Source organism: Phyllostomus discolor, chromosome 1, assembly GCF_004126475.2.
Source record: "Phyllostomus discolor isolate MPI-MPIP mPhyDis1 chromosome 1, mPhyDis1.pri.v3, whole genome shotgun sequence".
Classification (NCBI taxonomy): domain Eukaryota; kingdom Metazoa; phylum Chordata; class Mammalia; order Chiroptera; family Phyllostomidae; genus Phyllostomus; species Phyllostomus discolor.
The window spans coordinates 146,664,701-146,786,596 of NC_040903.2; the positions used below are offsets into that span (position 1 = coordinate 146,664,701).

General features: G+C 41.4%; 6 protein-coding genes, 1 long non-coding RNA gene, 2 other non-coding genes and 1 pseudogene across 20 annotated transcripts in view; 9 read left to right on the top strand and 1 right to left on the bottom strand.

Moving 5' to 3' along the window:
• Positions 1-1,795, top strand: part of KLHL33 (kelch like family member 33) — a 9,034-nt gene extending 7,239 nt beyond the window's left edge. For both annotated transcript variants that reach the window (XM_028504252.2, XM_036031058.1), the window contains one exon: positions 1-1,795. This exon is cut by the window's left edge and continues 821 nt beyond it. The gene's annotated coding sequence lies outside the window, so the exon portion shown is untranslated.
• Positions 1,796-2,288: 493 nt separating this feature from the next.
• LOC118501112 (thymosin beta-4-like) lies at positions 2,289-2,829 on the top strand. The gene has a single exon (XM_036028055.1). It carries the CDS (start codon positions 2,332-2,334, stop codon positions 2,443-2,445), a length of 114 nt encoding a protein of 37 aa, XP_035883948.1. The 5' UTR covers positions 2,289-2,331; the 3' UTR covers positions 2,446-2,829.
• An 8,236-nt stretch (positions 2,830-11,065) lies between these two features.
• TEP1 (telomerase associated protein 1) lies at positions 11,066-49,520 on the top strand. Of its 4 annotated transcripts, none has more exons than XM_036031062.1 (55): positions 11,067-11,199; positions 13,084-13,763; positions 15,057-15,224; positions 15,491-15,625; positions 16,339-16,500; positions 16,910-17,071; positions 17,381-17,458; positions 19,054-19,178; positions 19,394-19,551; positions 22,199-22,308; positions 22,829-22,919; positions 23,134-23,320; positions 25,519-25,687; positions 26,175-26,333; positions 26,475-26,552; positions 27,330-27,460; positions 27,785-27,844; positions 30,865-31,023; positions 31,688-31,864; positions 32,090-32,210; positions 32,798-32,922; positions 33,196-33,309; positions 33,395-33,512; positions 33,665-33,859; positions 33,988-34,163; positions 34,264-34,420; positions 34,531-34,710; positions 35,171-35,263; positions 35,573-35,705; positions 35,865-36,015; positions 36,260-36,393; positions 36,606-36,694; positions 36,967-37,081; positions 37,523-37,763; positions 37,955-38,078; positions 38,842-38,966; positions 39,072-39,171; positions 39,349-39,504; positions 39,638-39,850; positions 40,097-40,250; positions 40,346-40,558; positions 41,125-41,285; positions 41,519-41,632; positions 42,592-42,699; positions 43,057-43,189; positions 43,279-43,355; positions 43,458-43,590; positions 43,731-43,867; positions 44,023-44,147; positions 45,505-45,654; positions 47,741-47,837; positions 48,455-48,560; positions 48,667-48,860; positions 48,969-49,073; positions 49,283-49,520. In XM_036031062.1, the coding sequence occupies exons 2-55, from the start codon at positions 13,107-13,109 to the stop codon at positions 49,403-49,405; spliced, it is 7,956 nt and encodes a 2,651-aa protein (XP_035886955.1). In that variant the 5' UTR covers positions 11,067-11,199; positions 13,084-13,106; the 3' UTR covers positions 49,406-49,520. The 4 variants fall into 4 exon arrangements, 3 of the variants coding, with proteins under 3 accessions (XP_035886955.1, XP_028360026.1, XP_035886957.1); XM_028504225.2 differs by having other exon boundaries at positions 45,511-45,654; XM_036031064.1 differs by having other exon boundaries at positions 11,093-11,187.
• A 6,483-nt stretch (positions 49,521-56,003) lies between these two features.
• On the bottom strand, positions 56,004-69,008 carry PARP2 (poly(ADP-ribose) polymerase 2). Of its 6 annotated transcripts, none has more exons than XM_036031091.1 (16): positions 68,880-69,008; positions 67,298-67,444; positions 66,939-67,009; positions 66,046-66,096; positions 61,644-61,740; positions 61,156-61,231; positions 60,506-60,608; positions 59,287-59,449; positions 58,897-59,035; positions 58,054-58,117; positions 57,839-57,973; positions 57,440-57,567; positions 57,186-57,285; positions 56,735-56,833; positions 56,385-56,509; positions 56,004-56,268 (listed from the first exon to the last, which is right to left on the bottom strand). In XM_036031091.1, exons 1-16 carry the CDS (start codon positions 68,923-68,925, stop codon positions 56,109-56,111), a joined length of 1,704 nt encoding a protein of 567 aa, XP_035886984.1. In that variant the 5' UTR covers positions 68,926-69,008; the 3' UTR covers positions 56,004-56,108. The 6 variants fall into 6 exon arrangements, with proteins under 6 accessions (XP_035886984.1, XP_035886976.1, XP_035887001.1 ...); XM_036031083.1 differs by having other exon boundaries at positions 67,289-67,444; XM_036031108.1 differs by having other exon boundaries at positions 67,289-67,405; positions 68,880-69,002.
• LOC114490356 lies at positions 67,738-68,100 on the top strand (annotated as a pseudogene).
• A 15,053-nt stretch (positions 69,009-84,061) lies between the features above and the next one.
• Positions 84,062-87,248, top strand: LOC118501704. Of its 2 annotated transcripts, none has more exons than XR_004904346.1 (3): positions 84,062-84,148; positions 85,352-85,478; positions 87,017-87,248. It is a non-coding gene; the product is annotated as an uncharacterized LOC118501704 (long non-coding RNA). The 2 variants fall into 2 exon arrangements; XR_004904348.1 differs by having other exon boundaries at positions 84,066-84,148; positions 85,330-85,478.
• On the top strand, positions 84,336-84,412 carry LOC114490389. Its single transcript, XR_003683949.1, has one exon. It is a non-coding gene; the product is annotated as a small nucleolar RNA SNORD126 (small nucleolar RNA).
• On the top strand, positions 86,370-86,516 carry LOC114490388. The gene has a single exon (XR_003683948.1). It is a non-coding gene; the product is annotated as a small nucleolar RNA SNORA79 (small nucleolar RNA).
• Positions 87,249-93,513: 6,265 nt separating the features above from the next.
• Positions 93,514-101,449, top strand: CCNB1IP1 (cyclin B1 interacting protein 1). Its single transcript, XM_028504272.2, has 3 exons — positions 93,514-94,602; positions 98,675-99,008; positions 100,539-101,449. The coding sequence occupies exons 1-3, from the start codon at positions 94,306-94,308 to the stop codon at positions 100,736-100,738; spliced, it is 831 nt and encodes a 276-aa protein (XP_028360073.1). The 5' UTR covers positions 93,514-94,305; the 3' UTR covers positions 100,739-101,449.
• Positions 101,450-105,981: 4,532 nt separating this feature from the next.
• On the top strand, positions 105,982-121,358 carry TTC5 (tetratricopeptide repeat domain 5). 2 transcript variants are annotated; one of them, XM_028504277.2, is made up of 10 exons: positions 105,982-106,060; positions 109,552-109,684; positions 110,554-110,765; positions 111,107-111,257; positions 112,496-112,587; positions 115,663-115,719; positions 116,239-116,385; positions 116,694-116,908; positions 117,959-118,103; positions 120,741-121,358. In XM_028504277.2, the coding sequence occupies exons 1-10, from the start codon at positions 106,010-106,012 to the stop codon at positions 120,858-120,860; spliced, it is 1,323 nt and encodes a 440-aa protein (XP_028360078.1). In that variant the 5' UTR covers positions 105,982-106,009; the 3' UTR covers positions 120,861-121,358. The 2 variants fall into 2 exon arrangements, with proteins under 2 accessions (XP_028360078.1, XP_035887025.1); XM_036031132.1 differs by having other exon boundaries at positions 117,976-118,103.
• Positions 121,359-121,896: the final 538 nt, after the last annotated feature.

Here is a 121,896-nt window from a genome sequence, read left to right on the forward strand (position 1 = left end):
GCAACTCTATAAGATTTAGGGGCCCTGGTACTATTCTTAGTGGGAAAAGTACATCTAACTGGGAAGACAAGTTAAGCAGCTCCAGGAGCCAAGGTATAGGGGCCATGAGAAGAGAGCTGGACAAATGATGATTCTGACCCATGAATCAAGGAGAAAAACATGGAAAGACCATCCATGAATGAGTCCGAGGAGTCAGAAAGGAGGAATGTAATTGTTGAGCCCTTCCTTTTCCCAGGCTTTGCTGCTCTCTACCCTCCAATCCCTTGGACACCTGAATGCTCTTGACAATATTCTTTCTCAGGTAACTTGTAGGTCCAGACTAGTGTTTCATCAGCCCAGACACCATAGGATGCCCCTAAGAGCCTCTTGATTTTCAGTCTGAGGCCCTAGTCCCCACGTGGACCTGGCACAGCACAGGCGCCTGAGACGCCAGGATGATGAGGTGGGAGTGCTGCCTGTGGGGAAGATGAGGAGGACAGAGCCAAAGTGGGGAGGCGCTGTGGTGGAAGAGGGATGATATGAGGTTTGAGGGGATGGGGTGGAAGAAGTCAGAAGCCTGCCTGGCTTCTTTTCTTCCCTGTGGGGTGAATTGAGGGATTAGGAGTGAAGAGGACAGCTGTGTGAGGTTGTGGGAAGAAGTGGTAGGAAGAAGAGTGAGAGGCAGAGGAGACCTGGAAAGTTAGTTTTCCTCCTTTCTGTGCCTTTCCTCCAGGCTTTTCTGAATCAATTTCCCTTTTTCTTGGCCAGGGAACACTGAGTCAGATGCTTTCTCTCTCACTTCCTCCACCCTGCTCTTCCTTTTTTCTTCTTTCTTTTCTCTCCTCCTTTCTCCCTCACACTTATTAATTTCTTACTGTGTGCCAGGCACTATATGAGACATTAAGGATATAAAAGCCAGATAGCTCCTGACCAGCAGACAGACTTGTAAACAAATATAAGTTTTTCAGTGAACTTAGAATTGCTTTACAACTTGTAAACTGCCTCATACCTCCTACCTCTCATACATATTGTACTGTACCTAGCCCTATGAGAGCCCAGAGGATGGAAGTGGAGGAGTAAACTGTGCCCAGAGAAGGCTTCTGTTATGGAAGACATCATTATCATCAGATGGGTGTGCTGGATCTTGAAGGCTATCTGACTCACCAGTCAGAGAAGGAGGAAGGCATTCCGGTCAGAGAAAGGAAGCAAATGGGGAGCGTAGTGCCCTGTGTCTCCATAGCAAAGGGGAAGTCAAAATTCCAGTGGTTCTTCAGAGAATTCTGCTGCCCTGGCCAACCTACTCTCTTTTCTGGAGGCTTTTCTGAAGACAATGGCTTTCACTTAATGATTGTATATGCCCTCCCTTCACAGTTACCCTAAACCTTTGTCTGGTATTTACATTTCTGACCCTTGAGCAGCTTAGGGCAAAGAAGGGCAAAGAAAGGCAAATTCTTTACATAGATCAATCTTCTATCATTGTTTATTAAGGTTCTCACACTCTTAAGGGTGAGATGAAGGAACCTCCCTTGTACCTTTCTTCATACTGGCCCTAGAGGTACTTGGAAAAAATATTTTTTGTGTCATTATTTTATTAAGGTTTTTTTCCCTAATTCTGGTTTGGAACATAGTTGAAAATGAGGAGGGGTAAGTAAGGTATATAAGAGAAAATAAGAAAGATTGAAGAAGACAGGGAAGAAAGAAATTGGAAGCATCAAGAAACTGTAAGGATTGAGTCTTTAGAGTGAACTGTGAACACTTTCTTTTATGATCTGTACACATAAATGGGCTTAAATAAAAGTCTCCCCATGATTGAATCTTCTTGTCTAAGTTTCTTTATTATAAAAAACACTTAAAATTCCTTGTAATTTGACTTCTATCTCCATCATACAATTGAAGCCATCCTCTCTCATTGTTACTGTGACCTACTTCCCACCAAATCAAATGTTCTAAGGCCATTCTCATTCTCCATCTTTCTGTGGGAATTGACTGGCTTGAAAACTGGCTCTTACTCTAAAAATTTCTCCTCCCCTGGCTCCAGAAGTAGCACACTGTCCTTAGCCTTCTCTTACTTCTCCAATCCAAGGAAGTGACAGAAAGCCAAATCATAATGTCCAAGAGAGCATGGCTCCATCCCAGGTGGAGCTAACAGCCAAGGGTGTGATGGGAGCAGTTTGTGGTGGAGGTTTTTGTTACTTAGTTTTAAGTTGAGGATGGAGTGAGAAGAGGAGAGGAGGTCTCTGATTTGAAAAAGGACCCTGCTTGACTTAGGGGCAGTCACTGAGCAAAATCGGACTCCTCTAGTTCACCACACTTCACTCCACTTCCTCCACAACTACATCTGACAAACTTGATATGGCTGAGACTAAGAAATTCAATAAATCAAAATTGAAGGCAGAAATGCAAGAGAAAAATCCATTGCCTTCCAAAGAAATGATTGAACAGGAGAAGCAAGCAGGTGAATCATAATAGGGCCCGCACCGCCTATATGCACTATACATTCCACAAGCATTCCTTCTTATTTCACTTCTTTTAGCTGTTTAACTTCATAAGATGCAAAGAGGGTGGGTCAGTTTAAATGACTGTGCTGCCCTTTTCACATTGGAGAACTATTGACAATATAGGCCCATACCTGCCACTCCCATCTGCCTCTCTGGTTGGCAGGAAAGGAAAAGAACTTGCATGTTGGTGGAGGAAGAAGCTGGGTGGGATGACAGTGAAATCCCGAGTAAAAACCAAGCTGGTCCAAGGTGTCCTGCAGACTGTAAAATACAGTTTAATCAGAATGCTATTTTTTGTTAAACTGATTTTAATTTTTGGAATGTACAATTTTAAAATATGCAAATAAAAAGTTTTAAAACATGAAAAAAAAATTTTAAAAAGGACCCTGATCAGTGGTCCACTCTTGATTGAGAGGGACCTGACATAGTCCTATTAGGGCCCTAAGCAAGTGCACTGAGATTCAGGGTAGGATTTTGAGCCCAGAAAGGAAGTACAGTGAGAGTCAGAAATTGAAGCAGAAACCATTCATACAGACTGGAAAATCATGGCAACCCAGGAATTTTGCTACAGTTTGGTGAGTGTGTAGAGACCCATAATTCTTATCTTTGTTAAATGAGATAATGAGCCAAGGTGTTTTAGGTTCTCTCATTCTGGCTCCTCCACACTCTTCTTTCAAATTCCTTTGCGGCTGAGGGTAGACTTTTGGTTATTGCTCCCATGTTCCAAGATTGACCTAGGAACTGGATAGATTGGGTTTACAGGTTAACGTTTAGTACCATAAGTGTGTTGGACTGTAATGACCCTTTGACTCCTATGCCTAATTCTGGGTTGTCCTTGTTTTTCTTTTACCTTGCCTTACATGCTCCTCTTCAGAAAGCTCACCTCTCCTCTGTCTCAAGGCTTAATGACTTGCTTGGGTTCTAAGGCTGACTTTTTTCAGTAGCTCTCACCTCCACTTGGACATACCGCTATCATCAGTTCAAACTCACTAGGCTTTGTTGGCGCTATCATTTCCCCTTTTTCCTAGACATGAATCTTTGTAATCATTTTGAGTTTCTTCTCCCCTTATCTTTTTCTTCCCTTGACTCATCAAAAAATTCTGAACTACTGAAACAGAAACCTAACTTGTCTCTTCTCCCAAAATTTTCTGTCAAATTCACTGTATGTATTATGTCCTGGACACCTGGAAAATTGACAGCAGAAAAGGTGTAAAAGTGAAAAAAAAAACCCTGAGGGTAAAAAAGTCACATGAAAGTCCTATTGGCTGCAAAACCAACTACCATTATGTACCCAGACAGACCACCTGAGCTGTGGAAGCACCAGTGTCCTACCAGAAGAGTAAAAAACTGCACAGAAAGATTTAATAGAATCATGGAACGAAGAGATTTTGGAGTCCATGTATTTTGAACCCTTCCTTATACAGCATAGGAAGCCAAGGCGTGTGGCAGTCTGAATAATGAAGAGGGAGGCTTTTCATGAGTGCATTCTCCAGGTCACGTAACTGTACATAAGGACCAAGAGGCTGACTGGGACAAACCTCACAGGTGAGCTCTATGGGCAGGACAGTCACAATTACTCTTTCAGGGCTACAGACTAAATTTCAAATCCTGGCAAGCCCTTGAAATCAAGGGGTCTTAGGTGGAAAAGTGTGAATTTATCAAAATTCCTGGTAATACAACCATATACACACATACACACAACTATATATTTTCATGAATACATGTAATATATATTATTAGTTGTGAGATTACAGTTTTTTTTCTCTGAGAGCCAAATGCTCATGGTATTATTATTATCACTGGTGACTCAAGATATAATAATTCATATTTCTGAGTAGAATAATGAAAAAAGTACATATAGCTTGAAAATGTACGTTGAATTAGAATCAATAATTTGGGTTCAATAATTTGGGTAATGGTGAGTAAGTCCCTTAATCACTTTGAATTTCAGTATATTAATCCCCAAAATAGGGATAATACCTGTACTATAAACATTATAGTATGACGGTAGTCATGAGCCCAGAGCTTGGGATAGTCTAAGCACCTCTAGACACATTTGGAAAACTGTGTCCTGGTAGTCTGTAAATCAATTTCCCAGGCCACATCCTTTAGGTCAGCAAGCTAGATGATGCCAAGCAAGGTGGCCAGTGTGCCATGGTGACAGGCTCCTGAGACCAGGAGCATCACAAAGAGGTTTACAAGGTATATCTCCAGCTACTCCAGCCTCACATTGTGCCTCAGATAGGGACATGGGTTCAGCTGGACTCCAGCTGTGGCCAGAGCATTTAAGAAGCCAGTGGTCTTCTAACTATACAGCAGCTTGACTCATCACTGTAGGCAAGCCGAGCCCTGATACATACTTTTCAAGCAAACTGTCACTAATGAAAGCCCACTCTCTCAAAAGAACTGCTTTTTTTTTAATAGGTTATAGCTCATATTGTTTAAATGCTTGCTATGTGCCAGGCAGTATGCTGAATGCTTTATAGACATTATCTTATTTAAATGCCAATACAACCTATAAAAGTGAGTGCTATTATTATCCCCGTTTTACAGATAAGGAAATTGAACCTTAGAAGAATGAATTTACTCACCCAAGGTCATGAATTTTGTAAATGTTGAGCATGCATTTAAACTCAGGTAGAAGGATTTCAGAACCTACTTAAAAAAATTTTTTTTAATTATGCCACCTCTCCAGTGTAGATCCATCTGTATGGAGGTGGCAGCCTTAATTCATGACACTCATACTAGTAGGAACAATTAAAGGGTATAAATGGCATTGGAAGCTTAGAAACATAGTCTTGAGGAGTCTGACATCCAACTGCTATAACATACTAGCTGTGAACTTCAAAGAAGCTCAGCCAGAGTAAGGGGTCCCTCCTGCCAATAGTTTTCTTTACTAGAATGTGTGAGCCAGGGATTGTTATGAATATGATACATGAGGTGAAACTTTCCTTTCCCCCGCTTTGTTTAGAAAGATGGGAAGGGAGGGAGGCAGAGAGGGAGAAAAACATTCACTGGTCACCTTTTACATGCCTCCAACCTAGGACCTGGCCTGCAATCCAGTCATGTGCCCCGACTGGGAACTGAACTGGTGACCCTTTGCTTTGCAGGATGATGCCCAACCCACCGAGACACACACCAGTCACACTGGTCAGGGCATGAAGGGGAAGGTGAAACTTTTCTGTTTTTTTTTTTTTTAAGATTTTATTTATTTATTTTTAGTAGGGGAAGGGGGGAGATAGAGAGGGAGAGAAACATCAGTGTGTGGTTTCCTGTCAACTGCCTCCTACTGGGGACTTGGCCTGCAACCCAGGCACATGCCCTGACCAGGAATCCAACCAGCAATTTGGGAATCAAACCATTTGGTTCTCAGGCTGGCACTCAGTCCACTGAGCTGCACCAGCCAGGGCAAAGGTGAAACTTTTCAAATGAAGGGTCGTGACTGGCCTCTTTTCTATATCAACATCAGCAGTCTCTTGCTCTGTTCAGGGTTTATGAGATTATCTATCTCATTTTCTTCTGCAGCCTAGCATTTCACAACTCATCAATAGCAGAGCAAGGTTTTAACACATATCTGCTGAACTCCAGAGTGCATGCTTAATTACTAAACTGTAGTATGCCATTTCCGCCCCTGTTTTAGATTACTCTAACACAGTGCCCAAGTATTCCAGTCCTCCTGGGACTCTCTTAATCCACATATTTTGTTTCATTATTCATACCAGCCATTAAAACGTTCCCCCAAATCCACTATTTTTACATACAACGTTTACTTGGAAACGCTGTCTACCCAAGAAGCAGCACTCAAATCCTATGTGATATCAGGTGTCCTGATCAGGTTCCTATTATGACTACTCTTCGACACAGGGCAGCACTCCTCAGGCAGGCACTGTCTTCCAGGACTTGTGAACTGCTGACACACTCTTTGATATGTTCATGAAAAAGACCTCTGGGGCAAGAACCCATTTTGATAGTGTCCTTATATAGGCAATAACATTTTTAAAAATGTCAAAGGGAGCAGGTGCTACTGTGGCTAAGCACTGGACTGGGAATCAAGAGACCAGCTGTCCAACCTGGGAAAGTCATTTGAATAATTTGGACTAACTGTCCAGTGAAAAACGAATGAGCACTTAGTAAAGTGGTAACAGCTATTTGTCTCCAACTGCTAAAATGTGTCTAGCACGCCATGGGCAGGATTCTTCAGGGGCTGTTTAGAGCTTAGGCTCACTAGTCCACACCATGAAACTCCTCTTCTCAGGTCCTCACAAGAGGCAGTGCTAAGAGATGATCTGATGGAAATGTGTGTTCTAGTCTATCCACTATAGACCAGGTAGATTCACTTTCTCTTGATGTATTGGCCAAAACCTGAAGCAACAATACCAGCCCCTCATCACCTAAATGATTGCATAGGTCCCAGCAGGTTTCACAGCAGCACCCAGAGTGTGCTTAAGAAAGGGAGCTCAGAGGCTAGGGGTCTGATAAGGAGGTTGGCTACAGTGCCTGGCCATAGGAACTTTGGCAGTTAATTTGGATACATTTCTATTGTGGCTACAAATCTACAATGTTGCCACCCCAAATGGCCTCTGACCACTTTGTCTGTACAAACACGTGTTTGCTAATATGCAAGGAGCAAGTGCTGAAGTTACCTGTTGACTGAGTTTTAGACCTTTGTGGTTATTAAGTACAAATTCTCTTTAGCAAATGTCCCAAGAGGGGGTGGAGGCTGATATTAAAACTTTATGTAAAACACAGAAGAATATATGAGAACAATATATTAAATATGCTCATTGTCTTGTGTCCGAATCTCTTCCCAAAACCTCTGTGGGCTGAGTAGTAGGGCCAAATCTCCGAGTACAAAAACCAGATAACTAGGAAATCAGGGTGGGAGGGAGTATTGAGCCTTATATGTCACCACAGTGTTTCTTTGTACTTGTTGACCCTAACCTGGGGCTGTACAGCTGTTAGGCACATGTGACTTCACTGCATACGTCCTAGAGGTTGGTTCGGATGTTAATTAATTTGACAATACCAATTAACAAATACTCCTTGAATGAATGATGGGGGAGTATAACCAATTCCATGGATACAAGTCTCCTTGTCCAAATATATTTGACACATAAGTTGGCATCTAGCTCAGCTAACCTACCTCCCAAAACAAGCAATTCCGATACATGGAACTATCACACAGTACCCGTGTGTTAGGGATTAGGTGATTTGAAAAGTTTAGGGAGAGTAGGATGACAACAAGGTAATCTACTGGTGTAAACTAGTGTGCAATGTTGCAGGTCTGTTGTGCCAGTTATCTAATGCTGCATAACAAACTGCTGTTTCATGACTTAAAATAACAATCATTTTACTATATCTCTCATGATCTTATGCATCATTGTTTTCACTTAAATTAGGCAGGCTTCAGCTAAATGATTCTTTTGTTCTATGTTCATTGATGGAAATTACTTGGTTGTACTAAACTAGTATAGATGGACTGGTCTGAAGGGCCCAAGACAGCATTGTTCACTTGTCAGGTGCCCTGGTGGGGGTGGCTAGAAAGCCAAGACTAACTGAAGCACCTATATGTGGCTTCTTCAGCAAGGCAATCTAAGGGTAGTTGGACTTACTTGGTGCTTCAGGGCTCCCAGAGGGAGTATTCTGGAATCCTGAGTGGAAAGTCCAAGAAGTTTCCTTTGACCTAGCTTGGAAGTCCCAGAATGTCACTTCTGCCAGTATATTGGTTAAGCAAGTCTCTAGGTCAGTCTGGATTCAAGAAATGAAAAATCAGACTCCACTTTTCAATGGGAAGAGAAGCAAAGACTATGTGGCTTCCTTTAATCCACCATATCTGGTAAGGAAGACTAGTCAGGGAAGGAGGGCTCACAAGGGAACACAACCCTTGGAGGAAGGTGAAGGGAGATGTTAGGAAATGTCAGCAGGCCAGAGACAAAATGCAGGGTTGTTTTGAGTCAGAAGAATCAGAAGGGAGATGGCTTTGAAGTTTACATAATGTGCTAATTGGCTTCTGGGGCTTTCTGATGACACAGAAGGGCTCCTTTGAGATGTCAAGTACTACTGAGTAAGTACTTGTCCATGTATCACAGCTTGTACAAAGTTCTGAAGTTGGCAGTGGTTAGACTGAACAGAAACACAAGCTATAAATATAAAGGTAATTATTCACAAAGGGGGAAAAATCCTGGTAGAACTATTAGCCTTTATATTCATTCCCCAGGCTCTCACTCTCCTCTCCACTTCTTATCAGAAGCCTGCCCATCCCAGTTCAAAGTTTATCCCTCCAGGAAGTTGGTCAATATCCTTCCCTCACATAACCCTGTATTTTGTACTTTAGTGGAATATAGCACTTCTTGTATGCCACCATGCATTTTTGTGACTTCTGCATATGTCTGTCTTCTTTGTGACACCATGAAGACCTCAGAAGGAGGCATGTTTTATACATTTACCCACTATCCTTCCCACCTGATAGGTGCTTAACAGATGTTTGTTGAATCAAAGTGGGGGAGGATAAGAAATGTGTAATTACAAGAGGAGAGCAATTTTAATGGGCAGTAGGGCCCTCAATAAAGGGGCTTCTATGGGCTGAGGGGATGGCATCCCTGGCCCCAGAAAGAACCAGTCTGGACACTACACTCACCAATTAGACATTGCAGCTCAATGCCACTGATCAACAATTTGGGGTGTGAGATGTGTATGAAGGAGAAAGTGAATTTAAGAACTTGCAAGTAAGAAAAATAAGCTCCAGGAGAGTTACTCCAGTGAGAAACAAAATGTCTCCTCAACCCTGGTATAGTTATTTGATTGACAAAACTCCCTGATTGAATCAATGATAGTAATCTGAAGAAAAGCTGCTTCACCTCAAGAGTGGCTTTACAGATTTAGGACTTTGGAAGTAAAGTCCTAAGTAGATCCCCCTCTCTTCTTACCTCCTTCTCATCGATATGCCCCTCCTCCAGTTGCCTTGCACAGCCTCTTCTTTCAGGTGTTCTAGGTCTTGTGTTCCCACCCAAACTCCTCCTCTTCCTCTACAGACAGACCTCCAAGGGCTACTGCCCCTTAGGGGGTGGTTCAGAAATTTGTGGAAGCTGTTTTTGGGGGATGGGGTGGGGTGGGAGGGCTCCCAGAATGATAAGGGTGGATATTTAATGAACAGGGTCTGAGATTGCTATGCTCTCAGCAACTGTCCCACACAATGCAGGGCATTCCTGCATCTCTGACAACCCTGAATGACTTGCCAGTCACACATGTAGCCCAAAATCCACTGTAATTAGGCTCTAAGAATTTTAAATAAAAACACAAGGCATTTTAGGCATTGTTTAATATATACTGAACTTTCCAGAGCTGCAACCACCATGAATATCATGGGATGATCATATTTTGTTTTGTTAGAAAATCTGCCAAAAAGTATTTATCATTTTTGGAAAATCATGTCACATAAGCAACTCTATTCATGGTGCTTTTAAGGCAATTCTCCATAGAGATGCATGCCTCTGAGCACCACACTGTGTCCTGTATAATGTCAAAACATTATACACATAGTAGTTTGTAATAAACTATGTCCCTTTTACCTTCCCATCTATCTCTTTAGGCTATTTTGTTACTTGAAAAATATGTGTATATAGGTAAATTACATTACTTATGAATTTTAGTTCAGGAGGATAATGGGTACATAAACACTTGGTATAAAAAGGGAGTATTGAGACTGATGGGGTGGATAAGTAAAGGAGACATCTAAGAAGGAAGGTGGAATCTAGCTGAATGAATTGGATGGTCCCAATGCTGAGCTGAAGCTCAGCTGTTACCAGGGAATGAAGGGTACCTCGTTAACCAAAGGGACATTTTCCTGAGTAAAGGGATATTTCCCAGATGACAGATAATCTGTTTTACACGAGGTAAGCATATTTCTTCTGCTACTATCTGTTTGGCGCAGCTCTTTATAAAAGAACACTAGCACTACCATCCTACAGGTAGGTCGTTGGTCTCTGTCCTGAGCCTGCCTGGTCACACCTTCTGGGAAACGGCTCACATTAGCCATTCAGAACGGCTCCAAATAGATTCTTTGTGATCCACGCATCTCCCCTAGATGGACACGGGTTGCTCTGAGTCCACCCTGCCATAATAACACCATATTCCGTCTCCTTTTATTTCTATTTTCACAAAGTAAGTTTTGGATGAGCTAAGAGTCCAAGTACTTTTGACCCTAAGCAAAAAGGTGTCCCGACAGGCAGGGAATATATAAAAATCTTTTTCAAGACAGTGTTCGAAGACACAACAGGAGAAAGGAGAGGAAGTTTAGCAAAAGAGAGGGCCCTGGTAGAAAGGGGAGCCTGACAGACAGGAGAAAGAAGGTCCAGGAAGGGGAAAAAGTGGGGCTAGGGTTACCAAACTCTGGCAAGAGAAGAGGCTTCGTGCCCTCCGTGCACCTCCTGCCGGGCATCTGCACCTCCTGCCGGGCATCTGCGCTCTCAGTGGGCGGCGCCCGGATCCGGCCTTGCAACCCCCAGCAGCGGCCAGCTCCAGCCGGGTCTCCGCCCTAGCGGTGCGCTCACCGCGCCCCGCCCGGCTCCTCCTCCCGCTCCCCTTCCTACGACTCGCTGGGCGGAGAGCGGGTCTGCTGCTTCCTGTTGCCGAGAATCTACGAGCCCCGCAAGCCCCGCGCCGGGGTAGGGCAGCCAGCTTCTCCAGTCCCGGCTGGCTCGCTCCGGGGAGGGTGAGAACGCAGGTAGAAGCCGCCCGCTTCCGGGGTCTGGGGCGCTGGGCTCGGTACCGTGGGGCGGACGCCAGTGGGATGGGTCTGCCCGGCTCCAGGAGAGGGTGTGTGCGCGTGTGCGCGTGTGCGTGTGTGTCTGTCCGGGAGGGGAGTGTGTGCCTGTAAAAGGCACAGTGAGAAGGCCAGATGAGAAAGCCAGCCGAGAAGGGTGAGGGCCGGGAAGGGGCAGGGCGTAGAAGGACACAGAACAGGGAGGAAGAGACCAAGTGGGAGAGAATCAGTCTCCCTTACTTCCTTGCTGTGAGCTCCTTGGAAGGAGAGAGTGAGTAGCTGTCCCAAACAAAGTGATATGAGCAGAATCTGTTTGTAATAACAGAAACCTAGCCGCACTTAAACAGGATAGAATAGCATACAGCCAACTTTTGTAAAAGTGAGGTGGGTATTAATGTATTAACACAACAAGATCTCCGAGACATACTGAGTGCAGAATAGTGTCTAAAGTATGATCCACTTTGTAAAGCAAAGAAAAAAAAAGGGAGGAGGCATATACATATATTTGTACATGCCTAGAAAGTGTCTGAAACTATTAATATACAACTTATCCCTGGAGAATAGAACTAGAGATGGGGAGTGAGGACTTTTCATTTGTACTTCACAGCTGAATCTCCATTCATAAATTCCAGGGTCTGAAAAATATTTAAGTATATTTTTCTGTTAACTTAATTTTTTATTTTGAGACTTTAAAAAAATCTTGAGTTAATTCTGAGATTTCCCCACTCCTTTCCCTGGGGGCTTATATAGTACAAAGATATGAAGGAAGCATACAGGGCTCAAAGGTCATCATTCTTGGTGTAATTTGCCCACACTGTTGTCCAGTGAACTATCCATTGTCCTTTCTGGTCCTGGATTGTCAATCCATTCAGATCTCCTTGGACATATACTACATTCCTGTCCATAAGCTCAAGGAGTAAATTTGTGAGTTGTCAGCATAGAAATATTATTTGGAGCCACAGACTAGGTGAGACCATGTTGGGGGAGTATACAGAATGATTAGAATTCTAAGGAACATTAACATTCAAGGAATGGCTGGGCTCGGTGCCGTGAGAAGGAACCCCCAAGGAGATGTGGTCAGAGCTGTAAGAGAAAAATCAGGGCATGGATGAACCTAGAGGGTGTTAGGCTAAGTGAAATAAGCCAATCAGAGAAAGACAAATACCATACCATTTCACTTACATGTGGAATCTAATGAACTAAAGAAACTCAAAAAGGAAAACCAGGACAGTAGCATCATGGAAACCAAAGGAAAAGAGTTTCAATGAGTGAACAATCAAGAGTATCATATTGTACTTGAGAGTTGAAGTAAAATAAGTTCCCAGCTGTGTCTGTTCTTGTGTAACAAGAATTTCATTAGTTACCTAAGAGGATAGGAGTAGTGGGGACAAAATCCCATGTAGTTGGTTGAAGAGTGAGTGGGAGGCAGGGAAGTTGGGGTGGTGAATATGGACAGCCTGATCAAAATGTTTTTCTGGAGCTAAGAATCCAGAGTCCAGGTTACAAATGTGGTCTTTGAACTAAGTTGAGACCACGCCACTGCCCTGGGGGGCTCCTTTACCCCATCATCAAAAGACACATCCTTTTAAAAAGAAAAAAACAACAAAAAACAACTTCCCCGCCCTTAAGCTTCTTCCTTACCTTTCACTACTCTTCTCCTTTAGAATACTCCCTGTATTCTTTCTGTAGAATACTCCCTGAATACATCCTTATAATGAACCCAGGCCTGGAAAAAAATATCAGTTGTTCTCTGCCTGCAGGTCACTGGCATTACCAGGAAGGCTATAGGAAAGATATACTCCCATTGCAGCCAGGTGTTCATCACCTGTCTTTCTCTCATTCTAGGATATACTGGTTGGGCTCCAGCCATGGAGAAACTTCATGGGCATGTGTCTGCCCACCTGGACATTCTCTCCTTGGACAACCGGTGCCTGGCCACACTTCCTGACCTGAAGACCATGGAGAAACCACATGGGCATGTGTCTGCCCACCCGGACATCCTCTCCTTGGAGAACCGGTGCCTGGCCACACTTCCTGACCTGAAGACCATGGAGAAACCACATGGGCATGTGTCTGCCCACCCAGACATCCTCTCCTTGGAGAACCGGTGCCTGGCCACACTTCCTGGCCTGAAGACCATGGAGAAACCACATGGGCATGTGTCTGCCCACCCAGACATCCTCTCCTTGGAGAACCGGTGCCTGGCCACACTTCCTGACCTGAAGACCATGGAGAAACCACATGGGCATGTGTCTGCCCATCCGGACATCCTCTCTTTGGAGAACCGGTGCCTGGCTACACTACCCACTCTAAAGAGCACTATGTCTGCCAGCCGCTTGCTCCAGCATCTCCAGATATCTCAACTGGCTCAAGCTGATCAGTGTAGCCTGAATACCAACAACCACCTGCTCTCTGAGCCTCCAACCTGGAGGGCTCAGTGTCTCTCTGAGGGACAAGGCCTTCTGACCTGCCCCCAGGCCCTGGAATCCATCTCTGACACAGGGAGAGCTCAGGAAACAGTTTTGGTAATGGTTCCAGGCATTGTCTTGACTGCAGCCCTGTCTGTTGGATTCTTTAGTCCCTAGCTTTCAGTGCCCCAGTGTCTGTGTAGCTCTGTGCTGTGTAGCTTTTCTCCTCAAAAACCTCTTCCTGAGGTGCCCTTTAGCCCAGGGCTGTCTTCATTTGCATCATTACTCTCATTACATACCTAGTTCAGACATTCTGGACAATAGAACAAAAACAGGCCCTGTCCTTAGAACACCTCTGCTCAGGAAGGGAGCCATCAAGATGTTGCAGTAGCATAACCAATCAAGTGCTTTTGAGGTCTTATATCAGGCATGAGACATACCTTCTATACCCTGGCCCAGTCACCTCTCACTGCCTGTACAAACACATGTTTACTTGTATGGGTATATATGAGCACATTTAGTATACAGGTAAGAATCAGTATACAATCACGCATTCCTCTGTATAGCCTCTAGACCTGGACTGAGGCAAAGACTAATCTGAGCCCTGTCTTGTCAATCAAAAGCCTAACCTTGGACAAAACTATTAACCTTTTGAAACTTTAATTTCCTTGTCTTTTAAAAAAAGATTTTATTTATTTATTTTTAGAGAGAGGGGGAGGGAGGGAGAAACAGAAACATTGATGTGTGAGATACATTGACTGGTTGCCTCTTGCACACAGTAGGCAACCTAAGCAGATGCCCTTTGGTTCACAGGCCAGCACTCAATCCACTGAACCACACAGGGCTAATTTCCTCATCTTTAACATGAGATAATTGAAAATCTACCTCACAGAGTCATTGTCAGGATTACAATTACTGCCATCTTACATTTATTTAGGGTTTTGCAATGTGTGAAGAGTCATACATGCATTAACCCACTTAATCTAACAGCCCATCAGGCAAGTGGTAGGGAATGAGAAGAGGAAGCTGAGGTTCAGAGGGTAAGCAGCCCAAGGTTGCTGGGGGATTGACCTGGGATGTGGCCCTTTTTCTTTTGACTCCAAAATACTTTAATAGCATCAAAGGAAGTGTGTTGTAGGCGGTGCCCCAGGCTTTTAGGCCATGACATCAGTAAAGAGATGAAAGCAGGGGGATCACAAAACACCTGAGCAAAGGCTCAGAAGGTTAGGTCCGGAAAGGTGGCATGTGTGACAGTGAGAAATCCCTATGTCACACAGGACAGATGGGTGCTGGGTGCGAAGGGAGAGGAGTTCAGGTGCTGGAAGTTAGATGCAGATGCTTCCTGTCCCGGGGAGCTGCTTTCATATCTATGTTTGAAGGTCTGTGATTAATAACTGCCACTATCCCCAGGGTTATTGGTCCTCTTCAGAAGAGAAGAAATGGGCAGAGGCTCAAATGCCTATTTATAGTCTAAGCTTCGGAGAGGAGGAGGAGGTAGAGGACCTGGCCTTGAAGCTCACCTCTGGGGACTCCGGGTCTTGGTCTGAGCCTACTGTTCAGGTTCTTCAGCAAAAGAAGGTAAAAGTTCCAGAGTGGGGAAGAGATTGATGGTGGTGGAGGGAAAGGTGTGGGTGGGAGGAGTGGTGCTCAAAGGCTGAACCAGAGGGAGGGGGCATTACCCAGCACTTTCTAACCCCCTTTTCTAACCCCTTGGTTGAATAAACATCTTCCTGAACCTGGGGTCCATTCTCTCTGTCCTTGATTTTGTAAGTTGGCCTGTGGGATGCTTAAGTTTGTTCTTATACCTCTTTCCTCCTTCCTTCCCTCTCTTTCTCAATCCCCAGATGGCTCTAATGAACTTGTTGTGTTCCACTGTGGTATCAAATGCAAACAAGAAAGATGCAGTCGACTGGGCAAAGACTTCCCTACTGGAAGTTTGTACTGAACTTGCCCCACTGGAGCCTGAGTTTATCCTCAAGGTATTGTGACTTGAGAGTGGATGGGACTGGGAAGCTGGGAGCTCAAGAATGTGCTTATAGTGTGTGAGGGGGATGGTGACCAGCTTTGTGTTGTGGGTGGAAGGAGCTTCACTTTGGGAAGGGAATAGGATCTCTGGGTGAGTCTATGGCCTGGTTCTCTGAGAAGTGGGGAAGGTGGGATTGGGAAGGAGATAACTAGTGTTCATTTGTTTAGCAAGTGCACAGTCTAAGTACACAGTATCTTGAGGGTCATATCAACAGAATGAAACATGATCTGGCTCTTAAGGAGCTTATGGAATTGCTGGGTTAGCTAAACACTTCCAAATATGTAAATGCAAATGGTATAGTAGATAAGTGACTGTTTCAAAAGTAGAGAAGAGGGGGAAAATGTTTTTTCTGAGACTTTGGAAGATGTCAGATTTCATCAGCACTTTGAATCCAAGGTAAGTCTTCAGAAGACGATGGTGGTGGGAGGTCTTCCGAAGAGGGAAAGGGCCTGGTGGACTTGGGAGGTGATTAGTAGACCCGGAAGACATGCTGCAAATGAAGGTGGATATTGACTAGATTATTGACTAGATACTGGCTAGATTATAGACCAAATGGAGGGCTCAGGGAAGGTTTTTTGCAGGTAGATTAGATATATAAATTCGTTTAGGGCTTGAAGGTCTGGGAGAAGTGGCTGAGCTACCAACCCTCCCCTCCCTGTTCCCTAGGCATCTCTGTACACCAGGCAGCAGCTGAACGTGCGGGATGTGGCCAACCAAGTGTTAGCCATTGCTGCCTTCTTGCCAGACTGCCGCCCCCACCTGCGACGATATTTCTGTGCCATTGTCCAGCTGCCTTCTGATTGGATCCAGGTAGCCGAGGTCTACCAGGTATGACACTCACTTTTCTGAATTTTTGCCTTCATGTGGGTTGCTCATTGCATCCCTGGAGAAAATTCTCAAGGCAGTTTGGGCTCCCCTCTGCTGTCCTCTACCTTGACGCCCAGACAGGATAACATCTCCCTGTACCAAATTGGGTTGCCCAACAGAAAGAATACAAACTGAGAAGGGCTGGACCTCAGCTTGAGAAAAATTGGTTTTATTCTGGACCTTTTATTTACAATGAAGAAAATGAGACTCATAGAAGTGTACTGACAGACCCAGTAACACAGAAACTGTAATTTTAGAGCTGGGGCTGAGAACTCAATCCCTATTCTGATTTAACTCTGTGAAGAGTCTTCTTTTGTTTGGGAGGGCTTGTATCTGTCTCAATCCTGATGGTTTCCTCTCTCTCTGACAGAGCCTGGCTGGAGGAGAGGGGGACAAGCTGGTGTCTCTGCCTGCCTGCCTACGTGCTGCTATGACTGACAAATTCACCCACTTTGATGAGTACCAGCTGGCCAAGTACAACCCTCGGAAGCACCGGGCCAAGAGATGCCCCTACCGACCCCCTCGCCCTCCGGTCAGTCCCTGTCACAACCCTGGTCTTTTATTGCCCTGGTCCATTTTCTCTGGAAAGGGAGGAATGAAGGAACATGCTGACCCTGGGGGACCCCACACTGAGCATCTGAAATGTTCCTACCACCAGGAACAGAGTCAGAAAAATGCAAGGAGCCAGGTAGAGCTCAGGGCACAGAGAGGGCAGGGTCTGCCTCTTTCCTAGCCAGCTTCCTTTTTGATAGAGATGGGCCTTTGGGGCTATTGGAATGGATCTCTCCAAGGAATTGGGATTGCCCACTTCCCTTTTTGAATGCTTCTCCTGTCCCAACAGAAGGAGAAGTGTCCATTTTCTGAGACAAAGCAATATCTTCCAAGGTACCTTAAGCCTCTTAAAACTGAACAGGAGAAGGTGAGTACCTTGTTCTGGGGTTCCATATGTACATGTACAATCTTTTCTCAACTAACACCTAGAAATGTAATTCCATTTGGTTTAGAAATACTATCAGTGGAGCCCTGACTGGTGGGGCTCAGTGGGTTGAACATCATCCTGCAAACCGCGCGTTTGATTCCCAGTCAGGGCACATGCCTGGGTTGCAGAACTGGTTCCCAGTTGGGGACTTGCAAGGGGCAACTGATCGATGTTTCTCTCACACACCGATGTTTCTCTCCCTCTCCTTCTCCCTCCCCTCCTCTCTCTCTCTGAAAATAAATAAATAAATAAAATCTTCATTAAAAAAAGAAATACTGATTGTGGATATGATAGGCACATGCCAATTTTCTAGCTGGGAAGTTCTGTTGTGATTATAGGATCTGGTTTTGAAAGCACCGGGAAAGGCTACTTCCCCACCCTGCCATGGCATATCCACCTGGGTAAATGAGTTAAAGACGTGAAATATTTACCTTCCATGGGAAGTGTTAAAAACAAAGCAAACAATTTTTTTTTTGCGTTAATAACAAACAGGTCATTGCACTTAGTGTTTAAGAGCATAGAATCTGGATTCTGACTGGGGTTGAATCCCACCACCACCAGCACTTGCCGGCTACCTGACTCTGGCCAGCCATTTACCCTTTCTTGCCTCAGTTTCCTCAGATGTAAATGGAGATAATAGTAGTACCTATCTCATTGCGTTTTTGTGAGGATTGAATCAGTTATTATATTTTTGGTATTTCTAACAATGCCAACAGTACCTGGCACTGAATAAGTGTGAGCTATCACCATCATCATCATTAAAATAGAGATTAGGAAAATATAAGCATTATAAGAAGGCACATTCTCAGTCGGTCAACCGATCTTTTCTCTTCATCCTAATAATACATCCCAAACTTAGCTCTTCCACCACAGAAGATTCTGAAAAGCAACTGCTTTCAGTTTTTCTTTTAAGGTTTTATTTATTTATTCTTAGAGTGAGGGGGAGTGGGGAGAAGGAGAGGGAGAGAAACATCAATGCAAGAGAGAAACATTGACTGGGTTGCCTTCTGTATGTACCCTGATGGGGGACCAGCCTGCAACCTTGGCATGTGCCCCAACCGGGAATCAAACCAGCAACCTTTCACTTTCCCGGACATTGCCCAACTGAGCCGTACTGGTCAGGGCAACTTCTTTCAGTTTTTTAACTCCTCACAACCTGCATTGTTCTAATGCCTCCATTTACCTGTTCCAAGTCTCCGTGATTTAAATAAGAGCCACTTTTCTCCTTCCTCCCTCTGAAAAGAAGGTGTTCTCTCCCATCTTGCTTTTCACAAGGCAATCACTCCATTTTACCATTGATAGTTCAGTCTTGTGTAAATAAAACACAGTGACCCAAAAACACTGCTAGCTTATGCTTGCCACTAGAGTTCTTGTTGCTAAAGAGTTTTACCCCCATTCCTACTATTTGCCCAAATCTACTTTGGGGAAAGAAATGATCTCAGAGGTATAGGATGGTTTTAGGTTCTGCTTTCTAAAGAAAGTGACCATGATCACAGATTAAATGGCTCCTGTGGGATTTGGGGCCATTTCCACAGTTTGAGAAGACCTACAGTGCAGTGCCAGAGAAAAAGAAGCCACCAAGGTTCACCCTGAAGAAGTTGGTACAGCGCCTGCATATCCAGGAGCCTGCCCAGCTTGTGCACTCCCTGCTGGGCTACAGGTGAGAAGATACACCCTGACTGTCCATTCCATTTGGGCAACTCCGTGACTTTTCAACACCCATGGCCCCAATCCCTGTAGTTCTCTCCCCAACAACATTAGTTTGGGCAGACATGGCCTTAAACATGACTGACTAGCTTTGACTGGCTCACCTGTCCTTTTCTGAGTTATTTTCAGCTGGCTTTGAAATGATAAGCTTTTCCTCCTCTGTTCCAGATACCCATCCAACCTACAGGCCTTTTCTCGAAGTCGCCTCCCTGGACCATGGGATTCTAGCAGAGCTGGGAAGCGGATGAAGCTGTCTCAGCCAGAGACATGGGAACGGGAGCTGAGCTTACGGGGAAACAAAGCTTCTGTCTGGGAGGAACTTATTGGTACAGTAACCTTGACCATCACACCTTCTGTTCTTCCCTGTTTATGTCTCTTCATTTTGGACTAGAGGATTTTCATACATGATGCAGTTATTTTGTTGCTTGGTGATTGGACTTACAAGGTCTGCCATTGACTACACCCAAGTGGGCAGTGGTGCTTGCTTTCAGTGACATTGGCTTTGTAGGTAGATAGTTATTCCAGATGTGGTTAGGTGACATATACAAGTCTTTATCAACACATGACAAAAGTGGTACCTTCTCTCTGATTGCGCTTGTAGCAATATCTGTGTAACTCATCCAGATAAGGTAGGAACTTTCTGGCACATGGTATAGTGGAATCTCCACAGAAATTTATATCTAGGACGTGGACATTTTAGATAATATGCCCATATTGATTTTAAAAACTTCAAATCAGGGAGGAACAGGTTACTTTCAATCTTCTCTTTCTCTGTTTTCTTTTTTGTTATTTATTTTTAGCTATAGAAGGCTCTTTCTATTCTATTTTGTTTTCTTTTACTTCTTTCATCTTAGAAAATGTAAAGTCAATTTCCTTCTGTTGAGAAATATCTAACTAGACCTTTTGTCTGCTTGAATTTTGTAGACTTCACATTTTAGAGCTTTAGAAGACCATGTTGGCTTTTACCTTATTTCTCTGTGAACTGTCATTATAGATTATACTCAGGGTCATCTGAATTGCTCAGCTGCTTAGCATTCCTCTCACGTTGTGATTGTCACTGGTGTCCACATCAGAATCACATGGGAATTAAAACACACATGTGCCTGACAATCTTTTCCCCAATATTGACTCAACTTTGGGTGGAGTCGAATAAAGAGGCCTGGATGGCAGCCTGTATGTGCAGATGATTCGAGTGTGTATCATCTCCACTTTCTCTGTCTGCCCCTGAAGATGAAAACTGTCATTTTTCTTGGTTGAAACAAATGCCCATAGTCCAACCCACTGGTCTCCAGAGTTTTTTTTTTAGTCATATATTGCAAAAAATGTTTGGAATATAGCAGAATATATGTATACATATAGGGTGGGGCAAAATAGGTTTGTGGTTGTGAGTACACAAAACAGAGTTTATTTTTGTATTGTTATTTATTATTGTATTATTTTCCATATGAACAACTGTAAACCTACTTTTGCCCCAACCTGTATTTTAAAAAATTTTGTATATATACTAATAAATTAATGTGCTTTGAGAAATATATAAAATACAATTATTTGAAATATATGTGAAAATAAATATAAGTAAATACAATATTAAAATATATCAACATTAGTATAAAATATAAGATAAAATGTAATTATATATATAGCCCCTCTTGGGATACTACTGGTTCATTAACTTATTAGCAATTTTTTGGGAATAAAATCAGTGAATTTCTCAGTCTATAGGATAAATACTCAATTTATTTTCTAGTATCATAAATATGATCTTGGACTTAAGTTCTTATCAAAATGATCTAGAAAGCCTTTCATACATAGCAGCAATTGATAAAAATTTATGACTTTACAAAGGATACAATAGTCCATCAGTTGGCACACATCACTTATACTGTGTACACAACCTTATTTTTCTATTCTCCTGATGAAAGCTGCTGGTGAGTGCAGGTTAGTGCATGGGATGTGGGTTTGGGAGTGACTGGCCTGGTCTCTAAAGTGGGGCTCCCCAGGAAAAATATCACACAACTTATATTTACCTTTATATAAAAGATAGAAAGAGTTTTTAAATCTGTACTTGTCACTTAGTCTGTATCCTGTACAGTGTATGAGGGTTGAGGTGTATTGAGGAAGAGGAGGAGTCCACAACATGAGGGCATTGTTGGTGCCCCCACCCTCTTTTTTTGGTGTCTAACGTGACACATAATGTGACATTGCAACTTATCTTTGAATCATAAATGGATTTAGAATTATTATTCATTATTAACCAAACTAACCCTTTAAAATTGACACACACCTTAAAAAGTTATTATTCAGAAATTATGACTTGAAGATAATACTAATATCACAGGGACAAGGGAACAATAAGCAAGTGACAGAGGTGAAGTTGTGCTTTATTGTAAGTCTTTTTCACCTGTACATAGTGAAAAATAATGACCATTTAATCAGTCCTTACAAGAAGTTTGCCAGAAAACTTAAAAAATATCAAGATGACTATTTGAAATAGGGATTTATATTCACCATCGTAATGATGAGCCTTCCCTTAAGTGTATATGGTGCCTTGAAATATTAACTAATGATTGTACTACATGTATACAATTTATGAATTAAACAAATCTCACACTAGGGAATTTCTCTTTTAGCTATCTAAGAAGTTTGGAAATCATTACTCTAGATTAGAGAATATAGTTTGTTAGTTGACCCCAGTCTCAGGGCTGGAGCCAATAGACAAAATGATAACATAAGTTGTTTACTGAAACAGCCATCCCATAAACAGTGTTATATAAATTTTGCTCTGAACTTCAGGCCAACCATGTTTTTTTTCTTTGCAGACATTTAAAACGTTTTGAGTCAGATAGATAATATGTTAATACCTCACTCCCTTTATCTTGAATTTTCTACATGACCTCTGAACTTCTTGCTCTGGTCTCTGACCTCTCACTCATCCTTTGCTTGCTTTTCTCACCCTCTGCCCCACTCCCACAGACAATGGCAAGCTTCCCTTCATGGCCATGCTTCGGAATCTGTGCAACCTGCTGCGGGTTGGGATCAGTGCCCACCACCATGAGCTTGTACTGCAGAGACTCCAGCAAGCGGTATTTGTGAGGGGCAGGGAGCTGGGTGGCCCAGCCACTAGAGGTGGGTGTGGAGATGCTGCTGCAGCTTTTAAAGCCAGCCTTTTCCTAGTGGCTGGGGAAGGTTATGGCTGCCAGGCTATTTCCATGTGGGCTGAAAACAGGTGTGCAGATACAGATAGGTGGGGGAAGATAGGTCCGGGGGTTCACCAACCCTTTGAGAAGTTAGAACTTTCCTTTTTATTTTCTGAGATCAGTGACTTACTAGGAGGAGGCACTTCTGTAATTTAACTGACTTCAGAGGCAGTCTGTTATAAAACAAAGACAGCTCCTTCTGTTACTTCCTCACCCTCTTTACCTCTTCTCATATTCTCACATAATGCCTTTCTTTTGAATCTTCTCTCCCTTTCTCTGTATCTCTTCTCTAATATTCATGTTGTCTTTCCTCACCTTCCCACAAATATGGAGTGATTGTGTCAAATTTCTGGTCACTGAGGCCCATAATGCCCCTCATACTCATGACCCCTCTCTTGCTTTCCAGAAGTCTATAATCCACAGTCGGCAATTTCCATTCAGATTCCTTAATGCCCATGATTCCATCAATTACCTTGAGACTCAACTGAAAGCTAAAGGTATTATCTCTCTCCTTCCAACTCCAGCTCGTCTCTTCTGTCTGAGAATAGATGAGGCAGCAGCACTGGTATTTTTCAGCATCTTACCTTCCAGTCTCAGGGTGTGGGGTGGGCAGAGGTCAAATGGGGTTGGGGTGCAGGACTGGCACTGATGGGAAAGCAAGATGAGGAAACGGAAATTTCCTGACTCAAATACTTATCTGTTGCCATACAGCATTGCCATTTCCTTCCAACACACAACTGATGAAGCAGATAGTGATTAGAAACTCAAAAATTGTGAAGAGGCGGGCCTATAAAAGGGAACTTGATGACCTAAATCGTCGGAAACTTCGAGCAGCAATGATGATGCCTGTGTTGTATGAGCAACTCAAGCGGGAGAAACTGAAAACACACAGGACCAGGTGTGTGTGTGTGTGTATGGGTGTGTGTGTGTGTTATCTGGAAGCAAAGGGTGGGTAATAAAAGGTACCCTGGCAAGGCTTGGGAATCATCTCAGAATCCCAGCTTTGATTCTGGAAAGACATGCTTGGCAGTCATCCCAATGGCTTAGATTTCCCTGGTTTCAGTCATCTCTTGCACAACAAAATTTGTCTTTAACATTGTCCTCTAGAGAGATCATGAAACAAAATTTATGTCTGGGCCTCTGCTCTATTCTTTGTGATTGTTTCATTGGTTTCCATGGATTCTGTGAGTCTGTGAAGCATCTTCCTTTCTCTTTATGCATGCTAGTGTCTTCTTTGCTCCTGCTCTGGTACCCAGTTTTCTTTCTTTTCCTTCTCTGTGATACCTGTTTTTCTTTTTGTTTTTCTTTCTCTCTGTATTTTCTAATGCATTCACTTTCCTTTTTCTTTTGACACAGATATAGTTATCATCAAGCAGGCTCAAACACAGACATGAAACTTTCCCCAAATCCCAGCACCCTGTCCTTTCAGGTGCTTCAATAGTATCTTTATTTATTTCCATTCAGGGCAAAGGCAGGATCATCTAACCTTCTGGTAGAACTCACTGGCTAGGAATATCCTGAATCAGTGACCAGTGAACACAGTTCATTAAGAGTCAAGCTTAGGCTGTAGTCCAAACAGTGTGCCTTTGTTGGGCATAGCTGTGTATGGCTTTTAAGCATTTGAAATGTAGCTTGTTGGAACTGAGATGTGCTGGATTTTGAGGACATATGAAAAAAGGATGTAAAAGATCTTATTAATAATTTTTGTATTAACTGCATGTTGAAATGAAAATATTTTAATGTATTAGATTAAATGTAATATTAAATTCATTTCTTCTGTTTCTTTGTACTTTTTTAAATGTGGCTACTAGAAAATTTTAAATTATGTGTGTGTATAATTTTAATTTAATTTTAATTTTATTAATTGCAATTTAATTTTATTGGTTAGTACTGGTAATAACTACTGAATTCTAAAGATTAAATATATGAAAAAATTTAAACATGTACACAAGTAATGAGAACAGTTTAATGGACTCCTATAAAACTATTAGGCATATTCAATGATTATCTACATTTTACCACACTTCCTTTCTTGATCCTTCTCTTCTTTTCCCTTTTTTGAATATGTTTTCAAAAAACAAATGTCCAATAATATGATACATTTACTTCACTCTCATGTGTCTCTCTCTGTTTTTTTAAATCCTCAGCTGAGGATAGAGAGAAGCATTGATGTGAGAGAGAAACACTGATCAGTGATCAGTTGCCTCCTATATGCACCCCAACTGGGGACTGAACCCACAACCTAGGTATGTGCCCTGACTGGGAATCAAACCTATGACATTTTGGTGTACGGGACCAATGCTGCAATCAGCTGAGCCACCCGGCCAGGGCTCATGTGTCTCTTAAAGCAGACATTTATATAATCAGAACATCTAATCAGAATGTCTATCAATAATGTCTATGTTAATCAGAATTAATATACTTGACAAACTGAAAAGAATTCCTTGGTATATTATTTATAATCTAGTCCATATTAAAAATTTTTATTTGTCTCAAAAATATTATTTCACAGTTTTATTCAAGTCAGGATCCAAACATACACATTATACTTGGTTATTTAGTTTCTTAAATCTCTTTTAATCTTTTAATTGTTTTCATCCTACTGACTTACTGTCTGTGGTTTCTTCAATTCTGTAGTTGTCAGACTTCCATTCAACTCAATTTCTGATGTTCCTGAGTGATGGTTGTTCTATATTTTAGTTGTAATTTTGATGTGGTTGTGTGAAGAGGCGAGTCATGTCTGCCTACGTTGCTATCTTGACTGGAAGCTGTATTTGTTCTTTAAAATACAATTTTAAAATTTGTAGCAGTTAAACGTTGCCTCATGAAGCAAGTATAACAACTGATTTCAGAGGGTGGGTCTACAGATGACTTCTCTCCTGCCATGGTAATGGATTGGGAGAGTCCGGTAGAATGACAGCAAAGGGAAGCTCTGTCCCAGTGTTCTCTACCAGCAATGGAGGAGGGCTGTGGAAGGTGGGGAGGTAGGGGGTGGGGAAGACTCAATACTTGACTGGCAAGTGCTCATCTTCTCATCTACCTTAACATGGCAGAGAAACCCCTAAGTCCTTCTATCTGTGTGTTTCCTGCCTGCAGACAGTGGAAATATGATGGTGAGATGCTGGCTCGGTATCGACAGGCCCTGGAGACCGCCGTGAACCTCTCTGTGAAGCACAGCCTACCCCCGCTGCCAGGCCGCACCCTGTTGGTCTATATGACAGATGCCTCTGCAGACCATCTCTGTCCCAAAAGCAACCCACAAGGGGTAAAAAAAATAAAAGAAGCGAGGGGTTGATAGGATGCTGAGACTTCTCAGACATATCCTGTTCGCAGACTTGGTTCTCATAAGCAAGCAGGCATAAGCAAGCAAGTGAAACAAAGGACTTGTAATTGTTTCCCAGTGTCAGACCTTGGTCCCCAGGGGTAATTCCTAGAATGTGGTCTCAAGCCTGTTCATGGGTTATAGTACTAACATTTCACATTTGGCTGATATATAATCTCTAAATGTCTGTCACCCAAATATTCACTTTTACCTCCCTACATCCAAGTGCTGAATCTGGGCAGGGATCCTGTCCTCTCTCCACCTCTCTCCTGGCAGCTCTGCCTGAGGGCTGCTAAAAGTGCTCCCCTCCTAATTTGGGATTTTGTCCCTTTCCCCAAGCAGTGGATGTGTTTGGCCTTCAGGGCAGAATAGACAAGAGTGGATTTGAAAGTGAGGGAGTCTTATTTCACCTTGCCGCTTGTCCAATCAGCCTGCCCTGAACTACGTGTTGCTGTTGATTGGAATGATGATTGCGCGGGCAGAGCACGCGGATGTCTTGCTCTGCGGCTGGAGCACTGTGAAGACAGCTGTGATTAAGGCGGAAGAAGGTATCCTGAAGACTGCGGTAGAACTTCAGGCTCAAGTCCAGGTCAGTCACCCACCCGCACCGTGCAAAAATATGTGAATGGACACAGGCCTGGCAGCAGCCTGCCTAGTCAGGAAAGGCTTGAGTATGCACAGTTCTGAAGATCTCTCAGGCAACCACGTAACATGAGGCTTTTTCCTTCAGGAATTAAATGGAAATTATGAATGGTCACTGCATACTTTGGGGAAGTACCTGCTGTCTCTGGCTGCCCAGAGGGTTCCTGTGAGTACTGCCCAGTCCCTGAGAAACCCTCCCTTCCCCCACATTTGCCTCCACAACTAATGTGTCTCATTCCTCCAAGCTGGCATTTTAAACCATGTACAGTGCCCAGATCAACTCCCTGCTGGATGCAACCCCCAACCAGTGTTATGCTGGTAAATGTTTAACAACCAGCAATCTAGGAAAAATAAGTGTTGGTTAGTAGGATTTTTTTGGTTAACTAATTTCCATGGTGTAAATACTCCCTCCATGGTTGATTTCAAGATATCAGTGAACTCAGAGTTAAGAAGAGAAACTAAGTATTACACCATTGTATGTATAGTCTTTCCACAATACAGATAAAGTACATGTAAGTAAGATCAAGACTAGATAATGGTAAGATGTAATAAAATAATTAGAAAGTGATGAATTTTTATTTATTACCTTTGTTTTTAACGTTATTTATTTAACTGTAAGTTCATAAAATTTAGTATTTAATAGTGGCCATGTTTAACAACTGGCTCTCAAAATTCCTAAATATTTGGCAGTCAGCTCTCGGGAGCCGGAATGAGCCAGCTACCTGCACACCACTGCCCCTTCCCCCACCACTGCTTTGATGCCCTCCCAGTCAGGGTGCAATGGCTGCCTGGCCCAAAGTGCTCTCAGGAGAGGCAGTTATCTTCCTGCTCAGAATTCTCCAGATTCCCCCAGTTCTCGGAGAGCTCTCGATGTCCTGATTTCTTTAGCCTGTCTTCTGTTCCTTTGTTCCTTAGGCTCAGCTCCTCCCCTTTTATCTTACAGGTGGACAGGGTCGTGGTCTTTGGAGAGGCTTTGAATGACAAACTGATAAATGAGGCCAAACAGTTTATCTGGCAGCATGTGAATTCCAAGTGCCTCTTTGTTGGTGTTCTCCTAAGAGGGACATGGAGCAGGTACGGGCACTCACACACTTTGATTGCCCGATGCCAGAGAACAGTGATCCATATTTCTACCTTACTAAAGCGTGGGACTCTCCCACTTGCTAGGTACTTTCCCAGCTCTGCCTCTTGTGTCTGAGGCACTTTAGATGCAAAAAACTTTTCTGAAGTTTTCAGCCTAGCTCGTACCCCTTTGTGAGGGTCCACCCTAGCCCCAGGCTGGCACATAACCCTGTTAAAAAACACAGAGGTGGGGTGTCTATCCTAGGGTGTTAGGGGGCAGTGACTGTGTTCCTGGCACTGATTCTGATTGGTGGTGGCTTCTTCTTCCTTTGTCAGACCACCAGATTTGAATCCCAATGAAGTGACACTCTCAGGCTGTACTGACGGGATACTGAAGTGAGTACAGGTTGGGCACTGGAAGGGTTGGGGGTTTGTTAGAGCATTTTTGGGTGATATTTGTGGTGTCTACTCCATTTAGGTTTTTTTTCAAGGAAAATAGTGAATTCCTCTTCTATAGCAGTCTAGGCAGCACAGCGACACTGTGTTACAGAGACCCAGGCACCTTTTGCCTTATTGCTCCACCATTTTCAAATATTCTGCTTCCTCTTCATGGTACAAAATGACTGGTCCAGCCATCATTTTTGTATTGTATCTATTGGGAAAAAGGAGAAGGGACATGGGATATTGCACTGTTTGCTTTTAAGTGGACAACTCAAGAGTTGGTCACATTATTTCTATTTGTTCTGTTTTTTTAAAAATATATTTTATTGATTATGCTATTACAATTGTCCCATTTTTTTCTCCCCTTTATTCCCCTCTGCCCTGAACACCCCTTCCATTTAGCATTTATGCCCACTTAGTTCATGTCCATGGGTCACACATATACATTCTTTGGCTTCTACATTTCCTATACTATTCTTAGCCTTTCCCTGTCTATTTTGTACCTACCATTTATGCTTCATATTCCCTGTACCTTTTTCCCCCATTCTCCCTCCTTCCCCTTCCTGCTGATAACCTTCCATGTGATCTCCATTTCTTTGATTCTTTTCCTGTTCTAGTTGTTTCCTTCATCTGTTTTTGTATTTTTTAGGTTCAGTTGTTGATAGTTGTGAGTTTGTTGTCATTTTACTGTTCAGAGTTTTTGATCTTACTCTTTTACTTAGATAAGTGCCTTTAACATTTCATATAATAAGGGCTTGGTGCTGATGAACTCCTTTAACTTGACCTTATCTGGGAGGCACTTTATCTGCCCTTCCATTCTAAATGATAGCTTTGCTGGATAGAGTAATCTTGGATGTAGGTCCTTGCCTTTCATAACTTGGAATACTTCTTTCCAGCCCCTTCTTGCCTGCAAGGTTTCTTTTGAGAAATCAGCTGATAGTCTTATGGAAACTCCTTTGTAGGTAACTGTCCCCTTTTTTCTTGCTGCTTTTAAGATTTTCTCCTCTTTAATCTTGGGTAGTATAATTATGATGTACCTTGGTGTGTGCTTCCTTGGGTCCAAGTTCTTTGGGACTCTCTGAGCTTCTTGGACTTCCTAGGAGTCTATTTTCTTTGCCAGATTGGGGAAGTTCTTCTTCATTATTTTTTGAAATAAGTTTTCCATTTCTTGCTCTTCCTTTTCTCCTTCTGGCACCCCTATGATTCGGATGTTGGAATGTTTAAAGTTGTCCTGGAGGTTCCTAAGCCTCTCTCACTTGTTTGAATTCTTGTTTCTTCATTCTGTTCTGGTTGAACGTTTATTTCTTCGTTCTGCTCCAAATCGTTGATTAGAGTCCTGGTTTCCTTCCCTTCACTGTTGGCTCCCTGTCTATTTTTATTTCACTTTATATAGCCTTTACTTTTTCCTTTATTTTGCAACCATACTCAACTATTTCTGTGAATAGCCTGATTACCAGTGTTTTGAACTGTGCATGTGATAGGTTGGCTATCTCTTCATCATTTGGTTCTATTTTTGGAGCTTTGATCTGTTGTTTCATTTGGGCCATATTTTTTGTCTCAGTGGGCCTGCTATGTTGTAAGGGGCGGAGCCTTAGGTATTCTCCAGGGTGGAGCAACCCACATCGTTGCTGTTTGTGGGGGAGGTTGTCTGAGAGCAAACAATGACGCTTGCTCAGTTCTTGGCTGGCTTTCAGTCACTTCCCCCTACCCATAAGCAAACTGGGCAAATTGGGCTCTTCTGGTGCTAATTCCCAGGTGGGTGGGTTTGTGTCCATTGTAGGATCCTATGGGTCTCTTCAAAGAACTCTCCTGTGAGGCTGGGAGTTTCTTCTGCCACTGCAATCTCTACAGGTGTTTATAGTCAAAGGTTTTAAAGCTTTATTTCTGCCCATGCTGGAACCCTGGGTTGCACAGTTTGTCTCGCTACCCAGTTGTTCCTCCCAGTTTACCTGCATGCAAATGTGGGCATACTGGGTCCTCCAACTGCTGCCTTGATGTATGTCCTTTTGGCCCTGGCTGCCCTTGTCTGCCCCTCCTACCAGTGTGGATGAATGTTTCTTCTTTAACTCCTTGGTTGTTGGACTCTTATACTGTTTGATTTTGTAGCAGTTCTGGTTATTTTCTGTTTTTAAATTTGTTATTGTCCTTGTTTTGGTTGTGTGAGGAGGCAAAGCGTATCTATCTGTACCTCCATCTTGGCTGGAAGTATTTTGTTCCATTCTTGATCCAGAAGAAATCACATGCTACAGTTAGTTATTTATGCCAAATTTACAGAAATCTTTGTAGTTTTTTTTGTCCATGCTTAGCCATGCATAGCCTCATTTACATGTTTTCCTCCCTGCCTTTTCCTTTGGATGCCACCTATTGCCCTAATTCCTATTAGTAAGCTTCATGCAATTCTTCCTTCTTCAGGGAGCATTCAAGGCTGGTACAGAACTGATCCAGCTCTGACTAGGATGGCTTCATCTTTATACTTTTGCCCAGCCCAGTTTCCCCTGGCCCAGTAGAAAGCCTATGATAACCATGCATAACAGAAGGGACTAGAACTGGGTTTTTTTGTTTTCATTCATTCCTGGGGTTCTGCACCATCATTTGTTTTAAGTCTACAATCACTGCCTATGATCCTCTTTTTAAGGAGGGCTGGGGGACCTAACCTATCCATATCCTTGTCTCTTGTCTCCTTAGAAGACTTAAATTTTTTTATTAAAAGATTTTATTTATTTATTTATTTTCAGAAAAAGGGCAAGGGAAGGAGAAAGAGAGGGACAGAAACATCAGTGTGTGGTTGCCTCCTGCATACCCCCACTGAGGACCTGGTGCACAACCCAGGCATGTGCCCCAACCAGGAATCAAACTGGTGACCTTTTGGTTTGTGGGCCCCACACTCAATCCACTGAGCTACACCGGCCAGGGCAACTTTACCGACTCTGACTGTGGTGTTCTACTTTCATTCTTTTGGTTGCTATTTATTTCAGGTTCGTTGCAGAGCGTGGGGCCTCCCGTCTTCTAGAACATGTGGGCCAAATGGATAAAATATTCAAGATTCCACCTACCCCAGGAAAGACAGGGGCCCTGTCACTCCGGCCACTGGAAGAGAATACTCCAAGTCCCTTGTCTTCTATTTCCCAACGTGGGTCAGTCTATGTTTCTGTGCTTTTGTGTATTGGACGGGGCTGCCTTCAAAACCTGAAGAAACTCAGGGAACTGAAATTCTGGCTGTTCAGGTGCTACTTGCTCTATTCACCGAAGTATGCTTCTGCTTTCTCAGGCAGGGGACTCTCTAACACAGGAAATTGTCAGATTGTGAGCATGCCCCTTTCTCTGTTGGGGAAAGGGAGTCAGAATGTGAGGTGGGCAGCATACAGCCAGGGCTCAAGCAGGCGGCCTAGGAGCATGGGCTCTGACTTTTTTATCCTGGATTTGCCAAACATTACCTTGAATCTTGGGCTGCTAGTTTCTTAATTTTTTAAGCTGTAGTTTCTTGATCAGTAAACCAGAGATAATGATTGTGTTCATCTGACAGTGTTGTCATGAGCCTTCCCTGGGCAGATAGTAAGTGCATCATAATTATTATCTGACAAAGGAGGGGTGCGAGGGAAATGGCAAGTGGGATTTAATGTCTAGGGCTCTGCAGCTGGGGCTACAAACAGCTTATTCTCTGGAGGCCTGCTGGACACCCTCCTGCCAGCTGTTGTACCTGGCTCATGTTCGTGCTGAAGGGTGATCATGGCCTTGTCTGTGGAATTGGGCTGTGGGGCTGATCCCTAGATTGAGCCCAACACTCTGCTTGCCCTGCAGGTGGCGCAGCATCCGGCTTTTCATTTCCTCCACTTTCCGGGACATGCATGGGGAGCGGGACCTGCTGCTGAGGTCTGTGCTACCAGCATTGCAGGCCCGAGCTGCCCCCCACCGCATTAGCCTTCATGCCATTGACCTGCGCTGGGGCATCACTGAGGAGGAGACCCGTAGGAACAGGTGTGGGGACCACAGAGAAGAAGGGCTGGGTGAAGGACTGGAGTGGTGGCACCAAGGTGGGCAGTCTTGGGGCTGTAAGGTTGCCTGAGAGCTGAGAGCAGTGGATTGCTCCTAGTATGCTAACAAGAGCAGCCTGCCTTTATGCTGCTCAGTTGTGAGCCAGGGCCCTGGCTCTCCATTTGTGCCTGTGTTCCCTGATGTGATGCTCCATAACCATGCCTGCAGGCAACTGGAAGTGTGCCTCGGGGAGGTGGAGAACTCGCAGCTGTTTGTGGGGATTCTGGGCTCCCGCTATGGCTACGTTCCCCACACCTACAACCTCCCTGACCATCCTCACTTCCGCTGGGTAAGGCAGACAAGGCTGGAGCAAGGTCTGGGTGGGGAAGCAAAGGTTGGGACAGGAGTGGGGAGAAGCCATGGTTTGCCAAGACCTCTGGGATTATGTATAAGCAGGTCCTTGAGACTTGAAGTGAAATGCAGACAGAAGGTTCTGTGAGTGGCCAAGTCCTAGATGAGGGAATTCCTTTGAGCAGTACCCCTGGTGACCAAGGGATGTGAAATTAAGAGGCCAGGTCTGTTTAGGTTTTGCCATCAGATGGATCTGGGTTCTGTTCTCCCTTCAGTCCTTGTGTGGCTTTCTGGGAAATAGTTTATCCTAATCTGGCCTCAATTCCCCCATATACTAGAGAGAAACACTGACATCTACATTGCTGGGTTATTTTGAGAATTAGAAATCTGTAAAAAAATGCTCAGTACATGATGGGCATTCAGTGAATGTTAGCTGTTTGCTATAGTCTATTGGCTGGTGTCTGGAGGGAAGGAGGAACATTAGTCCTTCAGGAGAGGAAGGAGCTCTGGGGTGTTGGCAGGTCTCAGGGGAGGGGTTAGAGTGAGGTGGAATGAACCCTGCCTGTTCTCTGCCCTCTCCCTCAGGCCCAGCAGTACCCTTCAGGTCGCTCTGTGACAGAGATGGAGGTGATGCAGTTCCTGAATCGGGGCCTCCGCCTACAGCCCTCCGCTGAAGGGCTCATCTACTTCCGGGATTCCAGCTTCCTCAGGTACCTTCTTTGGGCTCCAGGTCTCGATCTCTGCAGAAGGCCAGACAGGCTCAGTGGCATGTCTTTTCTTCCCATAGTCAAGAGTAGAGGAAGGGGAGCTAGAAGAGAGAAACAGGGCTGAGAGGGCTTGCTGTTGCAGCACCAGATTAGCCTTGAAGTTGGGAGGTCTCCACTGGAGGAGTTCAGGGAACCACAGCCAGGCCTCGTGGCTGGGGGTGGAGAGAGGCTGGAGCCTGAGTCCAGCAGCATTCTTGGGGTTTCTTGGGTGGTCAGCTCCGTGCCAGATGCCTGGAAACCTGACTTTATTCCTGAGTCTGAAGAGGCTGTACATCGGATCTCAGAACTAAAGAGCTACCTGAACAAACAGAAAGGGGTTACCTGTCGCAGGTGAGCTGGGGGAGAGGAGAGCCCCTGCACAGAGGTGGTGAGGGGATCTCTGCATTGACTCTGCTTGTGCTTGCTTTGCCCTTAGATACTCCTGCAAGTGGGGGGGTGTGGCAGCCGGCCGGCCCTATGTTGGAGGGCTGGAGGAGTTTGGGCAGTTGGTTCTGCAGGATGTGTGGAATATGATCCAGAAGCTTTACCTACAGGTCAGTGGGAGCAGTGGTGGCCTGGGAGTGGAGAGGAGGTAGAGTGTTCTGGATACTCCTGGGTGGGAAGTAACTTTGTGGGAGCTCTGAAACTTGTAGTCCTGGGTTCCTGAGGAGGATGGACATATAGTCACAGCCCCATGTGCCCTCAGCCTGGAGCCCAGCTGGAGCAGCCAGTGTCCATCCCAGATGATGACTTGGTCCAGGCCACGTTTCAGCAGCTGCAGAACCCACCAAGTCCCGCCCGGCCTCGCCTTCTTCAGGACATAGTACAGCAGCTGCTGCTGCACCAAGGGAGTCTGAGCCTTGTGACTGGGCAGTCGGGACAGGGCAAGACTGCTTTCCTGGTACAGAGTCTCAGAGGCCTGGGCAAGAGGGATGGAGGGCTATGTGGGCTAAGGAGGGTTGAGGATGTGGGACCAGGGAGTTTGTGTATGTAAAATGTGACCCTGTTTTCTCTTTCTTTCCCATACAGGCATCCCTTGTGTCAGCTTTGCAGGTTCCCAGTGGGGCCAAGGTAGCCCCTTTAGTCTTCTTCCACTTCTCAGGAGCCCGCCCTGACCAGGGTCTGGCCCTTGCTCTACTTAGACGCCTCTGTGTCTATCTACATAGCCAAGTGCAAGAGCCAGGTGCCCTTCCCAATACCTACCGGTGTGTATCTTCCCCATTAGCCCTCCCTTGCTGATACTGCATGATGCCATCCCTGCATCTCCCTCTCTGGCTGACCTTGGTCCTTCCGCTCCACATACAGGGGATTGGTGTGGGAGCTGCAGCAGAGGCTGCTGCCCAAGGCTGCCCAGTCCCTGCAGTCTGGCCAGACCCTGGTGCTGATCATCGATGGGGCTGACAAGTTGGTGGGCCAGCATGGGCAGCTGATCTCAGACTGGATCCCAAAGACCCTCCCCCAGGTGAGTGTGAGAAGGAGGTGGGAGTGGGATGCAGCACGGAAGAAAGGGGCCTCCCTAACCTTGCTCTCCTTTTCCTTCTACTTCCATAATCTTTTGTCCAAATATCACAGGGGGTACACCTGGTGCTGAGTGTGTCTAGTGATGCAAGCCTGGGGGAGACCCTTGAGCAGAACCAAGGTGCCCATGTGGTGGCCTTGGGGCCTCTGGAACCATCTGCCCGGGCCCGGTTGGTGAGAGAGGAGCTTGCTCTGTATGGGAAGCGCCTGGAAGAGTCGCCTTTTAACAACCAGGTTGGATTGAGGCCAGGGCTGGTGGGTGTGTGGGGTGGGTCTGGGAGCTGTGAGGACCAGGGTGCTGAGGCAGCCAGCTGCCCCACACAGATTGGCTGCTTCTTGTTTTCTCAGGAACTCTGTGCCAGGGGGAAGTTGTTAAGATAACTGATTTCCCAGCCTTTTACCCTGGTTAATGGGCTCTCTAGGGCTCACCTGGGTGAGGGGAGGAGTGAAGCCGTGGTTATTGGATGGGGTGGACTGAGCCACATTGGATTCCACAAGAGGCCAGCTGGGCAGAGCAGCATAGGGAAGGGGAGGCTGTGCCCTAGGTGACGCCGTGGATCTTGCCACTGCTGAAGGTTCTCAGAGGAGGAGCTGCCTTACAATGGGCTTTGTTCTGGACTGGAAAGCAGGGGGTTGTGGGCTGGATGTGGGCAGGCTCTCTGGTACCCATGTTGAGTCCTCTGAGTCTCATCAGATGCAGCTGCTGTTGGTGAAGCGGGGGTCAGCCCTGCCGCTCTACCTGCGCTTGGTCACTGATCACCTGCGGCTCTTCACACTCTATGAGCAGGTTGGTTGAGGATGTAAACCCCCACTCCTCATCTTCTGAGTCCTAATCCTACATCCCATCTCCATTTAGCTTCTTTCATTCCCATCTTTCGCCTTCTCCCACCATTATCTTTTGACATCTGTGTTCACTTATTCCCCATCCTCACGTCATTCCCAGCCCTGCTTTTCTCTTCTCCCACCTGTTCTCCCCTCCCCTACTTTCTTTTCATCCTTTCCCATGGTTTCTTCTGCTGCCCCCTCCCCTCCCTACAACCAAAGCTGCCTCTCCCTCGCCCTGCACTGACTGCAGCCTGTCTCTCTCCTCTCTCAGGTGTCTGAGAGACTTCGGACTCTGCCTGCCACTGTCCCCTTGCTGCTGCAGCACATCCTGGGCACCTTGGAGCAAGAGCATGGCCCTGATGTCCTTCCCCAAGCCTTGGCCACCCTTGAGGTCACACGCAGTGGTCAGCGCTTAGGGAGAATTGGGAGGCTACAGGCTCAGTGGTTGGATGACCTTGGTTCACTGGGGGTCTTTGTGAGCAGTACAAGGAGGGACTAGGTGTCCTGGGGATGGGGGTATACTGTGTGGTTTGGTAAGAGCCTCAGAGAGCTTGCATTTTCAGGTCTTACTGTGGATCAGCTGCATGGAGTGCTGAGTGCATGGCAGTCTCTTCCCAGAGGGACCAAGACCTGGGAAGAAGCAGTGGCTGCTGGTCACAGTGGGTACCCCTACCCCATGGGCCCGTTTGCCTACCTCGTCCAGAGTCTGCGCAGGTACAGATGACTCCAGCTGACCTCCTGTGTCTTCCCATCTTTGAGCCAGAGCCTCATGTGATCTTTTCTTCACCTCACCCTTCCCTCTGTGTAGCCACTGACACCTATTTCCCAGACCCTGGATGGCTCCCACTCAACTTACCACAGTGTAAGATGGGAATGGGAGCCCACAGCTGTGTCAAGATCCTCACTGATGGGCCTCCTCCCTCTGTTCTCCTTCCTTCTCTCCCTCACATGAGGACAGTTTGCTAGGGGAGGGCCCCCTGGAGCGGCCTGGTGCCCGGCTCTGCCTCCCTGATGGACCCCTAAGGACAGCAGTTAAATGTCGGTATGGGAGGAGGCTGGAGCTGGAGCGCACAGCGCATGTCCTCATAGCAGGTAACTACAGCCCAGATTAGCCCAGGGCACTGAGTGTGGGCCCTGAGCCCGAAGGCCAGGACCACCCACCGGTGCTCCCTATCTATCTGCTGGCCTCCTAGCCTACCACCTGAGTGGGTGGATGGCTTGCTACAGCCTGAAGGATGTAATCTTTGGAAATGTGTCAGAGCTAAAATCGCCTCAATGTTTGTTCCTCTGACCCATACCTCCAGCTCAGCTCTGGAAGACCTGTGACCCTGATGCCTCGGGCACCTTCCGAAGTTGCCCTCCCGAGGCTCTGGAAGACCTGCCTTATCACCTGGTTAGTCCTCACATCCCATAGGCACCTTCTCCCAAGCAACTACTTTGACTGTTCAGAGACCCCTCTCTCCCTAGATGACCTCTATCACCATTGCCATTATCCCCCTCAAGCTCCCTCTACTTTTCTGCTTTTGGTTTTCTTGCCCTCCTCTTTCAGATCCTTTGTCCCAGCTCCTAGATCTAGGTTCCAGCTGTACAGGCTGGGCTAAGACTAGATTGACCCTCCTCACCAGCCTCTTCACATCCCTAATGAATCCACTCTGACCCTCTCAGCTCCAGAGTGGGAACCATGGCCTTCTTGCAAAGTTTCTCACCAGTCTCCACGTGGTGGCTGCACACCTGGAACTGGGTCTGATCTCTCAGCTTCTGGAAGCCCATGCCCTCTATGGTGAGATGAGCTACTCTGTGGTATCTTCTTTGAGATATGGAGTCCCTGGGTGTGTCTGTGGGGAGCCTGCTCAGAGGGGAGTGTAATGGAAAGAACAATCCAATTTCTATTCCAAGTGGGAAATGCCAAGAAGATCAGCAATTGAGTCCCAGGAGATCTTTTGCCTAAATATCTTAGATGAGAGGTTCTCAAACTTTATTTCATGGGCTTAAAATTACCTGGGAAACTTGTTCAAATTGAAGAGCTCTGGGTCCATAGATTCTGGTTACCTAAGGGATGGAGTGGGGACCAGAGATTTGAACTTTTAATAGATGTTCCTGATGCCCCAGAGGGCCACACTTGGGAGACTTACCATTTCAGATACACATGTAGTTGTATTTGGTGTTGAGGGTCATGGGGGTCCAGGCTGGCTTCCCATTGACCCTCTGCATCTCTTCCTAGCTTCCTCAGTCCCTGAAGAGGAACAAAAGCTTCCTGAGGCTGACATTGCTGTATTTCATACTTTCCTGAAGCAACAGGCTCCCATTCTGGGTCTGTACCCCATGCTCCTGCCCCAGCAGGCAGCCAACCAACCTCCAGACTCACCTCTTTGCCACCAGGCACCCCAGCTGTCCCAGCGGTGGCACCTCCAGCGCATGCTACGATGGCTAAATAAACCCCACACCATGGGGGGCCAACAAAGGTAAAATCCTTAATTCCAGACTGTGGTAAGCTCATCAAAGAGCAAGCTGCAGCCCTTTCTGAAACTGGTGAATAAAGGAGAGATCAGATCGTGGAGAGGAGGATTCAGGCATAGAAATGCAGAAATTAGTTCTTGTTTGCTTCCTTTCCCTCATTCCTCATTTCCTCCCTTTCTTCCTGCTCTGTCTCTAGCTCCAGCCTGTCCCTGGCAGTTTCCTCATCCCCCACAGCTGTGGCCTTCTCCCCCAGTGGGCAAAGAGCTGCTGTGGGCACTGCCAATGGAACAGTTTACCTGCTGGACCTGAGAACCTGGCAGGTATGACACTCAAGGTGGGGCAGTTTAGCTTCAGAAAAGCCTTACAGCCTGCCCTGAGGCCCTAGACAGGCCAAGCCCCCCCTGCTGTCACTGTGTTTGATTCAGCCACTTTACTTCCCTCACATCAGATCAAAAGGACTTGGCCAAAAATCAATCACACAGCAAATATTTGCCACATACCTTTCATTCAAAGCACTGTTTTTAAGCATTGTAGGGAACTTGGGGCTTAAGACATTGTCTTTGCCTGCCAAGTGGTTAGTTTTGTTGTAAGAAGAGACATAGCAGATAAAATGGAACCAAAACATAGCCGTGTCTCATAGATTCGAGCTGAGATGCACAGTGACCATAGGAGATAGGACAGAGAAGGGCCTTCTAGTTTGAGTGAGGAGGAGCCTGAGCAAAGACATGGGGGGAGAAGGTTTCCTGTAAATTGCTGGGAACGATTGCAGCAGAGGGTACTTAAAAGCTGGAAAGGTGGGTGCATTTGGAGTGGAGGACAAGGTATGGCCCCACTGGGATCCCAAGCCCCTTCTTAGATCACAGCTTGGCCTAGGTCTGGAGAGGGACCCAAAGCTTTGGACTTTTAACAGATGTTCCTAATGTGGGGCCAGAGAGCCACACCTTGAGACTTACGTAGAGATGCAGAGAGCCAGGGATTCCAGCCCTTCTTGCCATGGCCTCCCATTGGGTTGGGGCTAGGAGTGGCTGGACATGGGGAGGTCAAGGGAATGTTTTGAGCATGCTGCCCCACTTACTCTCACAGGAGGAGAAGTCTTTGGTGAGTGGCTGTGATGGGGTCTCTTCTTGTTCATTCCTTTCGGACACTGCCCTCTTCCTTGCTGCCTTTGATGGGCTCCTCGAGCTCTGGGACCTGCAGCATGGTTGTCGGTAAGGGGCCTTCCATGTCCTGTTTGTGGGAAGCCCAGGGAGAGGGGAATGCGGGGAAGCCTGTGGCCAGAGGGCCTGGGGCCTAACTCTGTGTCTCTGGGATAGGGTGCTCCAGACCAAGGCTCACCAGTACCAAATCACTGGCTGCTGCCTGAGCCCAGACCACCGACTGCTGGCCACTGTGTGCCTAGGGGGATGCCTGAAGGTAATGACTGTGGAAGTCATAGTTGTCATCAAGCGCAGAGTCGGCCTGGAAGGTTCTGTCAATGTGGCATAGGCTGCTGACTGCTAGGCCTGGGGAAACCTTACCTACTGGGGGCGGGGGACTGAGGAGCCCAGGCACCTGTCTTCAGCACCTGATTCCTCCTCTTCTCTCTTCCAGCTGTGGGACACAGTCCGAGGGCAGCTGGCCTTCCAGCACACCTCTTCTAAGCCCATGAATTGTGTTGCATTTCACCCAGAGGGGCAGGTAATAGCCATAGGTAGCTGGGCTGGCAGCGTCAACTTCTTCCATGTGGATGGACTCGAAGTCATCAAGGTAAGAGGTCCTGAGGGAGGCGCATGAAAGGGTGGCAGTGGAAGATGGGGACTGATGGACATCCATGTTCTGTGTCACTGTGGGATGTGTTGAGAGCAGGCCCTGACATTTCCATTTCTACTTCCCCGGGTAGGAACTGGGAGCTCCCGGAGCTGCTGTCCGTACCTTGGCTTTCAATGTGCCTGGGCGGGTTGTGGCTGTGGGCCGGCTGGACAGGATGGTGGAGCTGTGGGCTTGGCAGGAGGGGGCACGGCTCGCTGCCTTCCCTGCCCACCATGGCTTCGTGGCTTCTGCCCTTTTTCTGCATGCCGGGTGCCAGTTACTGACTGCCGGAGAGGATGGCAAGGTCAGGTTACAGGGGGGCTGGTGGTGGGTTATGGCGAGGGAGTAGCAAAGACAGGGAATATTTGGGTGGGGGTGGGCCTTTGTTGAGGGGACTGTGGAGATAGTTGGCTGGTGTGAGCTTCAGGAAGAAGGGTGTGGGTGTGCACACAGACATCTCTCAGAAGAGTGTCTGGAGGGAGGACTTTAACAGGGTGGCTGTAACTTGGGTAGAAGTGGGGTATCTTTAGTCCCTTTTATTGTCCCTCAGGTTCAGGTGTGGTCCGGGTCTCTGGGTCGGCCCAGGGGGTGCCTAGGTTCCCTTTCTCTCTCTCCTGCCCTCTCCGTGGCTCTCAGCCCAGATGGTGATCATGTGGCTGTTGGTTACCGAGCTGATGGCATCAAGGTCTACAAAATATCTTCAGGTACAAAGGGAGAAAGGATGGGGTGTTTGAGCCTTTGGAAAGAGGCCCCCCCTTTCCAAGTATCTGTCTCTCTCTTGTTTTCTCTCATTCTCTAGGCTCTCAGGGGGCTCAGTGTCAAGCACTAGATGTGGCAGTGTCTGTACTGGCCTGGCTAAGCCCTAAGGTGTTGGTGAGTGGTGCCGAAGATGGGTCCCTGCAGGGCTGGGCACTCAAGGAAAGCTCCCTTCAGTCCCTCTGGCTCCTGTCCAGATACCAGAAGCCTGTGCTGGGACTGGCTACCTCCCAGGAACTCTTGGCTTCTGCTTCAGGTACTGCTGGGCGGTGGGTAGGGCTGTGAATCATTGAAAATACACTCAAAAATTTTTTTACAACTGTCAAAGTCCTTTTAAATGCATTTATCTTGTGCAATCAGTCTAGACTGTTTCTTCTTGTTCCCTAGCCCTGATTCTGGGACCTCTTTGTAATTTTTATAGTCCTTTGAGTTTCTTCTCAGTGGGAGACTTTTCTGTGTTAAGGGATGGGTTTCCCTCAAGATGTGAGAGAAGTATGGAAGTGAAAATGCAGAGTGGCCTCAGTCGTCTCTAGGCAGGAAGCTTGGGCAGAGGAGGGTCTGGAGATGCGGTAGGGAGTTGGGGAGGGACAGCTGCAGAGCCAGTGCTGGGAGTGCCTGCCATCCTGTCCTGTGACTCAAATGATGACTGACACTTGTCCAGAGCCTCTGTACAGCCTGTGACTCATTGCTACCCTCCCCTGGAGCTGTGCCTGTAGACATATCCTCAGTCCTCAGCCTCCATGATTGCTTTTGTCTTTGGCCTCAAGGCCTATCTTGCTTCCTCTCTCAGGGAATTTTGCTTTTTCCTTATTTTCAATGCAGAGGATTTCACAGTACGGCTGTGGCCAAGGCAGTTGCTGACACTGCCACAAAAGGCAGAAGATTTTCCCTGTGGCACTGAACTCCAGGGACATACGGGCCCTGTAAACTGCTGTAGCTTCAGTACTGATGGAGGCAGCCTGGCCACTGGGGGCAGGGATCGGGTAAGCTGCAGAAGGATGCAACTCCCAGGCCCTGCTCTCTCTGGGTATCCAGCCCCTCTGGTTCCTGGATTCCTCAACAGCCCAATTCCTTTTGCTTTTCTGGGCCTTTTGATTTGCCCACCCTCCCTTCCTTGGTACTCCCTCTTTCCTTGAAACTTTCTGTCTGTAATGACCTTGGTGTTCTTGCCTCCCTCCCATGGTCCTGACTCCTCTATCTTTTGGGAACTATCCAGAGTCTCCTCTGCTGGGATGTGAGGACACCCACAGGCCCTGTTCTGATTTGCTCCTTCCCTGCCTGTCACCATGACTGGGTCACAGGTTGTGCCTGGACCAAAGACAACCTATTGGTGAGTGAAGAGGAGGAGTGATGCAAAGCTCAGGCGGGTTCCTGGGGGAGGACAGCACCTTCCATCTGACCTTCCATCCTTTTCTAACCCATTTATAATGGTAATAACTAACATTAATGGTAAGAGCTAGCAGTTATTGTGTGCCAGGCATTGTCTCTTTACATATGTTGTGTCATTTAATCTTTAAAATGCCCTGAAAAGTAGATATTGCTCTTAACTGTGCTTCACCTACAAGGACATTCAACTCAGATAGATTAAAGACCATTTCCAAGGCCATGTAAGTGATTAAGCTGAGCCAGTAAACTTTTTGATAAGAAAGCTCATGCTCTTGACAAGAACACAAAACTGTCTCCCAAGGGCTTAGGATGCCCCATCCCTGCAGTAAAGGGCACTACTGTTATTTCTTTGTTTGAAGGCAAAAAATGAATCTCACATTATGCACTTGAGGTTGATGAAACCTAATTGTCCAAAGGAGAATCCCCATGTTGTTCTTTAAAAGAAATGAGGAAGGAGTGAGAGGAAGTTGAATAGACTTGCCAGAGTTTGTCCTCTCCCTGTCTTCTAGGCAGCCAAATTTTTCCTTGACATTGCAGACATTTCAGCCTTTGTCTGGGTTTGTTGACTCATATTATATTAATAACAAGGACAATAGCTACTATTTATTCATTGCTCATTGTATTCCAGGCAGCTGTGCTAGATCATTTATCTATAGTGGCATCAGCCCCACAGCAACCATGTCAGATAGGTGCATTGTCATTATCCCAGTTGAATAGATGAGAAACCTAAAGCTGAGAGAGATGAACTTGCCCCAGGTCACAGGGAAAGGAATGGTGGAGCTAGGATTTGAACCCCTGACAGCCCATGTTCTTAGTCACAAGATGTGTTGCCTTCTATTATAAGCAGACAAAAATGCTGGAGGGATGCTGATAATCCCACTTCTCTGACCTCTGACTCCACAGGTCTCCTGCTCCAGTGATGGCTCTGTGGGGCTATGGGACCCAGTGTTGGGACAGCAGCGTGGTCAGTTTCTGGGTCATCAGAGTGCTGTGAGCGCCATAGTGGCTGTGGTGAGAAGGCAATACAGAGCTCACTGGGGGTCTCAGGAAAGGGTGCTCTGGGAGACTGGATGCATTGGGTATCGAATCCCAAAGGCAAAGAAACATCAAGATTAAGGTGCTTGGGCCTGGATTAGAGCAAGGTTGGGGTGTTGAGTCTGATGGTTGGTGTGAGGGGAGGGCAAGCATGAAAACAGCATCTTAGATTTGTGACCTAGTGGGAGGATTGCAGCCCTGAGCCCCCTGGCTCTATGTCTTTAGTTCTCCTTAATCTTTAACATCATTTAAGCCCCTAATGCTCAGCCCACACCTCTGTGGTAGGAGCCATAATTCCCATGTCTTGCTTAGTGTGACTCTGCTCTGGGGCAGGAGGAACACGTGGTGTCTGTGGGCCGGGATGGAACCTTGAAAGTATGGGACCATCAGGGCGTGGAGCTGACCAGCATCCCTGCTCACTCAGGAGCCATCAGCCACTGTGCAGCTGCCCTGGAGCCCCGTGCAGGTGATAAGAGTCAGCTACCTCCCTTCCCCGTTGCCCCTTCCCTTTGATCCTGCTTCTCCCCTTCTCGCTTATTCTCTGTGTCTTATCAGCGGGCCAGCCTGGGTCAGAGCTTCTGGTGCTGACTGTTGGACTGGATGGGGCCACACGGTTGTGGCATCCACTCTTGGTGAGTTTCCTGAAAGGACTGGGGTGGCAGAGGTGGAAAAGGTATAGCGGGATAACCTGTGCTTCAACCCCCTGTGGTCCCTTCTCCATTCTTTCTTCCTAGGTGTTTCAAACACATACTCTCCTGGGACACAGTGGCCCAATCAATGCAGCTGCTGTTTCAGAGGCCTCAGGCCTCTTGCTGACCATCTCAGAGGATGACTCCATACGGCTCTGGCAGGTACCTAAGGAAGCAGGTGAGTGAGATATGGAGGGAGGTAAAGTATGAAGGAAGGTTGTGTAACTGGGACCAAGAAGGTCAGGGGTAGCCTGGTATCCCCTCTTGCATCCCAGCAGTGGTCCAGCTCCTAATGAATATCACTTCTCTTTTCTCCAGATGAGACAAATACACCCAGGAGTCCTGCAGCCATCACTGCTGTGGCCTGGGCTCCAGACGGTTCTGTGGCAGTGTCTGGGAATCAAGCTGGGGAACTGACCTTATGGCAGGAAGCTAAGGCAGTGGCCACAGTACAGGTGAGCTGGGGCAACCTCAGATCCTGCAAATTCTGCCCCAGTTATGTATTTAATGGTACATACCTGGGTTGGTGGTTGCATAGATACATGGGAGAGGAAAGTGGCTTAATCCTGGTTTCTCAGAAATATTGAAATGAACTTGTTGTATATACCAGGCTCCAGGCTGCATCAGTGCTCTAATCTGGTCCTCGGTGAACACCTTGGTTGTTGTCAGTGCTAATGAAAAAGTCAGCGAGTGGCAAGTGGAACTACAGAAGGGTTCAATACCCAGAAATTGCAGGTAAAATGAAGCAACTGGGTTAAATATGTGATAGGAACGGTAGTCTCCCTACACCCAGGATTTTACTAAAATCACTGCACCTATACTTCTGAACTAGGTCAATACCATGTTAGTTATTAGGCAGAAAAAAGTCCCTGGGAAACTGTTTTCTGCTCCTTGTCTCAACTTAAATAATAATTATTAAGTGCCCACTTTATGCTAAACTCTGGGCTAGACAGGGTGAACTTAATTTGTTAATTAAGAAAGCTCACAGTAGAGGAGGGTGCATATAAGTAAACTGTCAACAATATTCAGAGTGATCAATGCTGCAATAAATATATATATGTATATATGTGTGTGTGTGTATATATATATATATATATATATATATATATATATATATATATAAAATTCCTAGGGCTGCAGAATTTGAGAAATTTAATTTTCTTTCTTTTTTTTTAAGATTTTATTTATTTATTTTTAGACAGAGGGGAAAGGAGGGAGAAAGAGAGGGAGAGAAACATCAATGTGTGGTTGCCTTCCACGCACCCCACTACCAGGGACCTGGCCCGGCAACCCAGGCATGTGCCCTGACTGGGAATCATACCAGTGGCCCTTTGGTTTGCAGGCTGGCACTCAGTTCATTGAGCCACACCAGCAAGGGAGAAATTTAGTTTTCCAAAGAGTTGCTATTGGAGGTTGGGCTTAAAGGATGAGTAGGAGTTTTCTGGACCAGTAACAGAAGGGAATGGAGTTGTAGGAAGAGGAAGCAGCATTAACAAAAGGCACAAAGGCATGAGAGTGCGTGGTGTATTCTGAGTACATATAGCCATGTCTTTGGATTCTTAATGGGAGGTGGGGGCAGGGAATTAGATTGAAAAGATAAAGAGGTGCTGGCCTGTAGAGGGTACAGTGCTCATAATTTTGAGTAGAATATTGATCTGAATTTTAGAAAAAGAACTTGGGTGGCAGTAGGAGGATGGGTAGTAGTAGAGAGATACTAAAGGTAGGGAGACCACTTTTATAGCTGTTGCTATAGTCAGGGAAGATATAATGTGGACCCTAATCTGGACAGTGGGGATGAGAAGGAGAGATACAGATTTAGGTGTGTGTTACAAATAGGATCCACAGTGTTTTTTAATCAGTTGGAGGTCAGGAGGGAAGGAAAAGACAAGAACATTAGAGATTCCTATTCTGAGGAAGTAAGGGGATGATGATGATGAATACTGATATAAGAAAATCAGAAGAAGAAAGAATTTGTGGGTAAAATAATACATTTTGTTTTTTACTTCCCTCCTGAGGAATTTATGGGGGACTGAGGGGCCTGAGAGAGGTAGACTAAAGTAGGATCTTTCTCTGCCCATGTGCCTTTTTTGAGGTACAGTCTTCACCTGAACCGAGTTCTGCAGGAGGACTTGGGGTTCCTGACAGGTGTGGGCCGGGCCCCTGATGGTCATTCACTCATCCTGGCCAATGCGGATTTGCAGTTACTGCAGTTGAAGCCAGGGGATGGTCCCTCTGAAATCTGGTAAGATCCACAATGGAGTTTCCTCTCAGGCTGGACAAAGAGGAACGGGAGGTTAGTAGTTACCCTGAGGTTGGGTCTGATGGAAAACTACAGAGAGGTGTTCTTGGGGTCTTACAGAGAGGTCTTACAGAGAGGTGTTCTTGGGTTCAGTCTCTTTCCTTCTTTTTTTTAGTATATTTTATTGATTATGCTATTACAGTTATCCCATTTTTTTCTCCCCTTTATTCCCCCCTACCCTGCACCCCACCTTCCACCAGCAATACCACCCTTAGTTCATGTTCATGGGTCATACATATTAAGTTCTTTGGCTTCTCCATTTCCTACACTATTCTTAACCTCCCCCTGTCTGTTTTGTGCCTACAATTTATGCTTCTTATTCCTTTTCCCCCATTCTTCCCCATCCCTCCCCACTAATAACCCTCCATGTGATCTCCATTTCTGTGATTTTGTTCCTCTTCTACTTTTTTGCTTAGTTAGTTTTTGGTTTTTAGTTTCAGTTGCTGATAGCTGTGAGTTTGTTGCCATTTTACTGTTCAGAATTTTTGATCTTCATTTCTAAGATAAGTCCCTTTAACATTTCATGTAATAAGAGGTTGGTAATGATGAACTCCTTTAACTTGACCTTGTGAGAAGCACGTTATCTGCCCTTCCATTTTAAATGATAGCTTTGCTGAATGGAGTAATCTTGGATGTAGGTCCTTGCCTTTCATGACTTGGAATACTTGTTTCCAGACCCTTCTTGCCTGTGAGGTTTCTTTTGAGAAATCAGCTGATAGTCTTATAGGAACTGCTTTGTAGGTAACTCCTTTCCTCTTGCTGCTTTTAAGATTCTCTTCTTCTCTTTAATCTTGGGTAATGTAATTATGAAGTACCTTGGTGGTGTCCTCCTTGGGTCCAAGTTATTTGATTCTCTGAGCTTCCTGGAATTGTATGTCTATTTCCTTCACTAGTGTGGGGAAGTTTTCCTTCATTTTGTTTTCAAATAAGTTTTCAATTTCTTGCTCTTCCTCTTCTCCTTCTGGCACCCCTATGATTCAGATGTTGGAATCTTTAAAGTTGTCCCAGAGGTTCCTAAGTTTCTCCTCATTTTTTTGAATTCTTGTTTCTTCATTCTGGTGATTGAATGTTTATTTCTTCGTTCTGCTCTAAATTGTTGATTACAGTCCTGGTTTCCTTGCCTTCACTGTTGGTTCCCTGTATATTTCTCTTTATTTCCCTTTGTATAACCTTCATTTCTTCCTTTATTTTGCATCTGTACTCAACCATTTCAGTGAGCATCCTGATTACCAGTGTTTTGAACTGTGCATGTGATAGGTTGGCTCTCTCTTCATCACTTAATTGTATTTTTTCTGGAGCTTTATCTGTTCTTTCATTTGGGCCATATTTCTTTGTCTCTGAGTACCTATTACATTATAAGGTGCGGAGCCTTAGGTATTCACCAAGTGGGGCAACCCCTGTTGCTGCATTGTGGTGCTGTCTGTGGGGGAGGGATCACAGAGGGGACAACGCCACTTGCCAGCTTGCTTGGCTCTTGTCCCACTTTCTGTCATTTCCTCCGCTGCCCACAAGCAAATTGGGCCTTTCTGGTGCTGATTCCTGATTGGGTGGGCTTGCGTACATTCTAGGACCCTGTGGGTCCCTCCAGTGGTCTCCCCTGTGAATCTGGGCATTTCTCTTGTTGCCACAATCCCCACAGGTTTTTATAGCCAGAGGTTTGGAGGGTTTATTTCCCTATGCTGGAACCCTGGATTGCATGGTCTGTCTCACTCCCTAGTTGTTCCCCCCAGTTTATCTACACACGAATGTGGGACCACTTGGTCCCCAGCTGATGCTTTGCCACATGTCCTTTCTGCTCTGGCTGCCTGTCTCCACCCCTCCTATTAGTCTGGATGGATGTTTCTTCTTTAACTCCTTGGTTGTTGGACTTCCACAGGATTTGATTTTCTGGCAGTTCTGGTTGTTTTTTTTTTTGGTTTTACATTTGTTGTTGTCCTTCTTTTTGTTGTGTGAGGAAGTGAATCATATCTGCCTATGCCTCCATTTTGGCTAGAAGTCCTCTAAAGTCTCTTTCCTTCTTGTAAACCAGGAAGATGTATACAAACTCTCCTATGATGTTGTCTACCCATCAGGACTATGGTGTGTTTGCCCTGCAGTCAATGGTCCCTGGATGTCTTTCTGTCTTAGTAAGTCCTGTTTGGGTGTGTGTTAAAGTACACATTTGTCCAGACCAATATTTTAAAACCTTGGGGAAATTACAGAAGATAAAAGAAAGGGCAAGGCAGTTGGTTCCAAATCCCCTTCTCTTCATTCAGCTGGAGAAGTTATAATTAAGAGTATTATGTATTGGATTTTCCTCTAAGAATTCATTGATAGAAAAAAGGATTCTAGTGTTAAAGAAAATTGTAAATCTAGGTGTTTTCTCAATTACATTTTTGTCTCTCTTGTCTTACCACTGTATTCATGTCTGGAGGAATACAGACATATCTCAAAGATGTTCTGTTGGGCGAAAGAAGCGAACCACAAAAGAGTGCACATGACATGATTTCACTTAAGTGAAGTTTAAGAACAAGCAAAAGTAATTTTCCAGGGTGATGGAAATGTTCTACATCTTGATCTAGGCAATTATTTTGTGGATCAATACATGTGTAAAAATTCATGGAGAATGCACATTTTACTTTACATATCTGGGTTAGAGTTAAAAAGGAAAAGTCCTGGCCATTCCAGAAGAGAAAAAGTTGCTGTTGTCTGGGAGGGTTAAGTGATACAAGTAGGCTAAACAATATGATCTGTCCTTTCACAGAGGCAAAAGGAATCTGGAGAGTTTGAAGAGCACCTAAACTTTGTTCTGAACTTAGAGAATCCTAGTGGGACCTTAATATCAGTAACTCAGGCCAAACCTGAATCTGGTGAGTGGTGGTGGGAGGACCCACGGAATCCAGAGATGGCTTCGGGGAGGATGGTGGATGCTTCAAGGCCTGAGACCTGGCTCTGACTTTGCCCTTGAAATGGCAGAATCCTCATTTGTGTGTGCCAGCTCTGATGGGATGCTCTGGAACCTAGCCAAATGTACCCTTGAAGGAGAATGGACCACAGGTAACATCTGGCAGGAAACAGTACAAATGCCTGGAACCCAAACTTCAGAAGAAGACTCATATATGCATAGCTGGCCAAGAACCGCAGAGCTAAAGACACGGCAGTGTAGAAAGGTGAGTTTGAGGGAAAGGTCACAAAGCTAGGGGAAGAGGCTCTAGGTCTGATCCTGATACTTTCTGCACTAAAGAGGGCCCACCATACTCTTATCTTTCCTCTCCGAGGTTCACTTGGGCTCTGTCACAGCCCTCCATGTGCTGCCGGAGTTGCTGGTGACAGCTTCAAAGGACAGAGATGTGAAGCTGTGGGAGAGACCCAGTATGCAACTGGTAAGTGTGTGTGTGTGCATGTGTGCAGGGAGGGCTGAAGGGATGTCACAATAGAGCCAGCTTGGGATAAGAAATTTTAAAAGATCAAAATTTTACTTTCTTCTGTCTTTTTTGAAATAATGTGTGACTAACCTATTCCAAATAAAATGCATTAATGTGAGAGAAAAACAAGTTAGTAAGGAGACCCCTGTTTTTTGTTCCCATTGTAGCTGGGCTTGTTCCGGTGTGAAGGGGCTGTGAGCTGCCTGGAACCTTTGTTGGGGCCCAACTCTACCCTGCAGCTTGCAGTGGGAGACACACTGGGCAATGTGTACTTTCTGTCCTGGGAATGAAGATGCACACTCCTCAGGCCAAAGATACTGTTTGTGCTAGAGGTGTAAGCCTAAAGATATCAATGGCGACTTCTTGATAAAATTATAAAAATAAAGTGTCAAGAAATCTCAGGTGCAGTCCTGCTTGTGTTCTCATGTGGATTTGGACCAAGAGGGAAGAAAATAGATGTTATACGGTCTTTTTTCTGATTTAACATTAATTTTTACTAGAATTGCAAGAAAGTGAACCAGATCTTCAGTAGATATTCTTTGACACTAGGTTTTAAAATTCTTGTGTCATTTGCTGGGCCCAGCAGTCAAAGATACCACTCCTGCCATGAGGAGGCATGAGAGTGATGTTGGCCAGCACTGAATTTGAATGGAGAACCGGAGACCTCTTACTTGGTCAAGAAGGGATAAAGGAAGGGAGAGTGAGCCAGTAGTGCCCCTAGTTAGGGCCTTTAGAAAGAACGGATAGAGGTATCAAAAAGTTTCTGGTCAAATGTTAAAATCATCAGAGTAATCCATACATTTTAAGGTAGGTTTTTGAGACTATACCTGTTTCACAAACTAGTTTTAGTGTTCATCCATCAACCCTGACTGCAGCAATTTATTATTGTAGTTTTCTAATGATGATTTTCTATTTCTCTCAGCCCTTCTACATTAATTGAAATTCTTCTGAAGGCAATATTTATCCCTTTCCCATTTTTTAATCTGTTGAGTCATTTACTTATATTAATATGGACTTGCAGATATCCATTTTACTTTTCAGAAGCCTCTTGAATTTTAATACTCAAACGTCATAGTATATGTATTTCATTGCAACATGTTTGGCCAATATTTATATAGGAAAATATATATTTATATCACAAAAATTCAATATATATTTTAGATATCATTCATTTTTACCCCTTTAAAGTACATAATTCAGTGTTTTTTTTAGTATGTCTCTGTGTTGGGCAACTCTTACCATTAATTCCAGAACACTTTCATCATCCCAACAAGAAACATTGGACCCATTAATAGTCACTCCCCTCTCACTTCTTCTTGCAGCCAGTGGCAGTCACTAATTTACTTTTTGCCTCTTAGGATTTGCCTATTTTAGACACTTCATATAAAGGGAATCATATAATATGTGGCCTTTTTGTGGCTTCTTTCACTTAGTATAATGTTTTAAAGGTTCATTCATGTTGTAGCATAGGTCAGTACTTTATTCCATTTTATGGCTAAGTAATATTCTATTGTATAGATATAGTACATTTTGTTTATCCATTTGATGGACTATCTGGTTATTTCCATTTTTTGACTATTTTACATTCCACTTTTTGCTATCCACATTCATCTTCAAATTTTTGTGTAGACATTTTTCAGTTCTCTTGAACTGCCAAACTGTTCTCCAAAGCAGCCACACCATTTTACATTTTCATGTAATATATGAGGGTTGTAGTTCATCCACATCTTTTTTATTTTTTTTTAAATCTTCACCTGAGGACATGCTCATTGAGCCTAGAGAAGAGAAGGAAAGGGAGAGAAGCATCGATGTGAGAAACCTCAATCGGTTGCTTCTCGTATGTGGTCCAACCAGGGACTAGACCCACAACTTAGGCATGTGTCCTGATTGGGAATTGAATCTGTAACCTTTTGGTTTACTGGATCATGCTCCAGCTGAGCCACACCAACTGGAGTTAATTCATCCACATCTTCACCAACAGTTGTTACTGTTGGTCTTTATTATTATAGCCCTGCTAATGGGTGTTAAGTGATATCTTGTTGTAATTTTGATTTGCATTTCCCTAATATCTAATGATATTCAGCATCTTTTCATGTCCTTATTGGCATTTGTATTTCTTCTTTGGGAAAATACCTGTTCAAATCCTATATTTGGTTTTAATTTGGATTATTTATCTTTATTGTTGAATTATAAGAATTCTTTCTCTATTCTGGATACTAGATCCTCATCAGATTATGATGTGCAAGTATTTTCTCCCACTCTTAGATTGTCTTTTCACTTTCTTGAGAGTGTCTTTGGTGTATAACAGTTTTAAATTATGACGGAAACTAATTTATCTATTATTTTCTTTGGTTACTTTAGATATTGGTATTGTATCTCAGAGACTATTTCCTAATCCAGGATCACAAAGATTTCCATGTGCTTTCTAAGAATTTTATAGTTTTAGCTCTTGTATTTAGGTCTTTGACACGTTTTGAGTTAATTTTTGCATAGCATGTGAGGTAGTATTCCAAAATGATTAGTTTTCATGTGGATATCCAAGCACCATTTATTGAAAAGACTATTCTTTTCCCCATTTAATAGTCCTAGCATCCTTATTGAAAATCAGTTGACCATGGATGCATGGGTTTATTTCTGGATTCTCCAAACAGCAGGATACAAAGTCAATATTCAGAAATCGAAGACATTTTTATTCACCAACAATGAAATATCAGGATCAGAAATTGGGAAAAAAATCCCATTTATTATAGCAACAACAAAAATAAACTATTAGTAATAAACATTACCAAGGAAGTAAAAGACTTGTACTCAGAAAACTACACAACACTGAAGAAAGAAATTAAGGAAGACACAAATAAATGGAAGCATATACCCTGTTCATGGATTGGAAGAATTAACATCATCAAAATGTCCATACTACCCAAAGCAATTTACAGATTCAAAGCAATCTCTATTAAAATACCAATGACATATTTCACAGATATAGAATAAATATTTCAAAAATCTATATGGAACCATAAATGACCCCAAAAAGCTGCAGCAACTTTGAGAAAGAAGAACAAAGTAGGAGGGATCACAATACCTAATATCAAACTATTATCAAATATTGCAAGTATTATAATACAAAATATTATCAAATATTACTAATATCAAATATTACAAGGCCACTGTAATCAAAACAGTTTGGTACTGGCACAAGAACAGAAAAATAGACCAATGGAACAGAATAGAGAGCCTAGAAATAAACCTATGTCTCTATGGTCAATTAATATTCAACAAAGTGGGCAGAAGCATAGAACTGAGTAAAAATAGCCTCTTCAATACATGGTGTTGGGAGATCTGAACAGCTACATGCAAAAAAGTGAAACTTGACTACCAACTTATACCATACACCAAAATAAACTCAACATGGATAAAAGATTTAAATATAAGTTGTGACACCATAAAAGTCCTACAGGAGAAAATAGGCAGGAAAATCTTAGATAGTCCATGCAGCAATATTTTCACCAATACATCCCCTAGAGCAAGGGACATAAAGGAAAGAATAAACAAATGTGACTTCATCAAAATACAAAAGCTTGTGCATGGCTAAAGAAAACATCAGCAACATGAAAAGGGAACCAACTGTATGGAAAATATATTCGCAAATGACACCTCTGACAAGGGTTTGATCTCCAAAATATAAAAAGAACTCAAATGACTCCACTCCAGAAAGACAAACAACCCAACTGTAAAATGGACAAAGGACATGAACAGACACTTCTCCAGGACATACAGAGGGCGCAGAGACATATGAAAGGATGCTCAGCATCACTAGACATCAGAGAGATGCAAATTAAAACCACAATGAGATACCTCTTCACACTGGTCAGAATGGCCATCATAAACAAAGCAACAAACAATAAGCACTGGCGAGGTTGTGGAGAAAAGTGAACCCAAGTACACTGTTGGTGGGAATGCAGACTGGTGCAGCCACTGTGGAAAACAGTATGGAATTTCCTCAGAAAACTAAAAATGGAACTGCCTTTTGACCCACCAATTCCGCTGCTCGAATTATACCCTAAGAATCCTGAAAAATCAATTCAAAGGAACTTTTGTACCCCGATGTTCATAGCAGCACAATTCAAATAGCCAAGTACTGGAAGGAACCTAAGTGCCCATCAGTAAATGAGTGGATCAAAAACCTATAGTACATTTACACAATGGAATACTATGCAGCAGAAAGAAAGGAGCTCCTACCCTTTCACAACAGCATGGATGAAACTGGGGAGTATTATGCTAAGTGAAATAAGCCAGGTGGTGAAAGACAAATACCATATGATTTTACCTATAAGTGGAACCTAATCAACAAAACAAACAAGCAAGCAAAATATAACCAGAAACACTGAAATTAAGAACACACAGTAATCAGAGGGGAAGAGGGAGAGCGATAATGGGGGAAAATAGGGATAGTGCCATCAAGGAACATGTATAAAGCACACATGGACAAAGCCAAAGGTGGTGGGTTTGAGGGTGGTAGGTGGGGATGGGTGGGGTGGAGGGTGTGGTGGGGGGAAAATGGAGACAATTGCACTTGAACAACAATAAAAAAATCATTATTAAAAAATAAGATGTGCATATAGCAATGGACTATTATTACTCAGCCATTAAAAGGAATTAATATCTTGCCATTTGTGACAAAAAAAAAAGAAAAAGAAAAAAAATAAGTTGATCATAGATGCATGAGTTTATTTCTGGATTCTCATTTTTATTGGTTAATATGTCATCCTTATGCTAGTACCACACTTTTGATTACTATAGTACTGGTAATAAGTTTTGAAATCAAGAAGTGTGAATCCTCCAACTTTGTTCTTTTTCAAGATTGTTTTGGCTATTCCATGTCCCTTTGTAATTCCATATGAATTTTAGGTTTTTTGTCCATTTGTGCAAAAAAGGCTGTTGGAATTTTGACAGGAATTTCATGGAATCTATAGATTCCTTTGGGGAGCATTATCATAATATTAAGTCTCCTAATCCATGAACAGTGTCTTTCCATTTATTTATGTCTTCAATTTCTTTCAACAATGTACTAGAGTTTTAAATGTAGCAGTTTTACACCTCTCTGGTTAACTCTATTTCTTATTATTTTTATATTTTGATGCTACTGTAAGTGGAATTATTTTCTCAATTTCATTTTCAGTTCATTGCATGTATAGAAAATTGAATTTTCTATATTGATTTTGTATCCTGCAACCTTGGTGAACTTATTACCTCTAATTTCTTTTTGTGTATGTGTATTCTTTAGGGCTTTTTGTACATATTAGATTGTATGATCTTAAAATATATAGTTTTACCTCTTCCTTTTCAATCTGGATGCCTTTTTATTCTCTTTTTCTTATATAATTACTATGGCTAGAACTCCATAAAACACTGAACGAAGTATTAAGCACAGGCGTTTTTGGTCTTGTTCCTGATCTTAGGGGGAAAGCTTTCAGTCTTGCTGTGGGTTTTTCACAGATGTCCTTTATTAAGTTGAAGAAGTTCCCCTCACTCTGAGTTTGTTGAATATTTATCATGAAAGGGTATTGGATTTTGCCAAATGCTTTTTTGGATCTAATAGGATGGTTATGTCTTTCATCGGTCGATTTTCACCTGTTGAACCAATGTTGCATTCCCAGGACCTCATTTGCTCATGGTGTATAATCTTTTTTATAGGTTGCTGGTTTAAGCTTGATAATTTTTTTTTTTTGCATCTATGTTTTTTTTTAAGTGTATACTTTAAAAAAATGTTTTTTAAAGATTTTACTTATTTATTTTTAGAGAGGGAAGGGAGGGAGATAGAGAGAGAGAGAGAGAAACATCAATGTGTGGTTGCTGGGGGTTATGGCCTGCAACCCAGGCATGTACCCTGGCTGGGAATTGAACCTGGGACACTTTGGTTCCCAGCCTGTGCTCAATCCACTGAGCTATGCCAGCCAGGGCTTGCATCTATGTTCTTAAGAGATACTGGTATATAGTTTGTTTTTCTTGTGATATCTTTACCTGATTTTGGTTTCATATGGCCTTATAAAATGAGTTAGAAAGTACTCCCTTCTCTTCTACTTTTTGGAAAAGTGTGTAGTCTACTTAGTTTTAAAAGCAGCAATCTTTCAGTGGATGAATATATTTAACTAGTTCCTTATCTATGGATCTTTTTGCATATAACAATGCTACAGTGACATCATCTATATAAACATATACATCTGTAATTTTTACAGGGTGTATACATTTTATATTTTTTAGTTAATTAAATTTTTTGTAGAGAATAAACTTTTTATTCACTCTCCAAGAAAGGAGAGGGGCATGGTGTAGACAGATACACCAGCAAATTAATTAATTTTTGAATAAGGATACACTTACTGATTTTAGAGAGGGGGGAAGGGCAGAAACATTGAGGAAGGAGAAAAACATCAACCAGTTGCCTCTTGTACCCCAACTGGGGACTGAGCAGGCAACCCAGGTATGTGCCCTGACTGGGAATCAAACATATGACCTTTTAATTTATGGGATGATTCTCAACCAAATGAGCCACACTGGCCAGGGCAGGGTGTGTGCATTTTATATTTTGATAGATATTGGTAGTCTGGTCTCTAAAAAGTTACAGGCCTTTATTTCCATTTAAATAACCTTTGCCCTGGCCAGGTAGCTCAGTCGGTTAGCATGTGGTCCTAATACACTAAGGTTGCAGGTTTGATCCCCGATCAGGGCACATACAAGATGCAACCAGTGAATGCATAAATAAGTGGAACAACAAACAGATGTTCCTCACTCTTCTTTCCTCTCTCTAAAATCAATAAAAAATAAAAATAAAGACATACTAACATCAGAAGAAAGATGTGCTTGCAGAAGTAAACCCAAAGAAGTCCGTGGTAGATTTATAATATATTTATTACATAAAATACAAGAAAGTTAAAAGTACAACATTGCCTATTTTGTTGCTTAAAGATATCTTCTCTGGTTTATTTAATATCAATGTTACCACAGCTGCAGGAAATTAAATCGAACCTTTAGAAGGTATCGCATGCGGACCTGGTTGGAGTTATAGACAATAAATTCATTGTAGTTGAGGGTATAACCATCTGGATTCAGAATTCCTGTGTCATGTGCTGGTCCTAAGGGCACTGTACTCCCATTCCTGCCAAATGGAGGAGAATATGTCAACATCTGCCTCTGTTCAGAAGCTGGAATAGAGAAAGTAGAGTCCTACTAGCAGAAAGAACTTTTCTGGTCGTGCAGGCTCTGAGTACTTACAGCGTGACGAAGCTCGAGGGACTGGGAGCCATCTTGCCCAGCCCTTTGGTGCTGTGTTTACCCTGAAGTAATCCTTCTGCCTCTGGATTGGCCTCTAGTAGCTCATTACACTGACCTAGAGCTACCTGCAAAGAAACAGATCTTTGAATGCCCACATCCTGCTGAAAATTGGATGGTTCTAAAGCCAACAAAAAGTCCCATCAGTACTTTCTTCCCCTATGGCAGAGGAATCTAATGCAGTGGAAATTGTACTTGACTCCCCTCTTAAAGAGTTCTCTGGCAGTCAAACTTTTCTTTGGAAAAATATGAATAAAAAAATAAAGATCAAAGATATGTTCCTTCTGCCTTACCTCTGACAAGAGCAGTAGTCCAGTATCCTTTAGGCGAGAGGCAAAGCAGTAATTGGCACTCTTAGAAGACATGTCAGCAAAGTAGATTCCTTTTCCAAACTGAAATATATAAACAAACACCAAGGTCAGCTGCTTAACCTATTGCGTTAGAAGGGAGGCTCATACCACTGACCCTGTGTTTCTCTAATCTTAAACACAACAGAGATTCTTTTCCATTTCCCCTCATAGTTTTGGTCTAGAGAAGCTAGAAGCATTGGTGAATCTCTGCTTTCTGGGGGGAAAGAATGGATGTATTCAGGGATTTAAATAATGAGGGACACAGTAAAAAAGTGAGCTAGTTTAATGCTTGGGAAGGGCACTGCTAATCATAATCTAGGGGGAAAAAAAGGACTGAGAAAATTATTGTATCCTTTTCACTTGTACCTCTTTCCAGGGTCCAATTCCTACTCACCATATAACCTGTGATGGGAGCCTCAGGTGGGGCAATTTGAAGCCCGTGGCTCAGGATTCCTACCCAGTTACTCAGCCTGGAACCGTGCCATAGCAGCATCCTAAGGAAAAGCCATTATTATTGTAGTCTCTTTTGCTCTCCTGCAAACATAGGCTATAAGCATAAAAGAGCTATCTCTGCCATCCTTCTCTTAAGTTCCATAACTGCACTTCAGGCAAGGGAATGTCTTTGCAAACCCAAAGCTAAACTGAGACCTGTTATGAAGGTCCTCTCTGAAGGCTTCTTTCTCACCCTCCTTTTCTACTTCAAAAACATCCAGCAAGGTCATGGTATAGTCACTGTGTGTGGGAGCATGGGTAGACAGCAGGTACTGGGAAATCACCTGTGAAAAAGAATGAAAGAAATTGCCAATGTGGACTCTATGAGACCAAGCTAAGCTGAAGAACTTGAGGGCCTGGGTATAAGCTGGCAGACCTTTCTGCTCCCAAATGGTCTCATAAAGCACTCAGAAAGAGCTCTACCTCCCGAAGTTTCTAGTAAATAGAAATTCTGCCCTATACAAAAGTTTGCTCTTAACCAGAAGTAGCCAGAGAACAGTGGGGTGGGGAAGGGTAGGTCTTAAAGATATGAAAATAAATGATCCTTTGTCTTACTTTGAACTCATAACTTTCATGGTCTAAAGGGCGCAAGGCACAGTGTAGTTTTCTATAGTGTTGGTCCAATGGATGTTCTGGGTTTTGCAGCTCAGTCTTCACCAGCTTAATGGCAATTTCAATGTCTCCCAAAGCCTGACAAGGTGAGATATAGAATCAAATGGGAAGAAACTGGGACAAGAGATTTAATACTTCCCCATCCACACATCTCTCACCTCTAGTAGTTGTACTTTTTCTGATAGTTCTTTCTCTGTCCGTATTAATGGAGGAGTACGGAGTCTAAGGACAGATGTATAACCCATAATAAGTCTCTTATGTGTGGCACATGACTGAAAACAACAGACTAAAGATAGGGCCTTTAGAAAAGGTATGAGAAATGGAGGTTCTCCTTGAAAGAGAGACAGAGAGAGAGAGAGAAATCTGTAGAGATTTTAACTTCTAAACATACAGAGATATGATGTATATACTCTGAGTAGCATAAAACAAACTATAAGATTTTGACATTTGAGACTAGAGTTGAAATTCTTTTTTATGGGATGCTTTTTAAAAAATAAGGTACATTGCCATCAATAAGAAATAGTTTTGGTATAGTCCTGTCTAGAAGCAGAAGTAGACCACTCAGGGTTATTTCTAGTTTGCAAAGCTCTATAAAGCAATAGACTAAATAAGCACAAGAATACAGAATCAACAATGATAAATTAATTTACATACCTAACATTTGAGTTCACAGAAATGGTGTTAGTGTGGTTATAGTCACTTTTAAAAGACAGGAAATAGGGGGTGATATGATTGAAGGTGCTTGTTGGTTGGATAGCTAAACCCATTCTCTCTTGAGTTAGTAACTTCTACTTGGTCAGAGAATAGGATTGTAATCAGGCCAGGAGACTGCACTCCATATCTGTAAGCTGATTAATTAGGCTATCTATAAATCATTTTGGCTCTATATCAATTCAAGATGATACAGAATTGAAAGACTAAGAAGATTATTATAGTTGCTGGAGTGATGCAAAGGATAAACTGGGTAGAAGACCAAAGCGAAGTAACAGTACAGGCCATACCCAAAGTCATGAGGGATCCTGGTGTAGAACTCATTGCACGCTTCGACAAGGGCTCGTCCTTGTTGGCCAGCCCGAATACAATCCTCAATCTTCTTAAGAGACTCGTAACCCGCCTTGATTTGTGCCACTGTCAGTTTCCCTGTAGACCCAACAAGAGATCAGCATGCACAACTGAAGTTCCATCCTGTAAACTGTATTTCTGTCCTGCATAACAGACTCTCACCTTTCAGCTTTCAAAATAGTTCCTCTTCCCTCCATACAACCCCTCACCCCAAACCTCTTTTTCTTCATTACTATCAGCAAGCTTTCAGCCATCATGGTGATGAACGATCCTGTTAAAGGAACTACAAAATAGGAAGACAGTATGTAGGACAAAATCTGAAGTCCTACCAAGTGGAGCTTTCTTGGTATCGTATTTCATTTCTACCATCATCTCTTCCATGGCCTGGACATTACAGATCAACTTTATCAGCTCCTGTACACGAAGATCTAGCTGTGACTCTGGTTTCAGGGGGGATTTAAGAGATTCTTCTTTTTTTGTTTCCTCTTCATTCTATAGCCAAAAAATAAACAAATAATAAAATTGAAAAGGATCTCTTTTAAGCTCCCTGCAAGGACTGGCTCTACAATATCCCTGGCAAGTGAACATCAGACTCCTCTTGAACACAGGCCATCCCAGTTAGAGTACTCAGTATGACTTCCACCTTCTAGTCCTATTCTGCCTCCCATTGTTAAACACTCAGAATAAGGCTAAAAGCCCTTCTGATACAATATCATTAAGTATGTAAGACAGCTATTGTGTCTTATCTTCTCATTTTAAAAAGACTAAGATTTCTGCCCTGGCTGGTGTGGCTCAGTGGATTGAATACCGGCCTGGGAACCAAAGGATCACTGGTTTGATTCCCAGTCAGGACACATGCCTGGGTTATGGGTCAGGTCCCCACTAGGGGGCGTGCAAGAGGCAACCACACATTAATGTTTTTCTCCCTCTTTATCCTTCCCTTCCCCCCTCTCTAAAAATCAATAAATAACATCTTAGAAAAAAAAAGACTAAGATTTCTCCAGCACAGTTTTCAACATCCTGTTTGTACTTCGGTTTGATTACATTGTTTTTACTGTAGTATATAGGATGGGGCAAAAGTAAGTTTACAGTTGTGAGTACACGAAACAGTTTATCCTTATATTATTGTTTACTAATTATTGTATTATTTTCCATATGAACAACTGTCACCCTGCTTTGCTCCACCCTGTATAACCAGAAGTGAAGACAACTTTCAGTGTAGTTTTATCCGTTTGACTGTTTATTACTCCTCTCTTGATTGATAGCATTAAACTTCTGGAAACAGGACCTAAGATTTCATAAGAACCGTAGTAAATAACACATACTAGAAAAGCATATTTATCCTCATTCTACAGCCCCTTGAAGAAGATTACAAAGATGAGTGAAAGTTACTCCTGAGGGAACTGTAATCTTTTCTTTGGTAGGAAACGGCAAGACTCCAGATGCTCTGGCCTGTTCTGGTCTAGGACCTGACCTAAGTCATTCTGCTGGACTTCACCCTGGCTAAGAGGAAATGGTTTTTCCCCTAAATGTACAGTCAGAGTTTACCTGAGCATTGGTGGTATAGTCCATTTGTACCATATCATATTTTCCAGGCACCTTCTCAAACTTCTCACGATCCTCCCAATTGTTTTTTGTTTTGTCAAAGAATCTGTAGAGTACAAGGTGGTGAGAAAATCTTACCAATAAGGGTCTACTACTAGGGACAGGCTTACTATTGTTTCCTTAGAGCATCTCCAAATTTTATTTCCCACAACATAGCTCTTTATACATCAACTTTCCATAAATCTGGATTCTCAATTAGGACCCTGAATAAGCAGTAATGCTCTGGAGGTAAAGGGAACCAAAAAAAAGGTGGGGGGAAGGACAGTTGGGCTTCCCAGAGACCCTGGAGCATCACAGAAGTCATTGGAGATATAAGACACAAGATCCCTATCCAATCCCCTTCTGTGAAAGAAACATTTCTCGAGACACCAGAAAGTTATTCATCCATCCATGGTAAAAGTATTGTTTTAGAAGTCTAATTGTATAGTGTCATCCCACTTTCTCCAAATTTCCTAATTGTTGATCATGTGCTAAATATCATATTTATAAATATCACATTGCATAAATATCACATGTGCAAATCACATTTACAAAAGTTTTAAAAATGCATCCAAGAAGAAGATATTTTTTTATACTCATTGCTTAGCACTCACTTATTCTGAAAGATTTCCTTGGCCTTGTCGAGGTCCCCTGAACAAGCCACCAAGTTGTGCTGCCCCATTTTCCCAACTGCAAAGTAAGTGCCACACATAAGTCTGGTCCCCTAATCCAAGAAGTGTTCTCTAATAGTAACAAGCCAGCTGTCTAAGGTTTATGCTTAGCATCTAACAAATGGGCAGGATGGGGAGAAGGAAAAGGAGAAAGGCTGAGGGAGGCTTAGTTACCTGCTAACTGCCATAGTCCATGAGCAGCACTAGCAGACTAATCACAAAGAGTTCTGACTCTCAACAGGCTGCTCATAGTTTTTCCAGTGGGAACTTCCTAATGAAAATGCCTGCCATTCCCCAATTACAGAAAGCACAATTTGATTCTTAAGCTCCTCCCAGGTTATAGAGCCTGCGTTCCACCAAATTTAACTCTCACTAACTTGCTTCTAGCTTTCTGAAGGAGAACTCAGAAAATCCATAGTAAAAGTCATTACCTCGGCCCCATCTCATCCAAACACTGAAGTTCCTCTGGGCATCATCTTCTAACAGCTGAATCAGGTAGTACTTATTGTTGTTGAACTGGAGATTGGTCTATGATGAGTGAGACAAATATAAAACAACAGAGGTTTGCAAATAGAAGCAGCATAAACCAATGACTCTTCCTTGGTCAGAAGTGCCAGTAATTGCTATAAGGAAAAGGAGAGCATGGGGCAAGGCAATTAGATTCCTGTAAAACTAAGGATTTAAGGGAGGATTAGGATTTCTGTATTAAAATTTGGATCCCTAGGAATTAAAACTGTGGTTTGGCAGCTTCCTGAAACATTCCACTCAACCTCAAAAATCCCCTATTGAATGGCTCCTGTTTTTCTCCTGCCTCAGCTCCTTCCATACATACTTCTTAGGCCATAAGTGTTTTTCCAGCTCCCAATCCATTCCCAATAATTAGTTTTCAAATGAAAATAATTTTGATGCCTCAGAGGTCTGTAACTATGATGCTTATTTGTTTAGACAATTTACTGTTTAACAGTTCTACTTAGAACTTTGTTTTGTCAGCGGCAGCAATTTCACAATGAGCTGAGAGCAGGACAATGTTAGGAAGGGACAGAGGATAGGCAGAAACCAGTGCCACGTGGGTCCCATACCTAATGTGATGTGACTTGGAGACATCTGGAGAGAATGTGATTAGTATCTTAAAAGAGGTATACAGTAAGTAACGTATTCAGAGTGAAGAGAGGGAGTAGTCCATGACAGGAATAGCAGCTTGAGCTATAAGGTCGAGTCCTGGTTATTCAGGCCCTCTTTTTAAGTGAGCTGTCCCTTCCTACCTTCTGTCTGTTCACATTATAAAGTGATAGGATGTTAGAATAAAAAGGGGCCTTAATCCCTGTCCAGGTAGCTCAGTTGGTTAGAGCATTATCCTGATGCACCAAGATTGCAGGTTTGATCCCGTCAGGATACATACAAAAAAAGGGTCCTTAAGATCTTTTCTATCTGCCTGTGATACATTATGTGAAAGAAGTAGTAACAAAGGAACACTAGGTAGCTGTTAAAATTATATATGATCAATCAATAAGTTCATATATGAGGATATATATTCAGGATATATAATTTAACCAGGCCAATGTATTATCTATTCAAAATAATAAATATAAACAAAGAAAAGGTTAATTAATAAGAAAAAATTAACAAATTTAACATAAAAATTTAAAACTTCAATAAGGGCAAAAAGTATACCACAAAGAAAATCAAAAGGTAATAGGTAAATATAGCTTGCCTCCTCACACAACCACATCAAAATTACAACTAAAATAAAGAACAACCATCACTCAGAACTGTCAGAAATCAAGGTGAATGGAAGTCTGACAACTACGGAATTAAAGAAACTACATCCATCCAGACTGGTAGGAGGGGTGGATATGCAGAACAGGATGGTCCCATATCCACATGTGGTAGATGAAAATCGGGAGGGATATCTTGGGAGGAGGAGTCCCAGCCCCATACCATGCCCCCAGCCCAGGGTTTCAGGAACAGAAAAATAAGTCCCCATAACTTCTGGCTCCAAAAATCAATGGAGATTGAGTTGACGGAAGAAACTTCTGGAGTCTCAAGCAGTTCCTCTTAAAAACCTGCACACAGACATACTCAGACTCATCCCTCTGAGCTCCAGCACCAGGGTAGCAACTTGAAAGGCACCAGTGGCATATGGGGAGGAACTGAAGTGTCTGGCATCAAGGTCAGAGCTGAGGACAGCTTTCTCCCAGACAGAAAGGCAGGCAGAGATCATTGTCCCTTTTCTCAGCCCTCCCCCCAACACAGCCACAAAGCTGGCAGGAGGATGCCATACCCGAGAATCTATCAATGTGGCCAACACTGTTTGCCCAACTCTGGAGATCCCTTGAGACTCTATCACACCCAACTTATGGGCCAATTCAAACTGTTAACTGTGACTTTTCTATATGAGTGGCTGTTCTTGGCTCATGCTTCACAACTTCCTAAATCCTATCAAACAAGCAACAGCCAGCCTCAGTGGGTCCCTAGCCCTTATACCTCTTGCTAAGAGGCCCCAGGCCTGACCCTAGCAGCAGCCAGCTTAGATTCACAGCTTGGCTTTGCCTGGGAATCTCCAAGCCCAGCATAAGTAGCAGCCATCTCACATTGCTTTATAGGTCAGGTAGGGTGGCCTCAGGCAGAACACCGGTGGCGGACTGACCTTTATTTACACCACCCAGGAAACACCAGGGCCCATGCACCCAGGGGATAGCTACAGACCATGTCGGAGCACCACCACCCTGGCCCTGCACAGCTGGTCCTCTGCAGAGGGTGGAGGTTGGTGGTCAGTGGTCACAGCCAGTCTTTGCAGTTGACTGGCTTGGGTAAATCCCTCCCATTAACCTGTCAACAGTAATCACGACTCAACTACAAGAGGAGCGTGTACTCAGCCCACACAAAGGGCACACCTTGAGTACCCAGCTTGGGTGATGGGGGGGCTCTGCCAGTGGACCCTACAGGACACCTACTACATTAGGCCACAATACCAAGACATGGAGTCATAGCGACTCTACCTAATACATAGAAACCATAGAAACAAACATGGGGAGGCTTTCAAAATGAGGAGACAAGGAAACATGACCCAAATGGAAGAACAGATCAAAACTCCAGAAAAAGAACTAAGCAAAATGGAGATAAGCAATCTATCAGATGCAGAGCTCCAAACACTGGTTATAAGGATGCTCAAGGAACTTAGTGAGGACCTCAAAGGAAGAAAAAAGATCCAATCAGAATTGAAGGAAACACTAATTAAAATAAAAAACAATTTACAGGGAAACAACAGTAGAGTAGATGAAGCCAAGAATCAAATTAATGATTTGGAACATAAGGAAGCAAAAAACAACCTATCAGAACAACAAGAAGAAAACAGAATTCAAAAACTGAGGATACTATAAGCAGCCTCTGAAATAACTTCATGCATTCCAACACTCACATCATAGGGGTACCAGAAGTAGAAGAGAAAGAGCAAGAAACTGGAAATCTACTTGAAAAAATAATGAAAGAAAAATTCCCTAATTTGGTAGAGGAAATAGACATGCAAGTCCAGGAAGCACAGAGAGTCCTAAACAAGATGGGTGCAAGAGGCCCACTCCAAGACACATCATATTTAAAACGTTAAAGGTTAAGGAAAAAGAATCTTAAAAGCAGCAAGAGAAAAGAAGTTAATTACCTACTAGGGAGTTCCTGTAAGACTGTCAACTGACTTCTCAAAAGAAAATTTTCAGGCTAGAAGGGACTGGCAAGAAATATTCAAAGTCATGAAAAGCAGGGACCTATAGTCAAGGTTTTTCTACCTGGCAAAGATACCAAAAGGCAGATAAAGAACTCACAGACAAGAAAAAACTAAAGGAGTTTATCATCACCAAACCTTTATTATATAACATTTTAAACCATTAAAATGTTAAAGAGACTTATTTAAGAAAAAGATCAAAACTATGAACAATAAAATGGTAATAAATACATATCTATGAACAACTGAATCTAAAAAACAAACTAAGCAAACAACAGACAGAATCATGGATACAGAGAGCAGTCTGATGGTTGCCTGATGGGATGGGGGTTATGGGGGTTATGGTGAAGAAGTGAGCATATTAGGAGATACAAATAGCCCTGGCTGGTGTGGCTCAGTGGATTGAGTGCTGGCCTGTAAGCCAAAGGGTCGCTGGATTGATTTCCAGTAAGGGCACATGCCTAAGTTGCAGACCAGGTCAGGTCCCCAGGCTGGGGGGCACTTGAGAAGCAAAAGCAACCACACATTGATGTTTCCCTTTGTCCTTCCCTTCCCTTCTGTCTAAAATAAATAAATAAATAAACAAACAAATAAATAAATAAAATCCTAAGGGAAAAATAATGCAATACCTAAGTAGTCAGGGACACTGACCTCTTTTCCATTAGACTGTCAAATAAAAAAAATGACAAAAGGCAATACAACAATAGCCATCTGGTGTGCATGAATCAAAGTAATACCTATTTTTTTTTTCAGATCGGCAAAAATATATGACATATTCTTTGGTGTGTCGCAGAATTTTAGTAATTAGTTTATGTGTGCCATGAGATGAAAACCGTTGAAAATTACTGTCACAGACAAAAGACTATACTCCATATAATATAAAGTTCCTTGAAGCCTAGAAAAAGACCAACAACCTGTCAGAAAATGTGCAAAATGATATGAACAGTGAGCTCATAGGTTCAGTAAAAGACCAGAAATCTCCAAAAAGATCTGCTTCTTATTGAGGACTCCACTATTAGATAGACTGTGCTAGGGAAAATGTGGCTATTATAACAGACTCCAGAATTCAATAATTACCAACAAGAAATTCTGATAAATAGAATGGGTTCTCTCCTTACCTGATTTAGCATGACATCATACACATCATTCCCTTCAGAGTAGATATGGGCCTAGAGAGAAAAGAAAAAACTGACATTTGTATAGTCTTGATGAGATCCTAAGTGAGGCTCTAAATGTTCTTATGTCTCAAGGTGTCATTCTCCAGCACTACGAACACCCATCTTCCAGGGAAAAAAATGCAAAAGTATGTTCTTTCACACATAAGCTGTCCTTCCTATAATAAAAAACATGTTGCCTTTTTGTAATTACAAAAACACAAATAATTCTAAGTCAGTTAAAGAAAACCTGCCCTTGCCTTGGCTGGTGTGGCTCAGGTGGTTGGGGCGTTTCCCATAAACTGAAGGGTCACAGGTTCAATTCACAGTTGAGGTGTGCCTGGTTTGAGGGTTTGGTCCCTAGTCCAGGGTGTGAGTAAGAGACAGCCAGTCAATGTTTCTCTCCCTCTCTCTCTCACTTTCTTAGCCCCTCTCTAAAATCAATAAGCATGCCCTCTGGTGAAGATTAAATAAATAAATAAATAAATAAGACCATGGCTTAAAAAAAAGAAAACCTGCTCCTTTGTATTCTTCAAATCTTTTTCCTATTCATCAGTAACTCATGCCATACCAGGGCACAGTTTATCTCTTCCTTGATAATGATATAAGTTTCTAATTGAGAAAGAAAATGAAGTATGGAAAGCTGAGGACAGCTCCAGAAGTTAACCATGTTAAAAACACCCTGATTATGAACCTCTAACCCCACCTCTCCCATCTCTTAGCCTTGAAGAAAATTAATCACTAATAATATTTTGGCAAGGATTTGTAAAACAAATACTAGCAAGGTTCCAGATGAGAATCCCAATAACTACAGTACACTGGTCTCTGAGAAATCAATGGGTTCAGGAATCTCTTACCTTCCCCACCTTGGAGGTGCACTCCGGGTCCACAGGAGCTTTGCCTTTTAACAGCAAGGTCTTCACAGACTCTGAGGAAAGGCAGACATGTATATGTCTACTTGCATGGGAATCAAGTTAGAAACCTGTCATAATTAACTTTGCCCTTCCCAAGCAGTCCTCATCTGCCTAGCCTCAGTCTGTCTCAAATCATGAAACTGAAGGTTCCAAGAAAATGCTATGCCCAAAAGATGGAAAGTTATTGTGGCTTGAAGAAGGAAGAAAAAAGAGTTGAATGAACAAGATATCCTCCACCCTTACTCCTTCCAGAGACTTTCTTGCTGGCACAAGTCCTCTCTGGCCTCCCACACTAGGCTGACCTTGCTTGTCTTCCGCTCTGTCCTTGTCAGCCTTTCCTCCAGCCACAGGCTCCTTTTTCACCCCATGCCTCTGGCAATTTCGAGTTTTCTTGGCAGGAGAAGGGTCATCTGTAACTGTATTGTCAGTTTTATTTGATGCTATAGAAAGCAAAACAAAGAATGAGTACACAGTAAATATAATCCTACTTTGGAAAAACACTATCTTTTTAAAGAAATGGTTTAGAATGGTTTTGTAAGTTTACAAAGAAATGACAACTCTTAATAACAGTATGAGTAACTGCTTCCTAAATTGCTACTCTAGCCAAAAAATAAAATAAAATGAAAGGCTCTTTCAGGAAGACAGGGTTGCAGCTGCATGGGAGCTCCATCCTGCCTGCTCTTGACTCATGGCTGTTGGCTCTAACGGATGAACAAGTCCATCAAGGGGCCCTGTTGCAGCCATGGCTTTTAAGGATACCAGAAAGACACCAGTGGAACCAGAGGTTGTGATTCATGGAAAAAGAATTTCTCTCCAACCAGCTTCAAGGTAAAATCTTTGGAGAAGGTGTGTGCTGACTTGATCAGAGGTGCACAGGAAAAGAAATCTCAAAGGCCAAGGACCAGTTTGGATGTCTACCAAAACTCTGAGAACCACTACAAGACAAACTCCCTGTGGGGAGGGCTCTAAGACTCGGGACTGGTTTCAGATGAGGATCCACAATCAACTCTTTGATTTGCACAGCCCTTCAGAGATCGTTAAACAGATTACTTTCACCAGTATTGAGCCAGGAGTCAAAGTTGAAGTCACCCTTGCAGATACTTAAACTTTTTAATAAATTGACTATCAGTTTTTTAAAAAGTAAAATGGAAGCATCAGGGCTCTTGTGAGTTCATAGCTTGAGGCATAAGTCTCCTATCCTGCTTATCTGTTTTGTTTACCTGTGTGCCTAAACCCCACAAACTACCCATGCTGGTATGAGATAATGGTTAAGTGGAATGCTCTAGAGTCTTGTGTAGAGCTTACAGCCCAGCTCTGTCTTTTAGCTGTGGAACCTAGCAGAACTTATTTCATCTCCATACCTCAGTTGCTCCAACTGTAAAATTCACAGGAGGACAATAATATTGAATCTGTAGGATCGACCTGTGCATTTAAGAACATGTATTCAATAATAGAGAATACATACCTCATCGATCCTAAGACTTGCGTTTTACTATCTCTGAAACCCGGATGCATCTTACAATGGATGGCATGTAAGCAATGAATCACGTTTTAACTGGAAGGGTTTCTCCTTTCTTAGTGGCACTAAAATAATGATGTTCCTTACAATTAGTTTAATTGGATGACATTAAAGGTATACAATAGTGCTGGCACTGTGTTAGTTGTTACAGGTCCCCAATTCTATAATCCCCAAACCCCTGAAAACCGAAATCTTGCAAAGTATTTGCAAAACTAGTATTAGCAAGTTAGTATTACCAAAACTAGCTTGGCAGCCAAGTGCGGGTCAGGGTGCGACGGAAAGGTAAGAGAGGGGAGGGGCTAGAGTACGGGGCGTCCGACTTCCCGCTCCCCAGCATTCTGCCCCCCCAACAATGAATTCCGAACCTCGCGTCCGACTGCTGCTAGTCCCTCGCCGCCGCCGAGCCGCCATTGTGCCCAAATGTCTACGTCAACAACCCTCTCCTAGGATTCCCCGCCTAGAGTCAGAAGGCGGGAATACCCGGCGCGCTCACGGGCAGGAGGTTGTCCGCAAGGACCGTGCAGGCACCACCCACTGTATTTGCATGTCGCTATGTGTCATGGGAAATTACCATAATCATAAAAGGTCTTGAAGAGTGGGCCTCATATATTTTCCAACACGGCCTAGCTTTCTCCCGTAGGGCGGAGGGAAGCTCATTGGTGGGGCTACGAACTGAGTGCATTTCGTCACTCTACTACGTGTCCCTTGGGAAGGTCTGAGACAAGGGCCAATAGCGACCCTAACAGGGCTCTCCCTGAGCTGCGGGGAGGTGAGTTCCCAGAGAGCGGGCCTTCGTGCGAGGGCAGACTGGGCAGGAGATGCCACGGACTCTCCCCAGTGGAAGGGCCTGGCGGATGCCCCCCTAGCCGGAGCTTGGAACAGACTCACGGCCAGCTAAGTGAGTTCAATGGCTGAGGTGAGGTACTCCACAAGGGGGCCTCATAACCCAATTCAGACTACTCTCCCCCCGTCCTCTTTTACGTTTTGCTTTATGGGTAACAGAATCCAAAAATATGTCCATAATATAGACAATTGTTAAATCTACTTAACAGGCATATAAATATCCGTTATACTTTTCTGTTTTCCTGTATAGGTTGTCATAATAAATTGAAAAATATTAAGGAAACTGATAAATTAATCAAAATAAGGATAACTAAAGAGAAGAGTTAACCATGCAAATCAAGACTTCATATCCTAACAAGTGAACATTTTAGGTGGTATCACTGATTATAATGTGATAGTCCTAAGATTTATTCAAATTTCTGTATTATCTGTAGTCTAGATCAGTGATTTTCAACTGGTGTGCCCAAGAATTTTTAAAACATGCAATACCTGACTCTTTAGTCAGGGGAACTGACCAATTTTCCCTTAGGTTGTCAAATAAAAAAAAAGTGATGACAGCCAACACAGCAATAGCCATCCAGTGTGAATGAATCAAAATTTTACCTATTTTTTTTTGTCAGCTCTGCAAAAGATATCTTTTAGGAGTTAGTTTGTGTGTGTAATGAGGTGAAAAGGGTTGAAAATCCCTGACCTAGATCAACATATTAAAGTGACAGGGAAATGGATCAATCAGGCTAAAATACAGGTACATAATTACGGAAAGTGTTCATATTCAAAAAGTAAAATTTATGAAAAGCAGGGATTTATGAAACCACAATTAAACAAATAGGTCTTTAAAATGGGGATTCTTCCTAATGATCAGTTGGTTGGCTTTGTATCCCATTGGACTGAGAAAGTAGTACCCATGCCCTGATAAAGAATTATTTAGTTAAGACATAAGATCATGTAACTCAAGTGGCTGAAGCAATCTATAAATAAATATATTTTCTTTATGTGAGTCCCCAAAATGTATAAAAACTTTTTCCAGTAAAATTTCTGAAACCCTATAATACATAAAATAATGAAAAATAGCAGGAACAGAAGAAAAATGAGGGAGAGGGAGAAGAAGAGAAAGGGGAAAAAGAAGAGATAAAAATTTAAATAATATCATTGAGTTGCCTAAGAAACATCCAAACATGTAGAGAATTTTTATGAGTTTATTGGAGGCAAACTGATCACATTATGTCAGGGAGCAAGATCTCAGATGCTCTGGAAAATGGCAGTTTCCCAGCTCATTTTATACATGACAATCAAAGGAGGAGACATAAAGAAGGTGCACGAAATCCTTTGGTGATAGATTAAAGGGACAGGAGAAAGCATAGCAGGGAAATCTCTAGGACTGGATAAAAGGCAAAATGGAGAAACACATACTTCTTTTATATTGGTGGGTACAGGATATAATAATTAACATCTGCATCATGTAGAGAAGATATGCAGGGAACAAGAAAACAAGGAGGCGTTCTGTGGTCCTATCCTCTGGTGGTCTTGAGTCTGATGCCGATAGTTGGGACTTTGAAGGATAGGAAAAGAAAATTACTCTCATATCTGAAAGGTATGTTGTCCTAGATACATAAGACAGAGCTCACTTAAGGTAAAGATTGACCTTTGCTAAGGAAGCCATTGGCCTAGGATGTGACTACCTGCTATGACCTGCCCAGTTAGGCAACTAATCAGATTATCCTGTGTGGTTACTTTTGGTCACTGAACTTGCCAGGTCTGCCACATGGCCCCTTTGAACTTGTCGGGTTTATTGCATAATCTCTTTTTCATTCACAATTTGTAGAGCATACAGTAAATGTGAGTTTACTGCTTGGCCTTTTAATCATTATATTTGTATGTCTTTTAAAAAGGTTAAATCATTAGAAAAAATCAGATATTTTTAAATTTGTGATTATAATTAAATGTTTAAATTTTTGAGTATCAAAATTTATAAAGCATATTAAAACAAGATACCATTTCCATGGATTTACCAGTAATACTCATATTGCATTGCATCATATATTTGTTCAATTTTTGGAAAGCAAAATAGTAGCCAAGTTTCAGGAGATTCTCAGTGCCTAATGGATGGGGAAGAAAGAAGAGAATTATCAGCATAGGTACTGATGGGATAAGAGGGGAAGGGGAAAGAATTACAGGCCCAGAGAAATAGAAAAAAGTTAGCCAAAAAGCCTGGTGAAGAAGGATTGTGATTAAAACAGAGGGACCTAAAATTGATCCCAGGTATCTCAAGGTCAGGGACTATATGCAACAGGATGAGCCCTAAGGAAGACTAGAAGTGGAATAGAGGTGAAGAGAAAAGTGCAGGACTGGTAGAGATGAACAGAGTAGCTAATTGGCATCACAGGTGATAATTAGAAAAAGGGATGAGAAGGGAAGTTTTTGAAAGGATGTTTTCACAGGGTGGGGTGGGGGAAGTTTTGCTTTCTTTTTCTCTTTTTGTTTTGTTTATAGTGGGGCCATGAAGAATTGGGGATAATGGGCTCAATCTGTGATGCTATATAATGTTTATATCATCTGTTGAGTATAGATGCAATCAAAATGAATTCCGCAAATTCAGGGTGCGTGTGTAGAGGGTGAGGAGATTGTTGTTTGCCAACACCTTACTATGGACACACCTCTCTCTTCCCCTGAGTTGTAAGAATATTTAGATCTATGGTTGGGGGAGGGGCAGCCTGACTCCCGAATACATCCCAAACTCAGAGTCTGTTTCACTCACTGTCACGTGGTGTGGCTGCATTAACTTATGGTGCTGTAATCGTCATCTTGTTCAAGTAGATCCTTGCTTAGGTCAGCAAGGTTCTTTGAGGGCAGATGATCTCCCTTATTCAGTGCTAAGCCTGGCCAAAAGTGTCCCATTTAGAGTCACTCAAGGCTCACATATTTTTAATACCCCCTGTAGGACTGCAGAGTCAGCTAATTTCAGCATTTGCAACCCAATTTTTCTTCATTCCTCTCTCCAAGAATCTACTTTAGAGATTGGGCAGCTTTTCCTTTTCAATACCTAGAACACGTGGGGTATGTGAATCTCTGCCTATATATATTATCTTGGTATTTTAAAGCTCTTTACTAAAGTAGTTTTCCTACAGTGATTTCAGAGAGCCCTACAATCATCCTGGGATTCCAAAATGATCCACTGGTGCACCTCTCTTTGGAAAAGGAAACCTGCAAGATAATCTTCCTAGTGCTAAAGTAGAAAATTATGGGTGAGGGTAGATCTGTAACCACATGAAATTTAGAAGCAAAAACTTATTTTCATTGCTTTATTTGTATACAAAAAGAGTTGTATGATGTACAGACAAATTGAATAGCATAAGAAAACTCATGCAAGCATTTATTTACTTTTTTTCATCTCTGCTAACCACAAAAGTGGGTAATGAGCAAAGAAGGAAGGAGAGTATGAATTGAGCATGTACTATGGACTAGTCATTATGCTGGACTCTTTCATATATTTGTATATATGCTAGGGAAATAGTGCAACAGAAATCTGGAGCTACCTTTTTAAAGAAATTTGAAGAGTTTACTCAGGTAATGATTTGCAAATGGGGACATGTAGTCCTCAGTTTGAACCAAGCCTATTTTGCAAAATGGAGGGAATAGACCTGATTTATAAAGGCAAAAGTTGGAAGGAGCTGTTGATCAAAAAATGGGTTGCTAGGAGAAACAAGACTGTAAACTTACATCATTTGTTTTCTGTTGGTGGGGCAGCTGGACTTGCAATAGTTGGCTGACTCAGTGATCAAGCTAGTGGGGTTGTGAGGTGGAAACAAAGGGTAATATATAATAAAGCATTTGTCAAGTCCTAGTTTCAGCCCAGGCCTGTAGGTAGCCTGTGGGCTGTCTTTGAGCACACAGTTATAGTACAGGGAGTATCATTTAACAACGATGCAAGGTGTACAATTTATCAAACAGTACAATCAACACAGAGTGGGGGCTGCTGGCTCTGCAGGCAGTTCAGAGCCCCAAAATACAACATTATGCTCTGCAATCAACTTCAAAGCTCAAGCAGCAAAAATCCAAATTTTGGGCCACAATTTATGATATTAAAGTTCTTACAGGTCCTCAGTAGGTATGACTATTGTTACTGCATGGCATCTGGATCTGGAGTGGGTCTGCCTCTGGCCCACAGGTAGTGTGTGGGTTCTTCATTTCATGCAGGAAAGATCTCACAACAGAGTCCAGGTGACTTTGAGAGTATGTTTATTAAAGCTAGGGACAGTGAAACAAAGGAAGGGCTTCAGATAGAAGAAGCAAAAGGAGAGGGCCTAGGCAGGGCTGTTTTGGCTTTCTAAGAAATAGAAGTTACAGTAAAAGAAGTAAGCTCACTGGGGAGTCAGAGAAAAGGGGGGCCTTGGAGGCAGGTTCAGGGAGTAAGCCCAGGATGAGCTGCCACTGCCTGCTGTTCCCCTGGTTGCAAGTCTTGTGTGGACCCTTAGAGTTTAGGAGAAGGAAAGTAAAAAGTTTATGCCTGAGAAGGGGCATGGGCATTATTTAGAGTGAGCCCACACTGGATCTTTGTTTTGGGGGTTTTTATCTTTCTCCTGCAAGCAAGAATCTTAGGGAGGGTTTTAGCAGAATGTTCATCAGCTTTCTAGGTGCGTTTTTAATATGCTGCTGTATCAAAATGAGTGTATAGGGGAATTTAGGAGATGCACACCTGTGAAGGGAACAGTGTGGACATGATCGCAGGAGGTAGAGCAAGCTGCTCAGGCTTTTTATCTTTCTTTGGTCTGTTGAAATTCTAGGGGAAGTCTCGGGGCAGGGTCTTAACATTAGCTTTTCAGGTGTGTCCTTCAATATGCTGATTCATCAAAATGCGTATAAAAGAATCAGGGTTATTTATTTATTTATTTTTGGTTAGTTTTATTTTCAAAGAACATGACTGAAGAGGGACCAGGACCAAGGCCAGTCTGCCCCGGGATGGTCTGGAATGTATAAACCATCTGCAACTAAGTGTTCTTGGTTAGGGAAGATAAAACCTTGTGATTCTTTAGGGGACTTTAAATTACCAAATTGTTTGGCCTTGTTTAATTATTTTGTTTCAGTTCCCCTTATTCTACTTGCCCTAGCTTCTCACTATCCTGCTTCACTATCACCATGATTTAGGGGATAAAACTGAGTTTCAGAGAGTTTAAAAAATTTATTCCAGGTTGTGCAGCTAAAAAGTATCCTGGAAATGATCATAATTCACATGAAACACAACCCAGAATATCCTTGTTCAGCACTTTGAAATAATTTTCATTTGCTACTGTAAGGGAGAAAATGGTTTTCTTCAACCCCTTTAAGATCCTTGGCTGGGCTTGAATATTAAACTTACAAAGAGAGATTAACAGGAGAAAAGCATATAAATTTTATTGAACTTTTGTGCAGACATGGGAGACTTCATGAGAGAATGGAGACCCAAAGAAGTGCGTAGAACAGGAAGCTTTTATATCTTTTAGACAACAATAAATTTGTAAAAAATTGACAAGTCAAAGGGGTTTGAGCTAGGGGTAAAAAATGGTGGAAAATAACTAGAAAGAAAAGGGTTAGTTTAATAAGGTTTTATAAAGCTGAATTTTACTTCAAAGCTAAGCCTTTAACCACTCACCTTTTATCCTCTAAGCCTATTAACTTGAATAATACTTGAACTGATCTAGACTGTTTAGAATGAAACCTTGCTTAAATTACCTTGCATAAATTAACCATGTTGAGGTCACAAAGGATAAGAAGATATCCTAAAGGAATGAAAATTATTTTCAGTAGGCCCATCTAAACAAGAATATATATAAGTAGCCCGAGTTAGCTGTATTCACTTGTGCTAGGTACATTAGCTCAAAAGAAAACTTGATTTAAAAAGTGCAACCTAAAACAGTGCAGGTAGCATCACTGGTTCATTAACACATAATGAGGGGGTTGGGTTACTTCAATACCTTTGAAAGTAAAGGAGGAGGGAATCTGCCTTTACTCATTAGCCAATCAGGCTCTGAGGCCACTTCTTAAAGCCACTTCCTGTGTCTCAGCTTTCTCTCTCTCTGCAGTTAGTGGTGGTGTGGTAAGTGTCCCCTTACTTTTTAGCTGTTCTGAATTTATCTTCCATTTGAGCCATGTGTCCTGGTGGCAGGCCTTTATCTCAAGCCAGCACTGGGGTGTGTGCGTTAGTCATAAGGCAGTTAAGTTTGGCTGCTGAACTTCGGAGGAAGGCAGTGAAATGCTCTGCCTGGCTTGATTCCACGTGGGCTCCTGCAATACTGGGTCTGCCTTCCTTCCTGAGACCTGGCTCCTTGAACACAGTGCATGTGTTCCTGGATAATGCTTGGATTCATTTTACTTGATGGAAAAAGTAGTGTTATTAGTCTAGCCCTGTTTTGAATGATATCTCCGAGGGAAAGGATAGATCTTGGGAGGCCTTTGACCCATACATTTTAATTTTTCTGTGTCTTCAGGGCCCAGTCCCTTTCTGGGCTTGTGGAAGCTTCAGGGGATGTTGTCTTTGCTCAGAGCCTTCTACTTTTCTTAGAGAGACTAAGCAGCAAACTCTGAAGTCAGATGATTTTAGTGAGCCCTAAGAGGAGCTACCAGTATTAATGTGAGGATGCCCTAAGAAGCTTAAGATGTACTAAAAAAGGCCAGGGGCCTTAGTTTAGTACAGAGCTAAATCAAATTCTAGTGCTTCAGTTTACCATTCCAGTGACCTTTGGTGAGTCAGTGAACTATTCCGAGGCTCAGCTTTTGAAGATCAAAATATATGAAGGCCAGGCACTAGTTGGTATATAATAAATGTTAGGTAACTTTTAAAAGTAAGTGATGCATTTATTTAGTATGTATTTTTTCTCATAAATAGTTTTGCCGAATGACCTTAAGTGTAATTTGACTTGATTTCCATTTCTCTCTTTAATATACGTTAGTTTAAATAAAATGTTTGTATTTGTTACCCTTATAGGCAGAAGGTATGAGAAAGACATAAACTAGTATATAGAATGTAGTAATAGCTAGTTGTAGGACTCCCATAATTTTTATCATTTTCAAGCTTTATTAAATTAATGTGACTTTTTGAATAGGCAATATATTCATATGGTTCAAAATTCAAAAAAGATCAAAGTATATTCAAGTGAAGTCTGCTAAGCCTGCTGATTCCCCTCCCCAGTACGTGTTAGCAGTTACCGGTGTATGTTTCCTGAGCTATTTTATGCAGATATAAGCAAATATATGCACTTACGCTTTCCTCTTCTACATACATACTCTGCCATGTACCTTACTTTTTCTGCTTAAGATTTCCAAATGAGTAAATAAAGAGCGACCACATTCTTTATAATGATTACATAGTCATCTAATGTATATATATAACCATAATTTGTTTAATCTTTATTGTTGGACATTTAAGTAGTTTACAGTCTTGTTATTTCCTCCAAAATGAATAGTCTTATACATAAGTCAGTTGTCACATACAACATTTCAGTTGGGTTTTGATATACAGGGTCTGGCAGAAGTAAGGCCTCCTTCAGTGTGGCTGGTAGGATAATAATATGGGTGTAATAATTTATAGTTTTAATTTGAACATTTTACCTAAAATGTCATATGGTGTTCTTGAGTGTGATATCATTATCTTACAGAATCACGTGCTTATGATTTTGTAATAAAAGGTTTTGTAATAAAAAGGGGGCATTATTTGTGCTGGATGCTAAATACTTATTTGTAAGGACTCTCAGTGTATAGTGCTTCCTGTTACTTATATTTACTTTGTATACACAGTGATGACTAGAAACAAACCAACATCATAAATATCTTGATTGAGTACTAAAGAATTTTCTATTAAAAGTAACACTGTGCTGATGGCTTTTATGTGAGTACCTTTTTGCCCACTTTAGTTTAAGGGATCATCTAATGCTGAGAAGGAACGATATCATTAACCAGAGAAACCATGTGGTCTTTGTATTCACAAGGGCAGAAGGAGCATGCTTTCAGTGCTTACTTAGGAAAATGTGTGCTGATACCTTCCTGAAATTAGGGTGCGAAGTGAGTAAACTCATATCTTAACATTGTTAGAAAAAAACAAATGTTTCTTGGGATATAAACATGCAAAATTAAAAAAATGGAAGCTTTTGGGAATTCCTTCAAAGTTATTTTTAAAGTCTTAGAAGGCTAAGATCATGTCTTGTGAAAAAGCTTGCCAATTGGGAGAAAAATTAGTTTCTTTCTGGTGGAAGAATGATTTTGTTGTTGAATAACTTTCCACAGGATACATTGGTGTCTTCACTATTAAGTAGGGAATGAGGGAAAGGAGGAAGTAAGTTCTTTTTTTTAAAAGATGCCAAATCTTGGATTTGGAAGAAACCTTATGAGGGTATGAGTGACTTTCCTGGCTTCAAGATTGTTATGAAAAATGTGAAATTTTTAGGCAGAATATTTGCATTTCTATTCATTAGGTGGTTGAGCTTGGGCACTTAATAGAAACAATATATTAAAGTATTTTATATTTTACCTCATTTTATCTTCACAACAGTTATTAGAGGTAGGTGGTACCTCCTTATTTGGTATTAAGGGTATCTGAAGTTTAGAGAAGTTGCATAACTTGTCCCAAGTCACAGCAAATATATAGGGGACCCAAGATTTAAATCCAGCTCTGTCCAACTTAAATCCATTATCTTAACCACTGAGCTAAGTTACCTGCTATTAAGTCTCTAACCTTGCCTACATTATTTGTAAAATGGAGAGGACATAGCCCTTGCAAAATGAGGTAATATATGAAAAGTGCTTTATATATTCTAAGATAGGCAAAGTTTGAAGTAGATAAAATATCAAGTTAACAGAAGGCTTTACTTCCTCTTGCATCCTGGTTTCAAGTTAAATTAATTCCTGCTGTTTTGACCCAAAGCATTTCATTTGCTACACCAGCAATGTGACTGGTTAAAATGGTGGTCTCTTGGGGTGAACTACACAGGTTAGTCATGTTTCTGATCTCAATACTTTTATTTCAGATATGTTCTGAGTAAATTTGTCCTGCACTGAAAGGTTAAAACAATCACTATTCTTGGCTAAAATAGCGGACAGTAGCAGGAACCAAACTTCAGAGTTTGTTTGATAGTAGTGCCCTATAGAAGAGAGTGCCCTATCTCTAAAAGAGAACTATGCTAAACAACCAATTTAGCATATATTTCTTCTACAAAGTTTTGTATTTTCCTTTGCTTCAGGTTAAAGATGGAATCCACTGGAGAAGAAAGACTGGGGTCTTCAGCACTCTGTGTGCTAGCCCAGAAGCGGCACTGTGAAAGCCTCTATATAACATCTGCTACAGACCCCTTAAAAATCAATTGGGCTTGGATTTGGACATGCTCAGTAGGAATAGTTACAGGCTGATGGGACCATAAAGGCAAGTACTTCAATTCTGACCAAGATTTCATGCCTTAAAGTGTTCTCTGTCACAGGAATATGTGTCTTATCTATCTAAAAGAGATAGGAGAGTCTTTGAGTTACTGTACTAACCTAAATTGCTAGATACACAGTAGGCACTGAGTAAAATTGAGTGGTAATATAATAAAACAGAAGCATCAGTTGATTTAGTGTTAACAGTTTTTAGTTTGTATCAAGCCTTTATGAATCATCTGTTCACATAGAATGAACCCTTTAGCCATAAGCACCAGTACTTTGAACCACTTCCCACAGAAAACAAAATGAGTGTGTCACTGATTATTTATGGGGTATTTACAAAATATTTACCATATTTTGTGGTGTATAAGTGTACCCATGTTTTTTGGCCTACACTTTCAGGGAAAAAACCTTTTGTTTTAATTTTTAATCCATTTATTTATTTATTTATATTTAGAAACAAAGCCAATTATTGTGTTCTAGGATAGTATTTTGCATATGGATACCATTATTGCTTTCTAGAATTACACTTTTAATGCATAAGTATAAATAAAATAATTAACATTTACATAGGTATGGAATTAGTACTACCCATGTATAATGCGCATCCTTATTTTTCTCTCAAAAATTTGGGCAAAAAAGTGAGCGTTTCACATGGCAAAATGTGGTACTTTATACTAGTACTCAGTAATCATGAAGTGGCCTTATGTGGTAGAATGACACTTGCTGAGGCATGACTAAAGTCCTGCATGGAACATCACAATTCGGGAAGGGCATGAGGATTTATGTGCTAGGCTTTGCATTATGTGCTAAGACCCCTTTGCAATCTGGGTTTTGTTTGTGAGATGAGACAAATAGAGAAGTTGCACCTTTAAATCTATAATTATTCTTCTGTAAGATGTATTTGGATCATGGAGTTTTGAGGTAGACATTAAAACTATAGAAACCTCTGACTTCATGTCTTGCTTCCTGTCTACACTCCCTTAGTTAATCTCAAATGCTGATGATCTGAAAATATTTTACATAATTAAAGCATTCTGGGGTACTTGCAACACCTCACTTTCTTTCCAACCTATAGTATGTTATTGCATTCCAAAGCAAACCATGTTCTGTAGCTCTGCTTCTCATGTCATGTTGAAGTGAAAATAGAGAGTCTTGACAGAACTGGATTTAAATCCTAGCTTTAATATCTTGGTGACATTAGAAAATTTATTTAACTTCTCTGAGCCTCAAATTTTCTTGTGAAGTTTGTGTAAACTTCATAAGAAAAGGTCATTGTGAAGTTTGAGTAAAACAATTTCTACAGTTTTATCAGCTTATTTTAGTTATAGCTACCATTTAAGGCACCACTGTCTCACAGAACTTTGTGATGGAAATGTTCTGTATTTGTAATGTCCAATATGGTAGCCATTAGCCAAATGCAGATATTAAACAATTAAAAAATGGCTGTGACTGAAGAATTTTTATAAATTAAAAAAATATTTTATTTATTTATTTTTAGAGAGAAGAGGAGGGGAGAAAGAGGGAGAGAAACATGAATGTGTAGTTGCCTCTTGTGTGCCTCTTACTGGGGACCTGGCCTGCAACCCAGGCATGTGCACTGACTGGGAATCGAACTGGCAATCCTCTGGTTCACAGGCTGGCACTCAATCCACAGAGCCACACCAGCCAGGGCAAGAATTTTATTTTTAACTGAATTTTAATTTACATGGCTGTGTGTGGTATAACCCACTGGACAGTGCAATTTTAAAAAATTGAGAAGTAAGTGATATAATATTAGTTTCAGGTGTACAACATGATCTGATATTTGTATATATTGCAAAATGATAATCTCAATAAATCTGGTTCAGATCCATTACTACACCTAGTTAATACATTTTTTTTCTTGTGATGAGAACTTTTAAAATCTAGTCTCAGCAACTTTCAAATATATAATACAGTATTATAAGTGCAATTTTAAGGCTCATTTTTAAGATCTACATTTCTCTTCATGCAGTCTTCCTTACCCAATGATTCTTTCCTGACAGTACTTGGTCTCTCCACCACTTATTTGGTACTTACCATGGACATTAATTTTCATGAGTCCTGTTTTTTCCAGCTAGATTATATTTGAGGTTATGAAGTTTTATTTATTTATCTTTTAATTTATTTTAAAATATTTTATATATTTATTTATAAAGAGAAGGGAATGGAGGGAGAAAGAGAGGAAACATCGATTGGTTGCCTATCCATCGGGGACCTGGCCCACAGCCCAGGCCTATGCCTTGACCTTAATTGAACCAGAGTTCATAGGACAATGCCCAACCCACTGAATCATACCAGTCAAGGGGAGGTTCTGAAGTTTTTCATGTCCATCCACATCGACATGTTGATTTTCACATGTTGAGTGAAAAGGGACATGATAAAAATATAATTGCAGTAATTTTAGTTAATAAGTTTTTAAAATATATTTTATTGATTATGCTATTACAGTTGTCCCATTTCCCCCCTTTCACTCCCCTCCACCCTGTACACCCTCTCCCACCCATATACCCCCCTTTAGTCATGTCCATGTGTCATACTTATAAGTTCTTTGGCTTCTACATTTCCCATACTATTCTTATCCTCCTCCTATCTTTTCAACCTACAATCTATGCTACTTATTCTCTGTACCTTTTCCCCCTCTCTCCTCCTCCCACTCTCCTATTGATAACCCTCCATGTGATCTCCATTTCTGTGGTTCTATTCCTGTTCTGGTTTTTTGCTTAGTTTCTCTTGGTTTTGCTTTAGGTGTGGTTGTTAATAATTGTGAGTTTGCTGTCCTTTTACTATACATGTTTTCTCTGTATCTTCTTTTCTTAGATAAGTCCCTTTAACATTTCATAAAATAAGGGCTTGGTGATGATGAACTCCTTTAACTTGACCTTATCTGAGAAGCACTTTATCTTCCCTTCCATTCTAAATGAAAGCTTTGCTGGATAGAGTAATCTGGGATATAGGTCCTTGTCTTTCATGACTTGGAATACTTGTTTCCAGCCCCTTATTGCCTGTAAGGTCTCTTGAGAAATCAGCTGACAGTCTGATGGGAACTCCCTTGTAGGTGACTGTCCCCTTATCTCTTGCTGCTTCTAGGATTTTCTCCTTCATTTTTACCTTGGCTAATGTAATTATGATGTGTCTTGGTGTGATTCTTCTTGGGTCCAACTTCTTTGGGACTCTCTGAGCTTCCTGGATTTCCTGGAAGTCCATTTCCTTTGCCAGAATGGGGGAAATTCTCCTTTATTATTTGTTCAAATACGTGTTCAATCTGTTGCTTTTCCTCTTCCCCTTCTCGTACCCCTATAATTCGGATGTTGGAACGTTTAAAGATATCCTGGAGGTTCCTAAGCTTCTCCTCATTTTTTTTGAATTCTTATTTCTCCATTCTTTCCTGTTTGGTTGTTTTTTTCTTCCTTCTGGTCCACTCCATTGACTTGCGTCCCAGTTTCCTTCCCATCACTATTGGTTCTCTATGCATCTTCCTTCATCTCTTTCATGGTAACCTGCATTTTTTCATCTAATTTGCACCCCAAATCAACCAATTCTGTGAGCTTCCTGATCACCAGTGTTTTGAACTATGCATCTGATAGATTGGCTATCTCTTGGTTGCTCAAAAGGATGAGTCTTGGGGCATTGATCTGTGCTGTTTGAGACATCTCTCTCTCTCTCTTTTTTTTTTTTGGTCTGGTTGCTCCTGTTATGGTGAGGGGTGGAGCCTTAGGTGTTCACCGGGGCTGGGCACCCCAGTCACTAGATTTTGACGTTGTATGTGGGGGTGGGGGCAGGAGAGAACAATGGTGGTAGCTCAGTTCTCCTGGGACCTCAGTCCCTTCTCTGGGATCCTGGGTTGCGCACTTGCCCTGGTCCACAATCGCTGCCTCACTGGGTCTGCCAGCTGCTTGCAAACTCAGGGTCCACCTGCTGCGATCTTGCACGCCCCAGATGCTTTACATGCTCCTGGTTGCCTTATGCACCCACTGCTCTCTGTTCTCCACGCTGAGACCCGTGCCACCCCTCCTACCGGTCTGGATGAATGGGTCTACTTCAACTTCTTGGCTGTCCGACTTCCATTCAGATAAATTCTCTGTCCATTTCTGGGTGTTATTCTACCTCTAAATTGTTGTTGTTCTAATCTTGGTTGTGCGCGAAAGTACGGTGCATCCACCTATGCCTCCATCTTGCCAGAAGTCCCAGTTAATAAGTTTTAAATGATCATTAAGTATAAGAGAAAAAAATACTAGTTAGTAATTGAGTGAAGAATAGGGAACAGTCTGAAGGTGGCCTGCTATGATGAATTTTGTGCCCAGTCTGTTTCACTTTCAAGTTCAGATAACACTCAAGCTCTGGAAGAGAAAATTAAAATTTCTTATATTGCCATCTTGTGGCCAACTTGGGCTGCAAGTGATGTGAATTCAATTTTGCTTTGTCAAGGGAAGGTTTTCTTTAGTTTATTGTGAGGGTAAGTTCAGTAATAAAGGTCAAGTATAATCAATTTTTGGCTCAAATGAAATTGAAACATGCTTTGAAAAAACTGATTATTTTGGATTATTTTCTCATTTGTCTGAATCTTAGCTTCTCCCCTCCACCCCCCTCCACACACACTTTTTAAAGGATTTTTGTGAATTTGGTGACTGGTTAATTGTGTTCTGCAGTCACGTACCTGTAGGGTTCACAGGCTGGCGGTAATCCATGCTACTGATGCCTCATCTTCCTGTGTTTGTTCCCATGGCTGCTTAGCCCTGCAGCCAGCAAATGACCCCTTCCCTTTGCATACCTGTTCTCTTGTGAGATTGTTGACTGCTACAACCTTTCAGAAGTTGGTTAGACTTATTGTACAGTTTTGCCCAAACCTTTATTTTTTTTATTTATTTTATTTATTTATTTTTAGAGAGGGAAGGGAGGGAGGGGGAGAGAGAGAGAGAGAGAGAGGTGGGGGGGGGGAGAGAAACATCAATGTGCGGTTGCTGAGGGTTATGGCCCGCAACCCAGGAATGTACCTTGGCTGGGAATCGAACTTGGGATACTTTGGTTCCCAGCCCACGCTCAATCCACTGAGCTACGCCAGCCAGGGCTTCAAACTTTTAAATTTATAGAAAAAGCTGAGCTTGTGTAGAAGTTCTGGCCTAATCTAATACTGACTTTGGGCATTTGATGACATTTTGCAAATAGATGGGTCCATTTACAGTACTGAATGGAAATTCAAATAAAGAATGAAAATTTTCCTTGAGGCTATATGGGGAGTAGGCTGGTGTGCATTCAAGTCATGTGATCATAACATTTATGTATTTTTAAATTTTTTTATTTTGCACAGATGAGGCTGGGTAGTTGATAGATCCTATAGTTCAACTTTGTTCCTAGATACACTAGAAGGTGGATTCATCTGACGCCAAAGGTAAGTGTGAAAGAAAAACCTTCATTTTTACCTCATTTGAATTTCTAATCACCCAGCAAGTTTTAGGGCTCAGTGTTCTTAGTGGCTGAAATTTGGTAGTTGAAAAAGCCTTAGTTCTAACCTTAACAGGGTTGTCCTGGATTAGGGACAAGGGGTGGTGTTGGTTTGCCCTTTACCAGTCATTTACAGTTTGCCATGATGAAATGCATGTTAAGTCCGTGTTTCAGCTGATCATCCTGATTAAACACATGCTCTGAGCAGACTAAAACTAGGGAAAACACTTGAACTGTGTTCTGTTTCTTGGAATGCTTACTGGGATATATCCTATGATCCTAAGTAATTCCTAAGTCTTTATAAATTTGATGCTATAATACTTTGTTGTACTTTGATCTTTTGACCAAAAGATCTTTTTGAGATAAACAGAATTAAGGTCAAGAATCTTTCATCAAAAAATTCAAACAGTACAGCCTTTGCTGGTGTGGTTTAGTGGACTGAGTATTGGCCTGTGAACCAAAAATTTGCTGGTTCGATTCCTAGTCAGGGCACATGCCTGGGTTGCAGGCCAGGTCCGCATTTGGGGACGTGCAAGAAATAACCTTTAAACAGTACAGAAAAAGCACTGTTAACTGATATAATTCTTTCTACCTAGTAAAAACTACTAGGTAGTTTTTAACTAATCACTATTTTACTAATCTAAGATTAAAAGAATCCCTGAGTTGGTTAAATCAATTTGACAAGACCATATAATGCAACATTATCCAGTCACTTAAAAGTTATGATACAGTTTTACCTTGCTTGAAATGGAAGAGTATTAATAATATATTAAGTTAAAAGCAAGTTACAGAGCAAAACATATAATCCTTTTTCTGCTTAAACCTTTGTGTATACTTATTTACTTGAGAAATCATCTGAAAGGGTACACTCAAAATACTGGGGATAGTCTCTACAATTGGGTCCTGTAGGTGACCTTGTTAACCTGTATTTGCTAGCTTTATTGTATTCGTTGTTATATGATTTCAAAAGTTATTTTAAGCAGCCTATATGGGACAGGCCTGTTTTGTTGTGTTTTTTTTTTAGCCCGTGCCTGAATGTTTCAGCAGAGAATGGAGGTATATATGAGGGTGAAATATAGGAAATACAAATAATGCCAAGTAACATCAGCACTTGCAATACTTTTTTAGCTTTTGGCTATGTCTTTTACAGAAATGAAATTTCAGGAGGCCAGAACTGGATGTCAGGTTTTTTTCTAGAAACTTCTTTCCCAGCCTTGAAACTCTTGGGTGCTGTAAGTCTTGGATATACAACATGCCATCTGCATTTTTCTTTTATGGTAAGGCTTATGTTAAGATTGAGATATGTTGACACACATATGAATTTTTGAAAATTCAGCTTTGTGACATGGCTAGTTCTGCTAAGGTGCTACAAATTTAATTTTTGTAAAAGTGAATTACATAAAGATGTTGAGAGGTAGCATAGTATAGTAGTTATATATGGGTTCTGGAGTCAAACTGGGTTCAAATCTGTCCTCCATGACTTAACCAGCTATGTAACCTTGGCAAGTTTCTTAACACCTCGGTGTCTTAGTGTCTTTATATCTTTTTTTAAATTTTATTTTAATTGTTGTTCAAGTACAGTTTTATATCTTTATATCATAAAAGAAGAAAATACTAGCATCTGACTCGAAGGAATAGTTCTTGAATTTGAAGATTAAATTAGATAATAAATGTGAGGGGCTTAGAACGTTGTTAAACATATGGTAAACGCTCAGAAGATGCTTGCTATTTTATCAGTGTTCAGGTGTATATTTATCTTAGATTTTATACTACCTGGCAATTTCTTATATCTGCATAATGTTGGAGACTGTTTATTGCTTATGTGCATCTTCCACTTGGTCTCTTCCTCATTATCTTTTACCTTAAAGCCTAATTTAATTCTAGATTTAAGCAAATATGGTAGTAAGGACTATAGTGTGTATCTCTATATAATTGGTCAGATAACATTTTCTTTAGTTAATCATTTTTGCCACTAGTTTATCATCTAATTCTTCATTTTGTTTATCTAGCTGGATCAGTTGATATTTAATGGCTCTTTTCATTCTTGACTGACTCTTTAAAAATTTAGGTGTGATCAAGTGGTTCCTGTAAGAGTCATGTGATATTTTGAAAAACTATTTCTTAGACCATTTATTAAAATGTTTGTTAAAATGGTTGGAGTTAAGCTTTGATGGCTGTTCCTCTCACTGCTTGGAGCCTTAGGTAGTGGGATTTTAGTCCATCATATATCTAAGCTGACTTGTCTTCACTCAGAGCACCATGGGACGGGTTGGCTGTCCATTAGTGCCTTCTGATTTTTGCGGAGTCAAACAGTTACAAAGCAGGTGGTAATGCTGGATTAAGAAAATTTACTTGTGATTAAAAAAACTAAATTAATTTTAAAACATGAGGATATAGGTTTTCTAAAAGATTTACTTACCAGTATTTATCTTTAGAGAGAGGGGAAGGAAAGGGAAAAAGAAACATTGATGTGCAAGAGAAACAATGGGTTGCCTCTTGCACGCCCCCAGCTGGGGACAAGGCCCACAACCTAGGCATGTGCCCTGACTGAGAACTGAACTGGCAACCTTCTTGGTTTGCAGGCCAGTGCCCAATCCACTGTGCCACACCAGCCAGGGTGACATGAAGATATAGTTTATAGAGAAAACTTTGATTACATTAATATTTGAATAGCACTGATCTAGAGCTATGTAAGAAAGAGCTCTAGTGAATTACTGAAGTCACTCATGTATAAATTTTGAATGGTCTACTCAGTTTTCTACTGAGTGATTATTCACATATTCAGGGTGATATTAAAAATATTCTTTTTTTGCAGTATGAAGATGAAGATGATTCTTCAAATTAAGAGGGAAGCTGACTTTTCTCATCAGAATCATTTACAGAATCAACTTGCAAAAAATATAAAAGGCTGCAAACAAAGGAAAAAGTAAAATATTTTCATTTATCATCCTTAGATTCTTTGCTAGACTGTAAACTCCATGAAAGCAGGATAACTTCCTTATCCTTATCACTTGGCCTAGAATAAATGCTCAAAAAATATTTGAAATCAATCAAAATCTCCACTGATTTTATTATTTTTTTAATCCCTGGAAAATGGCAACCATTTTAATGAGATTTCAGCAAGACATTTACATAGAATAACTGGGATGTAAGTTTTGACTCTTATGTAAAATGTATAGATAGGTGAATTAAACTATCAGGGTACTAGTGAGTCTACTTAAAACTCTTAATGTCTGGTTATGATTGATCCTTTAAGAGGCAACAAAGAATGGCTGTGAAAACACCCTATGTATGTGAGGAATAGATATATAAAAGCTTTGTGATATTTAATAGAAAATCTTTTATTATGAACATTTTATAGCCTTACTGCATGGATATTTATCATTGGTTTAAATTGCACATAAGTATGGTTAAAAAGTCATTATTTCTGGTTTATATTTAGTGTTGAAATATTCTCAGTTGTTTTGGCTAAGATAAAGTACAGGAAATTTTTGCGTTATATACTGCACTTATACCCATGAAGCTATATTTAACATGCAAAGTGTATAAAGTACACGTTCAAATTTTGGAAGTCTGGTATACCTCACTGTGTTTTGGAATGAAATTTAATACTCATGCTTATACTAGAAGCACACAAATAGTTTACAACTCTGATAAATTCTGTTAGAATATGAAACCTATTCTTTAGGTTAAGATTCTTCCATTAAAAGTATCAAATTAGTTTTAAAGTAGATGATGCTAACAGTCCAAGATTCAAAGAATGGGAAGGAAAATTATCTCATAATATAGTGATATGTATTTAGAATATCTATACAATATTAAAATCAAGCTTCTGGTAAAAACATCATGTTGAGGCCCTGGCTGGGTAGCTCAGTTGGTTCCAATGTGCCAGTGTTGTGGGTTTGATCTGTGGCCAGGGCACATACAAGAATCAACCAATGAATGCATAAATATAAGTTGTTGGGAACCGCCCTGACTGGTATCAGAAGCTGAAACCCCCGCCTAGGCTAAGGCTAAGGGAACGCCCTTGGAACCGTAAGCCAGCAAGGAGACAAGGGCTTGTCTCCCTGGCAGGAATGCTGCTTCTGCTGCTGAACCCCAAAAAGTTTGGTCAGTTAGCCAAAGACGGGTAAGATTCCACACGGGGGGAACGACCTAAGGCAGGCACGATCACTTTGGGAGGCCCCCCCAAAAGAAGGACTTGGGGGGCTGCAGCAAATGGGGGTGATGGACCCTCACTCCTCGGCTTTGACATAGCCTGAGTACTCATCGTCTGGGAGAAAATCTCCTCATCTCTTGGTTGCCTTAGTCCCCAACTAAGCCTGAAACAATGACAGGGTGGTGCAGCTCTGTGCTGAAAAGGGGCGGATTCCCTGGGTGATCAGGCCTAAGAAAGAACATGTAAATTACTGTGAAACCTTCTTTGTTTAGAATGCTCTCAGTTGAATGAGAGGGGTCCAAGGAGGAAGTTTGTTCCTCGAAGTCTTACAGCTCTTTGACCCCGACTCAATAGACCAGCAGAGTTCCTTGTTTTCTGTATTTCCTTACTTCCCCCTGATAAGTACTGTACTTTACCTGAATTATTATGCAAAATGAGCCCAATAAAAGCATGTATGGACGGTAAATCGGGGCCTTCCCCACTAGGGGAGGTGGCCATTCTGTCCCTACTTCCCCACAGAAACTCGTCTTGTCTCTGTGCATGTTTGTTTGTTTCTCGCGTGTTTTTCGGCGAGCCATCCACAGCGTTCCGTGGTCACTGCTGGCCGGTGCCCCATGTGCAACAATAAGTACCACAACAAATCCATCTTTCTCCTCATTCCTGTCTCTAAAATCAATAAATAGAAATTTTAAAAATATATCATTTTTGAAAGGTGACTATAAGTTGTAATTAGATGATATTAGTGGTATATAAGCACAACTTGTGCTGTCAGTTTATCCAGACTCCTTGTGTTAAGAAAAATTAAAGAACAAAAGGAGAACTTTAAACCTATAGGAAAACAAAGATATGACATTGGAGTAGACATAAACACAAAAAGGAAAGTGATAAATTTGTGTGCCACATAACTGACAAAAGATTCCATATAAATCAAGGAAATAATCGAAGGATGTAAATGGGCAAGTCACAGATGAGGACTCCTGAGTTCACCTGAAAAGATGCTTAATCTCACTATTAATCAGAGTTACAAATTAAAACGACATTGAGATAACCATTTCACTGCCATCAGATGGGTAAAAATTTGACACAACCACTGGCCTGCAGTGACTGAGGAATGCTGAAGATGGCTTGGTGAAACATGAGAAAAACATACATGGAGACAACTGGGTCCTGTGGGGAAATAAGGATGAAACAGCCACTCTCTCTAGTGGAGAGCACACCGAGCCCCCACCTGAGAAGACTTTTTATTAAGAATACACTCAGTTTGTGGATTACAGTCTGGCAGAAAAGATCAAAAGGAATAGGTAACTTTCAAAGGTGCTGACAGAACTCCTGCTGGGATTCTGGGCAAAGTTTGGAGTTTTATCATTTGAAAAGACTACAGGACCCAAAAGGCTAGTTTTGGTTTCCTGTCTGTGCCTTCATATTCTAATTTAATAACATCCTCCAGCAAGCAGATCTTACAGGATATTGCATATTCTATGTCCCAGGCCTGATTACCCCAGGGGTCCACTGACTCGGGTCTGGGCTGTACTACCCCTGTTATTTCCGCAAATTTGAGTGAACAGAGGAGACAAAGGCAGCCAGGAGACTTGGATTTCTCACATCTAAGAATGAGGACTCAGGCTTTGATAAAGCCGAGGGGGCAGGGGTTGATGTCCATCACCCCTTCATTTCCACAGCCCCGAGTCTCTTCCCTGAGGCCTCCTTGTGATCATGCCTGTCTTAGGTAATTCCCCCCCGCATGGGAAATCTTACCAGTCATTGGCTAATTGATCAAGCATAGGAGGCCAGGCACAGAACTGGCAGCGTTCATGCCAGGGAAATAAGTTTTGCCTCCTTAGTAGCTCCTGGTTCGGAGGTCTCACACTCAGCCTAAGTCACAGGGGGTTACAGCTTCCTGAGACCAGGCAGGGTGGATTCCAACAAAAATTAAAACAGAAAACCTGACCCATGTGCTGATGGGTCTGGAGCAAGGGGCTCTCATTTTCACTGGTGGCAGTAAAATTTAAGTTACACTTTGGAGCATGGTTTGGCAACAACTAGTCTACTTGAAGATGCTTGTGCACTAACCCAGTCTCTGGGTATTACTTTCTACAAAAATGCTTGGCATGTGTGCTCAAGAAGACATGTCTAGAAAATTCATGTCAGTATTGTTTTAACTGTAAAAACTGGGAACCAGTGTCCATTAGAAGATGAATAAATTGTATATTTGTAGTATTTGGTTGTTAGAATGAATACAGAATATGTGTATTAACTTGACTACATCTCAAAAACAATGATGAGTTAAAATAGCCAAGTAATATGTACTATGTGATAAGATTTAGTTGTTTTAGAACATGAAAACAAAGATTGATATGTACACACATACACACATGTACACATACACACATACATGCACATGTGTATGTACACACACACACACACACACATAGTGTAAAAGCATGTATGAGAATGGTAAGCACCCAAATCTGGCTTGTTTTACTTCTTGAGTAGTTGGAGAAAATGTGGTTAAGGAATACACAGGGAAGCCTTCAATTGTATCTGTAATGTGTTCATTAAAATGTATCAAAAGTGAGAAAGGTTTGGGTTTATTAAAGCTGAGTGATGGTCATGCGTACATTTTTGATATGCTTGATATTTAACAGTCGATATTTTAAAAACTTTGATGAGTCCTTGTTAATGTGGCTCAGTTGGTTGGAGCGTCATCCTGTACACTAAAAGTCTGGGGGGTTTGATTCCCGGTCAGGGCACACACCTAGCTTGCGGGTTCAATTACCAGTCAGGGCATGTGTGGGAGGCAACCAATCTGTTTCTCTCTTGCATTGGTGTTTCTCTTTTCCTCTCTAAAATCAATAAACATATGAAAAAAATTAAAAACTTTGGTGAATGGGTCTCTCTGTATGTCAGCTTTGACTATTTCAGTGGTCTTATTTCTAGGAGCACTCTAGAAACAAGCTAGGGAAGGGTTTATCTATGCTATGAGGGAATAGGACACATGCCAACAAGAAGTAGGTTAGTTCCTGGTGTTACAGACTACTGTGATAAGACTACAGGGCCCCCTTTATATAGGTGTGTGTGTGTGTGTGTGTGTGTGTATCTATACACACACACATATATATACATATATATATGGATACATACACACATATATCCATATATAGAGAGAGGTGGGGGGGAGAGAGAGCACTGGAGAAACTCCTACAGGCTTCTGGCCAAATGGGCTGGAAAAGAGGAAACAGAAAATGGTATGGAGGATACTAGGTTTTGGGAATCAGTGGAATAATCTTAATGAACTAGGAGGCGATATTGAAAACAGGTAACTGGGCCAGGATCACAAAGTTAGGTACTTGTGCTGGTGAAATTTAGATGCTTTGTGTTTTATGACTTTAAATGGCATTGTATCCTTTTCTATTTTAATATTTGTACATTTGGCGTAGTCAAATCCAGAAAATGCACAAAAGGCTCATAACCAAAATAGATGTTAAGGATTACATGTTTTACATATGAACATCAAATTTTTAAATCCAATTTGTACCACTATCTAAACTGAGTTACCTCCCTAAATTTTCAGAAGATAGACATTTTAGGAAGTGTAAAAAAGAAAGAAAACTAGCAGAAAGTTATTTAATTAGGATGGGTTTTTGTTTGAAGAAGAAAGGTTTAGTATTACAGATTCACGACCCATAAACGGTTTACAGGGCTTGGTATCCATCATGTTGCCTATTCATTGGATTGCATCTTACAAATTCATACTGGACTCACATCATCCGGAAAGAGGGCTACAAAAAACAGCATTAAGGCTTATCTTCGGAGGACCCCTCCTCAGTCGAAATCACGCAGTTAGTACAGATCAGGAAAAGTAACAGGTAACAGCATTAGGGTCAAACAGGTACCAACATTTAAACAATCACAAGCAGATCCAGGCAGGTTACCTCAAAAACAGCTGTTAGCACCTGATCCTGTTGCTTCATTTCAAGCACTGTAATGAATGTTCTTAATCAAGGCAAGTTTTATTTTGCTTATATCTATATAGGGGTGTAAAAGCTGTAATGCAGACTTTCAATCAAGGAATGTTCTATTTTGTTTACATCTATATAGAGGTTGTATACAAGCTGGAAAGCTGTCCATTTCAAGGCGCACAAAAAATAAAATGGCAGGAGTCTACCTTAACATGGAGGTGATAGCTGAACAATTTTATGTGTGGCACAATTTAGGGGAATTTTCTTTCTGAAACTAAGAAAGCCTTGCTGCCCAGTTGCTACTTCACACTTTTTCCCAGGACAAACACCTACGTGTACCCGTAGGCAGCTCTGTTAGCTTCTTAACTGGACGCCTCTGCCCTTCAGGAGACTGACATCAAATGTTACCCCCACTTAAGATGGAGGGCAGTAAAGGGCACTCAATGACAGTGTCTTTGGGTCTCCCAATTGGGAAACCTAGACCTGGCTCAGTCGGATTCGTGCCCTTACAGCATCTGAAACCGGCATGCCCAGTAGATGCGCAGTCCAAGTCACTGTGGTACAGCAGGCAACTCCCAGCATCCTGAGCGGCTGGAACTCTAGTGCCCACCTCCCAGCAGGCTCTGGGGCGACTCTGCACATGCGCTCTCTTACGTAGTGGCGCAACGAGTTCTTTCTTGCGGTGGGAGTTGTGGAGGCCACCGCGTTTTCCCGCGTTTTTTGGGCACCTCAGGTTAGGTAGGTAATTAGAATTATTTCCTCTGACTAGCTCAGAAAACTGGCCAAGAATTTCAGAGTGGTGTTGTAAATCTAAGCCTCAAAAATTTGGCTCTCGATAAATTTGCACAGCCCATTAAAGTGGTTCTTTCCTTCATCTCGTGGGAAATTTGGAATGAGCTGCACCTCTCGCACTTCCTGAGAAGGGTCTCGGCTTCAAAACTGTTCCCGGCTCTTCTGCTTCCCCTTTGCCCATTACCCTGCTGGAGGCAGAATAAGTTTCATAATAAGGTTGCAGGTGCCATATATGTGTTGTAGACTCACAGTGCGGGGACATTTGGGGTAAAGGTGTCACAGCGTCCTTTTTCACCCCTGTGACCCAGGCAATACTCTTGACAGAATTTTTCATTTGAGAACTGAACCTTTTTTTTCCTTGGTGTTTAATTGGGGTGTGTGTGTGTGCTGCCTGGTGTGGATTAGTAAAATTCCAATGAGAGTAGACCGTATAATTGAAAAGTAACTTTATCAAGAGTGTATTTAGTTTTACAAATGCTTTAAATAGAAGCATAGTGTTGAATAGTATTTGTATTAACAGGTGAATTGTTGGTCTCATGATTTTTAAAAATCTGCTTTTATACAGATGGTCCATAATGGTCAGTTATTTGGATGAATTAGGTTAGTTCCTATTTACTTCTATCAGGTTGCTACCACTCTGTAGGTAAAGAATCTGAGAAATCAGCATATATGAAAAACCTTAAAATAGTTTGTACAGAAGAATGGCTGAAATCAGTTCCTGGATTTTTATATCTTCCAAGTGTGAGAAATAATACTAAAATATTCTAGCAAACTATGAATGGAGAATAAATTTGGATTTTTGTTTATATATTGAGAATGATAAAAAGCATTAATTTAAGTTTTTATTAGTTCTTTATAAACTTTCCTAAACCTTTTTTCCCCATGTACATATTATTTTTGATTTTACTAAGATTTGGAGTCACCTATGTCTTTGACTGTTTCATTAAAATTTTAGTCAAGACCTTTATAGTGGTTTGCAAAAAGGAACACTATTAATATGGTTGAGTGACTAAAATCAATATATTAATAATATGTTAATTATAATGCCAAAAACATAAGTATACATTATTATCACAAAATTAGAACTTTTTTGGTTGTTTATGTATTTAATTTTTACTGCAATTTGATTTATTTGATGTTTTCATTTACCCCTCATTAGGACTCATTTTGGAATCTAGGACCTCAATATCTGTTATGTCTTTGTGTGAAGACATGCTGCTTTGTAATTATCGAAAATGTCGCATCAAACTCTCTGGTTATGCATGGGTCACTGCCTGCTCTCACATTTTCTGTGATCAGCATGGCAGTGGCGAGTTTAGTCGTTCACCAGCTATCTGCCCTGCCTGCAACAGCACCCTTTCTGGAAAGCTAGATATTGTCCGCACGGAACTCAGTCCATCAGAGGAATATAAAGCCATGGTGCTGGCTGGTCTTCGACCTGAGATTGTATTGGACATTAGCTCCCGAGCACTGGCCTTCTGGACATACCAGGTTGGTGCTTAGCCTAGTTACTTTGGAGAGTGTGATTTGAGGCATATGTGGAAATTTCCAGTGTTTTTTCTTCACTTGTTTTTGTATTTATTTTTTATGAATGAATGGAAAACTTTCTTTTTAATAAATTGTTTTCTTCAAAATTAATATGCTTATTGTTGAAAATGCAAAAGAAAATTTAAGAAAACCATAATTCCATCACTCAGTGATAACCATTGTTGATATTTTGTGTATTATTACTTTTCTATATTTAAAATATAAATATATATTTTTGTCTTTACAAAAATAGGATAATACCACACATGCTGTTTTTGTGGCCAGAAGTCAACTATATATTATGCATATTATGAAAACTGTATTGAATGTTTTTAAAGTAAATTTTCTATAATCATAATTTTAATGGTTTCATTATATCATAATTTATTTCCAAGTTGTTAAAAAATGCTGTGATGAGCATTTTTATTTTTAAAAAAGGTTATTTATTTATTTATTTTTAGAAGAATGGGAAGGGAGGGAGAGAGAAAGAGAGAGAGGAACATCTGTGTGAGAGAGAAACATTGATCATTTGTGTCCTAACCAGGGACTGAACCCACAACCCAGGCACATGCCCTGACTAGGAATTGAACCTGCAATCTTTTGCTTTAAGGAACAATGCCCCACCAACTGAGCTGCACCTGTCAGGGCATGATGAACATTCTTAACATCAAATTCATGGCATTTCAATGTTCTTCTTTTTTTAAGACTTTATTTATTTATTTTTAGAGAGAGAGGAAAGGAGAGAGAAAGAGAGGTAGTAAAACATTGATGTGCAAGAGAAATATTGATTGGTTGCCTCTCGCATGCCCCTAAATTGGGGACCTTACCTGTCTTGCAACCCAGGCATGTGCCCTGCCTGGGAATCAAACCGGCAAACTTTCGGTCTGGAGGCAGGCGCTTAATCCACTGAGCCACACTAGCCAGGGCTCTATGTAATCATAGTTTAATGATTGCATTATATCATATTTTTTCTAGGTTATTAAATGGTGTGTCATCATTTTTGTCATCAAATTCATAACTGTAATTCTTTCCTTTTACGAAATCTGCCTTTGGTGCCTCCTTAGAAAAACCTTCCTTGGAGAAAGAAATGGAGAACTTGAACCATATCCTTGATTTATGGTCTTACGTCTTCCATGTGTATTTATAATAATGCTTCTTAAGGGTTTTATTTGTCATCTGTAAGGTAAATAGTTTCATTATATTATTTTGGGCAAGATGTCTCCCTTACATACTCCTGTATCATCTTGTGGTTACTTTTATTGTATTATTAATACTGTATTGTAATTACCTACATACTTGTTCATCTCCTCTAGTTGGGAGAATTCTTTGGGTTAGGTTTGGATTCCTGTATGTCACAGGGTCCTCAGATACAATCATAGTTACTGGTCTTAAGTCTCAATAAATAGTTGACTGAATGAATAGACCTTGTATATTAAAGTAGATTACTATTTGGGGGTTAGTATTTGTTGAACATGTACATGTGATATTGTTTTCATTATTTCAGATATGGAGGAAACCAGTGAATGGGTTAGTAAGGTAGCCAGAAATGAATTTTCTTTACTTTCTTTCTTTCTTTATTTTTATTTAGTCATTCAACATATTTTTTGAGTCCCTTGAAACATTTATATTTCATGTACCTTCTTAGGTGCTGGATATACAATAATGAAGAAAGCATGAGCTTCAAGGATGCTACAGTTTAGTGGTGCTAAACATTAAGAAAAAACAGCAGACATTTACAATACACTTTTAATGCCTACAATGATAAGGGAAGTAATGAGTGCTGTGAGACCACATAGTAGGGATAGGTAATCCAGACTTGGTGGAGTTACATCCAACTACATAGAATAGGCAAGTTCAGAATGGTTAAAAAAAGGAGAGCATTTATATTTCACTTTCTGTCAATATCTAAAAGGATAGTGAATCCAAATATAAGCCAAAATTGGTTTCTATGTGTAGTAAGTTGTCTTTGGCTATATTTTTGGCTATGTAACAAACTTAGTGACTTAAAACATCTTAGTTGCTTAAAATAACATGCATTTATTATCTCAGTTTCTGTGGATCACGAGTTCAAGCCTGGACTCTGCTCAGGGTCTCACAAGGCTGTAATCAAAGTGCTGACAGGGGCTGCACTCTGTGAACCTTGACTCAGGAAGAATCTATTTCCAGGATCATGTGGTTGTTGGCAAGAGTCGCTTCCTTGTGGACTATTAGACTGAGGGACTCAGTTGTTGTTTTTGTCTTTAGTGGACTTTATTTTATAGTGGTTTTAGGTTCATAGCCAAATTGAGAAGGTTCAGACATTTTCTGGCCTACATTGACATATATCACTATCATCCAAAGATCATAGTTTATGTTAGGGTTCTCTCTTTGTGTTATACATTCTGCGAGTTTGGACAAATGTATAATGACATGTATCTTACCATGATGGTATCACACAGAGTAGTTTCACTGCCCTAAAAATCCTCTGTGCACCACTTATTCATCCCTTCTTACCCTCAAGCACTGATCTTTTTACTGTCTCCATAGTTTTGCCTTTTCCACACTGTCATATAATCGGAATCATACAGTTTATAGCCTTTTCAGACTGACTCCTTTCACTTAGTAATAGGCCTTTAAGGTGTGATAGTTTATTTCTTTTTAGTGTTAAGTAATTTTCCATTACATCACAGTTTATTTATCTATTCATTTACTCAAGGACATCGTGGTTGCTTCCAAGTTTTGGTAATTAACGAATAAAGCTCCTGTAAACATCTATGTACAGGACAAAAGTTTTCTACTCCTTTGGGTAAATACCAAGGGACATGATTACTGGATTGTATGGTAAGAGTAGGTTTAGTTTTGCAAGAAACTGCCAAACTCTTCCAAAGTGGCTATAACATTTTGCATTCCTACCAGCAATGACAGAGTTCTTTTGGCTCCACATCCTTATAAGCATTTGCTATTGTCAGTGTTCTGGATTTTGGACACTTTGGTAGGTGTGTAGTGGTATCTTAATGTTTAAATTTGCATTTCCCTAATGACATGCGATGTGTAGTATCTTTCATTTTCTTATTTGCCATCTGTGCATCTTAATTGGGTTGTTTTCTTATTGTTGAGTTTTAAGGATTCTTTGTACATTTTGGGTAACAGTCCTTTACCAGATAAGTCTTTTGCAAGTATTTTCTATTTGTCTGTGGCTTGTCTTTTTATTCTTTTGACATTATCTTTCACAGAGCAGAAAATTTTAGTCTTAATAAAGTCCAGCTTACCAGTTCTTTCATAGATACTGCTTTTGATGTTGTATATAAAAAGTCACCACCAAACCCAAGGTCATTTAGATTTTCTTGTATGTTATCACATAGGAATTTTATAGTTCTATATTTTATATTCCTGCCTGTGACCCATTTTGAGTTAATTTTGTGAAGGGTGTAATGTCTATGAGTGGATTCATTGTGATCTCAATATTTTGCTGGCTATTGCCCAGAGGCTGCTCTCAGTTACTTGCCTTATTGACCTTCCCAGCTGGCTGCATGCTTCCACAAGGCCAGCAAGAGAAAGAGGATGCTAGTAAGACACATCTTATATTCTTATGTACTCATGAAGTGACATTTGTCATTTTTTTTCTGTGTTTTAGTCACAGGTCCCATCCACTCTCGGAGGTGGTAGAAGGAAATAAGTACCAAGAGGCAGTAATAATTGGAGGCTACCTTATAATCTGTTCTCCACAGTATGGTATACTTGAAACATAGAATTGCGTTTCTTAAAAACTTTTGGACTATAAGTCAATTGCTAAGGTTAGACAAATACCCACTTCTTTCGTTGGTATGATGGCAGTGGTTTCAGAGTATTCCTCCAGATTTTTTTCTATGCATTTAGGGACATAATGTATTATTTTCTATAATAATCATCCTATTATACATCCTGATAGCTTCTTAACCTGGTTCTAAACACTAATTATATTCCAGGATAAGCATTTTTTTCTTTTTGTACTTGTGTAAAGTTTTACAATACAAAACTTTTATTACCTTAAAAACATTTTTCCCCTCTCTTGGGACAGGTACATCAGGAGCGTCTCTATCAAGAATACAAATTCAGCAAGGCTGAGGGCCATCTGAAGCAGATCGAGAAGATATATACTCAGCAAATACAAAGCAAGGATGTAGAATTGACCTCTATGAAAGGGGAAGTCACCTCCATGAAGAAAGTGCTAGAAGAATATAAGAAAAAGTTCAGTGACATCTCTGAGAAACTTATGGAGCGAAATCGTCAGTATCAAAAACTCCAAGGCCTCTATGATAGCCTTAGGCTACGAAACATCACTATTGCTAACCAGGAAGGTACCCTTGAGCCATCCATGATTTCACAATCTGGTATTTTTGGCTTCCCATTAGGTAAGGAAAGACATGTAATTAATGATCTAACATCTATTCCTTAAATCAGTGATTTTTCACATTGTGTTCTGCATGGTGCCAAGTAGTCAATGGAGACTTCAAAGGCTCTGGATTCTTCATCCATGTCTGTTCTGTACATCATTGCTTTATCTATTGTATTTGCTTATGTTTAAGTTATAGCTTCAGTTTGAAGAGAGAGTATATCTCTTCAAAAGAAAATGTTGTAAATTGTTATTCTAAATGAAAGCTATTTAGTTGTAGTAATAACAATAGTGTTAGCTGCCATTTGATTCCTTACCAAGTGCTAGGTATTGTTATAATTCTATATGTATTCATGTTATTTAAATAACTTTATAGGGTAGATATTATTATTATCCCTACTTTACAGATAAAAAATACTGAAGTACAGAAAGTTTAAATAAATTGGTCAAGGTCACAGAACTCTCTTCAGAGCCCACAATTTTAACCATCTGTGATCCACCAAGAAGGCCATGTTTCACTTGCTTTCACAGGGTAGTGCTGATTGCACAGTTCTTAAGTTATTGTGGGTTGTTGGGTTGATTTTTTTGTTTAGTCATCCATTCATCAATTATTTATCAAACATGTTTTATGTTCCAGGTTGCTAGGAATAATTCTAGGCAATGATGTAAAGATTATGCAGATAGGATTTGTGTCCTCTGGAAGTGCACATTCTAAAGTGATAGTAGCCCTTTTCTGCTTGTTAGGTGCCTTCGCAAATGCAGTGAATCAAGTATTATTGTATATGGGCATTGTAGGTTCTTATTTTTTCCTTGTCACTATCCAGATTTATTTTGATTTCTTTCATATTCATCAATTCTTTTCTGTTCCTCTTTTGTATACAATTACCTTTTTAGTTTTACCTCTTACTACCATTTTTGGCTTGAAGCAGATATAGTCAGCATTCTCCTTTAGTTATGTGTTCCTGTTAAAACTTGTAGAAACCCAGGAGGGATCCAGTGGAAGTTGTTAAATGCTTTATTTAATCAGATCTATTGTCTGATTTTTCTTAAGGCTATTCCAATTGATCTCAGGTCATGAGTATGTGCTAGTTTTTCAAGTTGTCATATATTTTCTGGAGTATTTATGGCAATCTTAAAAAATTACTGTTAAAGAACCTGGGACAAAAGATTTTATACACACACACACACACACACACACACATTCTATTCCTTTGAACTAGATTATATAACAAATGAATAAAATTGTGATATTGTAAATTCTAGCTCTACCAAAAACATATTTCATTGTGTCAAATTACTTTTGGTGATGAGGTGATGGCTATAATTAGAAACTGCATCACAGAAGAAGGTATAATATATCCTGTGGTCAGGGAGAGGGTTTGGGGGCCATTGATGGTCCTTTCTTGATCCAACATTAGTTTTATATTTTATCCATCTTGTATGAGTTGAGTTCTATTAAAATATTTATTGAATGACTTTTGTCTTTTGGCCCTAAATATCTGTAAGAAAACAGATGCTTAAGTTTTTCCCCCTCTTTTTTTTCCTCTAGGGAACAAATCCAAGTTTCCTTTGGACAGTACACCAGTTCAAAATCGTGGTGGTGGAGATGGAGATTTTCAGTTCAGACCATTTTTTGTGGGTTCTCCCACAGCACCTGAACCCAGCAACAACTTTTTTAGTTTTGCATCCCCAAGTCGTGAATTAGAGCAACAAGCCTCTAGCAGGGCCTTTAAAGTAAAAAGAATTTAATTAACTTTACAGATTGTTTCCCTATTTAGTTTCAGTGACTTCATTTAGTAAATAATCTTTATTTTAGATAGGAGTCACCAACTTCTCTGTGTGTTATTAAGTCTTTAAAGTTGTCTTCACATTTTTAAGAAACTCAATGGCACTGAGGATGGCTTTAGAATCTGATTTCTTCTTCGGTTTCCGTTATTTAAGAGCATGAGCATTTTATTAAACTCAATTTCATTGTGAGCTTTTGCGTTTTTACTAGTAGTGGAAAGATTACAATATTATTGGGTGTTTTGTAGATCACAATATGTTTCTGTCTGAGCTATTTCTGACTGGACTATATGTTTATGCATATGCATGAAAGCACCTATATTATATACTATATGTCACTTTGGGTTTTGGCATTTATGCCTATATACATATTCACTTATGTTGATATTTTGCTATATTTGCTAGTAAATTTATGTGAAGATTTTGGCCTCAGGAAATAGTAAGGTGTGTCTGCAGTTTGTCATTTGTGTTTATACATTCATTTCTATATGGTTATGTATTTGCCTTTGTATTAACTTGTATGGAGTGTTTGTGCTTATGTCAGTGAATGAGAGTACAATTTGATGTACATATGATCAGTCCTTATTTCTACTTAAAAATAGTTTACATTGATAAAGTTATTTTGTGAAGTTGATTTTTGACTGTTTATTTAAAAATAAAATTGCTCTTTCTTTATTGTTTTGCCACTTGTTATCTTGGGTTTACTTATTTAGGAATGTACTTCCACTGTAGAAACCTTTCAATATGTTATTGATCCCAAGAGATTATAGTAAAATACTTTTAAAGATTTATTCCCTATTCTCCTATATTAAACAGTGAGCATCTTTTTGACAGAAAACTTATTCAAAATATAGAGCCATAAAAGAAATTTGAAGGACACTTTTTGTAACTTTGTCCTATTAGAGGCAAGACTGGTTGGGGAGATAGAACATCTGGATTCTAATTATGGCTTTTACGGTTCTGCAAATTTGAGTTTAAAGTTTCCGGGCTTTGGTTTCTATATCTGTAAAATAGGGGATTGAATTAAATTATCTAGTAAGCCTTTTGTAATTCTTAAGTTTTAGGATCGGTTCATATTGGTTTGGGAGGAATTACAATGGAATTATTCTAAATGTCAAATCCCAGTGTTTTTAGGTATCAAAGTCCTACTAAAATAATTTGAGGATATTTTATATTTAGTTATTGTAGAAAGGCCAGTGAATACCCTTGCTTTACATAATTGAATAGTAAGCAAGCAATGTTTAAGAGTATATTTTCACTGCTTAAAGGGCCAGCCCAGTCTTAGAATGTATGCACACTCACCCATTCTGGGATTTACCACCTGGGCAGCAGCTGGAAGGGCACCAGTCACACATGGGAAAGGGATGAAATGACTGGAAAAGGGGTGAGCTACAGGCAAACCGCCAGAAGCTCAAAGGTGATGTCCCCTTTCTGAGCTGTTTGCATATAGCCACAAAGCAGTGAGGGGGTTCCTCACCCTGGCAATTACCTAAGGTTCCACCCACCTACTAAGATAGGGAGTAAAAGCAGCTTTACCTAATACACAGAAACAAACACAAGGAGGCTGCTAAGTTGAGGAGTCAAAGAAATATGGCCCAAATGAAAGAACAAAACTCAAGAAAAAGAACTAAATGAAATGGAGATAACCAATCTATTAGATGCAGAGTTCAAAACACTGGTTATCAGAGTGCTCAGAGAACTGCTTGAGTATGTTAAAAAAAATAAAGGAGGAAATGAAATTTATACTAGTGAGATAAAGAATAATGTGCAGGAAATCAGCAGGGAGGGGAAGGAAACTGGGATTCAGACCAACAATTTGGAACATAAGAGATAAACATTCAACCATAACAGAAAGAACAAACAAGATCTCAAAAAACGAGGAGAGGCTTAGGAACCTCTGGGACATCTCCAAAATTGCCAACATCCAAATCACAGGGATGCCAAAAGGAGAAGAGGAAGATCAGGAAATTGAAAACTTATTTGAAAAAATAATGGAAACTTCTCTAATTTGGTGAAGGAAATAAGACATACGAGTACAGGAAGCACAGAGAGTCCCAAACAAGTTGGGCCCAAAGAGGACCACACCAAAACACATAATTAAAATGCCAAAGGTTAAAGATAGAGAATCTTAAAAGCAGCAAGAGAGAAGCATATAATTACTTACAAAGTAGTTTCCATGAGACTATCAGCTGATTTATCAAAGGAATTTTTGCAGGTAAGAAGGGACTGGTAAGAAGTATTCAAAGTGATGAAAAGCAATGACCTGCAACCAAGATTACTCTATCCAGCAAAGATATCATTTAGAATGGAAGGGCAGATAAAGTGCTTTCCAGGCAAGATAAAGCTAAAGGAGTATATTACCACCAAGCATTATTACATGAAATGTTAAAGGGACTTATTTAAGAGAAGAAGATCAAAACCATGAACCTTAAAAAAGCAACAAATACACAACTATCAACAACTGAATCTAAAAAACAACAACAGCCCTGGCTGGTGTAGCTCAGTGGATTGAGTGCGGGCTGTGAACCAGAGGGTTGCTGGTTCGATTCCCAGTCAGGGCACATGCCTGGGTTGTGGGCCAAGTCCCCCAGAGGGGGCCATGTGAGAGGCAACCACACATTGATGTTTCTCTCCCTCTCTTTCTCCCTTCTTTCTCTAAAAATAAATAAATAAAATCTTTAAAAAAATAAAAACAACAACAACAACAACAAAAAAAAACAAGTGAACAACCAGAACAGGAACAGAATCATAGATATGGAGGTCATTTGGCAGGTTATCAGCTGAGAGGGGAAAGGGGGAGAATGGGGAAATGGTGCAGGGATTTATAAGCATAATTGGTAGGTACAAAATAAGCTGGGGGATGTTAAGAACAGGATAGGCAATGGAGAAGTCAAAGAACCTATGTTCACAACCCATGGACATGAATGAACTAAGGGGGTGGAATCACTGGAAGGAAAGAGGTTACCAGGTGGAGGGAGGCAAAGGAGGAAAAATTGGGACAAACGTAACAGCATAATCAATAAAACATACTTTAAAAAACCCAGAAATATATGTGCCTGTGGACCCTGAAAAAGGAGATGCCTACTATGAAGGTTCCTAGTGGCTAACTGGGCTCAAATTAAAAAGAAAAAAGAACCCCAGAGTCTAGCAGCTATTTTTACACAGGGACCTTTCACACAAACTGCGCTTTAGGGAGAAGCCTGCACTTAAATATCTGCCTCTGCCACTGTTAGCCTGTACTGTTTCTCTGCCATCTGAGCCAGCCCTTATAAAGGAGTTCCTGGAATTCTATTTCAACCAATAGGCCTGAAGCTTTCCCTGTTTCCCTTGGAGCTGCAGAGCTATATCCCGATCAGTTTCTTCATTGATCAATTAGGATGGCTCCATTTTGACCAATCAGAACAATGCATTTTGAACCAATCAAACTAAGAATTTGGAGTCCTCATTTGCATCAAGACAGAGCAAGCACAGACCAGGGCTGGGACTTCTGTCCAGTTCACCTGGGGCTCTGAAGCTCACTTTCCCTTTCCACTGAAGACTGGAGACTTTAGCTCCAGTTGTTTTTTCCATCAGAGCTGAAACACAGAGATGTCTTCCCAGAGCACAGTGTAGTAGACCAGCAGTAGTAGACCAGTGAGGTCAGAGCAGAGATGTCTAATCAGAGAGGGGCCTGGCCCCAGGGCTGCCTCACAACTGTGCTATTTTCATGACTGTGCTCTATCACAATTGAGCTGTTTTGCACCAAGTAAAGCTTCCATCTTCACCACACCCCATACTGGGGATTCCTGTTGATGTTGAACTGGGGCCAAAGACCATTGGTTGACAAGCCTGAGAAAGAGGATGGAAAATCTTGACTTAAAACTTTTAAAACATCCCTCCCTATTTCATAGCATTCACACAGATTTTTATAGATTACAGTACATAGTATTTCTCTTCCATACACAATTTTAAATTTTGTTGGAAAATTGTGTGAGGATCTTTTATGTACATTCATGATTTCTTTCTTGAACTTCTGTTTCTTCCTTTAATTTCACAGAATCAGTCTGAAGTACAAGTAAGCTATAATTAAAACTAGAAAGTAAACAGAAACATTGTTAGGACTATTACATGCTATTTTTAAGAAAGTTACTTATTATTGAAATGTTTAATATATTCATATGGTATAAATTCAAAAGGTATAGAAAAGGCACATGTTTCCCAGCCACTCACTTCCCTTTCTGGAAGCAATTACTGCTGTCTTGTGTCTCTTTCAGAGATAGTCTATGTGGAAGTAGTTTTCTTTACTTAAAGATTATGCTTATTTTTTTAAAAAAGAGTTTATTTATTGATTTTTAGAGAGGGGAAGAAAGGGAGAGAGAGAAGGAGAGAAACATTGATGCAGGAAAGAAACATTACCGGTTTCCACTTGCACAAAATCCCAACTGGGGACCAAAAATGCAACCCAGGCATGTGCCTAAGTGGGAATCAAACCAGCGACCTTTTGCTTTGCAAAGTGATGCCCAACCAACTGAACCACACTGGCCAGGGCTATGCTTATTTTTGAGTAGCAAATACATATACATTCAAAAGTGTACCCAGTGAAATTTTCTTTGCCCACCAGCAACTCTCAGTCCCCCTGTTTCCCTCTCCAGAGACTTTCATTGTTTCTTATGTAACCTGCATATATACTTCCTGTCAATAAGTATTACTAGTGTACTTAATATACTATTAGTGGATTAGTGATGGCTTTCATAATACCGCTCCAAGTGTAGTAGATTTAATAGGATAGTATGTTCAAAATGATAAAATTCCTGTTACATAGAGAATCACTGTAAAGTTTGGAAAATATTCAGACAAGTTTCCTTACCATTGTACTACATTTCCTTCAAATTTTAAACTTGTAGCACAGGCATCCACTGTCTTAAGCTGTCTTCTTTTGGGGGAATATTATAATCCTGATATAAGTAAGTAGGGAAATATGAGACAAAAATATACATACAATTGAACTGAGAACATCTTGTTTCCAGAATTTGGGAAATAAACATCTTTATGAACTCAAATGATTATAGAGCATCTCCTTTGATCTTTAGTCATTGGATTGAGCTGGTTTGGAGCAATACCCTTTCACGAAAACCAGCTTTACTCAGGTGCAGGTAAGCCTCCGGCGCCCTAGATGTCGCTGTAGCTCCATGATGAGGGTAGGGATGAGACTCTCTGGTTATGAAGTGGGGGCGGAGTAGCGAGAGTGGCCGGGAAATGATGGCTGATGAAGAGGAAGAAGTCGAGCGGATCTTGCTGAAATTGCAGGTGGGGGCCATAGGTTAAAGCCTGTGTGTTCTTTTGTTATCGGGGAGAAGCAGGGGATCCACTTTATGCAGTACCTGCGAGTTCCTTGGCACCTGCGGGACCCTGCGTTTGTCCGTGCGGTTACTATAACAACTTCAGAAGGTGCAGCTGCCGCCTGCCCCGGCAGGCTCCCCGGCATGGGCGCAGCCCCTCTGTGTGTTGGGACCTCCTGCTGCTGACCTGACCTAATTTCAGCCCTGTATGCTGGAGGATTTGGTGCTCCTAACTTGACTCCTGCACATTCTTATGAAGTTTTTCTCCCTCGATTCACCCATAACAAATTGCATACACATGTTTATGGCAGATCTCCAGAAGCTGTTACTACAGGTTGTTTTGATACCCGCAAAGGCCGTTTCTTCCTTACTCCTCTGCTTTTAAATTGGCAACAGTCACAGTAATGGCTTGCACCGCATGTGTCCTAGTTATTCCCTTTAGGACTTAACAGTTTTTAAAAATTAATTAGTTAATTGATTGATTTGCACACTGCGCATCCCAGTTTGGGGTCTGATGCAGGGGAGACCAGATTCCACCCATTCCACAGTTGACTGCCGTTTTGGCTAGGACTAGTGTTTTGTACAATGTAGGTAGGAGCTAACTCCTTGGCTCGGCTCTTTATCTGTCTTTTAATGACCCAAGATTTTCCTTAAATCTCAGAAACTCAGTTCTTTGTTTTCTAAGACAGCCTGAAATTTAAACATTAGACCTGGGACAGACTTATAACTTAAGACTTTTAATGCAGAAGTTAAACATTAATGAGACTTTGTTGTTTTTTTGAGCAGATTAAAATAGCACTTTTTAGAATGTAAGCTTTATTTTACTTCCAGTAGACTTGGATTAACTTAATTATTTTTCTAGTGTGACTGGCTGAAATATAGCAATATTAGTGTGTATATATTTATATATGTGTATTAGTGTGTGTATATATATATATATATATATATATACACACACTAATAATATTTCACATATATATGAAAACCTGAAAATGTATACTAAATAGTGGTTATCCCTGAGGTGGTTGGGGTGGTGAGGTTTTTTTTTTTTTTTAATTTGTAATTTTACATGTACCTACTTAAACTTAACTATATATCTATATAGTATCTATAGATATATAGCCATGAGACAAAAGTTACTAAAATCTTCATTCCAGCAAAACAACATGACCAAGCAGTGTCTTGTATGTTTGCTTTAACAAATATAACAAGAAAATAAACAATAAGACCCTCTCTAAAATTCCTAATTTGCATCTATGCTCATTGTAGGGAAAAAGAAAGTGGTTATAATTTTTGCTGAGAATGGTGTTTTCCTGGGCTCACTTGTGGTAGATGCACTAAGCAGCTAGGTAGAGGATGCTTGGAGTATCTCAGAGTGGGTGGGGAAGGTACAGGAATGGAATAGAGGAGAGAGGATAGTGATGTTGCTATCCATGGGAATGGTGGCAAGCTGTGATTTCATTTTTATAGACATCTTAGGGTACAAGTGATGTATAAAAGTATATTTCTCAAAGTGTATTTTATAGATCATTTTTATTACAGTCATCTAGAGTGCCCGTTAAAGTGCAGGATTTTGAGTTTTGCTAAAACTACTAAAATGAGAATCTCTGCAGGCCAGGCCCTGGAAATACACACAATAAAATTTGAAAAGCACTACTGCATAGGGTGCTAATCCATTCTCTTCGTTTTGGGTAGGGTTTTAAATCAAATGTAGGACATAAATATTTGGTAGAGACAGGGATAATTCATTAATTCACTCAGTTAACATATTTAATGAAAGCCTGTCATGTCCTAAGCCCTGTTGTAGTGCTCAGGTGCAACGAAACAGTAAGTCCCTCCCATCATGGAGTTTACATTCCAGTGGTGGTGCCAGATTATAGACAGTTAATGATAGGCCACAAGATTTCAAATGATAAGTACTGTGAAGAAAAATAAGAGCACGATTTAACAGTGGACACAGGAGAAAGGGGTCCTTTAGTTTGGGTAGTCAGGGAAAGCCTCTCTGAGACGTTGATATATGAACTGAGATCTAAATGATGATGACGAATGTGCCCTGCAAAGATCTGGGGAAAGAATGTCCAGGCACAGGGAGCAGCATGTGTAAAGACCCAAAGCAGGACTGAGCTTGGTGGATTTGAGGAACTGAATAAAAGCCCATGTAGCTTGAGTTTTGTAGGAGGGAGAGTGGTAAAAAGTGAAGTTAGTGGCAGGGTGAGTAGTGGGAGGTCAGGTCATACAATATTCTCAGCCATAGCAGGGAGGTAGATTTTATTCTATCTTTTGTCTACAGTGGGAAACTATATGAAGGCTTGTGATATGAAATGCATTTTTATAGGGTTAACTCTCACTACAGTGAGGACAATGGGAGAGAGTAGAAGCAGAATGATCAGGTAAGAAGAACTTATTGCACTAGTCCAGGCAAGTAATGATTATGGTTTAGACCAGGATGGTCACAGTAGGATGGAAATGGGTAGACGGATTTAGGATGTGCTGTGGAGGTAGTTAAGACTTGATGGAATAGTATTACCATATTTTGCCATGTATAATCACTTTTTTGCCCAAATTTTTTAAGGAAAAATAAGGATGCGTATTATGCATGGGTATAATGAACACATACCATGGGTATGATAGTGGGTATAATAATCCTGTGTATAATGGGCACAAAAATGTGAGTGCACATTATACATGGCAAAATACGGCATATATATTTCTGTTACAGGAATATTTCCTGAAATATATAAATCTAGTTTCAGGAAAGACTAGATAATGGGAAACCTTTGGTGTCACAGGGAGACCCAGAGAGAGAAGTATTTAAGAGAGAACATTTACTTGGAAAGAATGTAAGGGAGCCAGAAGGCGACTTGACAAAAACAATGCAAAACAAATTAAAAACACAAATACTTAACAAAATAAAATCCTGCAAAAATACCAAGGTTATCAAGCTTAAATTGGCCTGTTTGTTATGGGAAACCAACCACTCTCATGTGTTTATCAAGGTCACAGAGGTCATGTATTTACAGATGGTAGCATAGGTAAGATTGTTTTTGTTAGAAGTCCAGTTTTAAGGTAAATTTAAAACTTTTATACTTTGGGAACCAGTATCAGATAGGATTAACATAATAACTTTTATCTTACCTCAAGTTGCAAAGTGTTTCCCACTTTTTGACTGTGGTATGTGAATTGCTTAGTTATATTAGAAGCCCTGCTGGGTTTGGGAGGGAGGGAACTATCATCATGGTGCAGAGACTTGCATGGGACAATGGGAGAGTGGGCCTGGGATACTGGCTATTGTCCCTTATGATCTGTGGCATTTTGATAGACCTGTCTATCTGCCTCTTGTGTTATTCCTGGTTGAGATAGAGAATCAGTATTTTTAGGCAAAGATCTGGTATAGCTAGCCAGTCTCAGATTTTCTTGTCTGTTCTCTCCACATAATGGTACCATCCTTATGCTTCCTAGGAACTGGTGGATCAACTCTACTCATTTCGAGAGTGCTATTTTGAGACACACAGTGTCGAGGATGCTGGGAGGAAGCAACAGGATGTGCGGGAGGAGATGGAGAAGACCCTGCAGCAGATGAAGGAAGTAGTGGGTATGAGTTCCAACAGAGCGTGCAATCCCCTGCCCATCACTGAAATGTGATAGCTTTTCTCTCTCTGTATCCTCTTTTGTCCTCTTTGTGTACTGTGCTACAGCACAGTACAACAGAGTATTTCTTCTCAGGACCCCTCTGCAGGATGGCAGCCTTTCAGTCCTCTAAACAGTTTTTCTAAAGTTTGAGTATAGCAAATGCCATGAGATAAAAGAGCATACTTGTTGTTTGAACTATTACAATGATCATCTTAACTGACCTTTCTGCCTCTAATTTCTTTTATTTCCAAATCAACTTATTTAATGACTGTGGCCATTATCTTTCTTAATCATTACTTCAAGCATTTAATTTCATCCTTTCATCTACGTCTTTGCTCAAGTATCGTCAAAGATTGCTAGTGTTGAGTGGTTAAAGTCCAAACCCCTTAACCTGGTATTCAGGTCTCCATTTTCTGTGGATCATGCATTCTCCCATGAACATGCCACATGTTTTCTGCCTTTGTCTTTGTTTACATCATTTTCCTACCTGGAGGGTCTTGTCTTTTTTTCTTTTGTGCTTTTTAAAGCCCATTCATGGCTAGATGCATATGGTCTCTTTCACTGTTCTAATTTTCTATGTATGCTTTGTCTTCTCCACTAGATTGTAAGCCCCTTAAAGGTAAGGGTAATGCTTTCTTTGTTACCCCATTTCTTAACATAGTTCTCTGCCTGTGGTAGGCTTTCAATAAGTGGTTTAGCCATAAAGATTTTCCTGAAGTATTTCATTTCTAGATCTGACATGGGTTTTTTCGTGAGAAAAAGTGTCCTGGTCTTTTCGGGAAGACTGCCTGGGTTATTTCACTTTCCTGTATCTTTTCGCCTTTCTCCTAGGTTCTGTTCAGGGCAAGGCCCAGGTTCTGATGCTGACTGGAAAGGCACTGAATGTGACTCCTGACTATAGTCCTAAGGCTGAGGAGCTTTTGTCAAAAGCTGTGAAGCTGGAGCCCAAGCTGGTGGAAGCCTGGAACCAGCTGGGGGAGGTGTACTGGAAGAAAGGGGATGTTGCAGCTGCCCATACCTGCTTCTCAGGAGCCCTCACCCATGTGAGCTTCCCACTATCCCCTTTGGGATATGAATATCACAGTAGTGCTGTGTTGGGACTAGGTGAAAAGAATCAGAAGGGAAGAAGGGTGGGGAAACAGAACTGAATGAGGAAAACAGGGTCGGGGACTGAGGAAGGAAGATGATAGGATCAGGTTCAGGGGCAATGAAAAGTGAAGAATAGTTAGCCACCAAGTTGGTGCTTGTAGATGTGGGTTTAAGATACACATGGCAGTAAGAATTAAGGTGATAAATTGGATTTAGAAGAAGGTGGGGATAGAATAGATCTGGAAAGGGAACTTGAACCAGCAAGGTTGAGTATATGTGTCTTTTCCATTTGCAGTGCAAGAACAAAGTCTCCCTTCAAAACCTGTCAATGGTGCTTCGCCAGCTGCGGACTGACTCTGGCGATGAGCATTCCCGCCATGTCATGGACAGCGTTCGGCAGGCTAAGTTGGCTGTGCAGATGGATATCCATGACGGCCGCTCCTGGTGTGAGTGCTCTCAAAAATCTCTAATCCATTCTTAGAGCTCATTTAATGACTGTGGCCATTATCTTTTTAGCTACACACCAGAGTCATCTGGAGCCCAACTAGAGTCTGCCTCTAAAGCCAGGCATCTTTTTTTTTTTTAAGATTTTTACTTATTTATTTTTAGGGAAGGGAAGGAGAAAAAGGGAAAGAAACGTTACTATGAGAAACATTGATCTATTGCCTCTTGTACGTGCCCCAACTGGGGACCAAACACACAACCCAGGCATGTGCCCTGACCAGGAATGAAACCTGCAACCTTTTTCTTTGTGAGGTGACACCCAACCTACTGAGCCACACTGGTCAGGGCAAGGCATCTTTGTTTTGAAGAAGCCCAAAAGGTTATTTTGTTGAACCACTATTCTAGGAACTCTTGGGTCTTTTCATTCAGGAGAGGAGGCTTATGTTCCACACAAGCAAGGTAGGGCTTTTGTGTATAGTCTGTTCAGCTTTCTCCTTTAGGTCCATGGTTGCCTCTTTATCCCAGTGGAATGTGCCGTGCACTGGATATAGTGTCATTACTAGTTTGTGTCAGGCCTTCTAATAGACTTTTCAGGGTGATCAGAACAGGTCATTTCTTGAACTTGGGCTCTGAGATAATCCACCACTACTTCAGTTTTTTTCTCCTCTCGTAGGTGGGACAAGATGGCTAGAGTGGAGTGGAGTTGGTTAGTTCCCTTCTTTATGGTTAGGTCCTGGTTTACTAGTTCCCTGAGGGCGGTCTTGTTCACTTTTGTTAAGAACAGAGTGCTTGAGCATATTTCAGAATGTTCCTATTTTCAGTCCTTCTGCTGGAATAACAAGGGAATTTTTTCTCTTCGATATTTGCTGTGGGGATCTGGTTGATCTTCTGGAGGTTGATCTCATAATATTGTGGGGGCCTTCTTATGACTGGGACTCCTGCAGTTTTTAACTCTCAGACTTGTCCATGCTGAGCCTCTAGTAATTCATCAATTACAGTTCAGGTTTTCATGCCCCAGCACTGTTTCCTGTGGCAGCTCGTGTGTTTCTGTTCTGAGAAGCTGTATTTTTACCTGCCTGTCCCTCCAGTTTTGGGGGCAGTGGTTTGCCTGCTGTCGTCCCCTCTGTAACTGATCCAAGAAGAGTTGTGATTTTTCTAGTCACTTCTGCTCTTATTAGGATGGCATGGTGACTTCCAGGCTCCTTATGTGCATAATGTAAACCCTGTGTTTCTCTTTTAGATATTCTGGGGAATGCTTACCTTTCTCTGTACTTCAATACTGGCCAGAACCCTAAGATCTCCCAGCAAGCCCTCAGTGCCTATGCCCAAGCAGTAAGTATTTATGGTCACCCTGGCCAGATGAGTAGAGGCAACAACAGAAGCAGGATTGCCATTCAGTCTTCCTTGTGGTTCTTGAGCAAGCAGGATGGCAGTGTTTGCTGACATCTAATGTGTATGGTTTTGCAAAGCTATGTCTACAGAGGTGACTTCTTACTACTCGAGTATTAGCAACCCCTTGCAGTGCGGTGCCTCAGTGCTAGATAGCAACTTGAGCTGTGTAGATTCTGCTACAGGCACATATCCAAATCACAGAGCCTGTGCCAACATGTTCATCTTTTTAAATGGGAAAAAGTCTGTATTAAAGTAATGCTTATTAATATTTCTGTGCATATTTTAAAAGAAATGAAAACTAATACTTATAAATTAGGTGCTATCCCCAGATTAATCATTACATACTGTGGCTCTGGATTTCCCACAGGCTAGAATAGAAAATAGCATATAACTCATTCTGCATCACTTCCTAGGAATTATTTTACTGGACCTCAAGCTTTGCTTAGGTTTTCAGGCCATTTTTGTGTCAGTAACCACTTGCATGGGGTTCCTTCAGGCCGTGAGTGCCTGGTTACTCATTATTAAAAGATTCTCATTGGCCTTCTGAGCACTTTTTATTTAGGCCTTATATTCACCCTCCTTCGTTTGCTTTCTTGCTTCTCTTGACACAGAATTGCTTTTTAACTTACTTTTATTCATTTTGCTCTGTGTGGCAGAATAAAGAATGTAGTTACCTTATTCATATTTGCAGGTTAGGAACTGTCCTTTTTTCAGTCAGGGAGCTTATAGGCAGAGGGATTATATTTTACTCTAATTTCTTAATTTGATTAGTGTTTATACTTTAAAGAATAGTATGTTGTACTTCCTTTAAAATTTTGTATTTGGCTTCTAAAATTTAACCCTGAATTTCTTCACCCAAACTTGCATTTTGAAACATATTTGAGCCAAACATGAAACAGTATTAGTTCATGTCGTTTGTGTTTTTGCTGTGTGCCAGACATTGAATAGAGTTTAAAAAAATAAAATAAACATAAGCTATAAATGTCACCAGCGGTTTCTTCATAGCACATTGGTCTGCACTGTCATGTGGATTCTGGCCACCTCTTTAAATTAAAATCGGAACTGGGCTTTCCATGTGTATGTTAAGGGGGCTTGCATATACAGACATGATTCTGCCTGTGTCTGGAGCTGGGCTCCAGAGGAAAAGCATTAAGTCAACATTATTTCTGTTCTTTTTCCTTTCTTTTTTTTAATTTTTTTAATTGTGCTTGTGCCATTACCATTTAATCCCCTTATACCCTTCCTCCCCCCATCTCCACTGCAGTCACCACACTGTTGTCCATGTCCATGAGTCCTTTTTCCTTTTAGCTCAATCCCTCCACCCCCTAGATCCCCCAACACCTGTCATGCTGCTATCTATGAGTCTTCCTCTGTTTTGCTTGTTAATTCAGTTTTTTTCATTAGATTCCACATATAAGTGAAACCATATGGTATTTGTCTTTCTCTGACTGGCTTATTTCACTTAACATAATATTCTCCAGGTCCATTCATGCTGTCGCAAAGGGGATACTTTTCTTCTCTTTTACGACCGAGTAGTGTTTCATTATGTAAATGTCCCATAGTTATTTTATTCACTCATCTAGTGATGGACACTTGGGCTGCTCCCATATCTTGGCTATTGTAAATAACGCTGCAATGAACATAAGGGTGCATATGTTCTTTCAAAGCAGTGTTTTGGGTTCCTTCAGATATATTCCCAGAAGTGGGATCTCTGGGTCAAGAGGCAGATCCATTTTTACTTTTTGAGGTATCTCCTTACTGCTTTCCACAGTGGTTGCGCCACAGTTTGCTTTCCTACCAACAGTGCATTCACTTTTCTTCACAACCTCGCCAACACTTGCGTGTTGATTTATAGATGATAGCCATTCTGACAGGTGTGAGATGGTACCTCATTGCTGTTTTAATTTGCATTTCTCTGATGATTAGTGACATCGAGCATCTTTCCATGTGTCTATTGGCCATGTGTATGTCCTCTTTAGAGAAGTGTCTATTCAGGTCCTTTGCACATTTTTTTAATTGGATTTTTTGTTTTGGTGTTGAGTTATGTAACTTCTTTATATATTTTGGATATTAACTCTGTATCAGATTTATTGGTGAATATGTTCTCCCATTCTGTGGGTTGTCTTTTTATTTTGTTGATGGTCTCCTTTGCTGTGCAAAAACTTTTTAGTTTGATGTAGTCCCATTTGTTTATTTTTCCTTTTGTTTCCCTTGCCTGGGGAGATATATCAGATAGAATATTGCTAGGAGCAATATCCAAGATTCTGTTGCCTATGTTTTCTTCTAGGATTTTTATTATTTAGAGTCTAATATTTAAGTCTTTAATCCATTTGGAATTTATTCTTGTGTGTGGTGTAAGAAGGCAGTATAATTTCATTTTTCTTCACATATATGTCCAATTTTCCCAATACCATTTATTGAATAAACTATCCCATTGTATGTGCTTGCTTCCTCTGTCAAATATTAATTGACTATAAAAGTGTGGGTTTATTTTGGGGCTCTCTATTCTGTTCTGTTGATCTATGTGTCTGTTTTTATGCCAGCACCATGCTGTTTAAATTACTATGGCCTTGTAGTGTAGTTTGATATTAGGTGGAGTGATTTCTCCAACTTTGTTCTTCTTTCTCAGTATCGCTGTTGCTATGTGGGGCCTTCTGTTGTTCCACATAAAGACGTCATTTTGTCCTTAGTCTTTTATAACGTATACACCATCATCTCCGTATTAAAATATTTTTTAAAATAAGAATGCTTTCACATATTTCTTCTCTCTTTGACTATTGAATGGATAAAGCATAATGATATGTTGAAGTTTCATGCACATACAAAACCCTTAGCATCCTTGAGTTTTCAGGGACTGTGTAATATACCACACAAACAACTACTGTGGGCATAGGTTATGTTTTGACAAGGAAGAAGCTTGAGTGTTTTCAGGGAGAGGAGGCTTAGGACATGCTGGCCATGGCCATCCTTAAGGCTGAGACAGGATGCATTGGTGATCTTTTTGTCCCGCTGTAGGAGAAGGTTGACAGGACCGCTTCCAGCAATCCTGATCTTCATCTGAACAGGGCCACGGTAAGACCTGTGGGGAGAGGGGGGTTGTCTGCAAGTCTGATACATCTAGGTCTTAGCCTGTGAGGATAGCTGAGTATTCATAGGGGCAAGGTGGGGTAAAGACTGCAAGAGAAATGTAGAGTTACTTCTACGAAGAACTAGCTCAGTTTAACTTAAGTATCTGGTGGGGCCATTAGAGGGAGAGGAGAAGGGGTTGAGGGTGAGGGAATGTATGTAGGGGCCAGGGTGGGACAGTTTAGAAGACTTTCTGAAATTCTCATTGTAAATATAAAAGTAGAATGACCTGATATATGCAACTGAACTGTTTGAGAGTTGGGAAATTAGCTTCTTTGAAATGACTCCATTTTGGGGGTTGTGATTGCCATGGCCAGGATGCTGAGGTGTTTATGACCTCTTTGGGATGTTCACTGTAGGACAGGAAAAGAACTGTCCTAATCCATTGTGCCATTACTTCCCCCCCGGCACAGTTTGTGTTAAATACACTTGTAATTGGGAGGTTTTTGGTGACTTCTTGTGCAGTTACATAAATATGAAGAGAATTATGGGGAGGCCCTGGAGGGCTTCTCTCGGGCAGCAGCACTGGACCCTGCCTGGCCAGAGCCCCAACAACGAGAGCAACAACTCCTGGAATTCCTGAATAGATTAACCAGCCTCCTTGAGAGCAAGGTAAAGATGTCTAAAGGCTGAATCCTGCTTCCTTTTTTTTAATTAATTAATTTTTTTCACATTTTCAAAAATTGTTCAAGAACAGTTTTCTGCCTTTTCCCCCATCCCAGCCTACCCCCCAGCCCTCCCCACCTCCCACCTCCTTCCTGCCCCCCCCCCCATGTGTCTTATGTTGCTGAACATCAATCAAATTAGAATAGGCTTTGGCAGTAGGGACCCTAAGAAGTGGGTAGGTGGGAGGGAAGGACTACACTCTCAAGGGGAGTGACTAGTTCCCGGCTTCTTATCTATATCCCCTTCCTTTGCAGGGAAAGGTGAAGACCAAAAAGTTGCAGAGCATGCTGGGAAACTTGCGCCCAGCCCATCTAGGTCCTTGTGGTGATGGGCGCTACCAGTCAGCCTCTGGGCAGAAGGTGACCCTAGAGCTCAAGCCGCTGAGTACACTGCAGCCTGGTGTGAACAGTGGTGCAGTTGTCCTGGGGAAGGTAGTGTTCAGCCTTACCACAGAGGAGAAAGTCCCTTTGTGAGTTTCTCTTGCCGAATTTCCTCTTATCTTTTTGAACTACTGCTCTCTCTTCCTGGCCTTTCCCTGACAGCTGAAGACATAATTAGTGGTCACAGATTAGTGAGTTCTGCTTCCCTTCCGTGACTGTCTCATGAGCAGGTGATGTCTAACAATCTCTGTAGATTCTGTTACCACCCATTTTTCCCTGTTTCAACAAATATTTATGGAGCATCAGCTATATGTGTTGTAGGGAGTTAAAAAAAAAAGAGAGAGAAATGTAAAGGACTCAAGTAAAGGGTGCTTATAGTCTAGCAGAGGAAATGAATTAAAAATAATCACTTAGAAAATTTTTAACTCTTGAAAAATTAGGGTTTTATCAGTGCCATCATTCCTTAGTCCTTCACTTACTTCCAGAAAGTTCTCTCTCCTTTGCAGCTAGTCCCTGTTCTTGTCCCCACATTGAAGATTAGTTTTCCTGTTTTGACCCAGCTATTTTTTATTCCTTTAAGATTTAGTCTTTTCAAGGAAATCTTTCCTGCTTTTTGATTTGGATATTTCTCCCATGCCCAGCCTTTGCTTTACTGAATTTGGCACAAGAGAAAAGTTATTCTAGCACCTGTCACAGTTGTATTGTATAAAGTGTTGCGTTAGCTGTCTGACTCCAGCTAGACTGTTACCTCATTCATAGCTGGATTGGTTCTCACAATGCTTGGCGTATAAAGTTCAGCAAAAGTTTGTGGAATTAAACAAAATTGACAGTTAATGGTTGGAGAGTTTGATGGAGGTTGTGATAGGTAAATTGACAGACCAGGAATAATGTTTCAGTTGGAGCATTTTGAGCTAGTTCATTTTTAATAATTGTTGAATGGTCTCAGTGTGTGTGTGTCCTAAACAAGCGAGGACTCAGATGTTCATGGCAGGCAATAGTACCTGTCATAGGTTTTCAAAATGAGTTACTAAGAAAGCACTTAACTTATTTTACTGGTGTTTTAAAACCACTGTTTTTGTTCTTTCTTGCCAATTTTCCTTTTTTATCTCCTCTTTCCTTAATGTATTTTAACCTGGCAGTACCTTTGGCCTGGTAGATTCAGATGGACCTTGCTATGCAGTGATGGTGTACAATATGGTGCAGAGCTGGGGAGTGCTCATTGGCGACTCTGTGGCCATCCCTGAGCCCAGCCTTCGGCTTCACCGGATTCAGCATAAAGGAAAGGTGAGTGGTGGCTAGGATTCTCTCAACTTACAGGTGCTGGAAATAGGTGCAAGTTTATCTCTTTTAAAAAATATGTGAAGAAGTGCATTTATGTGTCTGTATATGGTAGCATATATATAAACACACATATATGTAATTTTTACTAAATAGGGAACCTACTGGTAAAAAGAAGGGATGAAAAAATGGACTTAACGGTTAAGGAAGTACCACATGATGTCACTTATGTGGAATCTAAAAAAGCCGAACTTTGTAGAAAACAGAGAATAAAATGGGGGTTGACGTGGGGTAGAGGAACTGGGGGGGCGTTGTTTAAGGGTGCAGACTTAACAAGTAGTAGATAAGTACGTCCTAGAGATCTAATGCACAGCACAGTGACTGATTATAGACCAAATGGTATTACAAACTTCAAAGTTGCTAAGAGACTAGATCTTAATTGTTCCCACCACAAATAGAAAGGATAATTATGTGACGTGATGAGGTGTTAGCTAAAACCAGGTGGTAATCATATTACGGTATGTGAATTATCAACATGTTGTATACCTTACACTTACACAATGTTATAAGTCAATTATCTCAATAAAAATAAATGAAAAAGTGGACTAAAATATTGTTACTGAGATGTTATTAGTGGTCACAGTTTGATATGTATACCTCCAGTCTTTTTCCTTTTCATAAATACATATACACACATTTGTATGTATAGTTTAAATCATGAATAGAGTAGTATATGCAGACATTTATAAACATTTTATGTATTTTCAAGGATTTTACAACATTGTTCTGAATTCGAACATTGATGAAAATTACGATATTCAAATTTCTTGAACACTTAACTGACTGCTAGACACTAAGTTTTACTTCCTGCACTGGCTCAGTTAATCCTCCTAAAAACTCTCTGAGAGTAGATATTTAACCACTTGTTAACCATTTAGGTCAGGAGTGGACAAAGTATAGCCCGTTGACCGTATCTGGCTAACTGCCTATTTTGTGTAGCCTGTAAGATAAGAATGACTTCTATACTTTTAAATCAGAAAAAGAATAATTTGTGATACATGAAAATTACAGGAAATTCAAGTGTCAGTGTTCATAAGTAAATTGTTTTGAAACAAGGTCACACTCATTTGTTTACTGTCGTCTGTGGCTGCTTTTGCAGCACAGTGTCAGAGTTGAGTTGGTTCTGTGACAGAACATATGACCCACAAAGCCTAAAATACTTATTATTTCGCCCTTTACAGAACAAATTTGCTGACCCCTGACCTGGATTATTCCTTTTTTTTTTTTACTCTTATAAAAGCACCACAATAGATATTTTTATATCTGCTTATATTCATGATTACATCCTTAATGAATTTCTGAGGTAGAATCCTAGCTCTAAAGGGTATGCAGAATTCTGAGATTTTTTCGATGCATATTGCCAAATAACTTTGTGGAAGGTTGTACCAGTTATTACCAAAAGTGGATGTGAGTAATTATTTCCTTGTAGTTTTCTGCTCAACTTAGTGTAGGAACCTTTGAAATGTTATTTGCTGATTTTATGTGAAAAATATAGCATCACTGTTGTTTGACTTTGGTTTCTTGATTACTGGTGAGGTTGAACATTTTATCATATGTTTATGAACTATTTATATTCCTTTTATAAATTGCCATTTTTTATCATTTGCTTATATTACTCTTAGGATATTTTAAAAGATTGATTTATGAGAACTCTTTAATTTACCTCTTTGATGTGACTTAAATGAGCCTCTTTCACAGTCCTAGTGGGACAATACTTTTTGGATAAGACCTTTTAAAAACATCTTTTATAGCTTAAACTATATTTGAACTGATGAAGGGAGCTGATGTTTTCTGTTATGAGGAGAATGTCTAAACCACACATTCTGTTTCTTCCTCTGATATAAGGGGAGAAGTAACTTTAATTTATAGCTGGCAAGTTAATTTAGGCCCTTATAAAAACTTGGGCTAAGAGTTTTGCAGAATTTAGCTGTGGTTGGTATAGCTCAGTGGATTGAGCACGGTCTGCGAACCAAAGCATCGCAGGTTCGATTCCCAGTCAGGGAACATGACTGGGTTGCAGGCCACAGCCCCCAGCAACCGCACATTGATGTTTCTCTCTCTTTCTTTCTCCCTCCCTTCTCTCTCTAAAAATAAATAAATAAATTCTAAAAAAAATAAAATAATAAAATAAAAAATAAAAAATGTGAAAAGAAAATGAGAAAAAACAACTAATTAAAAAAAAGAGTTTTGCAGAATTTCCCCCTGGCTGGTTGCTATGTGCATCTAGTTATAATTGTCAACCAACACTGTGGGAAGGGCAGGTTCTGTGAGAGCTGGCGGCGGCACCCTTTTGTTAGGCAGTGCCAGGAGCTTGTCTTTTTTGAATCAGAGAATTGTCTCATTCTTATAGTGACATTACGGGCACCCTACCTGCCCCAGATTTTCCTTCTGAAGATTGAAAACTTTGGGAAAAGTATATCCTCTTTCTTAGCTCAGCTTTGTTGAATGTGAGATGGAGGTAAGGGGGTAGTGCTGGTGGGGGGGAGAGGAGGAGAAAGCCACAGATGGTGTACCCCCCTGTGGGAGTTTGTTCCATCTTAGGGTCTATGATATGATGAACCTCTTTATGTTTGTCTTTTCTAGGACTATTCCTTTGCCAGTGTTCGTGTGGAGACACCCCTCCTGCTGGTGGTGAATGGGAAGCCTCAGGGCTCTAGCAGCCAGGCTGCTGCTACAGTGGCCTCACGGCCACAGTGTGAATGACCTTACTTACCCTGCTTGTGAATGAGGGAGTGGAGGCCCGAAGATAAGCTCTAGGGCACTCGTCAGCTGGACCGGCCACATCCAGTGACTCACCCGGAATGGGGGACTGTTAGATAACGACCTTCACTTCCTCTGCCCTGAAAGATGCTGTGTGTCTTTTCTTTCCTCTTAACAGGTTCTAGCTCTCTCTGGGGCCACATACTCCTGTTTTTCATTGCTCTTCTATGTGTTAGGCAAAGAGCATGGAACTAGTCAAAGTGTTGGGATCTTGCCATGGGACCGAGTCCCCAGGGTTCCTGTTCTTGCCTCCTTCCTGAGCCTCATGTGTATATATCATTTCAGTATTTATTGCTAAGGGAGGGGGCTTAATTTTATAATGGCTTGGTTTTTGAGCAACTTTTATTTTTATTTTTAAAATTTAGGTTTATCCCCTTCTTTGGGGCTGGAACAGAATTAAATATGTTTGGAAAATAATAATACCTTGTTGTTTGGCCTGCTTCATTCTCTCCAGGCTTGGATTCTTGGTTTTTAGGATCACTTGAGTCGATTAGAGTAGTACCCCACCGCCTTTTCCCCCTTTATACAAACTAGTTTATTTCTCATCCAGTTTGGCAGTAGGCAGCCCAGGGCAGAGTGGCAGCTCCACGAAGTTGCTGGGAACCAGCTTCCTTCCATCCTCATTCTCTCAACCCTAGGGGTGGTTGTCGTCATGGTCCAAGATGTCTCTTCTAATAGTGGTGCTAGACTGAAAGACCAGAGAGAGCTAGATACTTGTTTTTGTTTTGTTTTATTTTTAAGATGCTGGTGATAGACTTTATAACAGTTTCTTTTAATATTTGTGGAAAAATGGGAATATGTGAGAGAATAGATAACTAAATGGTACATTATTAGATATAGATCAACTTGGAAGAAAGACTTTAATCTTGTTCAATTCTTGGTAAGTGATTTGTGTATCATTGATGGCTCATTCAATTTATAAAGTGTAAAATGCAGAGGACTCCTCATAATGGATGACAGGATAAGCACATACCTATCT

What these genes read in the sequence shown, in the direction of transcription:
- LOC118501112 (XM_036028055.1), top strand. Translation starts at nt 2,332, where the DNA reads ATGGCTGAGACTAAGAAATTCAATAAATCAAAATTGAAGGCAGAAATG.
- TEP1 (XM_036031062.1), top strand. Translation starts at nt 13,107, where the DNA reads ATGGAGAAACTTCATGGGCATGTGTCTGCCCACCTGGACATTCTCTCC. An exon ending in AGCCTGAGTTTATCCTCAAG is followed by an intron (nt 15,626 to 16,338) that starts GTATTGTGACTT and finishes CCTGTTCCCTAG; the next exon opens with GCATCTCTGTACACCAGGCA. An exon ending in AAGACCTGCCTTATCACCTG is followed by an intron (nt 36,695 to 36,966) that starts GTTAGTCCTCAC and finishes TGACCCTCTCAG; the next exon opens with CTCCAGAGTGGGAACCATGG.
- PARP2 (XM_036031083.1), bottom strand. Translation starts at nt 68,925, where the DNA reads ATGGCGGCTCGGCGGCGGCGAGGGACTAGCAGCAGTCGGACGCGAG. An exon ending in AGACAAGCAAGGTCAGCCTA is followed by an intron (nt 67,010 to 67,288) that starts GTGTGGGAGGCC and finishes GCCTTTCCTCAG; the next exon opens with AGTCTGTGAAGACCTTGCTG. An exon ending in TTGGATGAGATGGGGCCGAG is followed by an intron (nt 61,232 to 61,643) that starts GTAATGACTTTT and finishes CTTACTTTGCAG; the next exon opens with TTGGGAAAATGGGGCAGCAC.
- CCNB1IP1 (XM_028504272.2), top strand. Translation starts at nt 94,306, where the DNA reads ATGTCTTTGTGTGAAGACATGCTGCTTTGTAATTATCGAAAATGTCGC. An exon ending in TGGCCTTCTGGACATACCAG is followed by an intron (nt 94,603 to 98,674) that starts GTTGGTGCTTAG and finishes CTCTTGGGACAG; the next exon opens with GTACATCAGGAGCGTCTCTA. An exon ending in TATTTTTGGCTTCCCATTAG is followed by an intron (nt 99,009 to 100,538) that starts GTAAGGAAAGAC and finishes TTTTTCCTCTAG; the next exon opens with GGAACAAATCCAAGTTTCCT.
- TTC5 (XM_028504277.2), top strand. Translation starts at nt 106,010, where the DNA reads ATGATGGCTGATGAAGAGGAAGAAGTCGAGCGGATCTTGCTGAAATTG. An exon ending in TTCATCTGAACAGGGCCACG is followed by an intron (nt 115,720 to 116,238) that starts GTAAGACCTGTG and finishes CTTCTTGTGCAG; the next exon opens with TTACATAAATATGAAGAGAA. An exon ending in GGATTCAGCATAAAGGAAAG is followed by an intron (nt 118,104 to 120,740) that starts GTGAGTGGTGGC and finishes TGTCTTTTCTAG; the next exon opens with GACTATTCCTTTGCCAGTGT.